Here is a 144179-nt window from a genome sequence, read left to right on the forward strand (position 1 = left end):
TTTAAAAGGCACAGTATTGCAAGTGGAATAAAAAAAAACTTAAAGACATGTCAATCTGTTGCCTTTGAGAGACCCATCTCCTATGTAATGACACACCCATAGGCTCCAAGTAAAGGGTTGGAAAAATATCACCACACAAATGGAAAATAAACAACAACAAAAAAGCAAAGTTCACTATTCTTATATCAGATAAAACAGACTTTAAACCAACAAGTGTAAAAATGAACAAAGGACATTACATAATGATAATGGGTTCAATTCAACAAAAGACTTAACTATTCTAAATGCATATGCAGCAACATTGGAGCACCCAGATTCACAAAATAACTACTTTTAAATGTACAAGAAAACAGCCAGAAAATAACAGTGGGGAGTTTAAAAAGAAAAAAAAAACACTGACAATGTTAGACAGATCTCAAGGTGGAAAACTAACAAGGAAATTCTGAATTTAAATTTGTCACTTGACTAATTGGACCTAATAGACATCTACAGAACACTCTGATCATCAATCACATAATATATATTCTTCTGAACATGGTACATACTTCAAGACTAATAACATGCTCAGCAATTAAACAAGTCTCAATAAATCTTTTTAAAAATATATAATAGCAACCATACTCTCAGACCACAGTGGCAGAAAAACAGAAATCAATACCAGGAAGATCTCCCACAACCACAAAATTACATGGATATTAAACAACCTCCTTCTGAATGACTTTTGGGTAAGCAACAAAATGAAGGAAGATATAAAAAAATTCATTCAAATAAATGAAAATAGAGATACAACATACCCAAATCTCTGGGATGCAGCAAAATCAATATTAAAAGTTTATAGTCTACACAACTAACTCTACAAACTAGAAAGATCTTAAATTAATGATCTACCATCACACCTAGATGAACTAGAAAAACAAAAACAAATCAACTCCAAAGCTAGAAGGATAAAAAACTAAAATTTTAGTGGAATTAAACAATATCGAGACCAAAAAATTCAAAAAAGAAACTGATAGAACCAAAAGTTGTTTCTTCCACAGAAAAGACAAGATCAATAAACCCATAGCTTGATTAACAAAGAAAAAAGAAAGATAAGATCCAAATAAGCAAAATCAGGAATGAAAAAAGTGGTATTACAACTAATACTACAGAAATACAAAAAAAAAAATTCAGAGCTAAATATGAATACTTCTATGCACACAAACTAGAAAATGTAGAGGAAATAGAAAAATTCTAGTAACACATAAACTGCCAATATTGAAGTAGGAAGAAATTGGAACCAATTTCAGGAATCAATATTCAGTCCTGAAATTGAATCAGTAATAAAAAACCTACTAACAAACACAAAAAAGACCCAGACTAGATGGATTCCTAGCCAAATTCTTCCAATTCAGCTGGAGAGCTGGTACCAATTAAACTGAAACTATTTGAAAAATTCAAGAAGGAGGGATGCCTCCTTAACTCATTCTGTGAAGTCAACATCAACACAAATGACAAAAATACAATGAAAAGAGAAAACTATAGGCCAAGCCAATGTCCCTGATGAACATGTACACAAAATTCCTAAACAAAATACCAGCCAACTGAATCTAGTAGCACATCAAAAAGTTAATTCGCCAGGATCAAGTAGGCTCATTCCTGGAATACAAAATTGGTTCAACATATACTAATCAATAAATGTGATTCATCCTATAAAAGGAATTAAAAATTAAAACCATAGGATCATTTCAGCAGATGCAGAAAAAGCCTTTGATAAAACCCAACATCCTTACATGATACAAATGACCAATAAAATAGACACTGAAGCAACACACCTCCAAAAAATAAGAGCTATGTACGATGAATCCACATCCAACATCATACTAAATGGACAAAAGCTGGAAACATTCCCCTTGAGAACTGGGAAAGACAAGGATGCCCACTCTCATCACTCCTATAAAACATACTACAGGAAGTCTTTGCCAGAACAATCAGTGAAGAAAATAAAAGGCATCCAAATAGAAAAAGAAGAAATCAAAATATCTCTCTTCATAGATGATATGATTCCCTAGAAAATCCTAAACACTCCATCAAATGACTCCTGCAATTTGAAAATGATTTCAGTAAAGAATCAGGGTACAAAATGAATGTACTAGATTCAGCAGCATTTCTATACACTAATAATGTTGAAACTCTGAGGCAAATTGAGAGGTGAGGCCAGCTGGACTTCCTGGGTCAAGTGGGGACCTGGGGAACTTTCCTGTCTTGGAATAGGATTGTAAAACGTACCAATCAGCGCTCTGTAAAACACACCAATCAGCAGGATTCTAAAGTAGCCAATCACGGGAGGACTGAAAAAAGGGCACTCTGATATGAAAGAAATGAGCAAAGAAATCTCCAAGGGACCAAAAATCCCACCGGGCCATCAGTTATGTCCCCCTCAAGCTGTGGGGGGAGGAGAATTTGGTCCAATCTGTGTACATGTCCTCTTCTCTCTGTCTAATTTAAAGCAGATCAAGGTAGACCTGGGGAAGTTTTCAGATGATCCTAATAGGTATATAGATGTTCTACAGGGTCTAGGGCAAACCTTCAACCTCACTTGGAGAGATGTTATGCTATTGTTAGATGAGCCTACCAAGAGGAACAGGCCAAAAAGGAAAAGCGAGAAAAGAGAAAGGCCACAGCCTTAGTCATAGCCCTCAGACAAACAAACCTTGGTGGTTTGGAGAGGATAGAAAATGGAGCAGGCCAATCACCCAGTAGGGCTTGTTATCAGTGTGGTCTGCAAGGACATCTTAAAAAAGATTGTCCAACGAGAAACAAGCCGCCCCCTTGCTCATGTCCATTATGCCAAGGCAATCACTGGAAGGCCCACTGCCCCAGAGGACAAAGGTTCTCTGGGCCAGAAGCCCCCAACCAAGTGATCCAACAACAGGACTGAGGATGCCCAGGGCAAGCATCAGCTCATGTCATCACCCTCACTGAGGCCCGGGTAAGTTTAACCATTGAGGGCCAGGAAATTGACTTCTTCCTGGACACCGGCGTGGCATTCTCAATGTTAATTTCCTGCCCTAGGTGGCTGTCTTCAAAGTCTGTTACCATCTGAGGAATCCTGGGACAGCCTGCAACTAGGTATTTCTCCCACCTCCTCAGTTGTAATTGGGAGACTTTGCTCTTTTCACATGCATTTCTTGTTATGCCTGAAAGTCCCACACACTTATTGGGGAGGGATCTATTAGCCAAAGCTGGAGCTATCATCTACATGAATATGGGGAACAAGTTACCCATTTGTTGTCCTCTACTTGAGGAGGGAATCATCCCTGAAGTCTGGGCATTGGAAGGATAATTGGAAGGGCAAAAAATGCCCACCCAGTCCAAATCAGGCTAAAAAGACCCCACCACTTTTCTTTTTCAAAGGCAATATCCCTTAAGGCCTGAAGCTCATAAAGGATTACATGATACTGTTAGACATTTAAAAGTTCAAGGCTTAGTAAGAAAATGCAGCAGTTCCTGCAATACCCCAGTTTTAGGAGTACAAAAACCAAATGGTCAGTGGAGACTAGTGCAAGATCTTAGACTCATCAATGAGGGAATAATACCTCTATATATATAGCTGTACCCAACTTGTATACCCTACTCTCTCAAATACCAGAGGAAGCAGAGTGGTTCACTGTTCTGGACCTCAAGGATGCCTTCTTCTGCACTTCCCTGCACTCTGACTCCCAGTTTCTCTTTACCTTTCAGGATCCCACAGACTACGTGTCCCAACTTACATGGACAGTCTTGCCTCAAAGATTTAGGGATAGCCCTCATCTGTTTGGTCAGGCACTGGCCCAAGATCTAGGCCACTTCTCAAGTCCAGGCACTCTGGTCCTTCAAAATGTGGATGATTTACTTTTGGCTGCCAGTTCAGAAGCCTCATACCAGCAGGCTACTGTAGATCTCTTGAACTTCCTAGCTAATCAAGGGTACAAGGCATCTAAATCGAAGGCCCAGATTGGCCTACAACAAGTCAAATATCTAGGCCTAATCTTAGCTAGAGGAACCAGAACCCTCAGCAAAGAATGAATACAACATATATTGGCCTGTCCTCACCCTAAGACATTAAAACAGTTGTGGGGCTTCCTTGGGATCACCGGCTTTTGCCAATGATGGATCACCTGATCCAGTGAGATGGCCAGGCCACTCTATACTCTAATCAAGGAGACCCAGAGGGCAAATACTCATCTAGTTGAATGGGAACCAGATTTTGAAGGGAAACAGCCTTCAAAATCTTAAAGCAGGCCCTAGTACAAGCTCCAGCTTTAAGCCTTCCCACAGGAAAAAATTTCTCTTTATACATCACAGAGAGAATAGGAATAGCTCTTGGAGTCCTTATTCAAACTTGTGGGACAACCCCACAACCAGTGGCATACCTAAGTAAGGAAATTGATGTAGCAGCAAAAGCCTGGCCTCACTGTTTACTGGTAGTTGTGGCGGTGCCCATCTTGGTATCAGAGACTATCAAAATAATACAAGGAAAGGATCTCACCTTCTGGACTAGTCATGATGTAAATGGCATACTAGGTGCCAAAGGAAATTTATGGCTGTCAGACAACTGCTTGCTTAGATACCAGATGCTACCCCTTGAGGGACCAGTGCTTCAAATATGCACGTGTGCAGCCCTCAACCCTGCTACTTTTCTCCCAGGGGGATGGGAAACCAATCAAGCATGACTGCCAACAAATTGTCGCCCAGACTTATGCCACCTGAGAGGATCTCTCAGAAGTCCCCTTAGCTAATCATGACCTTAAGCTATATACTGATGGAAGTACATTTGTTGAGAATGGGATACGAAGGGCAGGTTATGCCATAGTTAGTGATGTAACAGTACTTGAAAGTAAGCCTCTTCCCCTGGGGACCAGTGCCCAATTAGCAGAACTAGTGGCAGTTACCCAAGTCTTAGAACTGGGAAAGGAAAAAAGAATAAATGTGTATACAAACAGTAGGTATGCTTATTTAATCCTGCATGCCCATGCCGCAATATGAAAAGAAAGGGAATTCCTAACTTCTTGGGGAACCCCCATTAAATGCCACAAGGAAATCATGGAGTTATTGCACGCAGTGCAAAAACCCAAGGAGGTGACAGTCTTACACTGCCAAAGCCATCAAAAAGGTGAAGGAGAAAAGGCACTAGGAAACCGTCATGCAGACCCTGAGGCCAAAATTGCTGCCAGATGGAACCTCCCATTAGAAATACCTATAGAAGGATCCTTGGTATGGAACAACCCTCTCAGAGAGATTAAGCCCCAGTATTCCCCGACTGAAACAGAATGGGGACTTTCATGGGGGCATAGTTTTCTCCCCTCCGGGTAGTTAACAACAGAAGAGGGAAGGGTACTCATACCGGAAGCCAGTCAGTGAAAAATACTTAAGACCCCCCATCAAACTTTTCATATGGGTATTGAGAGCACTCATCAAATGGCCAAATCCCTATTTACAGGGCCAAATCTCCTCCGGACATCTGACAAGTAGTCAAAGCCTGTGAGGTGTGCCAAAGGAATAATCCCTTGGTCCATCATAAAGCCCTTCTGGAGGAACAAAGAATAGGGCACTATCCTGGAGAGGACTGGCAGTTAGACTTCATCCGTATGCCAAAGTCAAGGGAATTTCAATACCTGTTGGTCTGTGTTGATACCTTTACAAAGTGGATAGAAGCCTTCCCCTGCAAGACAGAGAAGTCTCAGGAAGTGGCTAAAGTCCTAATTCACGAAATAATTCCTAGATGTGGGCTTCCCCAAAGCTTACAAAATGACAATGGTCTGACTTCAAAAGCCAAGGTAACTCAGGGAATTTCCAAGGTGTTAGGGAAACAATGTCACCTTCACTGAGCCTGGAGGCCACAATCCCCTCAGGGAAGGTTGAGAAGGCAAATGAAACACTCAAGAGGTACTAAAGGAAACTAACACAAGGAATTCATCTCCCATGGCCTACTCTCTTGTCCATGGCCTTGTTGAGAATCCAAAATTCTCCTCACAAAATGGGGTTCAGTCCATATGAAATGCTGTATGGATGACCTTTTCTCACAAATGACCGCCTACTTGATCAGGAAACGGCCAACTTGGTCAAGGATATAACTTCCTTGGCAAAATATCAACAAAACCTTAAAAACCTACCCAAAGGATGTCACAGAGATAAGGGAACAGAGTTGTTCCAACCTGGATATCTAGTGTTGGTCAAGTCCCTCTCCTCTACCTCCCCATCTACGGATTCCTTGTGGGAAGGACCATACTTGGTAATCCTCTTTACCCCAACTGCAGTTAAGGTGGCAGGAGTGGAATCTTGGATTTACCACACCTAAGTTAAGCTTTGGACACCCCCTGAAGAACCTGCAGGACCACCAGCTCAGGAGTCCCAAGATCAGCCAGACCAGCCTCGATACAACTGTAAACCATTGGAGGACTTGTGTCTCCTATTTTGGAAGGAAACATCCCAGACTAAAAAGGCTCCTACAGCTGATCCTGAGGAAAAAAGCCCTTCCTACCTAAAAAAGATAAGCGAAAACCTACATAATATTTAACACCTCTTCTTGCCCCTTTAATGGGATCCTTTTACTGTTTCATCATGTTATTAAGCAGTATACTAACCAGACTTTTTGCAGTAGGACTATATACTGTAGCTCCTGCTGGGACAAAAATCCTAATCACATCAACCTTTTTTCTATCATCCTTCTTTCTGACAGCAATTTACTCCTACCTTTAACTCAGACTGGATAAAATGATCTCATGTTCCAGGGCATGCTCTTTACCTTCCTACTTACTCTTTGCCTATCCATCCCTCCTGCTTCCTTGGATACCCCACATAGTCGTTCCTCCCCTTCCACTAGCTCCTTATTAGCTCTACAAGACTCTCAACTTAACCCACTCTCTGTTAAACCAGTCCAATCCTTCCCTGGCAAACGACTGTTGGTTTTGTATCTCTCTATCAGACACTGATTAATGGTTTTTTTCTCCAATGGGAAAATAGAATACAGGGAGCCACTCAGTTTGCTCCCAACACCCCTTTCCAGCCACTCACTAGAGCTACCTTGGCAAGTACTCTAGGAGTATGGGAAAATGAAAACAGCAAACTCACACACTTTTTTTAACATACACGACAAGTTCTGCTTACCCAGCAAAGGCATATTCTTCTTATGTGGAACTTCAACCTATATCTGTCTCTCCACCAACTGGATAGACACCTGCACCTTAGTCTTCCTAAGTCCCAATACTGACATTTCCCCAGGAAATCAGACCCTATCAGTGCCCCCTCAAAGCTCAAGTCCGTCAGCACAGGGCCATACAACTAATACCCCTACTTATAGGGTTAGGAATGGCCACTGCTACAGGAAACAGAATAGTCAGTTTATCTACTTCATTATCCTACCACCACACACTCTCAACGGATTTCTCAGTTTACAAGAAATAACAAAATCCATCTACTCTACAATCCCAAATAGACTCTTTGACAGCAGTGACTTTCCAAAACCGCTGAAGCCTAGACCTCCTCACTGCTGAGAGAGGAGGACTTTGCACCTTCTTAGGGGAACAGTGTTGTTTTTACACTAACCAGTCAGGGGTAGCACAAGACGTCACCTGGTGTTTACAGGAAAAGGCTTCTGAACTCAGGCAATGCCTTTCAAACTCTTATACCAACCTCTGGAGTTGGGTGACATGGCTTCTCTCCTTTCTAGGTCCCACGACAGCCATCTTGCTACTACTCACCTTCAGGCCCTGTATTTTTAAACTTCTTCTTAAAATTGTTTCCTCCAGGATTGAGGCCATCAAGCTACAGATGGTCTTACAAATGGAACCCCATATGAGCTCAACTCACAACTTCTGCCTAGGAACCCTGGACTGACCTACTGGCCCTTTGGCCTAAAGAGTTCCCCCCTGGAGAACACTACAACTGCAGGGCCACTTCTTCACCCCTATCCAGCAGGAAGTTGTAGGGAGACCCCCTGAAACTATTGCTATGGAATAAAAGATGAAATGCTCCTGATTATTGTAAATACAAAATTGCATGCAGGATTGTGTAAAGACAATGCCAGGTTGGACTGCCAGAATGAGCCAACAGCACGTGATGTGCTTCCCCCTGCAGAGAGCCTATGAATGGACATGCAGTCAGGGATGTTTCACATCACCAAGATTCCTATCCCAGAAAAGCAGATGTTCATAGCTCTGGGAATGGAATGCGACCCTTGTGGAAAGCCTATAAATGGATGCATGGGGGGCGCCTGGCCACATGGATAAGATAGGGCTATAAATGCCCTCATCTTGCCACGGCTCTTCTAGGCCTCTTTAGGGTTAAAGCATACTCCCTTCTGAGAATTTCTGGTCTAACCAGTTGTCTAGCTTCATGTCCTGTTGCCATTGATTGTTTGTAACCAGCTTTTGTTGCAATTGTTACTGCTGATTAATATCTTGCTAATCATAGGTTATGGAAAGACTGTGTTTCTGTTCTAAGGCTCTGTTAGAAATTACTGACGCACACACTATATTGTAAATTTTTATCTCTGTATACTGTACTTCTACATACAAATGTACTGTACTTCTACATACAAATGTTATGTTAAAGAATTACTTCATCCCCATGTGACTATCGCACCTCATAATCAAATGACCCTAAATCCCTCACTAACCTACCCCTGCCCTCACTAAATTTAATAATAAATACTGGTATATCCAGTGCATTGTTGGCACCATGGGACCAGAAGGCAGTGACCCCCCTGGACCCAGCTTTCACTATCTTGTGTGCATCTATTATTTCTCAACCTGCCGATCTGCCTAGGAGCAAAGAGAGAGCCCCATTGCGTTGCGGGCTGCTGGCCAGATCCCACAATAGGAAGTAGCTACAGCGGTCATCGCCCAGTTCCCAACAGCAATTGGGGTGTCCTGTTTAGGCGGTGGATTGAGAGGTGAGGCCAGCTGGACTTCCTGGGTCGAGTGGGGACATGGGGAACTTTCCTGTCTTACAAGAGGACATACAAAACACACAAATCAGCACTCTGTAAAACACACCAATCAGCACTCTGTAAAATACACCAATCAGTGTTCTCTAAAATGCACCAATCAGCAGGATTCTAAAAGTAGGCAATCGCAGGGAGGATTGAAAAAAGGGCACTCTGATATGACAGAAACAGAACATAAGAGGGGACAGTAAGGGAATAAAAGCTGGCCACCCCAGCCAGCAGCGACAACCTGCTTGGGTCCCCTTCCATGCTGTGGAAGCTTTGTCCTTTTGCTCTTCACAATAAACCTTGCTACCACTCACTCATTGGGTCCGTGCCATCTTTAAGAGCTGTAACACTCACCATGAAGGTCTGCAGCTTCATTCTTGAAGTCAGCGAGACCACAAACCCACTGGCAGGAACCAACTCTGGACACAAAATCAAGAATGCAATCCCATATACAAAATCCGTAAAAAAGCAAAATACCTAGAAATACACCTAACCAAGGAGGTGAAAGATCTCTGCAAGGAGAACTCTAAAACACTGCTAAAAGACATCACAGATTACAGAAACAAATGGAAAAATTTTCCACGTTCATCAATTGGAAAAACTAATATCTTGAAAATTGCCACACTGCCCAAAGCAATCTACAAATTCAGCACTGTTTCTATCAAACTATCAATTTTATTTTTTAATAGAATTACAAAAAAAATTCTAAAATTAATATGGGACTATAAAAAGCCCAAATGACAAGAGGAATCCTAAGCAAAGAGAAGAAAGCCAGAGGCATCACATTACCCAACTTCAAACTACACTGTAAGTCTATGGTAACCGAAACAGTATAGTACTGGTATATAAACAGACACATAAACTAACAGAACAGAATAAAGAACCCAGAAAAAAAGGTGCACATCTACAGCCATCTGAGTTTTAGCCTTTGAGCTAAACTCAACAACAACAAAAAAAGCAATGGAGAAAAGACTGCCTATCCAATACGTTGCTCTGGGATGGCAGGCTAGATATATGCAAAAGTATGACACTGGATGTCTACCTTTCACCATATACAAAAATTAAATAAAGATGGATTAAAGATTTAAATGTAAGACCTCAATCTATAAGAATCCTAGAAGAAAATGTAGGAGACACCACTGTGGACATAAGTCTTGAAAAAGAATTAATAACTAAGTCTTCAAAAACTATTGCAACAAAAACAAAAATTGACAAGGGGGATCTAATTAAACTAAAGAGCTTCTGTGCAGCCAAAAAAAACTACCAACAGAGTAAACAGGCCTCTTAGAGAATGGGAGAAAACATTTGCAAACTAAGAATCCAACAAAGGTCTATATCTATAATCTATAAGAAATTCAAATCAACAAGCAAAAATTAAAACGAATATCCCCAATAAAAATAGACAAAAGGCATAACAGATACTTCTCAAAAGAAGACACACAAGTGGCTGACAAACATGAAAATATCCTCTACATCACAAATCATCAGAGAAAGGCAATGCCAAACCACAATCAGATACCACCTCACATCAGTCAGAACGGCTATTATTAAAAACTAAACAAACAAACAAACAAATAAAAAAACAAAAAAGAAAACAGATGTTGATGGAATTGCAGATAAAAGGGAATGCTTATGCACTGCTGGTTACAATACAAATAGTTCAGCCATTATAGAAACTAGTTTGGGAATTTCTCAAACAACTTAAAATCGAACTACCATTTGACCCAGCAATCCAATTACTAGATATATATCCAAAAGAAAATAATTCATTCTACCAAAGAGACACTGCACTGCACTCGCATGTTCATCACAGCACTATTCACAATAGCAAAGACATGGAATCAACCTAGCTGCCCATCAATGGTGGATTGAATAAAGAAAATGTGGCACATATACACCATGAAATACTGGGAAACCATTAAAAAGAACAAAATTATGTTGCTTACAGCAATATAGATGCAACCGGAGGCCATTATTCTAAATGAATGAATTAAGCAACAGAAAACCAAATACCACATGTTCTCACTTATAAGTGGGAGCTAAAGATTGGGCACTCATAGACATAAGATGACAACAACAGACACTGGAAACCACTAAAGTCAGGATGGAGGAAGGGGGACAAGGCTGGTATAACTGTTACTATGCTCACTATCTGGGTGGCAGAATCATTCATTTCCCACACCTCAGCATTGCATAATACACCCATGTAACAAACCTGCACATGTACCCCAGAATCTAAAATAAAAATTGAATTTAAAAAACTTTCATTTTGTTCCATTCTTTCATTTATGTCTACTCTCATATTTGTTTCCCTTCTTCTTCTAACTATGGGTATAGATTGATGTTTTATAGTTTATTGAGGTGTGAAGTAGGTTCTGGATTTGAAATTGTTCTTTTGAAATGTAACCATTTACTATAACACACTTCCCTTCTTAGTACTACTTATTTCTTAAACTCATAAGTTTTGGTTTATTGTGTTTTTGTTTTTATTTCTCTGAAGATATTTTCTAATTTACTTGTGTTGTTTTTTTTTCTTTGATTCATTGGTTATTTAAGAGGGCATTGTTTAACTTTCAAATACCTGTAAATTTCTACTTTTCCTACTGCAATTGAATTCTAGTTTGGTTCCACTGGGGTCAGATTAGATACTTACTCAAAATTCTTAAATTTGTTAATAACAGATGTGTTTGGTGGTCTGACATGGTCCATTTCTGAGAATGTTTCATGTATACTTGAGAAGAATGTATATTCTGATACTGTTGGGTGGAGGGCTTTGTATATGTCTGTTGGTTCCATTTTGTCTATATTGTTCCCATCTTCCATTTCTTTATTGGTCTTCTATCTGGTTGTTCTAGCCATTATTGAAAGTGAGATACTGAATTATCCTACTATTACTATGTTACTATCTCTTCCATTTCTATATTCTGTCAATATATGCTTCTTATATTTCAGTTGCTTGGATTGTAGGTGTAGATACATTTATAACTGTTATATTTCCTGGTGTATTTATTCTTTTCTGATTATAAAAGGTCACTCTTTGTCCCTTGTGATTGTTTTTTAACTGAAGTTTATTTTTATATTATAAGAATAACCATCCCTGCTCTCTTTTGGTTATGATTTGCAGGAAATTTTCCCCCATTCTTTCACTTTCAGTCTCCATGTGTTATTATGTTTAAGATGAGTCTCTTATAGAAAGAATGCATCTTCTTTTAAAATTCATTCAGCCACTCTGTTTCTTTTGATGGAAGAGTTTAATTGATATACATTCCAAGTAATTACTAATTTTAAGAAATAACTTACTACTGCATTTTTTTGACATTTTTTCCTTTTGCTCTTATTTGGTTCTCCAGCTGCCTTTCTTTGTGCTATATTGATTTTTTTGTGTTGTCATGTTTTGATTTATCATTTCTTTTTGTGTATCATCTATAGATATTGTCTTTGGGTCTACCATGGAGATTACATAAAACATCTTAAAGATATAACTATTTTGAGCAGAAAAAAATCTTCAATCATACACAAAAAATATTCCTTTTCATGTATCTTCATTCCCATTTTATTTTATTGATACCATAAATTATACCTATATATGTAGTACTTCTAATAACATATTTAGAGTAAGTTGTTTTTATGCCTTTGTCTTTCAAATTCTATATAAAAATTAAAGATGTTTTATGCACCACTATGGCAATAATACAGTATTCTGTATTTCTCTACATGTTTACCTGTAGTGAGCTTTATATTTTCATGAGATTTTATGTTGCTGTCTAGTTCCCCTTTGCTTCAAATTGTAAAGACTGCCATTAGCATTTTTTATAATAAAAGTGCAGTGGTGATGAAATCTCTCAGGTTTTGTTTACCTAAGAAAGTATTCATTTTCCCCTTTTTTCTGAATAACAGTTCTGCTGGATATACTATTTTCAGTAGAAAATTTATTTTTTCTTTCAGCATTTTGAATATTTCATTTCCTCTAGCCTGAAATTATTCTGCTGAGATACCTGCTGATACTTATATAGAAGCTCTCTTTTACGTTATGAGTCACTTTTCTCTTGCTACTTTCAAATCTATTTGTCTTTTGACTTTTGTGAATTTGATTGTAATGTTTCTAGGTATGAATCTCTATTTATTCTATTTATAATCCTTTAAGAATTTTGAATTTGAATGCACATTTCTTTCTGAATTTTCTGATCATTATTTCTTCAAATAACCATTCGGTTCTTTTCACTTTTCTTCTGAAATTTTCATAATGGATATATTGGTTGGCTTGACAGTCAAAAATTCTTTAGGCTTTCTTTACTTTATTGTTTTTATTCTCTGACTTAATAATTTTAGATGAATTATCTTCAAGTTCACTGATTTCTGCCAAGCTGCTTTTGAATCCTTCTAGTAAAGTTTTCAATTCACTTATTGTATTCTTCAACTTCAGAATTTGTTTCTTTTGCATATATTCTATTTCTTTGTCAATGATCTTATTTTGTTTTTAAATTATTTTCCTGATTTTAATTGCTCATCTGTATTCTCTTATAGATTATGGATTTTTTAAAATGATAAATATTTTGAATTATTTGCCAGGTAATTCAGAGATCTCCATTTTTGGGGGTTTAGTTCTCAGAGACTTAGGCTGTTGCTGTTTTTTTTGCTAAGCTGTGTTTCTCTGGTTTGATTGTTGTTGTTTTGTCTCATTTGTCTTGTACTTTTGGTCACTTAGACTTATGCATTAGAAAAATATATTCTTCTGCAAGTTCTTATGGACTGGCTTCATACTTGGTAATATCTTCAACAGACAATCTGGCTAGAGATTCTGGGGACCAGAAAACCTTTTCGTGGGGGTTGTAACTTCTCCAAGCCTGTGCATGTAACCCCAATTACAGGGAGTTGCTGGTTTTCTTTTCAGGAGCTGGTAATCTCTGGTTATTTCTGGTGTTTGCCCGCAGTACTGCAGGTTCTGTGGTGCTGCAGCAACAAGTCTTCCTGTACTCTTTTATTCTCAGTGGTCCAGGGCATCCAAAGTATCCTGGCTCCTTGTCAGTTCTCTATGTCAGGCAAGACAGAAACCAGTTCTTTAGACAGCCTTTTGGAAAATCAGAAGGCCAGACACATATTTGATTATTTTCTCTCCCTCCTGAGGGAGAGACCCCAAATTGGGCACACCCTCCCAATTGTGCTGAGTTATACTAGCCTGTTTATAAAAGCACTGCAATTTCTTTCTTTTTTTTTTTATTTTTGAGACGAAGTCTCACTCTGTTGCCCAGGCTGGAGTGCAGTAGCGCGATCTCGGCTCACTGCAAGCTCCGCCTCCCGGGTTCACGCCATTCTCCTGCCTCAGCCTCCCGAGTAGCTGGGATTACAGGCGCCCGCCACCTCGCCCGGCTAATTTTTTGTATTTTTAGTCGAGACGGGGTTTCACCGTGTTAGCCAGGATGGTCCCGAACGCACTGCCATTTCTTTGGTGCTGCACTATGCCACCCCCACTCTCCCTTGTTTTCAGTGTTCCCAGCCACCCAAACTCTCAAGACTCCATCGATTTTCTGAGTCAGGTAAGGCAGAACTGATACGAGGTCAGCCCTCCAAAAAGCCAGAATACACCTTAACAAATTTCTTTTCCCTCCCCTGTGAAGAAGCTGTATGCTGGGCTTCTCTCCTGATGAAATTCAGCCATGCCAGTTTGGGGGTGGGGTAATTGCAGGTAAACCAAAATGTCTCTTTTTACCTATTTCAATGTGGCCGTTTGTAGCTTTGCACTAAATTTTGGGTACTGCAACTTATTAATTGGGTTTCAGTGTTCTCAAAAGGTATTTTGGTTCATATGTTATTTTTATGCTGGTGTCTCTGTAGGGAAATGAGGGCTGGCATTGGCTAATATCTTATTTACATATACGATTTCAGCAACATTTATACTAATATAGAAATATTTAATATTTTAGTGCTTAATTTGTCACCTGATAGTCACAAAAAAAGAAAACATGCATATAAAAATAATATAAATGAATTCATTCTAAATTTGAACATTTCCTGCTTATAAACGTGGTTCTGCAAAGATTTCACAGGTGTACTCTGGCTTAGCAGAGGAGAGGTAATTATGAGTGGAGCTTATTTCCCCCTAAGGTCCCTGCACATCTGCTTATATGCTTAGAAAATGTCACTGTAAAAATAACCAAAAGATACAAATTTTGGATTTCATCTTTAACAGATAATGGGAGGTTTGTGAGATGTCTTGAGGATGCTTTCAAAACTCTAGGAGATTTGGGAATTCATGGTAAGCACCAAAATTGCCTTCTTATATTTGTGACCATGACTTTTCAGTCAAATATTTAGAGTTTCATATTCCTTTTAGATTAGCATATAAAATAGTTACCTATCTGGATGCAAAAAAGCTGTAAGAAGTTTTGAAACTAGAATTGAATTCACAGTTTTTCACTTTTTATATATAGATGTACATATATTTTATTGAAATATGTAGAAAAATTGTATAATTAACACACCAGACCTAACATATTAGCGATAAGCAACCTATTAAAAATAGTCCTGAAAAATTGGACACACCTATTGCTAGATTGGAGAATAAGGGGTTAGGGAGTTACATTAGACTGGGTTTGGCTCCTGATTATATCTTTTACTCACTGTGTGACTTTAGTGAATTACTTCCACTGTTCTTAGCCTCAGTTGCTACATAATCAAAACAAGAATTATAATCTTTAACTCACATTATGAGAGTTAAATAAGATAAAATGTTCTTTGTAAGACATCAATTGGAATGTTCTATAAAGTTTTAGCCGCTGAAATGACAAAACATGTTTCATGAACTCATTGTTCAAAACAAAACTAACTGTTCTTATGAAATGTTTCTCAGAGCCTATAGAAAAAAATGAGAATGATTTTCTATGGTACAAAAAATAAAACTGATTTATTTCTTAAAATCCCAAATATCTTCTGAATGTTATCTAAAAGGTAACCTGAGAATTTTCTTAAAACATTTATATTATCTTATTTTATGAAGATACTGGAACTTTCAAGTTCCAAAGTAGCAGCATATATGCAAATTGGCTTTATTCCCCACCACAGATCATCAAAAACAAATACACAGCACTAATATTATCACCAGTAATATACCAAATCTGAAATATGAGGATGAGACAGTTGCCACAGCCACAGTGAGGTGAAGTCTCCAAAGAGATGGTAAAATAATTGGATTTTCATATTTGTGGTATCAAGCCTCTAATCTGCCTGGCATCAAGTGTGCAAGTATTTTCCCCTGACTCACAATTTCTACACTGCAAAAAGTAAAACTCTTGTGACAACCAGCTTTCCAACCATCTTAGTTCCCTGGCAGGAAATCTTTTTCTGCCAGGCAGAGAATGTGATTACTATCCCCAGCCCTAGAAACTTTGCTCTATAAATAGGTAAAAGGACACACCAAATCAGATAGGCTTTTCAGCAGCACTGTGCTACAGAAGGTACATTCCTTTGTTCCCCTGGGCATGAACAATTAGCCAGCCTTCCCACACTACTGGGATATCTCCCTAGGGACTTCCACCATTTGAAACAGGCAGTACTCTGATCCATTACTAGAGCCAAGGCAAACCTGGGTGAAACATACATCTAGTGTCAAAAAGGAGACAGAGACCCAGCAGGAAGTAAAAGAAAGAAACTCAACTGGTAAATTGCAAAGACTCTCTAAGCAAACATATCCAAGTAAAAACCAAAATAAACCAGACAAAAAGACCTCCTCAAGTTAACAAAGCAAGGAGCCAGTGACTGACCCTAATAAGATTGTGATATGTGAGCGCTATGATCAAATATTCAAAGTAGCAATTTTAAGGAAACTCAGTGATCTCCAAGATACCACAGAAAAGCAATTCATGCATTTATCAGAGAAATTCAGCAAGGATATTAAAATAATTTTAAGATATCAAGCAGAATTCTTAGAACTCTTAGAAGAATACAATTGCTAAACTGACAAATATATTAAAAGCCTGCAATATCAAAATGAATTAAGAAGAAAGAATCAGTGAGCTCAAAATTAGGATATCTGAAAGCACAAAGAGGAAAACAATGACAAAAGAATAAAAAGGGGAACAGTAGAAAGATTGCCTATAGAATATAGAAAAATACCTCAAAAAGGTCAGAACTAAGGATAATTGATACTCAAGAGGGAATTTAGCAAGAGGAAGGAAAAGAAAGCTTATTCAAATAAATAATAACAAAACCTTTCCAAAACTTGAGGATGATATAAATATCCAGATACAAGAAGATCAGAGAATACTAAACAGATTCATCCTACATAAGACTACTCCAAGGCAGATCTCTTGGACTAATAATCAAACTCTTCAAAGTCAAGGACAAAGAAAGGATCTCAAAGGTAGCAAGATAAAAGAAGCAAATAACCTATAAAAGAGCTCCAATTCATGTGGCAACAGACATGTCAGTGGAAACCATACAGAGAATGGGAAAACATTTTCAAAGTACTGAGAGAGAAAACAAAACAAAACACTACCATTCAAAAATACTGTATTGAGCAAAGCCAGTCTTCAAATATAAAGGAGGGAGAAAATCTTTCACAGACAAATAGTTGAGAGAATTTATCACCAGCAGACCCACCTTCCAAGAAATACTAAAGAGTGTGCTTCAATCCGAAAGACAAAAAAAAAACAAACACTAATGTGCAAAAAGATAACATTTAGAGGTATAAAACCCACAGAAAAAATTAACTAAATAGACCACCTTATAATACTCTGATGCTGTATTTTGTGAGATGCAATCCACTACCATCTCTAGTATGAAGCCTAAAAGACAAATATATCAAAAACAAAAATAGAGAAACCTGTTCAGAGATAGACATTATTAAAATATGTAAATTGAGACAACAAAAAGTCAAAATGTTGGGGGGGGATGGAGTCAAAATGTAGATAGTTTTAAACATTTTTTTGCTTTTTTTATGATATAAGTTGTCATCTCTTTAAAATGATTTATTACATCTATAATAGGTTTTTGTAAACCTCATGGTAGCCAAAATGCAGAAACCTGTAATAGGTATGTTAAAAATAAAAAGCAATGAATTAAAACATACTACAAGAGAAAATCACTTAACGATAGAGACAATAAAAAATGAAAACAGGGAAAAAAAGGAATTTCAAATGAAGTATAAAACAACCAAAAAATGGCAGTAAGTCCTTGTTTATTACCACTAACATCATTGAATGTAAATGAACTTAACTTTCCAGTTATAGAAAAAAGAGTGGCTGATTGAATAAAGAAACAAGAACCAACTACGCTGTCTACTAGAAATCCATTTCACCTGTAAAGACACACATAGACTGCAAGTGAAGGGATGGAAAGAAAAAGATATTCCATTCTAGTGGATACTAAAAAATAGGGGTAGCTATGCTTAGATAAAACAGACCAGAAGTCAAAGACTGTAAAAGAAAAATGTCACTACATAATGATAAATATTTCAATTCAGCAAGAAGATATATCCAATATAAATACTAATGCAAACAACACTGAAACACACAAGTATATAAAACAAACATTAATTAATCTGAAGGAAGATACAGACTGCAATTTAATAATCATTGAAAACTTCAACACCCCATTTACAGTAATGGACAGATCACTAAAACAGAAAATCAACAAGGAAACATCGCAGTTAAACTACACACTAAATCAAATAGGAATAACTGAAATTTACAGGACATTTCACCCAATGGCAACAGAATACACATTCTTTTTATCAACACATGGAAAATTTTCACAACGGGCTATATCTTAGGCCACAAAACAAATGTCAATAAATTCAAAAAAATAGAAATTATATTAAGTATTTCTTCCGAACACTGTAATACAAGTAGAAATACATAATAAGAGAAAACTAAAAAACTACACAAACACATCAAAATTAAACAACATGCTCCTGAATGACCAATGGGTCAATGAATAAATGAAGAAGGCAAATTTGAAAATTTCTTAAAAGACAACAAACAAAATCTGAGATACAGCAAAAGTAGTACTAGGCATGAGGTTTATAGCAATAAATACTTGCATAAAAAATAGAAAGACTTTAAATAAACAACCTAATGATACACCTCAAGGAAATAGAAAATCAGGAACAAACCAAATCCAAAATTAGTGGAAAGAAAGAAAAAATTAAGATCCGATCATAAATGAATGAAATTGAGATGAAAAAAATACAGAAAACCATATAAATGAAAAGGCTTTTTCTTGATAAGTAAAATCAGCAAAACTTAACTAGGAAAACAGAGGAGACCCAAATAGAATCAGAAGTGATAACGATGACATAAAACTGAGACTACAGAAATAAAATAAAAAAAATTAGAGACTATTGGGAACAACTTTATGCCAACAAATTGGAAAACTTAGAAGAAATTCATAAATTCTTGGACACATACCACCTACCAAGATTGAACTATGAAGAAATAAAAAAACTTCTGTAAACCAATAAAGAGCAACAAAATTGAAGCTATAATAAAATGTCCCCCATCAAAGAGAAGCCCAGGACCTGATGGCTTCAATGCTGAATTCTACCAAACATTTAATAAGAATACCAATTCTACTCAAACTCTTCAAAAAAAAAAAAAAAAAATGACAGGGAGATACTACTTCCAAATTCATTCTACAAAGCCAGCACTATTTTGATGACTAATACCAAACTAGGACACAACAACAACAAATAAAAATAAATAAATAAACTACAGGCCAATATCACTGATTAACATAGATATAAAAATCCTCAACAAAAAAAATACAAGGAAACTCAATTTAACAACACATTAGAAAGATTATTCACCATGATTAAGTGGGATTCATCCTAGGGATGCAAGGATGGTTCAATAAATCAATAATTGCACTATTATTGATTGCAATGCAATAAACATGATAAAACATTTTAACAGAACCAAGAACAAAACAATACTATCATTTCAAATATATGCCAAAAATAATTTTATAAAATCCAATATCATTTTAGGATTAAAAAAAACACTCAACAAACTGGGTATAGAAGGAAAGTATCTCAAAATAATAAAAGCTGTATGTGACAAAGCCACAGCCAGTGTCCTGCTGAACAGGGAAAAACTGAAAGCCTTTTCTCTAAGATCTGGAACAAGAAAAATTTACTTTCACCACTTTTATTCAACATAATACTGGAATTCCTCACCAGAACAATCATACAACAGAAATAAAGAACACTGAAATTGGAATGGAAGAAGTCAAATTAAGATTTTTGTCTGATATAATCTTATAAGAACCTAAAGAGTCCACCAAAAAACTGTTGGAACTGCTCATTTCAATAAAATTACAGGATACAAAAATCAGTAGCATTTATATACTCCAAGAGCAAACAGTCTGAAAGGAAATCAAGAAAGCATTCCTGATTACAATAGCTACAAATAATATAAAATACCTAGGATTCAATTTAACCAAAGATGTGGGCTGGGCGTGGTTGCTCACACTGGTAATCCCAGCACTTTGGGAGGCCGAGGCAGGCAGATCATGAGGTCAGGAGTTCAAGAGCAGTCTGGCCAACATGGTGAAACCCCGTCTCTACTAAAAATACAAAAATTGGCTGGGCATGGTGGTGCGTGCTTGTAATCCCAGCTACTCGGGAGGCTGAGGCAGGAGAATCACTTGAACCAGGACCTGGGAGGTGGAGGTTGCAGTGAGCCAACATCGCGCCACTGCACTCCAGCCTGGGCTACAGAGCGAGATTCCATCTCAAAAAAAAATATATATATATATGCGAAAGAATTATACTATACAAAACTAATACTATAAAACAATAATGAAATAAATTGAAGAGGCAACAAGAAATGGTGGTTTATGCTAATTATTGGAAAAATTAATAATGTTAAAATGAAAATATTATTCAAAGCAATTTACATATTCAATGACATCTCTATCAAAATACCAATGACATTCTTCCGGGAAATAGGAAAAAAAAATGCCTAACACTTACGTGGATCCACAAAAGACTTCGAATAGCCAAAGCAATCCTGAACATAAGGGACAAAAGCAGAAGTGTTACAATACCTGATTTCAAAATATCTCACAAGGCTATAGTAACAAAATCAGCATGCTACTGGGGTAAAAACAGAAACATAGAGCACTGGAACGTAATAGAGAACCCAGATATAAATCCACACAGTTACAGCCAATTCAGTTTTGACAAAGGCACCAAGAACATACAATGGGGAACAACAGCCTTTTAAATAAATACTGGTAGGGAAACTTGATAACCATATGCAGAAGAATGAAACTATATCCCTCTTCTCACCATATACAAAAATAAAATCAAAACAGATTAAACATTTAAATCTAAGGCCTGAAATTATGAAATTAATACAAGAAAGCTAAAGGCAACAAAAGAAAAAAATAGACAAATGAGATTACATCAAAAGAAAAAGTTTCTGCACAGCTAAATATATAAAGTAAAGAGACAACCTACAGAATAAAATAACCTATTTGCAAACTCTCCATCAAGGGATTAATAACCAGAATATAAAAGGAGCTCAAACAACTCAATAGCAAAAAACACCAAATAATTTTATTTAAACATGAGCTAAAGTCTAAAAAGACATTTCTCAAAATAAGACATACAAATGGCCAATAGGTATATGAAAAAATGCTCAACATCATTAATCATCAGATGAATCCAAATCAAAACCACAATGAGATATTATCTCACCCTAGTGAATATGGCTTTTATTGAAAAGACAGGGAATAATAAATGCTGGTGAGGATGTGGAGGAAAGGAACTCTTGTACTCTCTTGGTGGGAGTGAAAATTAGTACAGTCACTATAGGAAACATTATTGAAGTGACTTTATTTTTTTGAGGTATGTTCCTTCTATACACAGTTTATTGAGGGTTTTTTATTGTAACTTTCATATGATCTAGCAATTCTACTACTGGGCATATATCCAAAAAAGGAAATTAATATATCAAAGAGCTGTCTACACTCCCCTGTGTTTTGCAGAACTATTAATAAGACAAACTATGGAATCAACTTAAGTGCCCATCAATGGTTAAACAGATGAAGAAAATTGATATATACTACACAATGATATATAATTCAACATAAAAATAATAAAATCCTGTCATTTACAGCAACATGAATAGAACTGAAATTAGGTAAAATAAGCCAAGCAAAGAAAAATATTGCATGTCCTCATCCATAAGTGGGAGGTAAAATGGTGGAGCCCATGAAGGTAGCAGATTTGTAGTTACCAGAGGCCAAAAGAGGTAGGCAAAGATGAAGGGCGTTTGATTAATGGGTGCAAATATACAGTTAGAAGATATAAGACCCAGTATTCAATAGTTCAGTAGGGCGACTATAGTTAGCATTAATCTACTGTATTTTTCAAAATAGCTAGAAGAGACTAATTTAAGTGTTCCTAGCATAAACAGAAATATTTAAGGTGATGAATATCCTGATTAAGCTAATTTGATCATTACACATTATGTGAATGTATCAAATTACCCTCAAAATATGTGCATCTGTTATGTATCAGTTAAAATTTTAAAAATTGCACTCCAGTCTGGGTGAAAGAACGAGACTCTATCTAAAAAATAATGCATAATAAAAATTGAAATAAAAAATTTAAAAATATGAAGATGCTGTTAAGAGCAAAATACTATTTGAAGCTATCAAATATTGCTTAAAAATCCTTTCATTCCTAAGTGTCATACTACCTTAGTTATTTTAGACCACTCTTTCTTACGCTGGATTTCTCTGCAACCTTCATGACTGTCTGAAATATTTTTAGTGTCCATGGATAATCCATATGTTTAATTGTATACTGTTATACTAAAATGGAATATTAATAAAAGCATAATGCAATTATTAGGCTATCACCTATATTGATAAGCACTTCTAGGCAATTTCCAATATTGGTATTTACACTTATATTTCAGGTTATATTGATGCATAAAGTATTACTTCATCACTGACTAATAAAAATAAATAGAGACAGATTTAATGTAGATATAATATACTTAAGTTGGTTTAATGCAAAACAACATGTAGGCGCACTGTAAAAATATTTAACTATAGGATTGTAGGGAGAAAAATAGTGGGAAAATTGAACTGTAACTTGGTGGCCAATGATTGTTCAGGAATGCCAAACACAACAAAATCTGAATATCAGCAGTCAATTTGATGTTCTTGTATGTATTTATAAAATATTTTATGGAGCTCCTTTTAGGCAGAAATTTCAGTACCATCAGTTATATTGAATTATCCTTTGTGATTTAAAATTTAAGAATTTTACTTGTATTTTTAGTTGTATAAAGGTTATAATGAGAAGTTTACATTTGTATGTTCAACTAATATAAAAATAATTCAAGGCAATATTTGTTTTATTTCCCTTAAAAGTGTTCTGAACTTATGCAAATCAAATAAACACTGATAGAGTACATGGTGCTTCAAAGGTATGGTTCAGTTTCTGAGTAACCCAGAGGCCTGCTCACTCCAGAGACATAGTCTACATCTCAACTCTTTGTAGGCCAAGGTATGCATAAAGGTTGATCAAGAGAACAAGACTGATGACTCATGAAATACATTTACTGAAGCAATATTCCATGTTGCCATGCAAATATTATTATTGCCATTTTACTGAGGTGGGAATGGAGACTGAGAGGAATTCAGAGTAATGGACATTACACAGACAGTACAAAATATGGGCTCCAGAGCTGGAATTCAAATCATTGTTTCTCTGATTCCAAGGTTCTCTAATATTAAATGCCCACAAATAAGAAACAGAAAATAAATAGTAAAATATTACCCACCATATCTGAAGTTTTTTATTAGAAAGTTCATTGAATAAACATCCAAATTTATTTTCTGAGAGACAACATAGGCTAACATGCATTAATATGGACATATTATTAAAAAGGGGAAATTAAAAGTCATCTATTTTTCCACAAGGAATGATATGGAAAATGTCTATTCATATTATCATTGCTACTAAAGCAGTTTTTACTACTGAATTTTTGTTTTTACATCAAAATTAATGACTCAGAGAGAATAACGGGCCCTAAAGATGACGACTTTATTCTATATCTTTATAATACCATTATATTATTGACGTAACCACCTAGAGAAGTTCATGGTTTCAATATTTGGAATCCATTCTGCTTTCTAACACAGTAAAATGTCTTGTTTCTTAGCCAGCTAAGTTTCTTAGCAAGGCCTAAGATTTGCTTCATTATCTAGCTCCTAATACTCTTCATAGTTTTGTCTCCTAACACTTCCCCTGAATGCCATATAGACTGGCCATGCCTTCCTTGTTACTATTCCCGGAAGACAGCATTCACTTTCACATCCCCACTTCACTGCCTGTGCTGTTTCCTTTGCCAGGAACCATTCTTCTCTCACTTCATTCTTGATGAGTGGTTACTCTTCCTCCAGGGCTCTGCTCAATTTTAAATCTTTCTGGAAGCTGATTGGACTAATCCCATACCTTACATACTCATTAGAATAGCTCACAACTTTTGCCTCAGGCTTCAAATCACACCAAATATTAGGCTCTATAAGCAGTTACTTCAATGTGACTTTTACAATTACTTCTTTTCTAAACACTTATCTACGGCAAGAAATAAGTCTTTATCACCTTTATGGCTCTAGAACCCAGTTGAATAACATTATAGGTCTTAAATAAACCAATATAAATGGATGGATGCAGCTTTTGTGAAATAACTATAATCAAGTCATCAATAAAGAAGACAAATTATAAATGTCTTGCTTTTAAGACAAGAAATAAATTTTGATTAAAAAACATCAATTTATAGATGGAGCACATTCCAAGGGAATGAAATTGTATCTTAAAAACAAGAAAGCAGAAGTGATATCCTAAACAAGGAATTGCAACTGGAATTTTGTCTATGTGGTGCTAACTGATATAAAGATTTATACTTCTTTCCTTTTAAAATACTGTCATTATAAAATTAATATATATTAGAAAATGTAAAATTAAGATTAAATCAAATAATTTATACTCACACTACATAGGATGTCTAATGTTAACTTTGTGGTGAATCTCTATGTTCACACACCTGTCAGTGTGCTTTTTAAATACATAATTTATTAACTACTTAATATATTCCATGGCAGACCTTCAGAAATTCAATGGAGAAAACAATTAGACAAGGTCTCTGTCTTTGTGAAACTAAGTTAATGAAGGCATTAATCAAACAATCTAAAAATATATTTATAATTATAAATAATGTAATGTGTCATAAGGGAAAAATAAATAGTATTATGTGAGTGTATATAATGGGCTCATGACTAAGAGTTAAGGGAAATTTTCATTGGGACAACAATACGTAACTTGAAATCTGAATATTAAAATGTTACTATTTAAATAATAAGGAGCTATATTTGACAAAATAAACATCTGGTCATATCACTAGATGATAAAATCCTCCAGTGGATTTTATCACAATACAAATGAGAGACCACTGGAGGGTATTGTAGATAGAATACGTTGAACAGATATAGCATAGGTCATTTTATTTTTGTGAAAATAAGCCACAATACCTTATTTGCAAAGTAACTTACATTTAATTTATATGAAGAAGGGCAAAAATGTCATGCCTCAGAGGCAAAATATGTAATATTGGGAAAAGGAAGGAAGGCTCATGTGTTCATTTAGCTTTCTAGCCCCAAAATCGTTATCACTCCTTCTAAAGGATGCTCACATTACAATTGGCCAAAACCAGTTTGCAATATTTTAATGAAAGTCTCTTCAAACATAAATCCAAGCTTAAAAATGATTGGTAAATCTTTATAGAATAATTTGCCCCTTATATGCCACTTCTTTCTTTATATAAAAAATTTCTATTGGGCATTTCACGTGATGCTTATAGATTTGTATTTGTACTAATTGTACTGGATAATCAGAAAATATAGTTTCTGATTATAGAAATAGTTATAATTATTTTTTCAGAAACACATTTTTTGGGGAGGAAAGCCACTTTTTTGTTTTTTTTTACCTTGGGTCTAACAAGTTTGAAATTCAACATAGCCCTCTCTGATTCTGATAGAGTAACAAGAAAGACAGACAAAAATGTAAAAATCTCTGCAATTTATATTCTACATTTCGGTGCTGCAGTAATGTATTAGGTTGTTCTATTTGTGTATGGAAACAAATGAACAAAAAATAGTGAATAAGGGGAACAGAGTGATTTTGTGAAATATAAAAATGTATATTTATTTTTGTTTCAAGCACGGTTCTGCAGTGCTTGTCATACATCTCCAACCAAATGCAGAAAGAGAAGTTTTTCATTACTTATGTGATGGGAATGATTCAGTCAAGCTTAGGACACATAGGATTCAAATTATAAACACTAATGAATACTCTGGAGTTTGGAATTCTCAATAGAGACATGTCTGAGTATTAAGCCCAACATTCTAAAAGAAGACAGAAATAGTTTTTTTTAATTCTATTTCTGCTACTTGTTCACTGTGTGGATTCAGACAATTACCTAACCTCTCTGATCTGCAAAATGAGAATAACAACATGTAATTGACAGGATTATGTTTGGACATAGATAAGATATTGCAGGTAAAATTCTTGGCATAAAGAGGCTTGGGAGAATTCCATCTTAGGCAATAGAATATAAATCAAAAGATAACACAAGTTTACCAAAGCTAGCATTTATATAAGTATTATTTCCATATTTTTATAGCTAAAATGTGTCTGTATGTATACATATAACATATATGTGTACATATATACACACATAACATATATATACACACATATAAGAATTCTAGGCTGTCTTAGTAATGGCACTCAGAAAACACTGAAATCACAGATTTAATTTAAAGAAGTTTTGGGGTAAAAGGTATTTAGGTGTCAGTATTACAGATGCTTCAACAGATGGACAATAATATCCAAAAACATCTACCAAACAGAAATTCTTATATGGCCTAGAGGAACGAATCTTGATGGTCTGACAGGGATAGATGAAATATTTTAATGTTTCTATTTTTAAGCTTAGAAAATTTATGGCTTTGATAATTGTATACTGCCTTTTATTCCTTCACTTCATTCCTTCCATTCATTTGGATTCTCACTGTCATTTAGCTTCATCTGAATTCCTCACAAGTTAGAATTACTTTTCCCACTTCCATTGATTGACTTACTGAACACCTTTTTGCCCACTGCAATGCCAAACTAATATCCGTGTAGAAAATCTACTTTTATTCTTCAATAATTGTCTGAAGCATTTGTCAATACATCTCCCCCAATAAAACGTAGAGGCGAGTACAGTTAAGCACTGTTCAAGTAAACTCAACTTTCTCTTCACATACACAGACATAGCCACCTTACCCCAGCCCGCAAAACACATACACACAGTTGGAAAAATAATAATAGCTATTTGTGAAATGTGAAACTAAATATATTCTTACTTTTCTGTAGTTTTGACAATGAACATGTGTTGCATATTTTAAATATTATCTTTTACTGGTATAAACTATGAGTCCATATTTTTGTGAGGGCACTCAAAGAGTAGAAATGTAATAAATCAAGGCAGAATGTATAGTAAATACAAATGATTTTTGAGGATTGCAAAGATATTTATGGATGAAACATGATAGATGCAGGCTTACAAGCACATATGTATTCATAATGGGAATTTGCATCTTCCCTTTCTCTCTTATTACTGTGAAATATTCTCACCTTAAAGTTTATAACTAAAAGACAAGGCCGGGCATAGTGGCTCATGCCTGTAATCCTAGCACTTTGGGAGGCCGAGGTGGGAGGATCACCTGAGGTCAGGAGTTCAAGACCAGCATGGCCAACATGGCAAAACCCTGTCTCTACTAAAAATACAAAGATTAGTCAAGCATGGTGGAACACACCTATGATCCCAGCTACTCGGGAGGCTGAGGCAAGAGAATGGGTTGAACCAGAGAGGCAGAGTTTGCAGTGAGCCAAGATAGTGCCACTGCACTCCAGCCTGGGCGACAGAGCAAGACTCTGTCTCAAAAATAAATAAGTAAATAAATAAATAAAAATGAAAGACAGCAGATGGTGAAGGGAAATATAACAAGAATAGGTCACTCAAATTACTGAGTGTCCTTCTTTCAAACTTCTAAGGAAAGATGCCTTCTTGCATTATTCCACAAGATACTTCTCAGAGTAAACTGCATAAAATAAAGAAGTTTCTACTGATTCAAAAATATTTTATTTTATTTGTGCCAATCTGAATGTTTTCTATCAATCACTGCTACTTTTGTAAAAATATTGCTTAGGATGTAATTGTTATTGATCATTAATATTCAATTACAATTTTTGCTTTTTTACATTATAGATTTTGTATTTGTCTCAATTATATTCTCATATTATCATACTTAGAAGTATTAGTATTAATATATGCTAAAATTTATTATGATTATATTAATATAACAGCTTTTATAACACAGAAAAAAATTTTGCTAGCATCTCCTGAAAGTAATTCAGAAAAGTTTATATTTTATTTAAAAATGAAACTAAAATATAGTTTCTGATTATAGCAATAGTATGACTTCAAAATAATTTTAAAATACTGAATATTTTGTCCTGTCTCAGTTTTTAGTATATTTATATTTACCAAAATTGATAATTATTTAGAAGAAAAAGCCAATTTGCATTTCAACGTGGAATATAAAAAGAGATAATGCCTTTCCTTATAATTTATTTATCAATAGAGCTAAATCAACAGTGAGAGAATACTTTATGATGGAGTGGCAGTTAATACACACACACTCTCTCTCATAAATTACATATTACTCCTTAATACCTGAAATACAAACATATCTACTGAAGTGACTGAAATTGTATGAAGAGTCTAAAATTTAACATTTTAACATAAGAGAATATTGAGTATCAGAACAACTTGTTTGTATTTGAGCAGATTGATGATTTTGTTAATGAAGTTACATAATTGATTATTTTCTTAACATTTGAGTTGACTATGAGTTTAATTTATAGCAAAACTCTTACAAATGCAAAATAAAATACTGTTTAAAACAAACTCCAGTAAAATGTTGTTGCAAAATATCTCTGTGTAATATAGAGAAACTAGATTCATGCCCTTCAGAATATTTATTTTATCCCTGTAGATTATTAATATTGGGTTCAAAGACTCCTGAATTTTGAACAAATATACAGACTGAAGCAAAATAGAAATATAATAGAAGACATTATAGAGACAATGCCTGGATGTTGGTTGAAAATTCAAAGGTAAATATTTTGTCATTGAGAAAATAGCAAATCCTAGAGGTCTGCTGATATTTCATTTTAAATTTATTTTTTACTTATAATTGACACATAATAATTGTGCATATTTCTGATATGTAATGTAATGTCTCACTGTATGTACAGTGTAATGATTAAATCAGGGTAACCATCATATACATCACTTTTAGCATTATTTATTTGTAGTGACAACATTCAAAATCTCTTCCAGTGATCTTTAACTACACGTTGTTACTTGCTACAGTCATCCTAGTGTGTAAAGAACACTAAAGCGTATTCCTACTATCTGCAACTTTGTACCCATTGACCAACTTCTCCCATTCCCCTTATTCTCCCTCATATCCCCAGTCTCTGGTAACCAATATTCTACACACTCTACTTCCATGAAATAAACTTTTTTTAGATTTCACGTATGAATGAGATCATATGGTATTTTTCTTTTTGTGTCTGGCTTATTTCACTTAACATAACGTTCTCCAGGTTCATTCATGTTGCTACAAATGATAGAATTTTATTCTGTTTTATGGCTACATAGTATTCCATTATGTATATAGCCATATTTTCTTTACCCATTCTTCATTGGATGGGCATTTAGGTTGATTCTGTACCTTGGCTTTTGTGACCAGCTCTGCAATAAACATGGGCATGCACATGTCTTTGCTACTTATTGCTTTTCTTTTGGATAGATACCCAGTTATGGGATTGCTGGATCATATGGTAGTTCTATTTTTAATTTTTTGAAGAAACTACACTGGTTTCCACAATGGTTGTACTAATTTACATTCCCACCAACAGTGTATAAAAGTCCCTTTTCTCCACATCCTCATCAGCATTTGTCACATTTTTGTCTTTTTGATAACAGCTATTCTAATGAGGGTTAGGTGATATCTCATTTTAGTTTTTATTTGCATTTCTCCAATGATTAGTGGTGATGAACATTTTTTCATATACCTGTTGGCTATTTGTATGTCTTCTTTTGAGAAAAGTCAGTTTGGGTCCTTGGCCCATTTATAAATTGGATTTTTTTTGTTATTGTTGTTTGTATGCTATTGAGTTGAGTTCCTTATATCTTCTGGACATTAGCTACTTGTCAGATGCATAATTTGCAAATACTTTCTCCCATTCTGTAGGTTGTCTCTTCACTTTATTGTTTCTTTGCTGTGCAGAAACTTTTCTGTTTGATATAATCTCATTTGTCTATTTTTGCTTTGGTTGTCTGTTCTTTGAGTCTTACTCAAAAATTCTTCACTCACTCCAATTCGTGAAGAATTTCCTCTGATTTTTTTTAATCATTTTATACTTTTTAGTCTTACATTTAAGTTGTTGGTCTATTTAAAGTTGATTTTTTATATAATGAGATATAGGGATCTAGTTTTATTTTTCTGCATGTGGATATCCAGTTTTCCCAATGCCATTTACTACATTAACAGAATCAAGGTAAAAAATTAAATGATTATTTCAATGGATGCTGGAAACACATTTGATAATATTTCATATCTCTTTATGATAAAAACCCTCAACAAAGTGGGTATAGAAGGAACATGTCAGCACAATAAAGGCTATATATGACAAGCCACAGCTCACTGAATGGGTAAAATTCAGAGAAAAATTTTTATCTGAGTTCTAGTACAGGGCAATGATGCCCATTTTCATTACCTTTATTCAACACAGTACTAGAAGCCTTAACCAGAGTAAACTGGCAAAATAAAGAAAAAGAGTGCATAGAAATTGTAAAGGAGGAAGTTGTCCCTGTTTGCCTATGACACGATTGTACATATAGAACACCCTAAAAATTTCAGCAAAAAAAAAACTATTAGAATTAACATATTTAGTTAAGTTGCAGGATACAAAACCAACATGTTAAATCAGTAACATTTCTACACACCAATAGTGAATTATATAAAAAAGAAATCAAGAAAGCAATTTCATTTATAATAGCTACAAAGAATGTATACCTAGGAATAAACTTAACTAAGAACATAACAGGTTTCTATAATGAAAACTATAAAGTAATAATGAAGGAAATTGAAGAGGACACAAATAAATGAAAAGAGATAACCTGTTCACAAATTAGAAAAATTAATATGAAAATGTCTGTATTACTCAAAACAATCTACAGATGCAATGCAATTTCCATCAAAATGCCAATTACATTTTTCAGAGATAGAAAAAAATTCTAAAATGTATATGGAAAGGAAAAAGAAAATGGATAGTTAAAAAAAAATCTTGTGCAATAATAGCAAACCTGGAGGTATCACACTACCTCACTCTAAAATATTCTACAAAACTATAGCAACCAAAACAGGATGTTACTTGCATAAAAACAGGCATATAGACTAACGTAACAGAATAGACAACTGAGAAATAAATCTATGTATTTACAGCCAAGTGATTTTCAACAAAGACCTCAAGAAGGCACACTGAGAAAAGGACAATCTTTCAAAATTCCATTTAATACAATTGAATTCAATCAGGGTCATGACTTACATAAACAAAATTGAATTGGAAATGACTGTTCAATACTGACAGGAAAAAAAAAAACACAACATATCTGGTATAAGTTTAAAAGTTGGTGAAGTGTGGTATCTCTAAAAACTTCTCCTATACCGCCTTATTTCACATTGACATTCTGTTTAATTTAGCAAAAACACATAAATTGCTCTCCATTAGGAACTGAATCATTAGCTCTACCAGCTTTGCCACAAAGTGAGTTATTTAACCTATTTGGACCTCAGTGTTTTTAGTTGAAATTAGGAATTATAGTAACTTGAAATTTCCTATAAAACACAAACTAAGAGACAAATTCAAAGCTACAAAAATTTGTCATCAAAAAGTAAAATGGCCCCTGAGTCAGAGAAAGTTTAGAATGAAGACACTGAAGTGTCTTTTAATAATACATAGATCACAGTAAGAGTTGGGCAGCTTCTGAGAAACAGACAAATGTCAGAGAGGCTTCTTTCAGAAGCATTCATCTCATCTTTTGCAGACAGGATAGAACCTACTGCTGTTAAATTTTGAGTGTTATTGTTCTGGGCATCTTCAACAAGAGATTGAGAACTCTTATTGTAATTGTGTTGACCCATTTAGTTCTTTCTTGATGAATACCAAATGTTACATGGTTAAGAGCACAGATTTAAATCCAGATTGGCTGGATTCAAAATCCAAGCTCTTGTACTCTGAGACATATGAATTTCAGAAAGTAATCTGACATCTCTGTTTCAGCTATTCCTCATCTATAAAGATATTGTTACAAGGACAAATGGGATAATATTTATAAAGTGCTTAGAAGAGTGTCTGACACATAGCAAGAACTCTACACATGGTTGAAAATAATAACAGTAATAATGATTGGGCTTTTAACTTAAAGCCACCTACAAGGGAAGAATATGTGGCTTGTGTAATATAACTTTTTCCCTGAAAGACATATCACTTTTACAAGGAAAAATAAGATTAGATTTCTAAACCTTTGAGTCTGAGGATCAGAACTCTGATCAATTTGCCAATGTCATCAATGCCAACACAAGCTTCTTGTGGTAGACTTAACTAGGCAGTAATAGCGATTCCTGACTTGCCTTCTGGAAGTGAAACTTCAATGATAGGTCTGCATTAGAGACTTGGAAAGCACAAATGAAAGAGCCACACTTTGAAAGAGCTAAGATGAAAGGGTTAGAATTCAACTATATCTGTCTGACTACCGAGCCTGAGATTTGTCTATTTTTTTTAATATTTTATTATGGTGAATTTCAAACATGTTTAATAGGAGACAGAATAGGATAATGAACTTCCATGCATATATCACCTAACTTCAACAGCTACCAACCCATAGCCAATCATGTCTCATTTTTATTCTTTTTCTCACTTCCTGACTTCAGATATTTAAAGGAAAGAAAATAATAGTTTGTGTGAATTAGAAATTAGAAAAAAATCATAAACTGTGAATTAAACAGAAAGTAAAAATCCTTCCTTTCAGACCAGTATGGTCAGAGGGCTACCATAATTCAAATTATGAAAAATTAAATAAATTTAACTTTGGACTTATAAACATAAAAATATAGAAAAAAAATTACCTATCATTTGGATCTCTTGAATGTGTTGAATATCTAACAAAATGTGCAAACAAGCATGAACTGAATTTGAAGTGTGGTGGGAATCAAGTTGAATAAAATTGCGTTATTTTTCTAACTCAGATTATATGTAATGCAATGTTAAATGAAATAATACCTCTTCAATTTCTTGAGCAGGACTGAAATTAAATTTTTTTTATGCCTTTGTGGTTTTTCTTTTAGTCTCTTCCACTTTCTATTTTTCTGAACACTTCCATGTATCCCTTTTATGTCCCTTTGCCTTTCCTAATAATATTTATTCTCCCTTCTTAATCATGTCAATTAGACCTGCTTTATTAAGCAAAACTTAGTTAAAGTGCTGTCTTTTCTTGTCAGTACGTCCTAAAATCACTATTCCTGTATCATTTATTAAGTATCCTGCTTTTGGTATTTTCCTCTAAATTCTCGTAACACTTAATGATTGATACAGTCACACTGCTGAATTGTTGTCAATCTTCTAGGTATAAAAAAAATTGTCATCTTAGTTTTATTATAGTTGTGGCATTTTTTTCTCTTTTGAATTATGTATATATTTCTGTCCTGATCATCATTATAATAGCACATATTACATAGTAATTTGGCATTTATTTTCTTGTTGCTTTCCAACACTGGACTGTCTACTCCTTGAATACCCAAGCTTATTCATTTGTATCTCTTCTAGGAGCAGGAAGATTTGGAGCAGAAAGATTATGAGTTTCTTTTTGGACATAATATTAAAGAGTTGTCTTAGATATTTAAAAGAAAATATCAAGTAAGCCTCTGAGAGTATGCTTCTGAATCTCAAAGAAGAGATTTAGGGTAGAGGTCCTATGGGGGGTAAAAAATAATCATTGGCTTCAAGGACAGTGAAGGCATTGAGTTCTGAATAGGAGATATTTGGAATGAGACATAGGGCAGAAGCCAGATAGGAGTGGAGTGAGGAGAGTCTTTCAAATGAGGAAGTGGGGATGACAGGCATTAATAACCCTTATAATAGCTTGGCTGTGAAAGAGAGAGAATTTTAGAGGAATATGAGGTCCAGGGAAGTTTAGACTTTTTAAAATTTAATATCAGAGAGCATGATGTTTTTATGGTAATTTTAATATGTTTTTTAAGAAATGTTAAATATTAAGAAAGCAAGCATAATTGATATTACCAAGTTTTTAAAAAGATGATAGGGTATAGGAGCCAAATCACATAGAGACATCTATAGATAAGAGAACGACAAGCTTATTTACTTAACTGAAGAGGAGAAATGAGAAAGAGGATTATTATGGATCGAAATGAGTTTTGGTAGCAAGAGTTTAAGAGAATGTATGATTAATGGTGTGTGTGTGTGTGTGTGTGTGTGTGTGTGTGTATAAATAACATGAGTCAAGGTGTATATTAAGAGAGAGCTGAAAAGAGAGATCAATATATAGAGAGAGAAGCTGAGAAAGAAAATACCTAGGGTTATTAGAGTGATGTTGTATAAATAAAGTATTGGTGACAGAATAAAAGTAAGCATAGATTTTGAGTTGTAGAATCTTACATTGTATATATCTGTATCCTCTAGTTTCTTGGAAAGTACCTGATAAATAAAAGAAACAAATGTTGACTACTTTTCTCTTCATTTCTCTATAGATTTTCTTACCATAAGCACTGTTCACACACTGTTGTTCAAGCTACTTTGAAGAAATAAGGTCTTCTGTAGGGAGATCTATCTATCTACCTACCTACCTACACACACATATACATACATATGTGCACATATGTATGTATATGTGTATATGTATATGTATATATACATATGTATATGTATATGTATGTATATGTATATATACATATGTATATGTATATGTATGTATATGTATGTATATGTATATATACATATGTATATGTATGTATATGTATATGTATGTATATGTATATATACATATGTATATGTATGTATATGTATATGTATGTATATGTATATATACATATGTATATGTATGTATATGTATATATACATATGTATATGTATGTATATGTATATATACATATGTATATGTATGTATATGTATATATACATATGTATATGTATGTATATGTATATGCATATATATATACATTGTTTAATAAAATGCCAGATATATATATCTTTCCCCACAGGAGAGTTTATATGTTTTATATAATATATACACATGCACACATGCTTTATATAACATATACAAATACATTATATGTAACATATACACATTATTTATAACATGTGTTTCACTAGAAATGACTCACAGAACCCCACATGACCATATTTCTCCTTTAATTTTAATCACCATCCCAAATCTTTCACTCATTTATTAACATGAGACTCATAGCCTAGACACTTTTTTTTCTATGTACTATGCAAAAGGGAAATAAGAGGAATAAAGGAAATAAATTAAGAGGGAAAGTCACATTTGATTAAGATTAGATATGAAAGCATAGAAAGGACAAAATTGTACAACATGAACACAAAAAGACAAAGAATAGTGATCATTTGTAGAGACAGAAGACAAGAATATTTAGGTAAATAAATACTGATAAAGGTAGCTCATGCTATGATGAAACAATAGAGGAAAGAGGGAACAGAACCCACCCACCCCCATCACTATTAATCCAACAGCTGCAACTCATTTCAGACTTTAAGGGTGAAATAGGCAACAATAGATGGAAATGATGTAAAATTATTGTAGAGAAGTAGCTACCTTGTGGTAGGTATTATTCTTGGTATTTTCAGTAAAAGAAAAAAGAGGAAGAATTTGATAAAAGTGACTAGAGAGGTTTCCACATTCACAATACCTAAGATCTTTATTTCCTTTTCAGTTAATTTTAACTTCACATTTTAAAATTTAAGTGACATTTAACAGCATATTTTAATATTTATACATAAATTTAATATAACTCATCCTTTATGTGGTTGCTAAATCTATATTCTTGTTCTTCATTTAAAAAATGTAGAAAAAGGCATACAAACAATTGTATAATATGCTTTAAACAGATGCAGGCTAGGTCAACATGTTCCATATTTATAGGTCTAGCTACCCTTGATTATGGTGCATTCAGTTTCCTGGAGGAAAGGAAGGTAATTGATTATGTTATCATTTAAATAAAATGCCAGTGAAAATAATTTAAAAACCAGTTTCACCACCCATATAATATTGTACATAAAAAGACAATCCAAGAAGAAATCAATATACTTGAGTAAAAAGACAAATCTCAGTTTCCAGCAACCATATAAATAGCACCTATTGCAAGCTGCTTGCTATCATTAACTATAGTCCTATATACTTAGTAGTAGCCGAATGTGGAAGAAAGTATGCATACATAGGCTTAACTAATGGGAACATTTTTTTTCTCTTTTCTAAGGCAACATGACTTGTATGTTTCTTTCTAGCAGAGCCACATTTTTAAGGCAAATGAGTTTGAACCTCAGTATTGAAAGACATGTGAACTTTAAGAGGAGAGTAAAATATATTCTAATATAGAGTGGCGGGAAAAATAGCATAAGCATAAACCCTGGGGGAGAAATTAACACTGTTGAATAGGACTATGAGAATGTAATCTATTGTCACTAAACAAAAAATAGGATTAGAAAGGTGTTTGGTTTAGGAGAAGGAAAAGAAAAAATATAGTAGGAGTGCTTTAAGGAGAGTGACTGTGATAGATTTATGGAGCTAGATATAATTTTCCCATCTGTAAACACAAAGTTGATTGGCTATCATGAGCTAACACCTGTCAAATTCATTGAGCTTGTGCTAGAAGTCTCTACAAAACTTGCTTTAAAATTTAGCAAGCTTAAAGCTTTAGAATGTTAAATAATAAATGATTGAGGTTTTGTTCCTTATTTAAGCCATCAAACTAATGTACTCTGTTGAAATGGCATAGCGTCCAGTGACATGATGCTGATTTTATCGTATCAAGACAAAAATAAACTATAACATTGTCACATGGCTGAGAATGGCTTGAGAACAATAACCACAGCGCTTGAGAAGACAAAGTAGTTTCATGACAAAAGCTAAAATCAGCACACTCTTCCAAGAGAATTGGTTTAAAAATCAACAAGACTATGTGTACATTGGGGAGAAAAAGTTGGGTTACTAAACATGAGGTTTAGTGAATATGTTATAGGGAATGAAATATAGATTATTGTTAAAGTTTAACTTGTAAAGTCTTATGTATTTTAAATAGTGATGACTAAAGTCTAAGGAATAAATATTTGCTGCAACTAAACTTATCGAAACTTTCTCATGGGACTTTATGTACACATCTAAGAAAATACATACACATAAATTATATGTTTTTATGCATTAAATATCTCAATGGAATCAGAAAAAATCAGTTAGATTTGCATATATTCCCTTCAGGATGCAAAAATATGGACAGAATATTGAACATTCTCACTTGGTTTTCAGGCTGCTGTGGTAGCAGATAAATGGCTATAAACTTTAGAGGAATAATTACAACTAAATGGTTCCTAAGGAAATGGCACACTTGTTTAAATGTTTCTTCTCTATTGTAGCTATTTTGTGTTGTATATAAAATATCAACAATTGTGGGTTCTTGGAACAAATTCATAATTTGGGGAATTGAGTGGATTATATTACTGATTTCTAATGGAATCATTTATATAATTATATATACACAAATAACCTTTGGGTATGAGATGAGTTGTTTCCTCTTTTCATATTAATTAGCATGCATATTAACAAGAGAAGGAAATGTCACATATGTCTGATTTGTGTGTATATGTGCTGTGATCTCTGAAAATGGGTACTGAGGCTGAGGCAGGAGAATTGCTTGAAGCCGGGAGGCGGAGATTGCAGTGAGCCGAGATGGTGCCACTGCACTCCAGCCTGGGTGACAGAGTGGGACTCTGTCTCAAAAATAAATAAATAAATAAATAAATAAATAAATAAATAAATAAATAAATAAAATATTATATTGGAACAGGAATTAAAAGAAATTAATGTGTAAGCAAAAACTCAGTTGTATGTAAGAAAAACCAGTTCCCCTGAGGAAGAGAAAGAGCTGAAGTCCTTTAAAAATTGACTGCCTGTTTTTCTGTGGCTAGTGAGCCTCATCTCTCTCTAGCTGTGCAGCTGCAAGGTCACTAGACAGAGAATCTCAAGATATAAAACATGCTGTTCCTGGAAAAGTAAGAAAGAACGTAATGCATGTCTTCATTGAATAACTGTCTTTGTTTCTCGCTTCTGTAATACGCTTCCCCCTGCACAAATCTCCCCCTGCCCCACAAAATGCTTAAAAGGTAGCTTGACTCTTTGTTCGGGGCTCAGTTCTTTGTATGTTAATCCAACTGGGTCGGTGCTCGGTCTCTCTGATTCCTTAATTATCCCGCTGCAATATAGCTGAGGATCAGATAAGAACGTTAATCTTCCTCATCCATTTGATCTATCTGATCAAAATTATGAGTTGATAATGGACTAAAATTGATGTAGTTTATTGACCCAAGTAGAATATATTCTAATTATGTCCTATTTTTTCCATAATTCATGCAGTTTAACAGAAATGGCAATATATGTAATGCTTTGAGGTAAATACTTGCTTTGCTGAGATGATTAATTTGATAACCAGCTTGGGGGAAGCCCTGAGGGGTAAGCTCCGTTTTTACTCACTCTGCTGCTTCCTAATAACTAGTATTTGGAGTGTGGATGTGACATGCATAGCCTGAGTAGCTGTGAATAACTGTGGTCAGCACAGGTACAAACAGAGCTGTAGAACCAATGAAGTGGAGAGGATGGAAGAGGGGAAGGGACTGACTTATGAGGAGGGATTTGAGTCCAAATAGAAAATGAATTAGACATATACATTTAAGATGGATTTGGGTGTAATCTTTGTACCTCTCCTGTGTCAACCCAATATTTTTTCACTTAACCTCTACATTACTTACTAGTGCATTAGAGTTGTTTCTCTTTATTTATAATCTACCAGATTCTGTCTCTATTGATTTTTACTTCATCTTTAAAATTCAATAAAATGAACACTAGAATTCCACATGGACATAGGTTGAGCTAGTTATTCATTGGAGGTTTGCCAAATTTGGATAACACGATTCTATTTTCATATAATTTGTAATGTTTATTGTTTCTACTTTTATCCAAACCTAATTCTGTTATCTCCCCTGTAGCAGGTTTGATAGGTGTCATACAATATTTTTTACCTAATTGTGTATGTTTAACTAATTGTAATTAGTGTGCCCTCTTCAATCTGTGGACTTGTTCTCCTCAGACTCTAACATTTTTTTGTGAGCAGAAAGAGCTTTGTTTTTTAAAAAAATGTTCTCTATTCATTATGAGCAATTGTTTTTTGTTGTTTATAGGCTAGCAGTTTATTATTTCATTTTTAAAGCATGTTTACTGCATTACATTAGACACTAAAGATACAAATGTAAACAAGTTTTAGCTCCAATTTTGACAACACAGGAGTATAACCAGAAAGTATTTGGATTAGTCAAGTCCTTTTGAATTGCATGTGACCAAAATTCTAATCTCATAGAGGCTCAAGGATCCACTAATTCATATATTCATGAACCTAATATGTTAATCCTACTTAGAGAAAAACAAAAGTCAAAAGACAGGCATTCCATGGATTCCAGGAATTCTGGGCATGTGTGACTGCTGGAAGAGCTGAGAGGATTGATGTGAAAGACATCTCCAATGAAGATCAGGGAATTCATGAGTCAGGTTTGGTCAAAGAAGCAGAATCACTAGAAATGATATGGAATTTAATATCCCTATTATAGGATTTTGGCCTTACACAGTGTGGGAATTGGTTAACAAGTTTATGTCCAACTATTGTTTCTCTGTCAGGTGCTAGCCTGAAGTCAGAAAGGCAGACAGTGAAGAAGGAAAGGTAAATGCGGAGTGGAAGAAAGCAAGGACAAATTAAAATCCATGAGGACAAACTGTAACCTATGAGAATGAGCTGAAACACATTTGAGCATCTCATGATGTCTAACCTCACCTTCTGTGATATGACCAACCTGAAATCAAAGGTGGTCACCTAAACGTGCATCTGTCTTGGGAGTCAGAAAAGCTAAAGAAGGAGATACTGAAGAAGATGGAGGAGGTATAGACTGTGCTCTGCTTCATGCCCACAAAGTAGAAAGAAGGATCCATCACAATGCAAGTTTAAACAGTGCCTAAACCAACATTGATATAGTATCCATTACTGTGGAAGCTGCTTCACTTTCACCTACAAGTCTCCCTGAATTTCTCGAGGTCAATCTCATCCCAGAAGCAAATAAGAGAGAAAATTCTGTGAAACATAGTTCCAGATTAGCTGACACAGAATCAAGTCATCAAAGGGAAACTGTATAAATGTCACTAAAGACCTCACCTTGAAGCACTGAAGCAGGTCATTCTCAAAATTTCACAGCAAAGCTGCTATAATTCTCAGGACTCTCTGAGAAACTCCTATCAAAACTCTGCAGAAGCAAAGTGAGTGGTTCTCAGAAGCTCAGTGGGAAGCCACTGAATCTTATGTCTGCCCCACACATCAAACTGTACCTGTGCTAAGAGAATAATGGCTATTCCTTCTCTTCTACCTTCTAAATTTCTTGAGTGTCGCTTACTGGAACAACTCAAAGCCAGAACCATTACAGGGAGGAGAGTCGGGGAAATAAATTCCTGGCTCGTCTCTTGCAATGGTGAAACACATTAAAAGAGGAAATCCTTCAGATGCTAAATTACCAAGTGTCAATCCAGACAATATAAGTATTCAGTGAGCGTTCCTACATAGGAAAGGATATAACATGTCCTTGGAAGATCAGGAAACTGGTAACAGAAAAGATGATATTTGAGAAGACTCTTAAGGAAAAATAAAAATATATTCAAGCAGCGAATGCAATGATATGAAGGCTGGGAAAGGAGGGTGGAGAAGGCAGAGCTTAAGCAAAGGCACATATGGATGGGAACACGTGGCATATACCAAGAACTATAGTCATTGAAGATAACTACAGTTCAGGGTACATGAGGAATGAATGGAGAGGAGTCTAGAAAGGCAGGAAAAGAAGGCTTAAAGGCAATGGGTGTAGTTTATGAGAGAATAATGTGGTTAAATGTGTCCTTTAATCAACCAGTAATAGGCAGCAATGAGGGACTCAGAGTACAAGACTGGCAACAGAAATTGCAACTAAATACCAATTTCAGAATATTTAAGTGAGAAATGATAGAAAATGACTTAAAACTTGATAATTGGAGTAAAACTATGAAATATGATTGAGAAACAACAAAATGACCAAATTAACAAATGTGATAAGGTGAAGAGGCCTCATAGGGTCACGGCATAGAAAGCTGTCTACTGCAGTAGAGAAGACAGGAGAACTAGACAAATTCAGAGGGAAAGTATGAGTTTGGTTTAAAACACATTACAGTTAGTATTCTGTAAAATGTTTACATTATGCTGTTTAACGTACAATTGTAGATATGAGTGTTCAACTCATTCATGGAAGAAGCCTGGGTGAAAACAGGTATTTGTGAGTTATTGAAACATAGTTGAGATTCAGACTTGGATGAATGTTTGTTGAATAAACACACCAAGTCATGAGAAAAACACTTCTTATTAAGTAGTTAAGCACTCAGCACTATGCCTCAATTGTGAACTTTTAAAAAAGTGAATAAAAAAGTGTTCCTGCTCAGAAAGCAACAAGTAGACATCTATGTGTGTGTGTGTATATGTGCAATTCAGATTTTAAACTTAAGGAGAACATTCAGCACTCCACATCTGTGGGCTCTGCATCTATGAGTTCAACAATCATGGATCAAAAATATTTGGAAAAAAATACAAAGTAAAAATATAACAAAAATAATACAAATTTTAAAAATGCAATATAACAACTTTACACAGCAATTGTGTTAAGTATTATAAGTAATCTAGAGATGATTTAAGCTGTACGAGAGGATGTGTGTGGGTTGGATGCAAACACCTTGTCATTTTATATAAGAGACTTAGGCATCCTTGGATTTTCATATCTGTGGGAGGTGCTGACACCAATACCCCATGGATGATGATGGTATAAGAAATCCACTCATAAGCAACTGAATAAGGTAAAACAGTGCAGATATTACATGTAGATGATTTGTTAGACTCTCCATGACAAACCTCATTAGCTTTATAATTTTCAGCTTCAGGGTCTTTACCTGTGTAGTGCTGTGGGTAAAAGAAATTTAAAAAGCATATATGGGCCAGGTGCAGTGGCTTACACCTGTAATCCAAGCACTTTGGGAGACTGAGGCTGATGGATCACCTGAGGTCAGGAGTTTGAGACCAGCCTGGCCAACGTGGTGAAACCCCGTCTTTACTAAAAATACAAAAAAATCATCCGGGCCTGGTGGCATGTGCCTGTAATCCCAGCTACTCAGGAGGCTGAGGCAGGAGAATCGCTTGAATTCAGGAGTCGGAGGTTGCAGTGAGCCAAGGTCATGCCACTGCACTCCAGCCTGGGCAACGGAGCGAGACTCCATCTCAAAAAAAAAGAAAAGAAAAGAAAAGAAAATTATGTATGAAATTATTATTTGACAAAGAAATGAAATTCTATTAAGAGTTGTTATAAGAGTAAATGTGGGTAAATGTGGCTATTTATAGTCTAAACATTTAGATGTTCAGTCATCTAAATGATTATAAGTATCCTGCAGTAGTTTAGTCCAGACATCCAAACAATTGACTTTATGTTACAGTTTTCATGCAGATTTTAAAGTGAAGACAACACTTAACGACACTAAATAAGCATATATTTTGTCCATACTTAATTTGTCCATTATTCCTGGTAATACAATACTTACTATTCAGTGGGGGAAAAGAGCAGTAGAGTTTTTATATTATGATGGTAAACAAATGAACAAAAAGGGCTGCTTTTCAGAATCTTCTGTCTTGAAGCACTGCTTAATTTGTACACACTTCAGCTTTTCCCCAAGCTCTTAACCGCTGATGATAAATACCAGGGGAAATAAATACACATGATATACACAAAGATAGAATCATTCATATCCTCTAACTCCTTAAGAGTTATTGAGTGCCATACATTCCTCCTTCATGGTCTGCCTTCAGTGTTAAAAAAAAGTTTATAACTTGTAAATTGATAATCATAGTTTTATGTTTTTATGGGGTCAAAGTGATGTTATAACTTATGAATACAATGTGGAAATAATTAATTCAAGCTAATTAACATTTCCGTCACCTCAAATACTTTTTTTGTAGTAAAAACAAGTTTTTTTCTTAGCAATTTTGAAATATATGTTATTTTCTATATTCACCATGCTGTGCAATATATCTAAAAGAAAAAAAAAAACCCTTATTCTTGTTGTCTAATTGAGACTTTGTTTTCTTTTACCATCATCTCCTCATCCCTTCTACTCCCCTGAGCCCAGCCTCTGGTAACCACCATTCTACTGTCTACTTCCTTGAGTTTGATTGATTGTTCTAAATCTCACAAACGTAAGTGAGAACATGAGGTATTCATGTTCTCAGCTTGCTACTGGGATTTTATGGCAAGTAAAGCAGACATGGACTCTGATATGGTTTGGCTCCATGTCCCTACCAAAATCTCACCTTGAATTGTAATCTCCATAATCCCCATGTGTCAAGGGCAGGACCAGGTGGAGGTAATTGAATCATAGGGGTAGTTTCCCCCATGCTGTTCTCATAATAGTGAGTTCTTACCAGATCTGATGGTTTTATAAGGGGCTCTTTCCCCTTCACTTGGCACTTCTCTCTCCCGCTGCCTTGTGAAGAAGGATATGTCAGCTTCCTGAGGCCTCCTGAGCTACATGGAACTGTGAATCAATTAAACCTCTTTCCTTTATAAATTACCCAATCTTGGGTGGTTCTTTATAGCAGTGTGAGAATGGACTAATACAGGCTCTGATCACATGCAGCATGCATTCTTATAGGTGAGAAACACATTAATCAGATAATAACAAAAATATATCTTTATAAACTGTGATACATACTATAAAGGAAAAATAGAGTGTCATAAGAGTTATAATGAGATATAGCCAAATGTGGGGATTAGAAAATATTTTCATGATGAAACAATGCTTGAATTAAAGAGTTGAAGGATATTTAGGAAAAAAAGAAGAAAGCTTAAGAGCAAGGAGAAAAATATTCCCAGAAGGGCCTTGAGGCTATATGACATGCAAGGAACTGAAGGAAAGAGTGTGAGAGAGTTTCTGAAAGCAAGGAGGCTCTGGGTGAGATGAGGCTGAGAATTAAGAAGTGACCAAACCCTTCAGGGCTATGTAACTTTTGTTATGGGCAAAGTTACCCAAGCAAACTCTGTGCCATCTCTTTCCACAGTAGAGACGTTAAACCATTATCAAAAGTGGCTGTAGTTCTCAACCCTTAAGTTGCATCAGAACCATCTGCAGGAATTAAAGTACAAATTTAGAAACACAAATTTCTGGTCCATATATGCAGAGTTTTTGATTCAGTAGGTTTGGGTTGGGGCCCAATAATTTGCATTTCTAACAAGATCCTAGAGTACGCTGATGTTGCTGGTCCGGGGCTCACACTTGGTGTCACTCTTAGGTAATCTGACTAAGCCAACATTTCTATTTTGTATACTTGTATCATGAAAGGATAAATGCATAATTGGTGACATGTTCTTGATTCTCTTCACCATGACAGTACTTTTCATACTCAAGCAACTCAAGCACTCTAGATTGGGAATCAACAGACATGCCACTAATTATATATTTGCTCTCAATCTATGTAAGATGGAGTTTCCTTATCTCTTCAGTGTTTTCCCTAAACTTGTTTACTCAGAGCAATTGATTTGATCCTATAAACACCTCTGGGAGTTAGGTAGACCTGAAATTATTATACCTTTCTGCTAACGATTTAACCATCATTAAATGGCTTCTCCACAGACACCCAATTAAAATGGGGCTGAAACCAGAGCTTCATTTAAATCTCTTCATTCCCCATGCTTTACCCTTTCAATTATGCAGCATTTAAATTAACATTATGTTTTCTTCCAACAGTAACATTTACTGTTTCTATTAAGTGCCTGATAAATTGTCTTAATAGTCATAACCCTACACTATTAACAGGAAATTAAAACTCAAGTGGTTTGTTATCCTGTCATTATTCTGAAATGTAAGTCAAGTTTGTATCACTTGATATCCTCGGCAAATGACTTTAATGGGTTCCCTTTAACACAGGGACTAGAATCTTTCGTATACCCAAATATAATTTTACAGGGAAAAAAACCTGGGGGAAAACAAACAATACGGTAATTTATTCAAAAGATAGCAGTAGGGGTAATTATTAAAGCATCTATTTCATCAAGGATAGAAATTTGAATTGGAGAAATGTACGTGTTTGGGTGTGTGGGAAGGGGATGAATTACTAAATCCTATCTTAGTAGGTTTATTTCTGTGTGTGGTTTTTTTTTTTTGGAAAGTAATTGACATCAAACATTCTCCCATCTGTATAGCAAAACATACTATTACCTCATTTCTTATTTGAATGTAATAATTGATAAAGATTATTTGCTTCATATTTGTTCATGTTCTCTCATATGGACTTATAACTGATGAGACACTAATCTCTAGCTGCTTTTCACAGTATTGCCATTCATATTTTGCAGTTTTCTTACAAAATTTGTGTATAATTTACAGTTTTTAAATAATTGTTTTCACAGTGGATAATGGGGTAAAATATTTTATTTGGAAATTTGTAGATATGCTTCATTTTTTTATTCATTCACTTACTGCATCACTGAAGCAAAGTTCTAGGTATTAGAGATACTTAACAAAGCAGATTAAATAATTCATGTTGTCTAAGAATTACATCCCAGTAGAAAAAATGAGACCTGATAGATAATTAGTTGACAGTAAAGTCTATGAAGAAAAATAAAACTCAGAGTTCAGAGAGAGTTGGAAAAGTTGTTTTCACTTTAAATAAGGTAATGAGGTAATATTCACAGAGAAAGTGAGTTTTAAATGAAGGCCTGAGTAACATGAGAGTGTGGGCCCTGCAGCTGGTTATCTGGGCGAACAACACTGCAGGAAGAAAACAGAAAGTGCAAAGCAGAGGTGTGCTATTTTGGGGAGACAGCAAAAGCCATGTGCAGGAAGCTGAAGAGCAGAGCAGATGGGGATGAGACTCGAGAGTGGGAGCGGAATTGTTTAGCGCTTCATTTGAAAGTTAACATTGTGGAGAGAATACAAAAAAAATACCACAGATGATTTCAAACTATACAAGTCAGGTATTATGGGGCTACACCCACCAGACTTGCCATATTTGTGAATCCTTGAGAAAACTTTGAGCTGTGCCTCAAAAGTATTTAAACCAAAGAGCTGTGTCTCTGAAGTATTTAAAGTATTATGACATTTAAAGCGCACAGCTACATGGCGAAGCAGTAACACGTGAAAGATGCTCCTCCTCTACCCTTCAACTTCTAGAAACAGCTGCTAGGTCAGCAGTGGCATAATGTGCCCAAGGTGGTGGCTTTCCCACACCAGTGCCACCGTGAAGGGGCTCTCTGCTGGACGGATTCAAATATCCCATTTCTTGCTGAACAATCTTGGATTCAGTAAAACTTTAGGGCCCTTTAATATAGGGAGTTAGAATAAAAAAAATAAAATTTTTCCAACAGGATTGAAATGGAACGTGAGATTTGAAACCACATGGTAAAGGAATAGAACATATTAATTACATATAATCATTTATGTTTGTATTTATGCATCTATATCTTTTCTATCTATAAACCTGAAACTCTGGGAGGCACAAAACAAGGGAACACGAACTTTTGCTTCTGTATTTCCATACAGCACAATCCCAGGCATGGAATAAATGTGCTGTGCTAAAATGATAAATAAGGATATCTAGTTATAGATGCATATTCATGCCAATGTTGCCTAATGGCACAAAAATTTTGAATGATGATCGGGTTCAGGGTTCTTGGAAGTCACATTTTTGCTCTTACAGCTGCACAGTTTCATTACTTTACAGCCATTATTTGTCCCTCCCTGCAGTTTTTCATTTAGCAATGTTAATTTCATCTTGTACCTTCATACCAGTCTTCAGGGCTAACAGGGTCAATGCGTATATACCTCTGCTGTTCAAGGTATGGTCCATGGACCGATAGCATCTGCATTGCCTGGGAATTTGTCAGGAATGAAATTCTCACCCCGAATTTTAGACCTAATGAGTCACACCCATCAGTCTGAGAACTGCTTGTGTATACTGACTTCTTAGCTAGGACTATCATACTCTTTTGCTTTTTTATTCTGACTTTCCTATATTCATGCCCTGCCTTGAATCATGTGTCTCTCATAAATCTCATTTGATTATTCTTCTCAACTTTTTATATAGGTTGCATATACTTCTTCAATGTTAGCTGCTTCAGCAAGTTATTTTATCTATTTTTAACTCATAGAAATGATAAAGAAGGGGGAAATGCACACAGGTCCTTGTAAAGGGTAATGTTAGTAAGTGTGCGCAAAATACAACATTACAAGATCCCTTCCTATGGTGAGTACAGAGAGCTGCAAATGATTTTGGTGATGCTCATTTTCAATGAAGAGGAAAGAAGGTAACCAAATTTGGGAATGTGCTATTTCTTTCATGGAGAACCCTGTGTAAATTTTCCCAATATTTTTCTGTTTTGTCCTTTCTGAAAATGAAGAGACACTGGAAAAGATAAGTCAACATAAAAAGTATATGATTTTACACGGTCCTCACAGTTTAAAATAAAGTTAAACAATGCTGCTGTGCTCTCAGTCCTCTTATTGCCATGCCCCCCACAAAATACAATTCATTAGTCTGCAAAGAAATCTTAGGCAATTAGACCTATTAATGTACAAATGGCCCACAGTGCCTCCTTTCACAAAACACACTGGACAAGTATTATGGTTTTTAAGAGAGAAAGAAAAATTGTGACTATATATCCATGGTCAGAATAATTCTGAGCTAGGTATCCACGTTTAATCTGACTCTGGTAGTTTGGAATATTCCCTTACATCACTTTCTTTTGTGCTAATGGCTTAATAAGTTTAGGATCATAAACATGAAACTGATAGACATTTGTAAATGGAGATGAATTTATCAGTCTTCTTGCTGCAAATTATTCATATGCAGTCAGAGGTAAGTACAAGGTACAAGGTAAGTAATCAAATGATATAATGACACTATGTACACTTAAATGAATAAAAAGACACTTCAGAGTTCTCAGGGAGAAATTGCATGAGAAGCCAGTATCTTGCGGTAGAAAGAAAACTCACTTAGAAATCAGGAGACCCAAGTCTTCTCCAAGGTTTGCTAATATGTGAGTATGGAATAATAATTTCACATATTACATTTTCTATTGTAATACTTTATTTATATACACATATTTATTTTTTGTAATACTTTCTATATAAGGCTACTCTTGAATATATGGTTCCAATTTTATACTCTTACCTATAATATCTAATTTTACGGTGTTTTATAGTTTTATCACAGGATACGTAGTGGTGTAATAAATTACAACTATATTTTGGCAAATATAAAACATATTTATATAGACACATTGTTAATATGACATTATCGTCATCCTTTGAGGCACTACACTTTTCTTCAGTGTACTCACATCCACGCTCCCTTTGTGTGGGCCTCCCAATTTTATTTATTATCTTTCTTCTTCTCTACAACCACTCTCCTAGAAAATAATTATCTTAAAGATGCCACTCCTTTAGCCAACAGTGATAAATATATCAGTATTTGTGTAGGACAGTGAGTAATAACTCATGACAGGCTTTATTTGTCTGAAATTTTGGGTTTTAAGAACCAAACATTAAGACATGAAGCTCTGATAGCATTGCCCCATTACTCTTAATAACATCTCATCTAGTAGACAGACTAATGTGATTTTCATGGCTTTTAATTTGAAGTCCATCAGATTACATGCATCAATAAAAAGACCCGGCATCAGAGTCTGCACAAGGCTTGGGAGAAACGGAATCTCCATAATGAAATCCCTTGAAAGGCTTATCAGTTACTAACACCAGGTAAAATGCTAAGTAACACGCAGTCAGAAAATCAATATCTATTCATGTAGACTTTTTTCTCCTGCAATAGAAAGATAACATTAACATCCCAACATATTAAAACACTTTGTTTATACTGCTTTTGGTATGGAACTACATAATTAAAACATTTCAATCTCTGAATATTTGCAGGATGATGTGGCATGAAGCCACATGAAGTCAGAATATTCATTTGGAAGTATATAGCACAGACCTTTGGAAATCGTTTCTTTCACTTGCTGTTTGTTTCAGTCCCGTTTCTCCCTCCCTGCCCTTTGATTCCATGCCGGGGTACTTTTGGAAACTTTATGATTTCGTATGGCTTCTGCCATTACCAAACTCAGGCAGAAAAAGAGATTGCCTATCAAGAATTATTTTCTTGGTTCGGACCTGAAATTAAGACACTTGGATTTGTTAGGCGTGGTACCCTAGGAAGGCCTTTATTAAAAATAGAATATGCTGTTTTAGAAGAGGAGCCCTATTAATATTATCATGCCCATGGTCACTTTATCATGAATTTTGGTTATTAGCTTAGCAAGTATCTTTTCAAGGTCTTAAGCCCATGGATTCCAGCACTGTGTGACTGCATAATGACTTGGTCAAGGGCAAAAACATCCCTTATAGATTCTAGAATGGTCATACTGACAAATTAGAATCCTGGAAATTCTATTTCCCTGTTCGTCTTTCTTATAACCTGCAGTACGAACACTAGTCCTACTGTTTTATGTTCTCTAGACAAAATGGTTTCCAACCTCCAAAAAATTAAACTCTGTAACAACTGTTGTATCCTGAAGTTACTTATCTGGCTAATTTACTATCTCAGAAGATGACTGAAATGTGTGTGTGTGTACTTGCACACACAGGCAGCGCAGAAATTCTTCAGCTAATCCATAGAAAATTAAACATTTTTGACTGCATAATGTGTATACTCCTTTTTCATTAATCTATCTCATATTGAGAAGAAAAAAAAATCTATACTGACTGTTGAACACATTGCTCCAAAATCCCTGAAAAACTATAAAAAGATATTCTTATTGACATAGAGCTTCTGGTGAATTCTTGACTGTCCTTAATTCACAGAAGATGCAGGGTGGGCTTTGCACGTCAAAAGACAGTGTTAGAGGGAGGTGGTTGCAATGAATTATCCTTGCTGGAACTGGAAGTTGAGGAGGGATAGAGAACTGACATCATTATGTCTGTAGAAATCACTTAGGGAATTGTATTTTTTGCTCTGTCGCTCTGGGCTAGCATTTCGCTTTCCATTCTTGCCATGTTAAAATCAGTGTTTTCAATAACTGATACTATTATTCCAATGCCTATAGGCTCTACCAGTCTATGGCCAACTGTTTTGTCTCTACTGATGCCATAATAATTTTCTGTTCTCCAGAACCCACCCTAGGCTTATACATTAGAAATAACCTAATCGTGCTCTTCCCATCCAGAGTACACACTTGCTTCTTTGAGATTAGGGTATAAAAAATACTATTTCCTCATTGTCTCAGTCAAATAAACTTCTCAATAACATGATTTCCAAGAATATAACTCCTCTCTCCATAAACTGAAAGTTGCACAACATTACAAATGTTTAGTAATTTTTTTATAATTTATCAATTCCTAGAGATAATCTCTTTATATTTATATAACTAAACTTATTATTTATTTCCAAACCATTAAAACATGTGACCCAAGTAGTATATTGTTTCTTCTTTTAGAGTAATAAACATCAATGGCCACAACAACAATAAAAAAACTAGCAAACCATTGAAAAATATTTTCTATATGTCAATATTGGAGTCTGTTCTCCAAACATCCCATTAAAATTAATCTGTTGACTGAAGTTGGTTGATATATGATTAAGAAAAAAATTAATTAAAGGGATTGTTTGGGTTTGCTATGCTCTGATGGAGTATGTTGTGTGGAGCCAATGTCATATATCACTACGCATTGGTCGGTGCAGATATGCAAGTGTTTTCTGACACAAATAAAGTTATTACAAATAAACCAAGGTAACCCTAACTACAGGAAGGGGAGTGCCTACTAATCCATGAGTCATGATTCCATCTTAGCGGCTGTGTTTCACTGAAGTAAATACTAGGCTGAGTTACAGAAATTGAAGCTAATAAATATTAAATTACTTACTGAAGATGGGACAGCTGCTGCTCCAAAATAGAACTCATACCTAGGTTAGTCTGAACCACACTGGTGACTTTAATTTACTGGAGATAAAGTATAGTAAATTTTATTTATTTTTTATCATACTTTAAGTTCTAGGGTACATGTGCACAATGTACAGGCTTGTTACATATGTATACATGTGCCATGTTGGTGTCCTGCACCTACCAACTCGTCACCTACACCAGGCATTTCTCTGAATGCTATCCCTCCCCACTCCCCCGACCCCACGACAGGCCCCAGTGTGTGATGCTCCCTGCCCTGTGTCCAAGTGTTCCCCCTGTTCTACTCCCACCCATGAGTGAGGACATGTGGTGCTTGGCCCACTGTCCCTGCGATAGTTTGCTCAGAATGATGGTTTCCAGCTTCACCCCATCCCTACAAAGGACATGAACTCATCCCTTCCTATGGCTGCATAGCATTCCATGGTGTCTATGTGCCACATTTTCTTAATCCAGTCTATCATTGATGGACATTTGGGTTGGTTCCAAGTCTTTGCTATTGTGAATAGTGCTGCAACAAACATACGTGTGTATGTGTCTTTATAGTAGCATGAATTATAATCCTTTGGCTATATACCCATTAATGGGATGGCTAGGTCAAATGCTATTTCTAGTTCTATATCCCTGAGGAATCGCCACACTGTCTTCAACAATGGTTGAACTAGTTTACACTCCCACCAACAGTGTAAAAGTGTTCCTATTTCTCCACATCCTCTCCAGCACCTGCTGTTTCCTGACTTTTCAATGATCGCCATTCTAACTGTTGTGAGATGGTATCTCATTGTGATTTTGATTTACATTTCTCTGATGGCTACTGATGATAAGCATTTTTTAATGTGTCTGTTGGCTGCATAAATGTCTTCTTTTGAGAAGTGTCTGTTCATATCCTTTGCCCACTTTTTGATGGGGTTGTTTGATTTTTTCTTGTAAATTTGTTTGAGTGCTTTGTAGATTCTGGATACTAGCCCTTTGTCAGATGGGTAGATTGCAAAGATTCTCTCCCATTATGTAGGTTGCCTGTTCACTCTGATGGTAGTTTCTTTTGCTGTGCAGAAGCTCTTTAATTAGATCTCATTTGGCTTTTTTTGCCATTGCTTTTGGTGTTTTAGTCATGAAGTCCTTGCCCATGCCTATGGCCTGAATGGTATTGCCTAGGTTTTCTTCTAGGGTTTTATGGTTTTAGGTCTAACATTTAAGTCTTTAATCTATCTTGAATTAATTTTTGTACAAGGTGTAAGGAAGGGATCCAGTTTCAGCTTTCTGCATATGGCTAGCCAGTTTCCCCAGCAACATTTATTAAACAGGGTATCCTTTCCCCATTTCTTGGTCAGGTTTGTCAAAGATCAGATGGTTGTAGATGTCTGGTATTTTTTCTGAGGCCTCTGTTCTGTTCCATTGGTCTATGTCTCTGTTTTGCCATGAGTACCATGCTGTTTTGGTTACTGTAGCCTTGTAGTATAGTTTGAAGTCAGGTAGCATGATGTCTCCAGCTTTGTTCTTTTTGCTTAGGATTTTCTTGGCAATGCAGGCTCTTTTTTGGTTCAATATGAACTTTAGTTTTTTCCAATACTGTGAAGAAAGTCATTGGTAGCTTGATGGGGATGGCATTGAATCTATAAATTACCTTGGGCAGTATGGCTATTTTTCACGATATTGATTCTTCCTATCCATGAGCATGGAATGTTCTTCCATTTGTTTGTGTCTTCTTATTTTGTAGAGCAGTGGTTTGTAGTTCTCCTTGAAGAGGTCCTTCACATCCCTTGTAAGTTGGATTCCTAGGTATTTTATTCTCTTTGAAGCAATTGTGAATGGGAGTTCACTCATGATTTGGCTCTCCGTTTGTCTGTTATTGGTGCATAGGAATGCTTGTGATTTTTGCACATTGATTTTGTATCCTGAGACTTTGCTGAAGTTTTTGGAGATTTTAGGTGGAGACAAGGAGATTTTGGGTGGAGACGATGGGGTTTTCTAGATATACAATCATGTCATCTGCAAACAGAGACAATTTGACTTCCTCTTGTCCTAATTGAATACCCTTTCCTTCTTTCTCCTGCCTGATTGCCCTGGCCAGAGCTTCCAACACTGTGTTGAATAGGAGTGGTGAGAGAGGGCATCCCTGTCTTGTGCCAGTTTTCAAAGGGAATGCTTCCAGTTTTTGCTCATTCAGTATGATATTGGCTGTGGGTTTGTCATAAATAGCTCTTATTGTTTTGAGATATGGCCTATCAATACCTAGCTTACTAAGAGTTTTTAGCATGAAGGCTGCTGAATTTTGTCAAAGGCCTTTTCTGCATCTATTGAGATAATTATGTGGTTTTTGTCTTTGGTTCTGTTTATAAGCTGGATTACTTTTATTGATTTGCATATGTTGAACCAGACTTGCATCACAGGGATGAAGCCAACTTGGTCGTGGTGGATAAGCTTTTTGTTGTGCTGCTGGATTCGGTTTGCCAGTATTTTACTGAGGATTTTTGCATCCATGTTCATCAGGGATATTGGCCTAAATTCTCTTTTTTTGTTGTGTCTCTGCCATGCTTTGGCATCAGGATGATGCTGGCCTCATAAAATGAGTTAGGGAGGATTCCCTCTTTTTCTATTGATTGAAATAATTTCAGAAGGAATGGTATCAGCTCCTCTTTGTACCTCTGGTAGAATTCGGCGGTGAATCCATCTGGGTCCTGGACTTTTTTTGGTTGGTAAGCTATTAATTACTGCCTCAATTTCAGAGCCTGTTATTGATCTATTCAGAGATTCAACTTCTTCCTGGTTTAGTCTTGGGAGGGTGTATGTGTCCAGGAGTTTAATTTCTCCTAGATTTTCTAGTATTTGCATAGAGGTGTTTATAGTATTCTCTGCAGGTAATTTGTATTTTTGTGGGATCAGTGTTGATATCCCCTTTATCATTTTTTATTGTGTCTATTTGATTCTTCTCTCCTTTCCTCTTTAGTAGTCTTGCTGGTGGTCTATTTTGTTCCTCTTTTCAAATATCAGCTCCTGGATTCATTGATTTTTTGAAGGGTTTTTTGTGTCTCTATCTCCTTCAATTCTGCTCTGATCTTAGTTATTTCTTGCCTTCGGCTAGCTTTTGAATATGTTTGCTCTTGCTTCTCTAGTTCCTTTAATTGTGATGCTAGGGTGTCGATTTTAGATCTTTCCTGCTTTCTCTTGTGGATATTTAGTGCTATAAATTTCCCTCTACACACTGCTTTAAACGTGTCACAGAGATTCTGGTATGTTGTGTCTTTATTCTCATTGGTTTCAAAGAACATCTTTATTTCTTCCTTCATTTTGTTGTTTACCCAGTAGTCATTCAGGAGCAGGTTGTTCAGTTTCCATGTAGTTGTGCGGTTTTGAGTGAGTTTCTTAATCCTGAGTTCTAGTTTGATTGCACTGTGGTCTGAGAGACAGTTTGTTAAGATTTCTGTGTGGTTTTTTTTTTGTTTTGTTTTGTTTTTTTTGTACATTTGCTGCGGAGTGCTTTACTTCCAACTATGTGGTCGACTTTGGAATAAGTGCGATGTGGTGCTGAGAAGAATGTATATTCTGTTGATCTGGGGTAGAGAGTTCTGTAGATGTCTATTAGGTCTGCTTGGTGCAGAGTTAAGTTCAAGTCCTGGAATCCTTGTTAACTTTCTGTGTCGTTGATCTGTCTAATGTTGACAGTGGGGTGTTAAAGTCTCCTGTTATTATTGTGTGGGAGTCTAAGTCTCTTTCTAGGTATCTAAGGACTTGCTTTATCAATCTGGGTGCTCCTGTATTGGGTTCATATATATTTAGGATAGTTAACTCTTCTTGTTGAATTGATCCCTTTACTATTATGTATTGGCCTTCTTTGTCTCTTTTGATCTTTATTGGTTTAAAGCCTGTTTCATCAGAGACTAGGATTGCAACCCCTGCTTTTTTTTGGTTTTCCGTTTGCTTGGCAGATCTTCCTCCATCCCTTTCTTTTGAGCCTATGTGTGTCTGTGCACATGAGATGGGTCTCTTGAATACAGCACTCTGATGGGTCTTGACTCTTTATCCAGTTTGCCAGTCTATGTCTTTTAATTGGAGCATTTAGCCTATTTACATTTAAGGTTAATATTGTTGTATGTGAATTTGATCCTGTCATTATGATGTTAGCTGGTTATTTTGCTTGTTAGTTGATGCAGTTTCTTCCTAGCATCGATGGTCTTTACAATTTGACATGTTTTTGCAGTGGCTGGTGCCAGTTGTCCCTTTCCATGTTTAGTGCTTCCTTCAGGAGCTCTTGTAAGGCAGGCCTGGTGGTGACAAAATCTCTCAGCATTTGTTTTTCTGTAAAGGATGTTATTTCTCCTACACTTATGAAGCTTAGTTTGGCTGGATATGAAGTTCTGGGTTGAAAATTCTTTTCTTTAAGAATGTTGAATATTGGCCCCCACTCTCTTCTGGCTTGTAGAGTTTCTGCTGAGAGATCTGCTGTTAGTGTGATGGGCTTCCCCTTTGTAGGTAACCCGACCTTTCTCTCTGGCTGCCCTTAACGTTGTTTCCTTCATTTCAACCTTGGTGAATCTGACAGTTACGTGTTTTGGGGTTGCTCTTCTCAGTGAGTATCTTTGTGGTGTTCTCTGTATTTCCGGAACTTTAATGTTGGCCTACTTTGCTAGGTTGGGGAAGTTCTCCTGGATAATATCCTGCAGAGTGTTTTCCAACTTGGTTCCATTCTCTCTGTCACTCTCAGGAACACCAATCAGACGTAGATTTGTTCTTTTCACTAAGTCCCATATTTCTTGGAGGCTTTGTTTGTTTCTTTTTACTCTTTTTTTCTCTAAACTTTTATTCTCATTTCATTTCATTAATTTGATCTTCAATCACTGATACCCTTTCTTCCAGTTGATCGAATGGGCTACTGAAGCTGGTGCATCTGTCGCATAGTTCTCGTGCCATGGTTTTCAGCTCCATCAGGTCCTTTAAGGTCTTCTCTATGCTGTTTACTCTAGTTAGCCATTCATCTAATCTTTTTTCAAAGTTTTAAAGCTTCCTTGCAATGGGTTCGCACATCCTCCTTTAGCTCGGAGAAGTCTGTTATTACTGATCTTCTGAAGCCTACTTCTGTCAACTTGTCAAAGTCATTCCCTGTCCAGCTTTGCTCCATTGCTGGCGAGGAGCTGCATTCCTTTGGAGGAAAAGAGGCACTCTGGTTTTTAGAATTTTCAGCTTTTCTGCTCTGGTTTCTCCCCATCTTTGTGGTTTTATCTACCTTTGGTCTTTGATGATGGTGACCTACAGATGGGGTTTTGATGTGGATGTCCTCTCTGTTGATGTTGATGCTATTCCTTTCTGTTTATTAGTTTTCCTTCTAACAGTCAGGACCCTGAGTTTCAAGTCTGTTGGAGTTTGCTGGAGGTCCACTCCATATCCTGTTTGTCTGGGTATTACCAGCAGAGGCTGCAGAACAGCAAATATTGCAGAACAGCAAATATTGCTGCCTGATCCTTCCTCTGAAAGCTTCGTCTCAGAGGGGCACCCACCTGTATGAGGTGTCAGTCGGCCCCTACTGGGAGGTGTCTCCCAGTTAGGCTACTTGGGAGTCAGGGACCCACTTGAGGAGGCAGTCTGTCCGTTCTCAGATCTCAAACTCTGTGCTGGGAGAGTCACTGCTCTCTTCAAAGCTCAGCTCTCCAGGCTGCCTCCTGCTGCTGCCCGATTCCGCATCTAGATTGAGCGGGAGCTGCAGTGGGCTCCACCGAAGTACAGTAAATTTTATAGAATCAGTAGGTAGATAACATTTAACTATACATGTAGAGGTAATGTCCAAAGCAACCAAATAAACAATCATAAAAATAATGAGGAGGGGAAGTTGAAGAAGTAGAAACAGCAACTCATTATTGGTTCCAGGCACTGTTGTAGTTGTTTTACACACTTTATAATAGAATCATCATAATACTGTAATTTTAAAGGTCACATATTTATATCCTCCTTTATCAGTGAAGAAATTGTAGTTCAGAGGTTAAGTTTCTAATACAAGGTCACACGATGCTTTGCTGACCCAGGATTTGAACCTAGCAAAAGGTATGAGTAACTATGAGAGACTTATACTCTATACTGAGACTCCTAAAATGTTAGGAATCTGACATTTAGATGTACATTAAAGACCTTCTACTTCATGATAGTATCTCAGGTATTTCTCAGCTAAAAAGGTCTTTTTCCATATAAAACTGAAAAGATTCTTTAAATCCATTTAGCTCCTTCAATTTGTTACTGCACTGCATCTTTCTTAGTGGATTGTTTCTACCCTTATCCTTTATAAATCATGCCATCAGCTGCAAGATTTCAGATTCACATAATATACTCTGCCTAGTAGAAAACCCCTGTAAAAAGCTTATAGACGTATCAAATACTAAATGCACAAAGCAGAGTCCACTATCGTTACCTTTATCCTAGTTCTAGTAGCACTACCTTAAACTGGTTTTAATCCTTGTATTTTCTATCTTGGTATATGTGCCAAAATCCACCTTGCCTCTCAAGTCAAAAAATGGACAGTAAATGTTGCCCACTCCCTCTATCCTGTTTTTCACATTCTACCCCTGTAGATTCTGTCTCATTTTCTCTTCTGTTTTCCCATAAGTTGGTTTACACTAGGCTTCCTTTATTTCTTGTCTGACTGAGGGAAGAACCTTGTGATTTTCTCCAAATCTGGGATTATTTTCTCCACATTTGGGTGGGCTTTACCTATGGCTGCAGAGCTGGCTGGATCATTTACCTATCACAGAAGCTTAATATTCAACAAAGCCGCTTACATCTGATGACGTTAATATTCAATAAAGCCGCTTACATCTGATGAAGCCCTATAATGGCCCTGAACTCAATCTGGTCTGAATCCAACCAGGTCTACCACAGTTTTCCCTTCTTCACCTCGTGGAATGATTTTAATGTCTTAATAAATAATATCTTCATGGAACCTGGAACTAATGCTGAAATGCCAAGAAATATGTTAGAATTTTTTACCCAGAAAGCCTAACACAATGCTGTGTACATCTAGTACAACATTCTACACATACAACTACTTATGCTTGTTTATATCATTCTAAATTTTAATTGTTAGAGTGGTTTGTGCCATTTCTACTCATGTTGAGGTAGAATAAAAGAAATGTTATGGGTTACCTTTAGTTGATGTCAATTCCCTTGCACCTTAAACACAATAATCTCATGGTTATGTTGAAAAGGTATTTTTGGTGCCATACAGCTAGGTAATGCACATCAAATCCAATATCCTATTTGTCGGACCTCCAAAGTTAAAGGAAACATAAGTGGGTGATTTTTAGGTTACTGACCAGCTTAGTAATAACAACAACAAAGAAAACCACAGACTCAGAAATTAAATTTGAAAAGATATATAAACTATTCAAAGTCATTAGAAGTATAAATGAAAAAGTTATTAACAAAATATACTGAATGCTTTCTTAAAATTTTTCATATAAATGTTTCTCCTAAAAGTTTCCATCTTCATATAATGGCTAATATAATCTTCCCTCTCTTGTTCCCCAAATTCTCTTCTTCTCCACTCTTCTGTTATTTACCAAAATCACTCATAAGCAGCCAACATCTATTCCCCTAATATATATTCTCACAAGGAACAACTCAGCTAACTTTCATCCTCTGCTTTTCTTCCTTCCTTGCGTCACAAACAAAGCTGGAGAGTTTGCTCAATGATCAAAAAATTCTTCCTTTTTAAAAGATGAAGATAAAGGGATAGTCAGCAAATGTTTATAATCTAACTATTTGAGGTTTTGTTTAGCTCATTCAGAAACAGATTATATATAATATGCTGCATGATTTTATGTGTAATGTGTAAGCTCATTTACACACACACACACACATACACACACACACACATATATATATATACACACACACATGTTGTTTCCTTTTTTGGTAGAAAAAGAAGCCCAATACTTTTCAATGCAACTGGCAATCAGAATCCTCAGTGAAAAATAGAGAATTTTAAAAATGACCCTACACAGACTATTTTTGTTTTATCACGCCACCCCAAAGGACAATGTCCAAATTTTGGGTTGAAAGGGAAATGGAAAAATCATTTTTTCTCAGTGGCATATTCAATGTAGACTTTTGACAATGTCTGGCAAATTGAATAATTTCTGATTCAATTTATAATTAAAGGAATGCCTGGAACTCTCTTTTATCCCATTTTCCACACACTTTTATTCAGATAGAAACACAGCTATGTGCATCTGGCCCATTTATTGTGCTTATTTTAGAAAACAAGATAAAACACGTATATAAATCTACCCTATTATAGATTTGCCAAGGCCTGTAGTGTATTTTCTTGGAGAAAATGATTTTAGTATGGTCTTTGCTTATTAAATTCTGACAAGCATAAGTAACAGTCCCTTTTTCTGAGTGTGAAGAAAGAGGGACCTGTTCTAAGCTGGTAATGAATTGCTTTATCAATTAAATAATCACATTTATATATGATATTTGCCTGATCTCCCTAATAGTCCCTTCTCAAAGAGATAATATAGTATAGAGGAAAAAGGAAAGTAAGTCAACTGAACTCGTTTTGTATCTTAGACTTGTAATTATGTAATTCTGAGTTATTTATTTAGAATATTTGTACCTCCACTTGTACATCTAAATAGAGACATTAATTTTCAGATTTGTTATTAATATTACATATAGTGTTCATGGAAATGTCTATTATGTAGCATAAACAGTATCTATTTACATAATCAATATACTATTTCTTTAAATGAAGACCATTTGTAGTTGAATAAAGTGAAAAACATATCAAAATAAGTGTAGAGATAAGCTATCTAATAGCTTTTTCTTTTAGTTAGAGAAGGGGAGAAATTATCAAGAAATTACTAAGTGACTTCCAAAATTCAATTATTTGCAATATTTTCTAACTTCCAAACCTGAGGTGTCCCATCCACAAAGTAGGCTAACATTTCTCCATTTCAATTCACTATTTCAGCATTATTCTCCTGTAACCCATGTATTCACTTTAAATGAACAATAAAATAGCCAACAAAATGTTACGATTCTACAGGAGACAGCCTATTTATTAACAAGACAAGCAGGTATCCAAACCCTCTTTCTAGCACCATGTGATTTTTACTCACTGTCTTCTCACTGCAGCCAGTAAAAACTGAAAAGGAAGCATAATTGCTCACAGAAACAGTACGTCAATAAGGATATCTCTTGCTACTTCTCAGGGTTTCAGGAACTGTGTGATATTGATCAGAGTAATTATAGATTTGCCATTACCCTTTCAAATGTGAAATGGATGCAAAAGGCCCAATCAGTCAAAGGGTCAATGGGCAGTCATTTCTACCTAGATAGAGGTCACTTAAATGGTTTGTTCTTGGATATCACTCTTATTCCATCAATTCAGTTTCAGAAAATGAAACCGGATGATTAAGAGGTGCCCAGCAATGTGCAACATACAGGGGATACAAGAATAAACAACATATCAGTCATGGACGGAAAGACTCTCCAGGTTAATAGAGATAAGGAGAGGTAAATTAATTTTCATCATGATAGGTGTTGTGAGACGCAGTTCAAGGAAAAGTAGTGGCATAAAAAAAGCAGAAGCAATTAACATGCAGGATATTCTGGGGGACCATATGTGAAACGTTACCTTACAATGAGATTCTTTGATTCATTAGTAACTAAAACCTTTTAGGTGGGGTTACATACAGCCTGACTTTCTTTGTGTTAGATTTTTTTCTAATATAAATCCTGTTGCATTGGAACCTAATCTATTTTGAATCAGAGACAATAAAGAAGTGACTTTAAAAATTAGTTTCAGTAGTTTAAAAAAGGGCAAATTCAAGAAATGGGTAAGACATTCTCTGCTTATTTTGCCACTAAGCTGAAAAAAAGTCACATATTTTAATGTAAACAAAATGTGTAACATTGTTCGTGGACAAAGTCCATATTTTACCCGTCTTGTTTGTGCTATTAAACTGTCAGGATGATAAAATTCTAAACACATACAAATTTAATTTTGGCAAAGGCCCATGGCTATGATATATTAGTTGCTTTTTGCTAACATGCTGAAGTTGATGGGCACATTTTAATTTGCTCTCCAGAATGGTTGATGAGAGCTTTAGTTGTCTATGTATATAATATAGAATTCTATAAAAATATCTTTATTATTATAACACTATATCCTCTTTCAGTTGAAGTAAAAGACTATTGTGTTGGCAGTTCTTCAGAGGGAATGTAAACATTTTCTATTTTTGAGTTTCATATGATATCATAATTTTCTACATTCAGAGAATCCTATCTTGTTTCTGGGAGCAGCCCTTCTTCCCTGTCTAGTTCTTATTAGACTATACCATGAACCTTCTTGTAATAAAGGCACAGTTTCTTGAGAGCAATACAACCCTAAATGTACAAAAATGTTAGAATTAGAATTACATTCATATGCAAGTTTCTGAGATGCTCTCCTGGGTCCATTTTCATTTTAATCAGGCTTTTTTTCCCCTAATTCCTCACATGAATATTTCTATTTCTTTTGATATTAAGGTATGGATGTGGTCACATTTCTGCTATCTGCTGGATCCCTGTAAATTCTGAGTGCCAATCCTATCTTTTTAACTATTATAACATATTTTTATGCTCTCCTTATCTTGCTTTGTTCTCTGAGCACCTCTTCTAAACCATTGAGATTCCAAACCCAGTCTCTTTAATTTGCCCTGGATTTTGGATCATTGCCCTCAGTTTCAAATTTAAGATTGGTAGATGCTACTTCAGCCTGTAATAGAGCCATAGATGATCAGCAATTAACACATATCATGAATGAGAAATACATCTCTATTGTGGTAAATCATTGAGATTTTTGAGGCTTTTTGTTACTATAGCACAATCTAGTAAAAGGTGAACAATTTGAACAATCAATACCCCAGTAATACCTTTAGCTGTAGATATTTTTCTATGCCAAGAAGGAGCATTCATAAGCCAAGTAATTTATCTCTTTCCTTGTTCCATGTGGATTGGATGAATAAGTGGATTCAGGGCTGTTGTTAGCACTATGTCTATAGTCATTTGAACTGGTTTCAGTTATCTTTAAATAGAAAAGGGAAATAAGAGGCTCACTTCTTCTGTCATTGATCCAAGGCAATGTTTTTTTAGGTTGGCAATAGCAAATTGCAAACTAGGCCAACTATTAATGACAACAAATTCTGAGTCCCCTCTGCTGGTGTTCCTTGATTATATTGTTCCATAAAACCCCTACAGAGCATGAGTCATTGGCGGGGAAGAATCTGAGAACTTCTGGATTCCCTAGCCTTCCTACAATTAAATATCATCAGCAGAGCATTCTTCACATCTTATATCTGTCTGGTGTGAAGTTTTAATCTTTGTCATCTCTATAATAATTATTAAAACCTAAGACATGACTTAGGAAAATGTTTTTACGTGTAGCTTATTTTTTCTATAAGTTCCTTTTTATGTTTTTGTAAAAATTTTAATTTAATAGCCTATCTCAACTAGATTAATGGAAATATAAGTACCAGATATTTTACTGTCATTTAATGTGTAAGTCAGCATTTTAAATACAGCAACATTCTGCTTGAACATGTAGGAAAAATTGGAAAGAGAATCAGTAGACTTTTGTAAAACTCAAAGGTTCCAAGTCTATTTAAATAGCTGTACTTTCCTACTGAACATTGTTCTTTTACAAATTGAATTTTTCACTTAAAATTCTTAAAAACAAAAAAATCAACAAATCCTGGCTCAAATAGCTTGACTGGTAAATCACTTTAAACACCTAAATAAGAATTGATAACAATTCTATGCAAATTCTTCCAGAAAATTAAAGAGAAATAAATACTTAATGTATTCTCTGAAGCCAACAGTACTCTGTCACCAAAGCCAGGAAAAAAAATTGCATGAAAAGATACAGACCAATATCTTATTGTGACCATGTCCTTTCATTTCTTGTGGGTAACTACCAGAAGTTATATCTTTTGTTAAGTATGTACATTTAACTTTATATTATGAAATGATTCTCTGTATCCCTGGTAATCCTCTTTAATCTCAAGTCTACCTTATCTAATATTACTATAGCTACTCTTTTGGTTAGAGTTAAGATGACATGTATTTTCTCATGTTTTTATTTTTCACCTATCTATATTTAACTGGGCTTTTTATAGGCAACATATGCTTTGATCCCTTTTTTTAATTGAATCTCTACCTATGTCATCAATTTCACAATACATTTTTCTATTTTTGCTTTAAAAGTCATTTTGCTTTAAAGCATGTTAAATGATAAAATCATGCATTTATATTTATCTTTGTAGCTACCATTTCCAGGGCTCTGCTTTCCATTTTGTTGATCCAGATTTCTGTTCTACTTAATTTTCCTGCTGCCACATGGACTTCTTTAAATGCTGTAGTTTAGGCCTACTATTGATGAGTTCTTTCAGTTTTTTAGGTCTCAAAGAATCTTTATTATTCCCTCATTTTTGGAAAAAATATTTTTTCTTTAAAAAATTTTAGGTTGACATTTGAATTCTTTAAAGATATTGCTGTACTGTTTTCTTCCTGTTTTTTGAATTGTGTCCAAAAAGAAACTATCTTCTTTACTTCTCAGTCCTTAATTTGCATTTTCTGCATGTTGTAAATATTTGTCTCTTCTCTAGATTATAATGCACTATGGAGAAGTATCTTCATATTTCATGTGCTTTGGGTTAATTGACATTCTTAGATCTATAGATTTAGAGCCTTCATCAAATTTGAAGAAAGGATGACTGTATTTCTTTAAATATTATTCTGCCCCCTTTTTCTCCTTGGACTTTAATTACATATTTACCAGCTACAAGTTTTTCACTGGCTCCAGAAGTTGTGTTTACTATTTTTCCCAGTCTTTTTCCTTTTTGTGTTTTATTTTGGATATTTTCTCTTGCTATGTATTCAAGTTCCCAAAACTTTTCTTCTGTAATATCTAATATGCTGTTAATCACAATCAGTACTTTTTAAAATTTCAGGTAATTTAGATTTTAACTCAAGAATTGTTCAGATCCCAAAAAGTGTCTGAGAACCTGCTGAGAAAAACAGTCTCATTGTTTAAACATAGTAGGCAAAGAGCAAAAAATTCAGCTTAAAAGTAGCTTAGAGATAAGAGGCAGCACAAATCTCTACAGCTGTCCTGTTGCCATCCAGGAGTGCCTCATATTTAAGTCTTAAGAAACTCATATCCTCGCCACACTGGACTTGTCCAAGTCATTTGTTGTTGTTGTTGTTGTTGTTTTTATGATTCTGGTTTTTTCTCATTTCGACTCATACTTTTTGACCGGATGCCGGGCATTTTGAACTTTATCTTATTGGCTGCTGGACATTTTTGCATTTCTATACATAATTTTGAGCTCCATTCTATGATATGGTTAATTGCTGGGTAACAGTTTGATCTTCTTTGTCTTGGTGCTAAAATTTGTTAGGTGGAACCAGAGCAGCATGTTGCCTAAAACTAATTTTTCACTCAATACGAAGCCATAATCCTTATCACTGCTTTACCCAATGCTTCTTGAATTATGAGATATTTTATTATGGCTAATAAAAACAGAATTATTCATAACTTTATGTCAGCAGTAGATTTTTTGCTTCTAATTCTTTTAGATGGTTATTTCCTCTCCCTTAGTTAGTTTCTTCACTTCTGCACTGGTAAGTCTTTGCCTTAAGACTCACTGTGCATTTTTCCAGAATTCTACGTGTAGCTCTCTCCTCTCTGTTACTCTGCCCTGCTTACTCTTTTCATCTTGGCCTTCCTGGGCTCTCGGCTTCATCTCATCTTCTTAGGGAGACCACCGGCCTCCAGCTGGGTTCCTCATCATGTGTCATGGTCTAAGAATTTCTCAGGTAGCTAAGTTAGGTAATCATAAGGCTCACTTCATTTGTTTCCCACCTTGCAGGTATCACTGTCATTCATATTTTGATGTCCACTACCTTGAAAACCATTGTTTTGTATATCTTGTATAATGTTTTATTTCATAAAGATGGGTATTTTTAATCTGTGTTGCTCCATGGTAGTCTAAAGAAGAAATCCCTTTACAATGGATTTTATTTCAAAAAAAGGCCTCCTCTATAAAGTATTTTCTTCATATATTAATCTTTTTTTCCGAACACATGTACAAATTAGTATTTTCTTGAGAGGGAGTAATTGTTTATTTTGTATTTTTACAGACTGACATGATTTTGTCATTGCCATAGTCACCGTATGGCTAATTTAGAATCTAGTCTCATTTCATCTTCCTTTCATCTTCTCTACCTGCCTCCTTTTGAAGACTACACACAGCATGAAAAAATCCTTTTATTCTCTCAAAACAAATATTCAGTCTTATTTGATATCCTTTTATTTTAGGTGATGCAGTCTTTTCTATATTGAGGAAGAGTCAATAAAGATGACTTTTGAATTATGAACTGAAATGTGTTACCCAGTGACATTCAGAAACCGGTTTTAGTTCCACCCTTTAGAGTTACAAAGCACCTATGGTACAGAAATTACCCCAAAGGGCTCTTCTTTGAAAGTCCACAGCTCTTCATCCTAAATATTCAAGCAAATAGCTGGTGACAATCTCTCAATATAGTATGGATTGTACTGTTACGTAGTGGAGCAAATTCTCAGATTCAGTAGAAGTTTCATCTAGATAAGCTTTAAAAGTTTTTCAAACACTGAGACTCCATGGTACTTATTTTCTGAGACATACATAGAGTATAGGAGCCTTAGTTCTTTTATGTGCCAATCACACAAAGAAAAAATATCAAAATAAAAAAATTTCATGTTTTGACTTTTTTATCCTAAAAACTAATAGTGGTATAGTATATGTATGTACATACATGTGTGTTTGTGTGTGTGTGTGTGTGTGTGTATATATATATATATATATACATGCACATATATGTATATTAATATATACAGATGCATATATATGTATGCATGTATATTAATCTGAATTAAACAGCATTCGAACAAAATATTCTACATCTAATCTATGACAAAGAAAGTCAACAAATTTAATATTTGCTATTTTGTATATCCTTGACAATGACATTCTCAGGTAAGCTTTGTTTTTAAGCATATTTTTCAACATATGCCTGACTAAATCCTGAAGGGTGAGTAGATGATGGTCAAAGGAGAGTGAGAAGAAAGTTGTCTATTTAGTGGTAGTATCATAGCATGAACAAAAACATGAAAAAGCAAGAGGCTTTGAGAAACCACAGCCATTTTGTATTAATCAAATGATGATGTGGGAAATGATTTTATGTTAGCATTATAATTCTACAACAATATTTTCAGCTTCTTGGTTCTGAACAATATGTTTACTCCTTGAAAGGAATAAACAAGTATGTAGAAATGTCAACTCTGATATGTTCTTAGGAGGCTGGAGACTGCTCTATCCAAATGAGAGTGACATTCTCTAGAAATCAAAGAGAGAAAAACAAAGGTAAAACGTGAAAGAAACTGGAAAAATGACCTGAAGAAAAATGGCAGAGCTGTATCATGCAGATGAACATAAGAGGGAACATATAAATTTATCTTATTAGATTTGAGCCCCCTATATTTTTATTTTTTTCACTCAAGTTCCAGTGAACCTAAGTGAATAAAGATTTACAAATAGCTTATTGCTCTGAGAAATGTCAGTATATTCTAAAATAAAAGGGGACCACAGTCTAAATCAAAAGGTGCTTTATTATAGTGACCTCCATGTGCTTTCATCTTCAAGTGTCTGCAATGCTGTATGTTTAATGTATTTGATTGTTAAAATGGAACTCATTCTGTCTTAGTTCAGCTGAGACTACAAAAAGTCGAGAGAGTGGGTACTTAGAACCCCTGCATCCTAAAGCAAGCTGCTAGACAACACATGTAGTGCAAGGTGAGGCTATAAAACCTGCTTCTACTAGCATTAAGGGTCGTTCACCCCATCTGTGAAATGGTGGGGTGTGAAGAGTTCATAGAGAGAGTCCCTTTGGATAGCAAAATTGGAATGCTATGCATTTTCCAAGCACTCTAACTTGCCATCCTCTCCATGGGGGAAGTGAGGAGGGCCTTTCCCACTCGAAACAAACAAGCCAGCAAACGACAACAACAAAACTGGACACCTGTTCACCCTTTAGAGTTCTAATAGTGTTTACCTCTCACCACAGACTGTCTAAAGATGAAAATCATCCTGGAGCTGCACCTAATAGCACTATAGAGAAGGAAGATTGAACTGAATTTCCTACTACACTTAAGTAAAGGTGAGGAAAGGAAGTAGTACTCCAAAGATCAGCATTATCAGTGGGAGAGAGTCAGCCTGGACTTTCTAATAGAGACCCTGCCAAAAAAAAAAAAGATAGCCAGGAAAGAAGAAGAGACAAACATTGAGAGAGCATGGAGGTGTGGGGTGGGAAGAGATGATAACTGCTGGAAGAGTAGGGGCTGGCTGAGGGAGGGGAATCTTAAATGCTTAGCCAGAGAAGAAGAGAACAAGCATGAGAATAATCTCTGAAAACAAATAAACAAAACCAATAGACAAAATAAAAACTCTGGAGAGAAAGAAACAACAATTACGTGTTCCACTTTCTGCAGAATAAATAATTGCCAGATTATAAAGGCAGGCACATAACACGCTCCTTCTCCTGGGGAGAGGATAACTAGGTGATAGGATAAAACAGACCACACCCATCCTACACTTCAGCATTCTAAGACTGAGGCATGTCCAAGGTAGGTGGGGGGTGGGATGGTTAAAACTGTTAAAAATTAATTGATGCTCAGAGAACTGCTTTTTTAAAAAATTTAACAATGGACATAGATATTAACCTATGAAGTAAGAATGTGCTTGGGACAGCAAGGAACAGAGATATGAGACATGCCTGCAGTTGCATTCAAAGTCAGAAAAAAGACCAAATCCAGACAGGCCTACAAAGGGACGAAGGCAAAAATAACATTGATTTACAGAGATAAAATAGCTAGGAATAAACCTAACTAGAAATACACATTATCTATGTAAAGAAAACTTTAAAATCCTTTTAAAGGGTTCAGAGGAAGAATTGAACAATGTTCTTGAGAGGAAGGCTAAATAACGAAATGATGCCAACTCTCTTTAAGTTGTGAAATTTAGCATGATACAAGTAATAATACCAATAGTTTTTCTCACATTCTTTGAGGTAGAAAAAGGGCTGGATAAAATACTTTGTTAGTTTACTTAAAAAATCATACAAAGAGATGCAAATACCCAAGAAATTTTAAACAAAGAACAGCAATACCCAGCCATAATAGATATTAGAACATATTTCCCAATAACTATGCAGGATGGACATAAATGTTATTGACATGAAATAATATTGTCTTTTTCTAGACAGACTCATGAGCAGAATAAGAAGTCCAAAAATAAGCCCAAATGTATATAAAGATTGAATATATTTTATAGGGCTGTCTCAAGTCCTGTGGATAATTAACTGAATCATTAGGTCAATGGTTTTAGGAACACTGGGAGTTATTTTGAAAAATTTGAAGGTGGAGCCATTCTTCTTTGTACATAATATCACAATGATTCCAAATGCATCACATATTTGAACATTAAAAAAATAAAAATCATAAAAATACACGAGAAAAACAGAGAAGAATTACTTTGTATCCTCCCAGGTGCTGAGGCCTTTCTATGATTCAAAATATAGAGGCTATGAAAGGTATTTTTTAAAGAATAAAGTCAACAACATTAAAAATATCCCATATATGAAGAAATACCACAACCTAAGCCCAAGAACAAATGAAAAGCTGAGAAAAACATTTGCAATGTATATTGTGAGGGATTAAGAACTGCCAGAAATAACTAAGAAAAATATTAACAAATCAATAGAAAAATGAACACAGGGTATGAACAGGTAATTCAAATAAATGGAAATGTAAATACCTCTTAAATATTACAGCATGCTCAGTCTCAATTTACTAAGAAAATAAAAGTAATATAATGATATTTATTTTTTATCAATCCACATGACCAAAATATGTAAGTCCAGTAACACCATGTTATTAAGGTTGTGTGGCAATATTTGCCATTGGGAATATAAATTTATAAAATTATCAAAAAGGAAAATTTGACTAACTCTCTTAGATGTGCAAATTCAAAGTGCCTTTTAACCCAGTAATTCTAATTCCTGTATTTGGCTCTATACAAATATTTTCATATATATGACATTATATAATTAAACCTGCCCAATAATGGAAGAGTTGTATTACACATTCATGTTTTCTAATCAATAGAAAAGAAAAAACTTTGGCTTTATTTCACTATGAAGAGCATGTCCTCAAAAACCAGCTGTCCAAGAGGGTAGCAGTTCTAGAGAAGCCTAATACTTTGAACATGTAGCTATCTCTGACCTCCAGGATATTCAGCAGTTTGTAGACAAACCATGTCTCATTGTATCTTTTTAGCATTTGGCAGGAGACCTTTTCAAATAGGTGTCCAACTATTGTTTGCTGATGAATAATAGATGGAAGAACAAAGTGCATTAGCAATAAAGCTATTTTTGTCACTCTATCATTTATAGCTGCATTTAGATCGAAAGCTAGGTATTATTGGGAATTGTCTACTCCCACTGGAATATGAGTTCCTCAAGGGGAGAGATCCTTACGGAATTATTATCATTGTGTTTCGAGCACCTAGAACATTGTCTTATACAAAGTAGACAACAAATACGGTTTAAGTGAGTGGAATAAATGAAGCAAACATCGTTTCATAGTCTATTTTGCACTGCCATATATTTTCCTTGATCTACCTGCCTCTTAATTTCTGTTTAACTCCTGGTTACCATCTGCACTTTGGATAGACACTTTCTAATATCTGACTATTCCCATTGGGGTCAGTTTTACACTGGTTCTTTTATTTAGAATAAGCAATTACTTTTAGAAATTTTAAAACTTAACAAAAGATTTTTTTCTCCATAAATAATATATAATTGAGGATTCTTCCTGAAAACATGCAAATATAAATTTATTTTGCTTTTAATTTATCTTGGACATTATTAAAGCCAAATGCATGTAGAATAGTTTCAGTGACTACACAGGATTTGTAAAAGCCATGGCTTCTTGGGTAATGGCAGTGAAGTCACAAAGATAAAAATATTAATTTTGCAGATTAGAACAGTAATTGAGGACATGAAAATTTCCCACAGTCATAAAAATACATAAACAAATGAAAATATGTTCTCCAGAACAATAATAACTCTCTCTACTCATGCCCTCCTGTTCCATATTTTAAGTGTCGTGTCTCTTTTGATCTTTCATTTATGGCTGAGTTACCTGATCTCTTAGTAAATTATTTAAAGACCCCACCAAATAGAACATGGGTTCTGTTAACAATAAAAATGTAAAGGCCGCTGGGATCAACACAAGGTCAAGTCTTTTTCTGCTGGAGTTAAGCTGTTCTCATATCTAGATAGTGTTATTGTCTCGAAGCCATTTTAGCAATGATTTGCTGGCTTTGTGGAGACCTTGTTTGTTAGGAGTACTCTATTTTAATGGCTACATTAAATTTGATTGTCCCATTATTTAAGGACCTGTCGTATTTTGTCTCTCAAAAAATGACAGCTATTGGTGACTAAAGATGAGTCCAACTCCATCCCTTCAAGTCTTTTACTGAAGGATGGCCACTAAATAAATAATAATTAATATTTAATAGAATAAACTGAATGATGAAAGTGCCTTTGAGCATGCTCTTCTTCATTCACTGTCCAACTACAATTTGTCACCTTCTAGTCAGAAAGCCTCTGCCTTGTTCTGATCCACTCCCTTTGGAGTCATAAACCACTGTTTCTTACTTCCGTAGCATCGTGAGAATAACTATCAGAACAAATTGCAATGTGTTATAATCATTGCCTAATTTGTCTGTAATATTCCAAATGAAAGGTTTTTAAAGATAGGGCCAGTAACTTTTACTTTTGTGTCTTTGAATCTACCACAGAATGTGGCAAATAAAAGCTCAAAACATAATTGCAAAAGGAAGAAACACATAAAAAGGATCTTTCAATTAAACCCAGAAGTGTGAACAAAAATGTATATAAATTGATGAATGCAAGGAATTATAATGAAAGTTGTAAACTACTGCTAATAGTTAATTTAACACTAAGCATGTTTTTATTAATACATGCATTCTAATATCAATTTATTATTTACCTAATAGTTGTAGCTAAAATTATATTTTTATTTTAAAGAAACTAACTTCCTTAGGTTTATGCTGTAAAATTTCTTTAGCAGCCTGGAGTCTCTTATGTGTGGGTGCATGCTGTCAATTACCTAGTAAAATGGGTTCATCATTACACCCCAGCACCAGGTACAGTAGATTCAGTATTATCAATAAAGAAAAGCTAACTTCTATTAAGAACCTGCTGTGTTTCTAACAACAGGTAAGCTATCATTTATTAAATATACCTTATTAGTTCATTTAACTTATAGGAATCCATATTTCTATACTTTAAAGAAGACAAAAAATAACTTCTCATTTTTACTGATGTATAGCATATAGAGTAGCGTACAAATCATAAGCATTCGTATCTACATGCCATCCACAATATACACTTGTAAATGAGTAGGAAATTATCACCATCCCAGAAACTTCCCGTGACCATCCTCAATCTTTACTTCTTTCTCCCCCTCAAAAAACTCCTATCCTGACATAGGATTCATATTTCCTTTATGGGCAAAATGTATATGTGGGAATATATTTATGTTGTATTTTATGTGTTTATTTGCAGATAACAGGTATGAAATTGCACATTATGTATTATTTTATCTTTTTTATTGTGTATGAGAGGCATCCATATTGTTCTACGTTATATGTGGGAGTAGTTTATTATCATGGCTGTAAAATATCTTAGTAATTGAATATTCCACAATATATGTACATAATTATATTGTTTATGACCATTTCATTTGTTTCCAATTTTGGCCTGTTATAAAAAGCACTGTCATACACATTTTTATCCATATTTTTGACACATATGTACATATACATATATTTCTGTTTGCTCTATTATCAAGGAGAGTGTGTGTATGTGTGTATGTATAAATGCCTGTTTATTCATGCTAGAAAATGAATTGAAATTAAGAAGTAAATGAAGTAATGAAACATGAAGTAACCTTTCATCCTGGTAAAACGTAAGGAAGAAATATATAGGAGATTCTAAGATTTACCATTCATTGATTAATAACTGAAACCCTGGCTAGATGACCTGGTGGTAATTCTGTCATTGGTATCAAGAAGAAATACAGAAATGAATAAGAAATAAATATTAATTTTAAAAGTACAGAGAAACATAAAAGTATCAAAGAAGGCTGTTTTACTGACTCAGTGCTGAATTTATAATTTACCCCAAGATGAGATATGGCTTTACTGTAGCCATTATGAAGCTTAAGCTTTCCACATATATTTTTAATTTACCCCCACAAAAAAACCCAGTCTGTTATTGTCCAAACATTACAAATAAGAAAACTAAGTCTTGGTGAATGTAGGTAGAATACTTAAATCAAAATTTATTAAGTCATAACTCACTGAAGAAAAAACTAACAGCTATATCTTCTTTGGGAAGTAGGGGGCAAATTAGTGTCAGGGTAAGAAAAAAATCCAAACGTAAATGATGTATAGCTGGAGGCTTAATGTGGGAAAGCCTGAGAGCTAAATAAAACAATATATTCAATTAAATATTCTTATGTGTGTGTGTGTATATATATGTGTTTGTGTGTATATGTGTGTGTGTGTATATATGTATATGTGTGTGTATATATATATGAAGTATATAGGTTTGCTTACATATGCTTATATGTAAGTAAAATGGAGGACAACAATGATACAAGTCATGGGAGGGAGGAACTAGGATTATTTTGTTATTTGAAAGTACACACTATCTATTGGTCAGTATAGTGTTATGTAAAAGGGGGCTTGGATTAGTAGTGAATCTATATTGCAAACTGTAGCAATCTACCAAAAAATGTATAAAAAAGGATACTTTGTATGCTAAGAAATGAGAGAAAATACAATTATACAAACTACTTAATTAAAATCACAAACGTTAAAAAAAAACGAAGACAAAATAGAAACAAAGAACAAAGGCAAAAAATAAAACAGTAACAAATAATTCAGCTATATGAGTAATCACTTTGAATGTCAATGGTCTAGATGTTCCAATGAAAAGACAAAAATTGTCAGAATAGATAAAAAATAAGACCAAACTATATATTGTCTATAAAAAATCCACTTAAAATATAAAGATGCATAGAGATTAAAAACAAATGGATGAGGAAAGATATATCATGCTAACACTAATTTTGGAAAATCAGCATATGTATATTAATTTCAGACCAAGCAGAATTCCAAGCAAATATAAAAGTTAAAATAGGTAAAAAGTCATATGACATGATGATAAAGGGGTGAATTCTCCAAGAAGAAATGGCCATCCTTAATGTGTGTTTAAATAAAGCGTCAGAATATGCGAAGCAAAAACTATTAAAACTGTGAGAATTGGATAAATCCAATATTATAGTTGGAGACATCAACAACCCTATATCAGAAATAGATCCAGCAGACAGAACATCAGTAAGCACACAGGTGAACTCAGTGAAACCATCAATTAACTGAATATAAATTGACACCTATAGACAATTTCATCCAATAGCAGCAGAATATAAACTCTTCTCAAGCTAACATGGAAGGAACATTTATCAAGATAGGCCACATTCTGGGCCATAAAACATACTTGAACACATTTAAAAGAATAGAAATCATAAAATGTCTTCTTTCAGACCACATGGAGTTCAACTAGGAATCAATAATAGTAAGATAACTGAAAAATTTCAACACACATAGAAATTAAACAATACACTTGTAAATAAAATATGAGTTGAAGAAATCTCAACAAAAATTAAAAAACGCTTTTGACTAAATAAAAATGGAAACACAATTTATCAAAATTATCCTGATTTGATTATTACACATTGTATACATGTATAAAAATATCACACATACCCCCAAAATACGTGCAACTATTGTAAATCAATAAAAATATTAGGATTCGTACACACTGTATACATTTATCAAAAGATCACACATACCCCCACACATAGCAAAATATGTGCAACTATTGTAAATCAATAAAATGTTAGGATTCAGCAAAAGCAGTGCTTAGAGGAAATTTATAGCATTGAATTCATATATTAGAAAAGAAGAAATATCTAAAATCAATCATTTAAGCTTCCACATTAGGAAACTAGGAAAAGTAAAGTGGATTGAATCCATGTGTAACAGAGAGAAGCAATAAGAATTAGAACAGTAACCAATAAAATTGAAAATAGGAAATCCATAGAAGAAAAAACCCACAAAATCACAAGCTTGTTCTTTTAGAAGACTGAAAAAAATGATAAGCTTTTGGCCAGGCTAAGTAAAATGGAGAAAAAACAAAAGTTACTATTGTCAGAAATGAAAGATAGAACATCATTACATATCTCATGGACATCGAAAGGATAAAAAAGAACAGTATGGACAACTTTAGGTTTTGTTTGTTTCTTTGTTTGTTTTTTGAGACGGAGGCTCAATCTGTTGCCTAGGCTAGAGTGCAGTGGTGTGATCTCGGCTCACTGCAGCCTCTGCCTCCCGGGTTCAAGCGATTTTCCCACCTCAGTCTCCTGAGTAGCTGGGATTACAGGCATGTGCCACCACACTCAGCTAATTATTTTGTATTTTTAGTAGAGATGGGGTTTCACCATGCTGGCCAGGCTGATCTTGAACTCCTGACTTCAAGTAGTCCACCCGCCTCGGCCTCCCAAAGTGCTGGGATTACAGGGGTGAGCCACCATGCCCATAGGCCCACGTATTTGATAACCTAGATGAAACGGGTCAGTTCCTTGTGTGTGGTGGGGGGGCGGGGGGGAGGGGAATATGCCAAAATTCACACAAGAAGAAATAGACAATTTGGATTGTCTTATATCTATTAAAAATTGAATAAAAAATTAATTACCTTGCAAACAGAAAGCACTAAGCCCAGTTTTGTTCACTAGTAAATTCTACCAAAGATTTAAGGAAGAGATTATACCAAGTTCTCTAAAATTTATATTAGAATATAGAGGCAGAGGTAATATTTTATAACTCATTCTATGAGGCCAGCATCATGCTAATACCAAAATCAGACAAAAGCCTTACAAAAAAGTAAAACCACAAACCAATAACTCTCATGAACACAGATGCAAAAATCCTCAGCAAAATCTTAGCAAGTTTAATCCAATAACGTATAAAAAGTATTACATACCACGACCAAGAGGGGCATCCCACGTAATGCAAGACTTATTCAGCATTCAAAAATCAATTAGCAGAATCCATCGTCAGAATAGACTAAAAAAGAAAAATAACATAATCACATCAATAGATGCAGAAAAAGCCTTTGATGAACTCCAACAACTGTGTTAAAACAAACAAACAAACAAACAAAAAAAACTCTCCGTGAACTATGAAGGAGGGGGACTTCCTCCACTTGATAAGGTATACCTACAGAAAACCCACAGCTCACACCACACTAAATGGAGAGAAACTAGAAGCATTTCCACTAAAATGAGACACAAGACAAGTATGAGTCCTCTCATTACTCCTTTTCAATATTGTACTAGCAGTCCTGGCTAGTACGATAAGAGAAAAAAAAATAAAGCGCATTGATTGGGAAGAAAGAAATAAAACTTTGATTGCAGATGGGTCTAAACAATGTCAAAAATCTGAAAGAATCAGCAAAAATCTCCTGGAACTAATACGCTTTATAGAAAGGTTAAAATATGAAAATCAACTTCTTTCCTATACACCATCAATGACGAAGTGGCATTTAAAACTGAAAACAATACTATTTATATTAACATTAAAAAATGAAATACTTAATCATAAATATAATAAAATATGTTTAAAATCTATATGAGGAAAACTATAAAATTCTGATCAAAGAAATCAAAGAATAACTAAATAAATGAAGAGATATTTCATGTTCATGGATAGGAAGATTCAATGTTGTCAAGGTCAGCTTTTCCAAAATTGGGCAATAAATTCAATTCAATTTTAATTAAAATCCTAGCAAGTTATTTTGTGCATATCAAACTGATTCCAAAATTTATATGTAGAGGCAAAAAACCCAGTATAGTCAATCCATATTGAAAATGTATAGAATTGAAGGAATGAAAATCTTGACTGTAAGATTTACTATGAAACTGCAGTAATTGAGAGATTGTGATACTGGTGAAAGATTAGCTAAACAGATTAATGGAACAGAATAAAGAGCCAAGAAATAGAACCATATAAATATAACCCACTGATCTTTTTATTTTTATTTAAGAATTTTAAGCTCCAGGGTACATGTGCAGGATATGCAGTCTTGTTACATAGGTAAACGTGTGCCATGGTGATTTGCTGCACCTTTCAACCCATCACCTCAGTATTAAGCCCAGCATGCATTAGCTATTTTTCCTAATGCTCTCCCTCCCACCACTGACAAGCCCCAGTGTGTGTTGTTCCCCTCCATACGTCCATGTGTTCTTACTGTTCAGCTCTTACTTATAAGTGAGAACATGCAGTGTTTGGTATTCTGTTTCTACATTAGTTTGCTGAGGATAATGTGTTCTAGCTCCATCCATGTTCTTACAAGGGACATAATCTCCTTCCTTTTTATGGGTGCGTAGTCTTCCATGTTTATATGTACCACGTTTTCTTTATCCAGTCTATCAGTGATGGGCATTTGGATTGATTCTATGTCTTTGCTGTTGTGAATAGTGCTGCAGTGAAATGGAATTGCTGGGTCAAATGGTATCTCTCGTCCTAGATCTTTGAAGAATCACCACACTGTCTTCCAGAATGGCTGAACTAATTTACATTCCCACCAACACTGTAAAAGTATTTCTACTTCTCTGCAACCTCACCAGAATCTGTTGTTTCTTGAATTTTTAATAATCACCATTATGACTGCTATGAGGTGGTGTCTTATTGTGGTTTTAATTTGCATTTCTCTAATGATCAGTGATGTTGAGCTGTTTTTCAAGTTTGTTGGCCTTATGAATGTCTTCTTTTGAGAAGTGTCTGTTCATGTCCTTTGCCCACTTTTTAATGAAGTTGCTTTCTTTTTTCTTGTAAATTTGTTTAAGTTCCTTAAAATTAACTCAAGATAGATTAAAGACTTAAATGTAAAATGCAAAACTATAAAATAAATCCCTAGAAGAAAATCTAGACAATACCATTCAGCACTTAGGAATGGGCACAGATTTTATAATGAAATCACCAAAATCAATTGCAATAAAAGCAAAATTTGATCAATGGGATCTAATTAAATTAAAGAGCTTCTGGACTGCAAAAGAACTATCATCAGAGGAAACAGGCAACCCACAGAGCGGGAGATAAATTTTGCAATCTACCCATCTGACAAAGGTCTAATAATCAACTGATCTTTTATAAATCAGCAGAGCCAAGACCATGGAACAAAGGTAGTACTTTCAACAAATAATACTGGAACAACTGTATATACACATACCAGAAAATAAATCTAGACAGAGACTATAAGCTGTGCATAAAAAGTAACTCAAAATGATCACAGGCCTAAATGTAAAATGCAAAACCATAAAACTACTAGAAGATAACACAAGAGAAAATGTAGGTAATCTTGTGTTTGATGATTACATTTTAAACATGAAATCAAAGGCACAATCCCTGAAAGAATTGATAGGGTAGGAGCTGGCAAGATGGCAGAATAGGAACAGCTCCAGTCTGCAGCTCCCAGCAAGATCAATGCAGAAGGTGGGTGATTTCTGCATTTCCAACTGAGGTACCTGGCTCATCTCACTGGGACTGGTTAGTGAGTGGAGCCCACAGAGGGCAAGTCGAAGCAGGGTGGGGCATTGCCTCAGCCGGGAAGCTCAAGGGGTTGGGGAACTCCCTCCCCTAGCCAAGAGAAGCCCTGGGGGACTGTGCAATCTTGGCTGTTCTGCAGATTCTGCTCATGATACCCAGGCAACAGAGTCTGGAGTAGACCTCCAGCAAAATCCAGCAGACCTGCAGCAGAGGGGCCTTACTGTTAGAAGGAAAACTAACAAATAGAAAGGAATAGTGTCAACATCAACAAAAAGGACATCCACACAGAAACCCCACCGAAAGGTCACCAACATTAAAGATCTATGGTAGATAAATCTATGAAGACAAGGAGAACCTGTGCAAAAAGGCTGAAAATTCCAAAAACCAGAATGCCTCTTCTCCTCCAAGGGATCACAACTCCTCACCAGCAAGGGAACAAAACTGGACAGGAAATGAGTTTGACAAATTGACCTGTAGGCTTCAGAAGGTGGGTAATAACAAACTCATCCAAGTTAAAGGAGCATGTTCTAACCCAATGCAAGGAAGCTAAGAACCTTGAAAAAACGTTAGAGGAATTGCTAATTAGAATAACCACTTTACAGAAGAATATAAATGACTTGATGGAGCTGAAAAATACAGCACAAGAACTTCATGAAGCATAAACAAGTATCAATAGCCAAGTCGATCAAGCAGAAGAAAGGATATCAGAGATTGAAGATCGACTTAATAAAATAAAGCATGAAGACAATATTAGAGAAAAAAGAATGAAAACAAATTAAAAAAAAAGCCTCTAAGAAATATGGGACTATGTGAAAAGACCAAACCTACATTTGATTGGTGTACCTGAAAGTGACAGAGAGAATGGAACCAAGTTGGAAAACACTCTTCAGGATATTATCCAGGAGAACATCCTCAATGTAGCAAGATAGGCCAACATTCAAATTCAGGAAATACAGAGAACATCACAAAGATACTCGTTGAGAAGGGCAACCCCAAGACACATAATCATTAGATTCACCAAGGTTGAAATGAAAGAAAAAATGTTAAGGGCAGCCAGAGAGAAAGGTCGGGTTACACATAAAGGGAAGCCCATCAGACTAACAGCATCTCTCTCTGCAGAAACCCTACAAGCCAGGAGAGAGTGAAGGCCAATATTCAACCTTCTTAAAGAAAAGAATTTTCAACCCAGAATTTCATATCCAGCCAAATTAAGTTTCATAAGTCAAGGAGAAATAAAATCCTTTACAGACAAGCAAATGCTGAGAGATTTTGTAACCACCAGGCCTGCCATACAAGAGCTCCCGAAAGAAACACTAAATATGGAAAGAAAAAAACGGTACCAGCCACTGCAAAAACATACCAAATTGTAAAGACCATCAACACTATGAAGAAGCTGCATCAACTAACAGGCAAAATAACCAGCTAGCATCATAATGACAGGATGAAATTCACACACAACAATATTAACCTTAAATGTAAATGTGCTAAATGCCCCAATTAAAAGACACAGACTGGCAAATTGGATAAAGAGTCAAGGCCCATCGGTGTGCTGTATTCAGGAGACCCATCTCACGTGCAAAGACAAATATAGGCTCAAAATAAAGGGATAGAAGAATATTTACCAAGCAAATGGAAAACAAAAAGAAGCAGGGGTTGTAATCCTAGTCTCTGATAAAACAGACTTTAAACCAACAAAGATCAAAAAAGACAAGGGCATTACATAATGGTAAAGGGATCAATACAACAAGAAGAGCTAACTATCCTAAATATATATGCACCCTATACAGGAGCACCCAGATTCATAAAGCAAGTTCTTAGAGACCTATAAAGAGAATAGACTCACACACAATAATAATGGGAGACTTTAACACCCCACTGTCAATATTAGACCGATAAATGAGACAGAAGGTTAACAAGGATATTCAAGACTTGAACTCAGCTCTGGACCAAACAGACCTAACAGACATCTACAGAACTCTCCACCCCAAATCAACAGAATATACATTCTTCTCAGCACCACATAACACTTATTCTAAAATTGACCACATAATTGGAAGTAAAACACTCCTCAGCAAATGCAAAAGAATGGAAATCATAACAAGCAGTCTCTCAGAACACAGTGCAATCAAATTAGAACTCAGGATTAAGAAACTCACTCTAAATCACCCAAATACATGGAAACTGAACAACATGCTCCTGAACGACTACTGGGTAAATAATGAAATGAAGGCAGAAATAGGTAAGTTATTTGAAAACAAGAACAAAGACACAACATACCACAATCTCTGAGACACAGCCAAAGCAATGTGTAGAGAGAAATTTATAGCACTAAATACCCACAGGAGAAAGCAGAAAATATCTAAAATTGATTCTCTAACATCACAATTAAAAGAACTAGAGAAGCAAGAGCAAAACAATTCAAAAGCTAGCAAAAGACAAGAAATAACTAAGATCACAGCAGAACTGAAGGGGTTAGAGACACAAAAAAGCCTTCAAAAAATTAATAATCCAGGAGCTGGTTTTTTGAAAAGATCAACAAAATAGACTGCTGGCCAGACTAATAAAGAATAAAAGAGACAAGAATCAAATAGACACGCAAAAAATGATAAAGTGGATATCACCACTAATCCCACAGAAATACAAACTACCATCAGAGAATACTGTAAACACCTCTATGCAAGTAAACTAGAAAATCTAGAAGAAATAGATAAATTTCTGGACATATACACCCTCCCAAGACTAAACCAGGAAGAAGTAGAATCCCTGAATAGACCAATAATAAGTTCTGAAATTGAGGCAGTAATTAATAGCCTACCAACCAAAAAAACCCCAGGACCAGACAGATTCACAGCCGAATTCTACCAGATGTACAAAGAGGAGCTGGTACCATTCCTTCTGAAACTATTCCAAACAATAGAAAAAGAGGGACTCCTTCCTAACACACTTTATGAGGTCAGCATCATCCTGATACCGAAACCTGGCAGAGAAGCAACAAAGAAAGAAAATTTCAGGCCAATATCCCTGGTGAACATCGATGTGAAAATCCTTAATAAAACACTGACAAACTGAACCCAGCAGCACATCAAAAAGCTTATCCACCACAATCAAGTTGACTCTGTCCCTGGCATGCAAGGTTGGCTCAACATACTCAAATCAATAAATATAATCCATCGCATAAACAGAACCAATGACAAAAAAACACATGATTATCTCAATAGGCGCAGAAAAGGCCTTCAACAAAATTCAACATGTCTTCATGCTAAAAACTCTTAATAAACTAGGCATTGATGGAACATTATCTCAAAATAATAAGAGCTATTTATGACAAACCCACAGCCAATATCACACTGAATGGGCAAAAGCTGGAAGCATTCCCTTTGAAAACCGGCACAAGACAAGGATTCCCTCTCTCACCACTCCTATTCAACACAACATTGGAAGTTCTGGCCAGGGCAATCAGGCAAGAGAAAGAAATAAAAGGTATTCAAATAGGAAAAGAGGAAGTCAAATTGTCTCTGTTTGCAGATGACATGATTGTACAGTTAGAAAACCACATCGTCTCAGCCCAAAATCTACTTAAGCTGGTAAGCAACTTCAGCAAAGTCTCAGGATACAAAAGCAATGTGTAAAAATCACAAGCATTCCTATACACCAATAATAGACAAACAGAGAGCCAAATCATGAGTGAAGTCCCATTCACAATTGCTACAAAGAGAATAAAATACCCAGGAATACAACTTAGAAGGGGTGTGAAGGACTTTTTCAAGGAGAACTACAAACCACTGCTCAAAGAAATAAGATAGAAACAAACGGAAAAACATTCCATGCCCATGGATAGGAAGAACCAATATCGTCAAAATGGCCATACTGCCCAAAGTAATTTATAGACTTAATGCTATCCCCATCAAGCTACCATTGACTTTCTTCACAGAATTAGAAAAAACTACTGTAAATTTCAAATGGAACCAAAAAAGAGACCATATAGCCAAGACAATCCTAAGCAAAAAAAAAAAAAAACAAAGCTGGAGGCATCCCGCTACCTGACTTCAAACTATACTACAAGTCTACAGTAACCAAAACAGCATGGTACTGGTACCAAAACACATATGTAGACCAATGGAACAGAACAGAGGCCTCAGAAATAATGCCACACATCTACAACCATCTGATCTTTGACAAACCTGACAAAAATAAGCAATGGGGAAAGGATCCCCTATTTAATAAATGGTGTTAGGAAAACTAGCTAGCCACATGCAGAAAACTGAAACTGGACCCCTCCCTTAAACCTTAAGCAAAAATTAACTCAAGATGGATTAAAGACTTAAGTGTAAGACCTAAAACCATAAAAACCCTAGAAGAAAACCTAGGCAGTACCATTCAGGACAGAGGCATGGCAAAGACTTCATGACTAAAACACCAAAAGCGATGGCAACAAAAGCCAAATTTGACAAATGGGATCTAATTAAACTAAAGAGCTTCTGCACAGCAAAAGAAACTACCATCAGAGTGAACAGGCAACCTACAGAATGGGAGAAAATTTTTGCAGTCTATCCATCTGACAAAGGGCTAATATCAAGAATCTACAAGAACTTAAACAAATTTACAAGAAAAACCCATTCAAAAAGTGGGCAAAGGATATAAACAGACACTTCTCAAAAGAAGACATTTATGAAAAAAGCTCATCATCACTGGTCATTAGAGAAATGCAAATCAAAACCACAATGAAATACAATCTCATACCGGTTAGAATGGCAATCATTAAAAAGTCAGGAAACAATAGATGCTAGAGAGGATGTGGAGAAATAGGAACACTTTTACACTGTTGGTGGGTGTGTAAATTAATTCAACCATCGTGGAAGACAGTGTGGCTATTCCTCAAGGATCTAGAACCAGCAATACCATTAGATTCAGCAGTCCCATTACTGGGGATATACCCAAAGGATTATAAATCACTCTACTATAAAGACACATGCACACATATGTTTATTGCAGCACTTTTCAGAATAGCAAAGACTTGGAACCAACATATAAGCCCATCAGTGATAGAATGGATAAAGAAAATGTGGCACATATACACTATGCAATACTACGCAGCCATAGAAAAGGATGAATTCATGAGTTCATGACATGGATGAAGCTGGAAACCATCATTCTCAGCAAACTAATACAGCAACAGAAAACCAAACACTGCATGTTCTCACTCATAGGTGGGAGTTGAACAAGGAGAACACATGGACACAGGGAGGGGAACATCACACACTGGGGCCTGTCAGGGGGTGGGGAGGCTAGGGGAGGGATAGCATTAGGAGAAATACCTAATGTAGATGACAAGTTGATGGATGCAGCAAACCACCATAGCACATATATACCTATGTAACAAACCTAGATGTTCTGCGCATGTATCCTAGAACTTAAAGTATAATAAAAAATTGATAAGCTTGACTTTATTAAAATTAAAAATTTCTACTCTGCAAAAAGACTGCAGAGGGAATGAAAACATGAGCCACAGAATAAGAGAAAATATTTACAAAATATATATTTGTTAAGGAACTGTTATCCAAAATATACAAAGAACTCTTAAAACAAGAAAATAACCAATTAAAAGTAGGCTAAACATATTAATGAGAATCTCACTGAAGAAGATATATAGATGAAAAATGAGCAGATGAAAAAAACTTCATATTACATGGACTTTGGATTATAATGATATGAAAATTTAGGTTTTTCAATTGTAACTAATGTACCATTTTGGTAAAGAATGCTGATAATGGAGTGAACTATGCTTGTGTGGGTTCAGGGATTATGTAGAAAAATAGTCATACCTTCCTATCAATGTAGTTGTGAACCTAAAACTCCTCTAAAAAACAGTGTTAAAGAAAAAAAAAAAAAAAAAATCTATTGGGTAGAAAATTTAAACTATAAATATCTACATAAAATTCAGAATAGGATTAAATTTTATTCAGAATATGATTAAATAAATGAAAAAGGCATGTCATAGACAATATGAATTATTTGAGATGGGAAAATATCACCATTGTCTTTTGAAATTCAGAGATATTATATATATTGGCATGTTGGCAACTGGGCTTTGTGAAGAAGGTATTTTCCTAAGATTAGAGGTTGATGGAAAAAGAAACAGGGCATCCCTTTCTTCTGCGGTTATAATAAACCCAGCCACTCTCAATAAATACAGATATGCTAGTAAATAAACCTCTAAATCAATGACTTTGAGGTTAGGAGAGCTTCTTCTGCTTTTTACTCTTAGGAGTTACCAGACTTTCAGTTAGAGTTATTAGTCACTTACAGCTCAACTGGGTAAAGAGTTGATTAGCGAGACTAGAGAAAAAAATAGTAAGGCCGGATTGTGATGAAGGGATTTACCAAGCCTTATAGAAGTGATACTTTGTTGAGATTAATGGGTGAGATCAGAGCAGAACCCAGTGAAAAAAATGAATTACATAGTGGATAAGAAGTGTCAGATAAAAAAGGAAGCCTAAATGTAAACCAACCAATGTGAGAAGATTGAGTTTCTTTTTAATTATGTGATCAAAATATCATGAGAAGAGGAGTAAAGGCTTGGAGTATCCTGCAGTTATAAATTTCTAATGAGGTAAATATTTTGTACATATAAATCCAATGTGGATAGCTTTAGAAGGGCTTTACTTTAAGTGTGACTGGTACTGCTTCTGCCAATGTTTATATTGAGGCATGCTCAGACCCTGTACATTACTACTTGATTCTCAGTTCTACCATAGCCATTTAGTTTCCAGTCCTGGAGACAAAATTAGAGCAAAGAGGGCAAACATTGACAATAGCAGCAAGTAATAACTGGTAGCCAGCTTGTCAAAGGGGCTATAAGAAGTAAGGTGCAGAGTTCATGGATGTGATTACATGAGCCTGATTTATCAAGATAAGTGGGACTGACGTAAGATTTATTTAATAGTGATATTTAAAATGTTAACTAGTTTGGTGCAGTGGTGCACACCTGTAGCCACAACTACAGAGGAGGCTGAGGCAGGAGTATAACTTGTGCCCAGAAATTTGGGCCAAGCCTGAGCAACATAGCGAGTCCCATCTTTAAAAACAATTAATTTAAAAAAAAGTTAACCACCAAATATGTGGCAAATTTTTGGGGGGGTCTACTTCCTTTTTCAACAGCGTTATGTTGAGAAATAGTTGAAATAAGTCAGAACTATTTATGTTGTTTCCTTAATATGTAAGGTTGAAAATATTTAACATCTTTGAGATTCAATTTCAGTAACTGTAAAATGATACATAGATATTAAATATATATACATACATCATTGATTTAATAGAATGATTAATAAAATACCCACATATAACAAATGTTCTCTATGTATGTAATGTATAATGCTGTCTCCTTATACACAGACACACATGCACTTAAACGTGACATAGGCATAGATTGATGTTCAATCAATAGAAGCTAAAATTGCAGTTTTGATCAGGAGGTAAAGGAAAATATAAAGTTACATTTTTAGCTAGGTCTGATTTCAAATGCCAGCTATTGAAACTTTTTGCCTTTCCCATTACTAATTGGATGATGACTCTTCAGATTGGGAATTTTTGAAATATCATGAGAAAAAGAGCTCCTCATGTGTTTAACCTTAGATAGCCACACATATCATCACACAGCGACCCGGAAGCTTATAGAGTCAAATGTGGATGGCATTATCAATGATATTGTTTCCTTTTTGCTGGAAGAAAATCGGTCTAAGAGAAACAAACCAAAACAAAACAAGAAAATGAAACAAAAAACACATTCGAATTCACCACAGTCAGAAAGCTGACATCATCCAAAGCTAATTAAATGCTTGTTTAACACAGTTTCCTTTAACCAGTATCTCATTACTCTGATCTCAATTCCATTCTCTGAAGCCATGAGGGACTCTCTTGAGTTTCTTTTTTCTCAACAGGCGGTGTAAGAATGAGAATAACATGTGCAGAGATGTCTATCTGATGTCAGTAATTTCATTTTAATAAAAAGCTTCTTGTTTTCCCATTTTTATTTGACAGGTGTGACGATGTATTCCTAGAATTGAAATGAACCTTCTTTATATTTTCTTTTATTAATAAAGATATCTATTGAAACATAGTCTAAAAGGTTTTTATAACATGAAAACAAGGTGTCAAACCTATTAAATACTTAGGCAAACCAATAATTTTTATGCAGATTAAAATTCAATACAGAATGCACATTTATTCTATTTACTACACTGTGCCAATGAGGAAGAAATCAGTCTCTGCAATAAACAGAACTTTATGTCTTGTTGGAGAGCTAAAATCTCAAAAACAAGCGCAACTTCACATTTTATGATGCAGAACAAATACCGCGACCCCATTATGTATCTTCAGTGTTCTACCCTGTTGGACAAATTCTGAGACTCCTTCATAGATCCTAAGTCTATCACCATAAGTTTTTTTTTCAACTGCATGGTATCAATATCTCATTAAATAGCTGTTGTTTCCTACTTTTGTCTGCAAGGTATATCTTTCTCTTTGTTGTTAAGAAGAGCATGGTCTCCTCTCCCCTCCTAGTGTCCAAAAACTTCTCTTTCCTTGCTCACTAGCAGACAGTTTCTTGAAGGTCTTAGGTTTTGCTCATGTATAAATCATAATTTTGCTATATTAAGAAACAAAGATGTTGTAGTCACCCAGCTACTGGCTAGTATTAATTCATCTCCTTTTTTCCTAAAATAAAGGACAAGGGCTTTTTAAACATTCTGAGTCTGTAGTCTTACTTTCCATAAGATAAAACGCATCCCAAATAATGCTTCCCAAATAATATTGCTAAATAATCCAACAAGCATAATATGATATGTGTAATACTAGCACTTTTTAAATTATACTTTAAGTTCTGGGATACATGTGTGGAATGTGCAGGTTTGTTACACAGATATACGCATGCCATGGTAGTTTGCTACACCCATCAACCCATCATCTACGTTAGGTATTTCACCTAATGCTACCCCTCCCCTATCCTCCCCACCCCCTGACAGGCCCTGGTGTGTGATGCTCTCCTCACTGGGTCCATGTGTTCTCATTGTTCAACTCCCACTTATGAGTGAGAAAATGCGGTGTTTGGTTTTCTGCTCCTATGTTAGTTTTCTGAGAATGATGCTTTCCAGCTTCATCCATGTCCCTGCAAAGGACACGAATTCATCCTTTTCTGTGGTTGCATATTATTCCATGGTGTATACGTGCCACATTTTCTTTATCCAGTCTATCATTGATGGGCATTTGGGTTGGCTCCAAGTCTTTGCTATTCTGAATAGTGATGCAATAAACATATGTGTGCATGTGTCTTTATAGCAGAATGATTTATAATCCTTTGAGTATATACCCAGTAATGGGATTGCTGCGTCAAATGGTATATCTGGTTCTAGATCCTTGAGGAATGCCCACACTGTCTTCCACAATGGTTGAACTAATTTACTCTCCCACCAACAGTGTAAAAGCATTCCTATTTCTCCACATCCTCTCTAGCATCTGTTGTTCCCTGACTTTTTAATGATCGCCATTCTAACTGGCATGAGATGGTATCTCATTGTGGTTTTGATTTGCATTTCTCTAATGACCAGTGATGATGAGCTTTTTTTCATATGTTTGTTGGCTGCATAAATGTCTTATTTTGAGAAGTGTCTGTTCATATTCTTTGCCCACTTTTTGATGGGTTTTTTTTCCCTGTAATTTGTTTAAATTCTTAGTAGAGTCTGGATATTACCTCTTTGTCAGATGGGTAGATTGCAAAAATTTTCTCCCACTCTGTAGGTTGCCTGTTCACTCTGATGATAGTTTCTTTTGCTGTGCAGAAGCTCTTTAATTAGATCCCATTTATCAATTTTGGCTTTTGTTGCCATTGCGTTTGGTGTTTTAGTCATGAGGTCTTTGCCCATGCCTATGTCCTGAATGGTATTGCCAAGGTTTTCTTCTAGGGTTTTTATGGATTTCGTCTTAACGTTTAAGTCTTTAATCCATCTTGAGTTAATTTTTGTATAAGGTGTAAGGAAGAGAACCAGTTTCAGTTTTCTGCATATGGCTAGACAGTTTTAAAAACCAGGAAACTAACTTTTGGAGAGGATAATTTATCACATATTATACAAGTGATAAAACCAGAACTTAAGGAAGCCTTGATTCTTAGAACCCCTGTTGGAACGTCATGTTTCTCCTTTGATTAAAGTACCCATTACATAGTTGCAGCACTCTCTTCCAAGCAAATGTAATCTTCCAGGAAATTGGTCTGAAAGCTTCTTTGTAGAGCAAATGACTTTGTAGAGAAAATGGCTTTGAAAAGTCTGTTGAGGGGCAGAACTCTGCAAGCATGTTAAAGCAGAAAGAGAAAGACATCTAGCTCAATAAAGAAAAGAGGGAGGAAGCTAAAAAGCTGAGCAATGTCAGCGGGTAGGGTAAGGGGAGTGGGTGGTCCCTAGTTGCTAGAAAGAATGAACAGAGACTTTAAGGAAAGTCTGATTGTCTCCTGGAATTGATGGTGGTGCCTCAATTTTTTTTTTGTGCACAATCTATAGTAAATCTCAGATTGCATTTTATTTTGAAGAGGTGTTTTTTTTTTGTTTTTTGTTTTTTGTTTTTTGTTTTTAAAGAATGTGGAGAAATGCCAAGTACTGCTGCAAGGATAGACTGCTACAACTGATGCTCACTGGGCATCTGACTTTTGGTATCATACCCTTCTCAGAAATATGCTGAAAATATATGAGAAAAGGCATAACTCCTGCTGTCAAGGAACTTAAAATGTAGTTGAAATGTTGAATAAAACTTATAATATGCATTTAATATTTTAGCTGGCTAGATTGGTGTTATGTAAGTAAAGAATGTAGATAGATCTGTTAGGGCCCTTACAGGGATTTAAAGACATTTTAATGATATGTAAATAATATTAATGCCAGTTTTTACAAAAAAAGTATAAAAAGATACAGAACTATTTATAAAATATATAAAAATAGTTTCTATCTCTTTTTTATGTTACTAAATATGGATTCCACTTTGATTTGGGGCCACAAGAATCATTTTGCTAATATCACAAGCTAGGACTGCTGCATGAGGCAAAAATACCTACAATTTAGCATATGAATAAGAAATCTTAATTTATGTCCAATTCTAGTTCTCTTTTAATTAAATAGATTAATTCTGTTCTCAGAATCAATGTTAGAAATTGTGTGAACACAAGAAACAAAGGAAGTAAATGGTAAAAGCTCTTCCTTCTATATTTTGCCATCAAAGAAACCAGGCCAGTGAAAGTGCTTTCTGGAGCTATCTAGATGCAGAGAATTTTCCAGCTGAGCCCTCCCCAGTTGCATTCACAGAATAGGCATGATGTGTGACAGGCTTAGCAGCCTATCTCAATCTAAAGAATTTAGAGAAAAATAAAGCAGAAATCTAAAGAATAAAAACACAATGTAATTTCAACAGTGGGCTTACTTTTTTTTTCTAAACTAATACACTCTAACATGTTCCACGGTAATAAGGACTATTTTTGTATTATTGTGTGTTCTATTATATTCTGTCATGAGAACTATTTTTCAGAGACTTATATCTAAAAGTATTGTTATATTTTTCTTTATCATTCTAATGGCAGAGATTATACTTCCAAGAACAGAACATTTTTCCAAAAAAATAATAATAGATAATCATTTCCTTTGAGAAGGTCTATAATGAGGGCAGAGTGTGAAGGGGGAGAGAGTGTACATTCATTTTTGTGACAAATATTTTAATGCACAGAATATTATGGACCATTAATCCATTTGTATGACAGGCTTAGGTTGGACTACCACGGGACTTTGGAGAATGTCATATTCTATATTGGTTTCTTTCTCCAGAAGGAAAATTATTCATCTGGTGGAATATGGAAGAATACAAATTGAAAGTACAAATTTATCCTGCCAAACTACATATAGAAGCATTTCTCCCAGCAATTTCTGTAAACACCCATTTTCCAGCACCGTATTATACAATTGCCATAATTAATTAGCTTTATGGGGCTGTGCTCGGCAGTCACCTGCTTTGAGAAGGAAATTAAAGTAACTGTTTGTGATAAATAATTATTATTGTGGCTAAAATTATAAACCATACTGTTCTGATTACGTCAAGTTTTCCACAGTAAGGGAAATAAATATTTCTAGAAGTCATTAAGCTTTCCATAGGGAAAAAGATAATTAAATGAAAGGTATAAATATTTATCAGTCAACGGCATAACCAAAGATCTAGGGTTACAATGCAGGAGAGGTCAGAACTCAAAAGTTTTTATGTATTTTCTATCCTTGTCATCTGATTAAGAGTAAATATCTTTTCTGAATTAGATGATAAATAATATTGCCTACATAGGTAGATGAGGCTAGAAATCTGATCTTCCAATATTGCTGATTATCAGGCAACATAGCTAGAAGAGAAATCTATAACAATGAAACCAGATTGCATCTCATTAGTATTCTTTATTTTTCTAAAGAATATTAAACAATATTTTAAAAAGCGACAATATTAATTATATATGTTTCTGTATAAGCCAGTCTTGGAGGACACCAGTATAGTTCAGGACTGAGTTGAGCTATAGATAGACTTGGACTTTCGCTGAAAAGAGCGGAAAATATTGTATAATGTCTTGGCCCAGGTAAAACAGACAGTAACTAGGCAACCAGAACTAAAAAACACTAGAAACTAGTTTGGGAAAGCACGTGTTACAGTCTGTGCCACATATCCCATTTTGATCTTACCATATATGTAGTAAGTTGAAAGGTAGAACCTAGAAAGATATGACCAAATCCCTATCATCTGTGAATATTAGCCTATTCGGGAAATGGGTTTTTGCAGATGTAATAAAATTCGAATCTTGAGATATGATTACCCTGGATTACCCAGGCAGGCCCTAAATCTAATGACAAATGTTCTTCTAATAGAAAAAAGAAGGCACAGACGTCACAGGAAGCAGCAATGTGAAGACAAAAGGAGCTACAAGCCAAGGAATCCTAAGGATTACCAGCAGCCACCAAAAGAAGAGCATAGAATGGATTCTCTCTGGAGCCTTGGGAGGGAGTGTAGCCCTGCTGACATCTTGATTTCAAACTTCTGGCTTTTAGGATTGTGAGCAAATATATTTATATTACTTTAAGCCACACAGTTTGTAGTAATTTGTTACAGCAGCTCTAGGAAACTAATGCACCGTATTATCCTCAAAGTAAAATGGTAAATAAAAATATACCAAATGGTATATTAAATGGTATATTTAATGGTAAATTAAAATATACCAAGAAAGTCACTTATAGGGAAAAATAAAAGATAGATATTCCCATTTATGTAACTACCTAAAACTACTGGAAAGACATATGGGCTAAACTTGCTGACATCTTAGAAGCCTGGCTCCCGCAAGATGGAAAGAAGTTCCAGGTGGGAATAACCCACGTGGACATAAATCCTCTCTACATCTACTAAGCAAAACATCTGATGACAATGACAATCTCTGCTTTGGTTTATGAAAATTTTGCCATCCATGAAACCCAATAGGGTGAAAGGGCATGTACAGTGAAAGCCAGACAGACTTAAGTAAAAAAAGTAGTTTCCTGGCAGAAAACAGGATGGATTTCTGGGAGAGACCAGAAAAAGGGAAAAGCAAATTCTGGGAAATCTCTGGTTGTAGGCAACATGGATAAACCATCTACTATTAAGTCCCCCTGCAATATAAACAGCCTGTTGCTCCCCATTAAGATGGCATGGGACACAGAAAACTTTTGGAATGATTCTTGAGGACCTAATGGAATACGTGGACTGCACCATTTTTTGTTTCTTAATGCCACCTGTTTCAGAACCCTTAATGAACTCTAGGGCTCTGAGTTTTTGTTTGCTTTGTTTTGTTTTGGGAAGGATGTAGAAGTCCGTGAGGCGGCACGCTGGTTTCAATTTTCCTAGATAGTTGTGTACTTATTTCAACTGCTTGGCTGACAGGGATAAATGCTAAGACCCTGTACTTTTAATTCTTTTCACAGTGTTCAGCATGATTTAACAGTTGACATCCACTATGGCGTATCAGAAAGATTGTGCTGTGCAAAATATTCTTCCATTTGATAACAACAATTTCATTGCCCTTGTATGGCACAGGTGCCATGGGGAAGTCATGGGGATGTACTGGGATCATTTAGATCTTCCTGATTTTCTAGAAATCCTGAAACCTCTGCCCTGATTCATAGAAGGTTTCAGGCACAGTCCTCTGATTGCCCCTATGGCTACAGTTTTCTACCTGTAAGTTAAAAAGACAGCAGAAAGCACCAAAAGGGGGGGGAACATTCAGTGATACATAGTGCATAAAATATTTTGGCACACTGACAGATTTAAAGTCAGCTCGACCATTTACTTGCTGTGCAATGTGGGAGACATTTCTTACCTGCACAGAGATCAGTTTCTCTGTCAGTTAGAAACTATAAACTGCTGCCAGAAACAGAAACTAAACTTTGATGGCTGAACACAAATGGGTTTATTCTTGCCTCTAAAGTAAGCATGAGGAGACAGTCCAGGGTTGGTATGAAAACTCCAAAAAGTCATAGAAAACTTGGGTCCTTATCTCTGCTTTCTTTAGTAGATGTCTTCTGTCCTCAAGGCTACCTCAGATTCATGGTGGCTCCAGTTATCACATCCACACTCCAGGCATGTGTTAAAAATGTGTGCATTGGTAGGGAAGAGGATAAGAAGGGGACATGCCAAATATTTGCACTTCTCTGCAGGAAATTCTCTAACAGTACTATCAAATAGTATTTTGCTTCTCATTTACCTTCCTAGTAGTCATAGAAATTAGAAAAGACCATCCTTTTCTGGATACACTGCATCCCAGTTAAAAAAAAGTCCTATTACAAAGAATAAGGTTTTTTTTAAGTCATCCAAAAAAATTGAGTAACCATCATTTCAAATACACTCTAATATGACTGAAAGTTGCCAAATTTATTTTCATATGGACCTTTGAGTTTTGCCCGCTGCCATGGTACATCTCATACCAAAGCATTGCCCATGCTTCTTTTAGGTACCGGCTTTGATACAATGATCCATATCCGCTTGTCTCCTAACACCCTGCTATTCATTCATTCATTCATTCAACATTTACTGTGATTCAACTATGTGTCAGGTTCCAAGCTGAATAAAATACAGTCTCTATTACTACAAGGAGCTCAAAGTCTACTAGGGGAAACAGACATACAGACATACCCAGAACACACACTTGTGCAAAGATAAACACATGAAAAAATTGTTTACAATATGTAAGAGTTGTAGAGCCACTAAGACAGGAGCAGTCAGGGAGGGTAGAACCCCAGAAATCCTCATGCCATCTTCCTGTTAAAGCCTCTTCCCTCCATCCCAGCATACCTTACCCTGAATTCTTAGAGCCTGAATTGCTTCTTTTAAAACTTTATAATGGTTGCAATCATACCATGTGTGCTTATTTGTGTCAGGCTGCTGTTAATCCACATATTTTCAAGATCTATCTATGTTGTTGCGTGCAGCTGGAGCTTGTTTCTTGTTTTACAGTGTTCTTTTGTATGACAGTGTCACAATTTATTCAATCATTCCACTCTCAGTGGGAATTTTGGTAGATTCTGGTTTTGGAATTTATGAATAATCTTGCTTTAATAAAACTCACCCATTTTTGTAAATATATGTGCTTATTCCTATTGGGTATGTATTATAAAATTACTGGGGTATATTTCATGTGCATATTTCTTTTTTGAAGATAATGCTCAACAGTTTTCCAAAGTAGTGGTATAAATTCTACCTATTTCCATGTAAAATAGCATTTATAGAAATATGTGCTCCCATGAAGAGAGTTCTAGTTCGCCCACATCCTCAGCAACACACAATGCTGAACTTAATCACATCTTATCCTTTCTCCCCCAAATCTGTTTCTTCTACATCGTAGTAAGTGACGTAGCTGCATTCCACACTTGTGTGTCTGCACTGATTTCTGTTTCATTCCCTGAATTCAATGAAGCACAAAGCATGATTATTCTATTTCTAAATATATTTCTAATGTATCGGTTTCCCCACCTCTGTTGCAAATGTCCCACTCTAAACAAACGCAGTATCTCACTTGGTCAACTGCAGTCGCTTTTCAACAAGTATTTCCTTTTTTTCCTCCCTTCAATCCAGTCTTCATACAGCAGTCAATGGGGTGTTCTGAGATGTGTTAAAAAGTAAATTGTATTATTTGCCATCTTGTTGAGAAATCCTTCATACAAATTGTTCTATAATTCTAATGTTTTAAGTTTCATTCTTTAGTATGTATCATAACATTATTCTTTTATGGTTAAATAGCATTCCATTGTATAGATATGACACATTTTGCTTGTCATTTCATTTTTTTGATACACATTTGTGTTATTCTCACCCTTTGGCTATTGTAAATAGAGCTTCGATGAACATTAGTGTACGTTATGCTAAATGAAAGAAGCCAGACACAGAAGGCCACATATTATAGGACACCATTTATACAAAATATCCAGAGTAGAAAAATCTGTAGCAAGAAAAAGCAGTTTTGTGGTTTACAGGCGCATGGAAGAAGAAGAATAAGAGTCACTGGTTAATGAGTATGAGATTTCCATTCAGGGTAACAAAAGTTCAGAAATTAGATAATGGAGATGGTTGAACAACATTGTGATTGTAGTTAATGGCATAAAATGAAACACTTTAAATTAGTTAAAATACTAGATTTTGTATATATTTTACTACAATAACAATTAGATTATAATGAGGGTTGCACAACTCTTTGCTAAAATCATTGAGCTTTGAACTTTAAAAGTGTGAATTTTATAATACGTTATTTATGTGTCAATAAAGCTTTTTTTTTAAAGGCCCGTCATCTAATTCTCATTTACTTTTACAAAATCCCAAACTTCTCATCTTGAATAATCTCACTCCTTTTGATCCATCATTCTCATTTGGAGCCATTCTTCTTAGGTTAACTAACCTCACACCCTTTTTAATCTCCTTTTAGTTTCTGTAACACACTGCATCTTCCTTACCTTGAGCCCTCTATGCTTTCCATTCTCTCTCTGCCTGGGACATTATTCATCTGGATTCATCTGGATTCTCCTCCATGGCAGAATAATTCTTTCTCTAACTTTCACTTTGAACCTCATCCCTGTAGACAGATCCCTCCGCACCCTATACAAATCACCCTCAAGTCGTGCCTCCTGCACTCACATCCATTCAGTTTGCTCCGTCATCATCTCATTACCAGTTATCCATTTAACATCTGTCTTTCCCCCACTAGGGTATAAGCTCCATGAGAGTGGAGACTATGACTACTTCATCTACTTTCAATAGTATCTGGCACATAGTGCTTAAGAAATATTTATCAGGAAGAATATTATGAATGCATGCCTCTCACTGGTCTATATTTGAAGGTGACATTTCAACAGATGTTCTGAATAAAGTCACTCCCGACACTTAATGTGAAGAATTCTGACTATACCTGACCTATCTAGAACTCCAATAAATGTTTTGTGGATAAACTTTGGAAATGTCATCTGAGTCTCAGATTACTAAATGAAAAAGATTTCTTATATAAAATAATATGCCCTTCAATTTATTTTAGTTAACTTAATGTTCAAAGATTTTATTCTTTAACATCAATGTTATTAATATAAAATCAGTTTCCATCTATTTCAAGTACCACACATAGCCATATTTCTGAATGACCTAAGTTACAGCAACAAAGTAAATTACTTTTATTTTTGATGTTTTCATAATTAAATGACTCATAAAAGTGGTTAAATTGTAAGATAAATGGACTATAACCACCCTCAGCCACTTTCTAGGTACATGGCAAATATCTTAGACTTTCTGTAATAGTCTTCATCTATTAAATCCAGAGGTTAGGTTAAATGGATGTTACATCCTCTATGAGTTCCCCTGGCCTCAGGACCTTTCAATACAGAAATACTGTCTAGACATCTGCTGAATTGTTGCCAATTTATTCAGTTCTTCCACTTCCAAAAAAGTAAATTTAAAAATGGGCCACCAGAGTACATTTAAATTTTAATGAGAGTTATACTCCTTTGTTTACATATTTTCTTATTACTTACCTAGATTTTTTTAAAGTCACATATCAAATCAGAATTATGTCTTAATATTTTAGCATTCTTTGACATTCCATTTTGCAAGGAGATACAATTCAAGTTGAACTTGGGAATTTATACACATTGGTAATTAGTTGAGCCTTGTAAATTGCAGACTTTATTTCCCCATACTGGATCTCTGAGATATTGTGTCAAGACATGAAACTATATGTCAAGATGTGGGGAAATATGTGCCAAAGTGTTACGGCTTAATTGAAAACACAGCTCCTGAAAAAAAAAGTGGAAAATTGTAGAATGCAAAAAGAACATTTAACATGTTTGGAGTGGATCAAAGATATCCACATACTCTGTGGATTCTTTACTGTGGAAATGAGCCATAAGTTTTCAATAAAGCAGTCAGGAATATTTCATAGTATTTCCCCCCTTTGTGAAATAATTAATAACAGAATAAAGAAAAGATATGAAGACTTGTTAGAAGTGACAAAAAGAACATGAGTAAGTTATCCTGAATAAATGGAAAAGTGCTGGGAAAGCATTGGAAAAGTTTATACAGGTGCTGTTCCTCATATATACAAATTTTTGTTTTCCTCTCTAACCATCATTGTTCTAGCCATTCTGTGTCTTTAAGAAGACCTTTTGTGTATCACAGCCAGCAGAGATTGTACCCTCTCTCCAAATAGCAACAGTACTTGTAAAAAGTATGTGAAGTCAAGTAGGATCTCTTCTAACTATCTTATGTTTGTGAAACACTTCTCTCATGTGGCTATAAGCTTCCTGAGGGCAGAGATGATTTCATAGTTCTTTTTTCACACCCGTAGCACAGTGGCAATCACCTACTGTGAAGATAAATGCTTACTGCTTAAAGCCAGAATGATTCAATCATAGTAATAGTTATTGGCTGCCTATTCTATGTCCCAACACAGGCTGATGCAGAAATTGCTTTCTATCCCAAGGGGGCACCTCAGTGCTTTTTCACGTAGGGAATATTTTTCAAATATTGTCATACAAAGCTGAAGCACTGGGGTTTGAAGGTATGTAAAGTAGTCCTGAAATTCATCTGCGGATGTATGTTGGCCCTGACACATCTTCCTGGAAAGGAGGTGGAATTAATTAACTGCCTAATTCCCAGGGATAGGAGAGTTGAGGTTTTGGGGTAACAAAATGTAAACCTGTCTCTGAACATTAGGAAACTGGAATAATCAGTGGAATGCTTTAGTATCTTCATTAATAAAGGCACAGATTTTATTACAATGCTTTTAAGTCCTAGCAACACCAAATTTTTTCCTAATCTATTGATAAACACTAAACCAAGAGATTTTCATTCTATGTGGAAAGTAAAAATATTGATTCCTATCATATTCTGCGTTCCGTGTGAAACACATCACATAAAGATGGGCATTTTGCTCTTGAGACAAATTTAGAGGTAGGCTCTTTCCACCCATTTCGCATAAGATAAAACTCAGGCTCAAAAAAATAAGTATCTTTTCCAATTTCACAGAACTAAAAACAAGATGAGCCCTACATAAAGGATGTTCTATGGGATTTACTTTTCCACTTCTGCTTTCTATTGTATATGATTGTATGAAACAGGGTGGTATGCCTTAATATTCTTGCAACTAATTCTTAAAAATACAAGAATAATTAGAAAAATAAATATTAAAGTAGAACAATTTCACATTTTCAGCTATTGTGTTTATTGAAAATTTAACAGTAGTTGCATAAAAGTACTTGATGTCATTATCTTTTCTTCCAACAGAAAAACAATAAAATCTATATAATTTAATTTTACATTTGAAGTAAATGCTAGTCACAATAACCTATAAAGTTATTCTCTGGAAAGTTTTTCTGTAAAACAAATGTTACTGTTTTTAATTAGACTACATTGTATGCACAATTTCACATTTGATGCTGAAATGGGAAATTAAAGAATTCAATCTCATTGGCCTTAAGTCAGTTCAAAATAAAAAATAACATCTCATTTTGGAGTTTAAGCCATAAACACAGCTTTAAAAGTTCTGTTTTTGAAGTTTAAGTTGGTCTTTTTTCATCATTTGGAAGTTTCAATTTTTAGCACACGCTACCTCGTATATATACACTCCTGTTTCTCCTGCCCAGAAAATAATGCCATTATAAAAACAGTTTTGAGAGGGTAAAACAAAAGCAATAGAGAAAAGAAAAAAAAAAAAAAAACTCTTCAGAGATTTTCTTTGTAAAGATGTTTGGAGTAATTTCAATAGCTCTATCTCATTTGTAATGCATAGCACATTTACTATAATTATTTTTCTCTCAGATAGCCACTGCCGAAATCACTCCTGCTTAGCTTCCATCAGCAATGGATTGGGTTACCTAGGAGACGTGCTTGTATTCAATCTAAAACAGAATAAAAATATAATTAAAATTTAGCTAAATATTCCAGTGGTCACGTCTTTGATATACGTTGGATGATCTGTTCCATTAAGAAACAGAAGAAAGACATAGGACCTCATTGCACAGAAGCATTTAATTTTTCTACGTTGCCTGCAGGAAAAATTGTACACTTCCCCTAAACTGCTATTAAGGTTTCTCTATTACTCAAATCTAACTTGCTTCTCTTGGGGTTTGCACCCTCCTAGGTGAAAGGCTAGGACTAGATACTGGACAAGAGGAAGTTAGAAGTGTTAAGAGTGAAGCACAGCTTCAATAAGTACTTATTTTTCTTTCTCCAGAGCAGAGGCTAAGCACAGGACAGAGGTTTTACAGCAATCTTCAGGAGGCTGTGATATAAACATCCCCAGATTGTATGGATAAATAAATCAAGGTATCCATAAGCTTGGAAATGAAACTGAGGTTGAAAGCCACTTATTAAGCAGTTAACTGGTCTTTTAAAATGAAGGATCTAGAACAGAAATTAAAGCATGGCATTCCGTAAGTCTTTATCTTGCCCTCTCTTATTCACAGAAGGCATTGTTAATTGATCATGTAACTATCACTGAGGTCAAATGCTGTAACACACTCCTCTGCTGTGATCACCAATACTGTAGACTAGCCAAGAGAGTTAAAACTGAGCTAGTAGAACTAGAAAGTGTGAGGTAAATAAAGCAAAGCGATTAAAATTGGAGGCTGCAAGCCTATATACTGAAAATTCATTAAACTTCTTATCTGAGAGGCAAAGTTGCTTATGGTTAAGAAATCAGACTACAGAGTAAGACTGGGTTTGCATCCCACCTCTATAATTATGTCTCTGTGCCTAAAATGGGACAAAAATAATCTACTTTATGATGGTGTGAAAATTAAATAAACTTACAACACTACCTGACACATAGCAAAGGCAGTAACAGATAGGTGTTTTAATTACGTGAGACATGATGACAACTTTCCTCTAGCCCTAGGTTAGAAGTGACTCTTAAAGTGAAAAATAGGGTAAAATACTTGTCAGTTTTGTTATCCATCCTCTCTATTATACACCTCCTATTTGTCAATTGGTTTTTCCATAGAATCCTTCACATACCTTTAAGTATTTTTTTAGGTGGTGTAATGATTGCTTTTATGAATCAAATTGGCTAGACTATAGCACTCAATTATTTAATTAAATCTAGGTGTTTCTGTGAAGGTATATTGTAGACGTGGTTAACACCTACAATCAGTTGAGGGAGGAAAAGATCAGCCCTGCTTTACTGATGTTTCTGCACAATGTATAGGCCCAGTGGACAGCTGGAGTAAGACACATGGATGTTCACCTTGCTTGGAAAAAGGCCATACGTATGCATGCACACAGATTCAGGGGCTGTGGACAATGATTTGGTCAAATGATCAGGTTCTTGAAGGCAAATATTTGGAAAATTGGTGACAAGTGGGTCTTGCAAGGATGTGTATGGATAGGCCTCTCCAGATAGGCAAAATTGGCAAAGATATCTATCTGTTCCAATGACTTATCTGGCTATCCATTCACTGTTTCAACAGTCTTTATTATTTTGGCTGTAAAATAAAGTCTTGATCCTCCTGTTTTACTCTTTTTAAAAAAATGCTTTAGCTATTTCTAGTTTGCCTTTCCATATACATTTCAGAATAATCTTTTATGGAAATACAAAAATCTTACTGAGCTTTTGATAGGAATTTTGCTAAAGGCTGTGTATCAATTTGGGGAGAATTGACATTTTTACAGTATAACTCTCTCTCGATCATCTTTGATTTCTTTCATCAGACATTTGTATCTCTCCACGTATTACATTTTGTTAATTTATACCTGAGCATTGCATTTTATTTTGATTCTTTGGTTTGAGGTATTTTTTAATTGAATTGTTAATTGTTGCTATATAGGCAAGCAATTTATTTTTCTATATTAACTTTATATTGTATGATATTGCTATCACTTTATGTGACCTAATTATATTATCCATTAGTTCCAAAAGGGGTTTCTGTTATTCTTTAGGATTTCTATAATCATGTTAATTATGAAGATAATTTTATACCATTTTTAATGTTTGTAGATACATAGTAGGTATATATATACTTATGGGATACAGGAGATATTTTTTTCAGGAGATGTTTTGATACAGTTGTGCAATGTGTAATAATCACGTCATGAAAAATGGGGTATGCATCCCCTCAAGCATTTATCTTCTGTGTTATGAACAATTCTTATACTTTTATTTTAAAATGTATAATTAGTTATTGAATATAGTCATCCTGTTGTATTATCAAATACTAGGTTTTATTCCTTCTATTTTTTTTGTACCTATTAACCATCCCCACCTCACCCCACTACCATTCCAAGCACCTGGTAACCATCCTTCTACTCTCTCTATTTCCATGAGCTCAGTTGTTTTGATTTTTAAATCCTACAAGTAAGTGAGAACATGTGATATTTTTCTGTTTCTGGCTCATTTCACTAAGCATGATGACCTCCAGTTCCATCCACGTTGTTGCAAATGACAGGATCTCAATGTGCATAACTTTGTTTCATTTTCATGTCTTAATGCATTATCTAGGATTTCTAGGACAATAGTGAATAGAAGTTGTAAAAGGGAACATCCTTACTTGTTCCAGATCTTAGGAGAAAGTGTCTAGTTTCTAATCACTAAGTGTAACATTAACTGTAGGTTTTCTGAAGGTGTTCTTTATCAAGTTAAGAAAGTTGCCCTGGATTTGTAGTTCTGAGATTTTGTTGTTTTAAATATAAATGAGGTTTGGAGTTTCCCAATATATTTTCTGCATCAATTGATAGATCATTTTTCTTTTTAGCCTGTTAATGTGATGAATTTCATCTTTGAATATTGAACCAGCCTTGCAGACCTGAAATAAATCCCATATGATTTTGGTGTATAATATATTTTATACATTGTTGAATTCAATTTAATATTTTGTTGAAGATTTTTGCATCTATATTTATGACAAATATTGTGCTAAAGGCTTTTTTATATAATGTCTTTATCGAGTTTTGATAATTAGGTAATCCTGGCCACATAGAATGAATTAGTAAGTAAGTATTCTCTCGTTTCTATATTCTGCAAGAGACTATAGAGAAATAACATTATTTCTTCCTTAAATGTTTGGTAGAATTTACCAGTGGAACAATATGGGAGTGGTAACTTTTCCTTTGGAAGGTTTTAAATTATTGATTCAAATTATTTGGTATAGGCCTTTTCAGATTATCTATTTCTCTTTGAGTTTTGAGGTTAATTATTGATATAATTGGGTTAATATCTACCATCCTAGTACCTATTTATTTGCTACATGTTTGTTTCTTCTTCCCCTCTCCCTCCATCACTTTATGTCTTCTTGTGTTATAATTGGTCATTTTATATGGTTTCATCTCTTTAGCATATCCATTATGTTTCTTGTTAGTAAGTTTTCTATTGGTTGCCCTAGATTTCCCAGCATACATTTTCCAGTAACCTAAATCAACCTTCAAATGACACAATGTTGCTTCATATGTAATGTAGGTACTTTATGACAAGAAGTTCCAATCTCTCCCTTCTTATGACCTGCTGCCATTCATTTTACTTAAGTAGATGCTGTAATTACCACAATACATATATCAATACTATTACTACTTTAAATAGTTATCTTTTGGGTCAAATATGGAAATGAAAAAATATTTTTTTAATCTTTATTCTCCCTCTGACACTTTTCCTTTCTTTTTGTAGATCTCAATTTCTGCCCTCTATCATTTTTCTTCTGCCTAAAGAACTTTTTATATTTCGTTGCAGGGAAGTTCTGGTGGTGAATCCTCCAGATGTGCACAAGTGTCAGATAATGACTTTATCTTTCCTTCACTTATAACTTCGCTGAATATAGAGGTCTAGTTTTTTCTGTGGTTTTTTAAGTATTTATACGGCTTGTTTTCTGTGCGTCCTGGATCTGTGGTTTGGTGTCTGTAATTAACTTTGAAAAGTTATTGGCCATTATTACTTCAAATATTTCTTCTACTTATTTTCTTCTCCCCTGGTGTTTTAATTATGTGTATGTTACACCTTTTGAGATTCCACAGCTCTTGAGATGTTCCTGTTGAACTATCTACGCAGTTTCTAATTTGTGTCTCTGGTGTATCCAGTCTACCTTTGAGCTCAAAAGAACTTCATTTACATCTTAGGTTTTTAAAAAAATGTCTATCAGTTTGATTTGTGTAATTTCTATCTCTCTGCTCATATTACCCACATAATTTTACCTGTTTACTTTTTTATTAGAACTCTTAACATATTGATTATAGTTCAATTCCCTGCCTCATAATTTGAAAACTTGTATAATATTGGAGTTTAATTCTCATGAGAACTTTATCTCTTCATAGCATCATTTAGTTTTGCTTTTACATTTTTTTTCCACTGTTTAACATGCTTTGTAATTTTTTGTTGTTGCAAGTCAAACACAATGTACATAGTAATAAGAACTGAGGTAAGTAAGCATTTTGTATGATTATTTGTGCTAATCTGGCTAGGAGTTGGCATAAATTTAATTTTTAATAAAAAATTTAAATGTTTAATATTTTATGTAGCCCTAGTTGCCAGAACCTCAAACTCTTCTGACTTTTTTTTTTTTTTAATCTTTGCCACTCACTTTGGCTTCCCTAAGAACTTCACCTTTGTGGAGGCTGAAGCAACTTCATCTTGGATGCACATCCATCATGTTGACTTCTGATTAACACCAGCTCTGGGAATGCATCTAAGATTTCTACTTTCACATACCATAAATTCTGCCCTTAGGTCGAAACAACTTTGATATTATTGTAAACATTTACTTACCATAAATCCTGCCCTTAGGCAAATTCCACATGGTATATAAAGCCTGAGTCTGGGCGCAGGGATTCACCATCTTGTCCCTTGGCTGCCCAAGACATGGCTTCTGTTTGTAAGTCCCTACTATTAATGAATGTTTCTTTCTGTGAAACTGGATTTGTCAGCCTCTTTATTCTGCCCCTTAGCTTCCTAGGTCTTTGGGGGTAGGTTTGCATAGACCCGCTCACTGCGGAAAAATTTCCAAGTCTATGTCTTGCGGCACATTTAACTGTAATCCACTATTTTTACACTAGACCTCTAATGATGTGAAGGTAGTATGTGTATGGGTGAGGGGGAGAAGCATTCTATAATCTCATTATTAAATCTTAGTCTTTCAGTGGGCCTGTATTTTAGGACTGTGATCTTCACCAGTGCTATAGTCCTCCTTAACATCCCCTGTAAAAAAACAAAACAAAACAAAAACAAACAAACAAAACACCCCACCTTCCCCCTTGGCCCTCATTTGGTGAGACAGAAAAGCAGTAGGGGGCTGGCATGGGAGGAAATGACTTTCCCTGTTTGGGAAAATCTCTGATACAGTCTTTTTCTCAGGAGGGTGGGTGTTTGTTATGGAAAATGCTCTGGGCATTAAAAAAATAAAACCGCTCTTCCCTTTCCCCTGCCAGAGGCAAGAGGGTAGGTTTCTCAGATCCTCACCATGAGAACTCAGTGGGGCTCATAGTGGGGCTCACAAAAGTATGGAGAGCAGTAAGTCTGCAGCTCCTATAGTTTCTCATTAGTCCACGCTCAGCTCCAACAACTGATCAACATTACCATGTAAGTTGTCCTACCAGTTTTCTACTCTAGTGATTCCCGTTTCAGGTAAGCAGGTGTTGGCTATCACTCTGGATTCACCTGTCTCTCCACATTTTGAATTGCTCTAAAACCTCAGTTCTCTTGTCCAAGAAAAGTCATACATTTTCAATTTTTTGAATGCTGTTTTCTTCTTGCAAAAATAAGAGTAAAAACTCCTAACCTCTCTACATGTGAAAACTAAAACTGTGAGTCATTTAATTTTCTTTTAATGTAAGTAATTGAATGGTACCATAAGGAAAAATATAAAAACTTAACAGTAGTAAGAACAGAGCTATTACCACCCATCTACTTAAAGGGATGAAAGGAAGCAAAGATTCCAAGAAGAGAAAGTTATATAGTGAATTTACTCTTGACAAGAGCTGTTTTTTTCTAGGAGAGCAAAGTTACTGTGTGATACCACACAGTAAGGAAGTTAAGTAAATAAAAACTCCAGTGCTGGGCTTGCTGGCTCACATCTTTAATCCCAGCACATCGGGAGGCCAAGGTGGGAGGATAAGTTGAGTTCAGGAGTTAAAGACCAGACTGGCCAACAAAGCGAAACCCTGTCTCTACTAAAAATACAAGAATTAGCTGGGCATGGTGGCGGGTGCCTGTAATCCCAGCTACTCAGGAGGCAGAGGTTGTCGAGATCACACCACTGCACACCAGGCTGGGCTACAAAACAAGAGTCCATCTCAGGGAAAAAAAAATACCCTCCAATATCAATCATTTCTTCTGACTGATCTACTAGTATTCCCCCTTGACCATCTTATTGGCAAATAGCAGGCTGGAGAAGGGCAAAGGTTGAATCTGGTAAATAAAACGTGTCCAGCACAGCTGCAATTGTTACTACCAACACTTGCTGGTAATAATAGCAACAATCAGCCAGGGTCATAGGAGGATAATGAGAATAATATCAGGGAAGAGAAACCTGGCTACTATGGGGAAATTCCCAGAACAGAAGAATTCCTGTGAGCTGAAGACTACCTCATTTATGTCTAGCAAATGTTCATAGTTTTGAATTGAATAGATTACAAGCTAGATTAGAAAAGGCATAGTTAGCAAGAAAAAATTTAATAAAACAGACTCCTGAAAGCAGGCATATGCCTGAGTTATTCCATACGTAGGGTATTCCTCTAGTTATAAAGCCCTCATATAGTCTCTGCTGCTGTAGCTTTTACCCATCTCTGTGGTTTAGTTCAGATACCATTTTTAAAATAAAACTGATTTCTCATAGAAATTAATCTCCACTTTTTCTGAATTCCTATAGCACATTTTGATTCCCACACATTTCTAATACATTCCATTAGTCATTATTAGATTTTATGTAGATATTCTTCATTCATTAATATATTTAAAATCACTTATTAAAGTCAAAGCATGGAAAAATGAAACCACATAACATTATAATAGAAATTAGTAATAATCTGGTATGGTTTGTGGTAGAAGTCAGAATTGCAAAAACAAGTCATGGCTAATTCACAAAATGCTAGGCCAGGCCAAGTGCGCCAAATTAAGGAGTTTGAAATTTTTCTGGAATCCTCAAGCGTTTCTAAAATAAGTAACTATGTATATGTCAAAGTAACAGTATGTCTAATTTGACCTAATAGATTATGTAGTAATTGCAACTAGGTATTATTTTATCCTCATGCTTAAATTTCTCAAGAAACTGGTCAATTACTGTTAGATTGATTCATTTCTTTGTGAAAACAAAACTGAGGCTCAGAACAGTAAGTGATTGCCCATGGTAATGTAGCTAGATGGGGGCACAGATTATGTTCTGTTTCCTAGTTTTGAGCACTACATTACAACCTGATGCAATTTCCCCTTTTTATATTTCTGTTCATGTTCCTGTGCATGGTACCAACTAGTATAATTTCACAGTACAATGCTTAACACCTGCTTTCTGCTAGACTATGCATATTAGTGTATTTTCTTTGCCAAATGAGTCACAAGTGATTAGCAAACGTTAGGGAAATAAACTGAGTGGAAGAAGGGAGAGAGGCATTAGTTCTCATGAGTTCTCTCTATTTACACTCAATGATAAGTCCCAAAATATTTCATCTAGATACAAGTTACATGAAAAAGGAGTCCATGTAAATGAATTGCCCGCCTGAAAAAAATTAAAAAAAAAAAAACCGTATAAGAGTGAAGTGCCATTTGATAATCTACAGTAGAGATAGAAGTTTACAGTTAACATGCTTATATCTTTAGAAATATGTACGTAGAACTTTTGTAATTTGCCTGAATATAATTTTTAATACTTCAGATCTGAGGTTTTCAAACTTTCTCTGTTCACCGTGCCCTTAGTAGCTCAGTAATTTTTTCATAGTACTCCTAAGCCGAAAGAAAGAAATCCTGTTTACTAAGCACTTAGGTACAAATAACTTACGTATTTCCTAAAAAATTAGCAGTCACTTAAAAAAAAAGGAGAAATTAAACACAATTAAACACCATTATTTACTGAAAGTATGTATGGACCTGTTTTCCACTGTAAAACTTTTCAAACCTCAGAATCAGACTGGTGGCAGCCACCCTCATTTCCTGTTTCTTGTTATTGAATTCATAACTCATAATTCATAATTTAATTCATGATTTAATTCATAGTTGAATTCAATTTATAATTCAATTCATAATTAAATCCAATTCATAATTCAATTCATAATTCAATAATTATTCAATAAGCAGGCTTCCACTGTGATTTCCTCATTCTGATTCTCTGTATTGTATATATTAGAAGATAAATTGTTTATCATAATATAAATTTTGCTCCTGCCCCTTGCCCAACTGCTCTATAGAATTTTAGTAATAATTTTATTGATGTAAAAAATTAAAATTTCAGTGAAATAAATTTGTTACATAAATGCATGCTCATTGTAAACTTTAAAATCCAGTTGAATAAAATCCCTCTTAACTTTCTACCCATATCAACTAACTACTATCTACAGGAATGATGACTATTGTTAACAATTTAAGGTATCTATTTTCACTGAAATAATTACATATGTAGATTTAGAAGTATATGGTCACATTGTATATTTTATATTAAAAATATTAGATTGCAAAATTAAAATTTCTTTTCATTTTCCCATTTTGGAGAAATCATTCTATATAAACAGGTATGAACTTACCTGGACCTCTTTTCTGCTGTTTAATACTATCTTGTGTGTTATGCTGGATAACTTCCATTTGTCTCTCCAGATCCAGTCTCCACTCTTCTCCACCCTGCTCTGTGTCCTGGGAAACCGAACTAAAACGACTGCCTAAAAGAACTCTTGATCTCCAATACCTTCCTTGCTCTATGGCTTCTGATTGCATCTGTCAGTGCAGTGAAAGCCACGGGCAGGAGATACAGAAAGAAGAAAAACAAGCCAAGTTGAGGCACTTATTTCCCATCTTCTTGCATACTTGTTTTCTATTTGCCATCTTCCCCTACCAAGGGCCATACCTTTTATCAGGTGGTCTTCTACACACAGCTGTCACGAGTTTCCCATTAGGCCAAGAGATACTGGGAGTTTTCCATTGTTATAAACCCCAGGATACCGTGTTTCCCTTTCTGACTTTCCTAAACTTGTACCCATATCATTGTAAACAATGCCTTTATTAAAATATGTTCAGTTACTTAATTTGAGTGTGCCACTTGTTTTCATCCAAGTCTTTGACTGATGCATGAAGAATTGCTATATGTAATCTTTACTTACACATTTATAACTGTCTACAATGTTTGATATTTTATACAATGCTACATTGAACATCCTTAAACATCTTTCTCTATAAGTACTGTGAGTATTCTTTTATAATGAATATTCTTTTATGGTTGATACCTGGAAGAATAGTTTTGGGGTTAAAAAGTAGCTTCAATTTAAAAATTGATACACATGGCTGAAAGTCCTTCTAAAGATGGAGGAACAATTTATTCTCTCTCTGAAACTAAATGAAAGCATATATTTTTCCATCCGCCCTCACCAACAGTGAATTTTATAAACCTTTCTTAACATGTATAAAATGTTACCTTTTAATTGTTTTAATGTGTGTTCACTGATTAGTAATGAGAAATGACCTTCTTGTAATATGTTTATTAGCCATTGATGCTTTCTTTCTCAATTGTTAATTCAAATCTTCTGCCATTACCATGGGTAGAGGGAATGGCAGATGGAGTGATATGAGAAACAAATGGAGCAGAGCTCAGGCTTTCCAGGCAAAACACAGTAACCAGCCAGCCCTGGCCAATTCACTAACTGAAGGCAAACACCTGAGCAAGCCGAATTCTGATCAGTAATTCTGGCCCAAATCAATGGAACCTCTTGGCTGGTGTGTAGATTTATGAGGAAAAAAAAAAAAAGGCTGCTACTTTAAATCCTCAGATTTAAGTGGTTTGTTAAACAGAAACAAATAATTGATAAAAATCACCTGAATCACTTTTTAAAACATTGTATTTATTTTATTATTTTGCTTTTATTAAACTCTGTACCCTCAAGAATACTGCTTCTCCTGTAAGAGTCTCAACTGGTAGCTGTTTCACTTTCCTTACTCCTGATATCATGGAGATGTGAAAGATACCCTCCATGTCACATCCAATCTCTTTTCTTCCCTTTTCTTTCAAAACTCCTAGCTTCAGTGATGTTCCTTCTTCATCCCTAGGAACAACAGATTTAAATTTGATGTCATCCTGCTTCTAACAAATATCGTAGACACTTAGGCTTCGTCTCACATCCCATAGAATTTTACCTCCCAGTTTACTGGCTGTCTGTCCAACATGACTACCCTCATAACTCTTGAAGCTTTAAATATTGACATGGATAACTCACTCAACAATCATATTTGTACCCTAGAACTTACCATTACTAATAAGCACAAACTTTCCATAATGTCAATTTCAAGAACATTGCTCTCTAATTCCACCCTATCCCTAACTTACATGCTCTAAGATCCCAACACCAATAACCAGAACCTAAGATTTACTGCCCCTCTTGTATTACATCATTCCTCTCTTATTTCTTATCTTCTTTTATATCTTTACCCAGCTTAAATTTCATGGTAAAACATTATAATCAATCCCTTGCCTGTGTCTTCAACTCCCTTGGTAACACCATAACCCTGGTTCACATTCTCTGCATACCCTGAACCTATATATACCTACTTGAGCTTAGTGGTGTAAAACACACTATCATGCTGATTGTTCACATAGAAAAGCATGTTTACCAGCTTCTTACATACTCCTACTGCTGCTCAACAACTGTATTAGGTGTTTCCATTCTCCATTCAATCTGCCATTTTCCAAGACGACCATTTCAGACACTGTCCTTTCTTCACAAACCTCCAAAATCTACACTCTTATCTGATGAGGTCAGCTCTTGCTTTATGAAAAGAATTGTAGCAGCCAAAATATCTTCTAGATGCTTCCACCACTATTACAGCCTCGTAATAGTTTCTATGACAATGTATACATTTTTCTTGTTTCATTAGAAATAAATTATTCATGCTTCTATCCAAAGGCAACACCTTCAGTTGTACAATAGATTCTACTATCACCATTTTCCTGAAGTACATCATTTCTTCAATTTTTGCCTCTGTTTTATTTATTTTTAGGTATGTGCATGATCTTTCACATCTGTGTGAAAGATGTAGCTTTTTCTCTTATCTTAAAACAAATTAAAAACTGCCGATCCTGCCTCTCCCTCTGCTTTATATAAAAACCTGTTTTTTTTTCTTTACAACAACACTCCTTACAACACTTCACTTCCCTCATTTATTTTAATGTTTCTTTTCATATTACCCCTTGAGCCCATTCCAAACAAGCCTATTGCTCTTGTCACTGTAACAGAACTTCTAATACAAGGTCAGCAATGACTTCTTAATCACTGAATACTATAGTCAATTCTTAGTCTTCATCTTGCTTCATCTATCTGCAGTATTTGCCATTCTCATCTTTACAACACCATTTTTAACTTTTTCCGGACTGTCACCGCTCTCCTGGATTTCCGTCTGTACTCTTACTTTGCATTTGCTGCACTGTGTTCTCTCATTTCCTGCTCTAAAAATATTGGAATTCCCAAAAGCTTAGTCCTTGGATTGCTTAAGTTTTAAAAAAATTGATGTGTGTACACTTACCCAATATCATTCAGTCATATATTTTTAAATGAAGTTTTTATACTAGAGATTTTAAAATTTATATCTTGTAACTAGATTTAACACTGATTCAAAGACTTTTATAGTCAACTTTCTACTTGATATGTATACTTGGTTTTCTAATATGCAACTCAAAACAATCATACCCCAAACTTAGCTCTCAGACTCTAACATGTCATCAATACCACCACTTCTTCTTACAATCTTTGCCATCTCAGTTTAAGGCAACTGCGATTTTTATTTTATAATCCTGTGAAATTGTATCTGTTACCTGCGTCTTTGTAGAGGCCAAAATAGGCTTGGCACAAAATATATTCTTAGTGTGATAGATTCTAAAGATATCTTCTTTAAAAGGATATTTAAGATGTCCTCTTAAATGTATTCAATTAACATTTTCTTTGTCCTAACATCAATATTAACACACTTGTATTTTGGACATATGTCTGATATTATTTTATTTCTTTGCTACATCTATTTATGAGTCATTTTATTTTTTAAGATTAAATGTTTTACGCTCTTTTAAACAAAAGAAAAGAACTATTTTAAACCCAGTTTGAAACTAAGTATTTAAATTGTTTTTAGATATTGATTTGATTTGTGATTACTGCGATGTTTAAATCATTTTTAACAACTTCTTTTATGTTTTCTTTCTCTACTTTAAAAAATATTATTCTTGTCTTTTGATGAATTCATGCAGTTATCTTACATTTACTTTTCTCTAATGGTTTGAAAGTTTGACATCTCATTGTTTTTCAAATGGTTGCCCTTGAAATTTTAACATGTGTATTTAAGCTTTGCTACTTCCATGCAATGCATTTGTTAATCATTTTCTTTATATTTTCCTCATATAAATCAAGAATCTTAGCAATTATTTTTCTCTTCCTCCCACCTCTGCCATCTTCTATATCAGCACATTGAAAAGCCTACTCTACATTAAGATAATCAATAAATTAATTCTAAAATAAAAATTCCCATTGTTTTCTTCAAAAGCTATCCTTATTTATGCCTAAGCATAAATTATACTGGTTTTATTGTTCTTCACTGTTTCTTATACAATCTCTCTCTCAGACTTATTGCTCCTTTTTTCAAAATGTATCCTCTAGTAATTCTTCCAGACAGGAGTGGACGGTTGGGAAACATTGTGTGTTGAGGCATGCTTTCAGTGTTTTTATTTTGCACTCATAGTTGAATGTTAGTTTGGTTGAATAAAGAGTTCTAGTAAAATAGTCATCACATTTAGACAGATAATCCTTCAGTCTTGCACTTACTATTACTAATGAGAATTCAGAAGTCTTTCTGCTGTTATTCATTTCATAGCAGCCTCTACTTCCATCCCATCCCATAGAACTTCCAATGGAGTTATCCTTGGTGTTCTGAAATTTCTTTCTGATATGACAATGTATTGGTCATTTTAAATTTGCTTTCTTATTTTAGGTAGACAATAAAATCTAAGGACTTGTGTTTCCTTTTCAGAACTTTTAAAATAACTTTTAAAAAATATGTTTTAACTATCTTCCTACCTACTCTCCCCACTCTGTTGTCACTTTTATATATAACAAGTACTGATGGATGATGGAATTTGATGTATTCTTTTGTGTATTAAATTTTATTTTCTCTCCTTGCCTTCCTCTCCCCTTCCCTGTCCCTCCTCTGTCTTATACACATACACACACATACTGACACACACTTGTGTGATGTATTGTAGAATTCATTGACCAATATCCCAGCTCACTGACTGAATTTAGCTGGGTTCTTTTAACCTCATCTACTGATGCACCACCCAATATACTTTTGATTTTTATTTATCAACTTTCATATTTCTCACTTCAGTGATGTGAATTTAGATTTTTATACCCATAATTGCATTAATATTTTCATAATATTTTAAAGTCTGCCCACATATGTTCTGGAAAACACAAAGTGATTGCACACTGTTTTGTCTTATTCTCCATTTCATTTATAATATCCAACTTATCCCATCACGTTATAAGTATTTTTTAACTTCATATGATTTTTATATCTCTTATATTTTTCCTTTTTTAAATTCACTCTGCATATCTGGAGCTCTGTCTTGTTTGGTTTAGTATCGGTTTTCCAATGTCATTCAAGTAATTTGGGTACTGGAAGAATCGGGTTAATTGATTACAAATATACTGCAGTGCAAGAAATAGGGTTTAATAAATTCAATGTCTCATTTGTTCAAATAGGATTTAATGTTCACTGCCAGTCACACATTGGCTGAAATAATATTTCCCAGAAATAACAAAGGGTCACAACACAAGTCAGAATCGTCATCCTGGGAGAAATCATAGAGATTAAGGTCGCCAAGGAAACTTTTTTGTTATATAATTACTTTTATTTATGTGAAACAAAACCTTGCCTTATCTAGATAGCATATGACTTAGTAATAGAAATTCCTATACAAATTATAATGTGTGTAGCAATTTATATCACTGAAGCAGCCATTGTGAACTAAACAATTAGTACCAGATAATGAGTAATAATTTCAAATGAAGACAACCTAGAATCATCGCTTCATTTTGATGGTGACAGTTCCAGAATGTCAAAGAGATACTAGACCCACAAATGATAATTAAATTACCTACATTCACTCATTTGTATTGCAATAATTAAGGATTTACATGCAAGAAGAACTTAGAGCCCCCACAGTCAGAGATATTGAATATGCAATAATTATTTCATGCCTACCAAATGGCTAGACACAATCTCAATAGCTAATTTAAATCTAATGGTTGAACTAATCAATCCCAAGTTAAGAAAAGAAAAATTGTGAAAAATTTTAAATGGGCTATAACAGAAAGACAAAAAAAAAATTACCCAAGGTAGCCTTATAGAAGTATTGCAATTTCCATTCTAGGAAGTATTATGATTTTTTTTTTTTTTAGTATTTCTTATAAAATAAAAAGAGAGTTAAGAAAATCTGTTTTTAACTTTAGATAGCAATGACCTTATCTTTGAACTCAAAGTCATTGGAAATATTATTGAGTATTGAGATTCACTATTATTTATAAAATACAAATTCAATTGTATTCTATTTGAGGTAAAAATTTGTGGAAAGAAGCTTATGGGCTTGAGAGTACAAGACATGGTTGAAGACGTCACACAGCAAGAGAATTAGTTCCTGTATCAAAGGGGCAAAAGTGAAATTACAAAGTATTCCTGTGGTATTGACTGTCATCAAAGATGAAAATATATAAAAATAAATAGCAAATAAAGTGACATTAGAAACTCTTCAGGATCAGAGTCTTCCCTTGAAGCTACATGTGGGTGAAATGTGAACCTTCACAACGAGGCTTCACTGTAAAGTGAAAGAAAGCTTATAGAAACGAACACATGTTCACAATTATTTGTCTATAATTTTGAATTCCAATATCTGAGATTTTTTTTTTTTTGCATAACCCACTTGGCAGATTAGCACGACCCAATCTAAGGCAACCTAGAATCTTTATGTATATCAATCAGTGTGGGTTTTCACATGTTCTGCTGAAGAAATATCAATGGCCCCGACCCTCCTGTGAACTGTTAATCATATATTGTGTATCTTCCTTTGAGAAAATTTGAAATCTGAACTATAACTTGTTCCAAGTGTTTTAAGAAGAGATGGCATGGCTCACGTCTGTAATCCCAACACTTTGGGAGGCCGAGGCGGGCAGATCACCAGGTCAGGAGATCGAGACCATCCTGGCCAACATGGTGAAACCCTGTCTCTACTAAAAATACAAAAAAATTAGCTGGGCGTGGTGGCACGTGCCTGTAGTCCCAGCTACTGGGGAGGCTGAAGCAGGAGAATTGCTTGAACCCAGGAGGCAGAGGTTGCAGTGAGCTAAGGTCATGCCACTGCACTCCAGCCAGGGGACAGAGTGAGACTCCATCTCAAAAAAAAAAAGAAGAGATGGTAGATCTATACTTGAGTAGTCAACAGAAAGGCAAAAACTGTATTTCTGTAAACAAAAAATATGCTATGTGCTATTAAATATACAATTCTATTTATTTATTCTCCATTTATATATCCAATAGAGTATGACCTTTTCAAGCAGCTAATTATTCCAACAGTGTTTCCATGTATGGATTTAGAAACTATGTGCATATGGTTGTGCACATAGGTGGGTGTATAGATAGGTATCTGGATAATATTGATTTAATAGTTTTTAGTCATGACTGATTTCTGTCCTGAGAGGATAAACATAAAACACATCTGATGGCATTTCAATGAAAAATGCAAGTAATCAAAAATGCAAGTAATGGATAATATTGTTGGAGTTTGAGAAATGTTTTTTAATAAAATAAAAACATAAGACTGATTTTTGCACTACATTTCAAGCATTTTGTACGTGTATTATAATAAGGCAAAATGATTTTCCAAAAAGTTTAGTCACTAAGTATTGAACTTTATCAAGTAGTCATGTCAACGGCAGCAATTTTGTTGCAACACTACTATATGGATGTTTAAAAAGTCATTCTTCTAACTTGAAAATAAAAACCTACATTTTCTAATGCAGAGTAACAGGACATATTCATTGGCATTTCATTACTTTTTATTTGGAAAATGACTATTTGCTACCAATTCTTCTCTGTGGCAATCCCAGTGCTTTTCCATATGTAAAAACATGAGATCACAGTATTAATACCCTACCTTTTATATATGCATGATTATATATATATTTACGTGTGTGTGTGTGTGTGTGTGTGTGTGTGTGTGTGTAAACTGACCTGAACCAATTTGTTCATTAGGCAATTATTGGATTATTTTAGTAAATATCTGTAGGCTCTGATCATTATAGAGAGAACCTTTGTAATTCCTCACACACAGCCCTACTACCAAGTAAATATTATAATTTTAAAAGTTTTGTACTAGGTTTTTCCAAATTTACAAATATTTATTGACAAGCAGGCACAAAAATAACTACAGAATCTGTTCTAAAAGTTCAGGGAAGCCTCACTCTATGCTCTGTCCTCGGGCATTCCAATAGGCCTGTTGACAGAAACATTCATCTATGGTATGTACAACAATATTTTTACAGCATAATAAGCCAATCTTCTAGGATTCTTAGGCAACAGAGTGCCACATGAAATGGGGTGATACAAAACTAAAGAATTATAGCACTGAATTGAATCTTCTGAAGTTGATGGAATTTCATACCCTATTTATGCTGAAGCAGTATGCACTATTTCTAACAACTATATTTCTTAAATATCATGAATGCCAATAATTTAAATTAAATTTCTTAATTCAAATATTAAGTTTCAGTTATGTTAAGTGCTCACATAACTACTTCTGAAATATGGATTCCTGATCATGATATGTCAAATTCTCGTGTTCTCCTCTTGTGTATAGAACACATTTGGAAATGTATCCGAAAGTTTTTGGATGTTATAGTGACTTAAGAGAACTCCTGACATTTTGTATGTGGAGACCAGGGATACTTTAGCATTGTAGATACATTTAATTAGAGCCTCTGCAAAAAAAGTAAGAGCAAAATATATGAATGTATGCTTTTCTCTAATGTTTGAGAATGAAAAAAAATCACACTTTTCAGTTCACTCCTTCTTGTACTCCAATGATACACATTAGACTTTCTAATTCTATCTTTCTTATCTCTTAATATCCCCTTCCTCTTTTCAGTCTCTTTTACTTTCTACTTCATTCTATATATTTTATTCTTATTTATTTTCCTGCGTGTTATCTTTCTCTGGAGCCGTGTTTAATCTACTGTTTAAATTTTTGGATAAGTTTATTTAAATGTATAAGTTTATTAGTTTTAGTAATTTTAGTTACTTTTAGTTTCATTTTCTCTTATCTTTCTGATGTATTCATTTATAAAAATATCTTAAAAATGACAATTTTTGTGATTTGATCCCTTATGTTCTTAAACACTTTCACAAGCAGTTTTTAAAAATATTATTTATGCAATAATTCTAACACTTTTAGCATTGGGTAGTCTAAATCAGTTTTTTATCATTTATGTAAATTCATCAAAGTGGCTTGCATTTTTGTATATTCCTCATCTTCGATTGTGCCTTCATTTTTTAACATTGTTTGCTTTTAACTGTGGAACTTCTAAGACTTAAATGGGGAATTTCAATAGTGTTCCTGCTTACAGGACTTGCTTTTACTTTTTTTTCTTTTTTTTTTTTTTTCCCGAGACGGAGTCTCCCTCTGTTTCCCAGGCTGGAGTGTAGTGGCGTGATCTCACTCACTGCAACCTCCGCCTCCCGGGTTCAAGTGATTCTCCTGCCTCAGCCTCCTGAGTAGCTGGGACTACAGGTGTGTGCCATCACGCCCGGCTAGTTTTTTGTATTTTTAGTAGAGACGGGGTTTCACCATGTTAGCAGGATGATCTCAATCTCCTGATCTCGTGATCTGCCTGCCTTGGCCTCCCAAAGTGCTGAGATTACAGGCGTGAGCCACCACATCTGGCCGCTTTTACCATTTTTAAGAGGTAACAAAGGGAGTGACACTGATCTGCGACTGCATCAGCCCTCTTAAACAATTTCAGTTCTGCTGTAGGAGTTTCTTACCTCATTGTTGCTCAAGAATCAGTAATGCCAATAGCAATATTTTCAGTCTAACCTCCTTTTTACAGATGACCTAGTGTGTGTGCTGAACATATTCCTTGGAGGACAGCCCTGGCAATATTTATCAATATCATTTAAAATAACTGGCCTCACAGAAAGACTATCATATGCATGGCATAATTGTTCCACATGATCAGTGTCTTTCAGAACATACAGCCATACGTGATGCTGGTAGCAGAAGTTAGATGTTTAAGTTCCTTCTTTCTACAATACCTAAATTCTACAATTTTTCATTTCTCAGTACCTGAAGGACTCCAGTTATTTTTGTCACAATCATAACAATTCTGCTAGATTAATAAGCTCTATTATCCTACTTCTTAAATGCTCTGGGGGAAAAAAAAGCCTGTCAGCTTATTTTAAATAGAGAAAAGCAGTGAATACAGGAGCTCCTTGAGTTTAATATTAACAAATTTTTAATGAAAAATATTAATTATAAAGCAACTCTAGGCTGAATTATAGGTACACATAGTATAAAGAAATACTAAATGAATCCACCCAGATGGTCTTTCTGAAACTCCCAGAGTATAAATTGTGTTTATTAACTTAATGTTCAAAAAGATCTTAGATTCCTCATATCTTCACTTACGTAATAATATATGTAACATTTGCAGGATGTTTCTATGTCCTGTTGATATTTTTCACCTAAAAGCACTTTGGGAAAATAATAATTATTAACACTCACAGATTTCATGTTGAGCTTGTACTATCTACTTCTCCCTTCTCATACTCCACCATGCATTCTGTCGTCTATATCAAAACTTTCATTAAGATGTACTGCATAAAAAATTTTTTTTGATTTCTACTACTCTACCAATATATGTCTCTTTCAATATTATTTTAGATAAATAAAGCTTCTAACTGAAATCGGACTACTGATGTGCACAAATGGCAACAATTCAGTGTAAGTTCTTCATGCATTCACTTTATCTTCATCAGCAGGAATAGCAATGAAAAATGAAAGGAGATGAAATGTTCACTTCAAAACTGATGATAATTATAAGTGAATGAAGTTGATCAGAATATTTTCATGAGAAAAGTATAGACCTTAAAGATTTGTTACACACTTTTGTCTACTGTGAATAGAATATATCCTGGTGGAAAAACAGAACTAATAGGAACATAGCATTTTAAATTAGGGATCTGCCTGCATACTGAAACCATTCCATGATATATTAGCACACCCAATATGCCCTTTATAGATGGCGTTTTCACTGGCACGTCACAACCGGAAGTAAATGTGGGAAAAATCTCTTAATTTCAAAGGCTATGCACTTATAGCAAAATGACATGAGATTACTGTGCCATTCTTAGAGTTTGCTCAAAAATGTTTTTGTATTTTAGTTCATTTAACACACATAGCAACCCATAATTAGTGTTGAATTTATATCATCATGCTTACTATTTCACCACTAACATGTTTTCCTGAAAAAAAAGAGAAGTTAAAAAATCCATGAATATCACTAAACTAAATGGACCGTAACCTTTGAAAAGTACAAATTATTCCTCCTTCTCTGTTTTGTTTGCTAGTAGATTTTGGGAAGTGATGAGTTAGTGAATGAATTATAGTGTTCATAATTCATACCTCACTCTACTACCCCCTGTCACCTCAAATAGTAATCATTTATCTTAATATACTTCCTGGCTTAACTTATCACTCCCTTAAAATGGGTAAAAAGTAACATACATTTTCTTAATCTAAAGAAGACATTAACTTTATCTATTCTTTCTTTTAGAAGAGAATTTGTTATCATAAGTGAGGTTGCATATATAAAAATAGTGGGAGCATTTTTCTACATGTGTGGAGACTGGAGAACAAGTGAAAGAGTTAGAGTATGTTCTTTTTTTTTAGATGTTCAGACTGCTAAGTCTTCTGAAATGCAACGCAAAAGTCCAAAGGTTTTAAGCGTAGCCACTAGAATTGGATTATTCATTTTTAATAATTTTTAACCAGTCCCAATTATTACATGAGCACTGAGATAGGCATTGGAAGTATATATGTATCTGTGTGTGTGTACTTACGTGTCTTTGACATTTAGTTTTGGTAGTTTTTATCTTTCAAGCAGTCATTCTATTTCATCTAAGATATCAAATACAAATTTGTGGGCCTAGAATTGTTTATAGTATTCCTTTATTAGCATTTTAATATTGCCAGTAGTGACGGGCTCTCTTTCGTCCTTTTGTATGTGTTATTTATTTATTTATTTTTGAAATTGATCATTATATCTTCCCTCTTTTATTTGGGGTTAACAGGGCTAGGGATTTATTTTACTAATCCTTTCAATAAACCATCTTTTGACCAGACAGAAAGGCTAGGTTACCTAAAAAGGCAAGCCCATCAGACTAACAGTGGGCCTCTCAGCAGAAACCCTACAAGCCAGAAGCAATTGGGGGCCAATATTCAACATTCTTAAAGAATTTCCAACCCAGAATTTTGTATCTGGCCAAACTAAGCTTCATAAGCAAAGAAGAAATAAGATCCTTTTCAGACAAGCAACTGCTGAGGGAATAAGTCACCACCAGGCCTGCCTTGCAAGAACTCCTGAAGGAAGCACTAAATATGGAAAGGAAAAACCATTACCAGCCACTACAAAAACACACTGAAGTACATGACCAGTGACATCATGAAGCAACCACATAAACAACTCTGCAAAATAGCTAGCTACATCATGATGACAGGATCAAATTCATGCATAACAATACTAACCTTTAATGTAAATGGGCTAAATGCCCCAATTAAAAGACACAGACAACATGGCAAGCTGGATAGAAACTCCATTGGTATGCTGTCTTCAAGAGCCCCATCTCATGTGCAAAGAGAAACACAGGCTCAAAATAAAGGGATGGAGGAAGATTTACCAAGTAAATCGAAAAGACAAAAAAAGCTGGGGTTGCAAACCTAGTTTCTGACGAAATAGACTTTAAACCAACAAAGATCAAAAATACAAAGAAGGGCATTACATAATGATAAAGGGTTCAATTCAACAAGAAGCGCTAACTATCCTAAGTATATATGCACCCAATACAGGAGCACCCAGATTCATAGAGAACTCCAAAGAGACTTAGACTCTTACACAATAATAGTGGGAGACGGAGACTTGAACACCCCACTAACAATGTTAGACAGAACATTAAGACAGAAAATTAACAAAGATATTCAGGACCTGAACTCAGCTAGGGATCAAGTGGACTTGATAGATATATAGAGAACTCTCCACCCAAAAACAACAGAATATACATTCTCATCGACACACAGTACTTACTCAAAAATTGATCACATAATCTGAAGTAAAACACTCTCAGCAAATGCAAAACAGCTGAAATCATAACAGTCTCTCAGACCAGAGCATAATTAAATTAGAATTCAATGTTAAGAAACTCACTCAAAACCACACAACTACAAGGAAATTAAACAACCTGCCCCTGAATGACTTGTGGGTAAATAATGAAATTAAGGCACAAATCAAGAAGTTATTTGAAATTAAAGAGAACAAAGAGACAACATACCTGAATCTCTGGGATGCAGCTAAGGCAATGTTAAGAGGGAAATTTATGCCCTCATCAAAAAACTGGAAAGATCTCAAATCAACAACCTAACATCAAAACCATAAGAACTAGAGAACCAAGAGTAAACAAATCCCAAAGCTTGCACAAGACAAGAAATAACCAAGATCAAAGCAGAACTAAAGGAAAGGGAGACACAAAAAGCCCTTTAGAAAACCAACAAATCCAGGAACTGTGTTTTTGAGAGAAAAATAAAAACAAATAAAATAGATTACTACCAGCTAGACAAAGATCAAAAGAGAGAAGAATCAAACAGACACAATCAACAATGATAAGGGAGCTATCACCACTGACCCCACAGAGATACAAACAACCAGGAGAGAATACTATAAACACCTCTATGCACATAAACTACAATAGAAAATCTAGAAGAAATAGATAAATTCCCGAACACATACACCCTCCCACGACTGAATCAGGAAGAAACAGAATCCCTGAATAGACCAATAACAAGTTCTGAAATTGAGGCAGTAATAAATAGCCTACCAATCAAAAAAAGCCCAGGACCAGATGAATTTACTGCTGAATTCTACCAGAGGTACAAAGAAGAGCTGGTACCATTTTTACTGAAACTATTCCAAACAATTGAAAAGAAGAAACTCCTCCCTAACTCATTTTATGAGGCCAGCATCATCCTGATTCCAAAACTTGGCATAGATATTAAAAAAAAAAAAAAGAAAAGAAAACTTCAGGCTGATTGTCTCTATTGTTTTCCTGTTTTTCAATTTCATTGCTTTCTGCTGTAATTATAATTATATACTTTATTCTGCTTGCTTTAGGCTTAAATTGTTCTCTCTCCCTAGTTTCCTAAGGTAGAAACTTGGATTATTGATTTTAGATCTTTCCTTTTTTCTAATACATGAATTCAATATTTTAATGGAGAATAGGCCTTTGTTACGGACAATGCTCTGGGCATATTTTATATGGTTACCTTTCTATTTCCTATGCCAGTCCATAAGGAGACCTTTCTTGACTCTATCATTGGTATCTGATGAAGTTCCCAATGGCAAAAATTCATGAATTTGGGACCTGCCCCCACCTCCATGACTGAGGCTCCCAGGAGTTTCTCACTCTTATGCTTGTCTACACTCAAAACAGCCTCCAGTAATTCATTCCAGTTACCATTTATATGTTCTTACTAGTTTATGGCTTCAGGTAAGCAGATCTCAACTATTAGTCTGAAATAGCCTATATCTCTAGATTTCCCAGTAGTGATTTATTGTGTGATTTCTGTTCAGTAAGAATGGGAATGACAGCTTCAAAGCTCTTTACATGTCAAAGCTCCCCCTATTCAATTTTAATGTTTGTTAATTATCTATACCATGTTTGTAAAAACTGAATGCAATATATATATATATATGTGTGTGTGTGTGTATATACATATATATTCTCAATATAAACAAGGGAAAGAAATGTCTGTCCCTACAAACAGATAATTCAACTTAATTATAATGAATAATCAGTGATCTTAATGGGTAAGTGGTCTAGTAATTAATTACAATCAGATACAAGTGGCCATGTTTTAAGGCTTATTCCCAGAAACTCATTTGTCTGTTCATTAGGGCAAACCTAAAGCTGCATCCTGGAAATAACCATATTTTGATAAATATTTTAATTTTAAAATTAAATTTATAAATAAATTTAGTAATAAATAACAACAAAAATATTTATTCTGTGTTGGCTCCTTACCTTCTATTCCACTCCTTATTTATAACCTCATAACATTGTTACTGTTTTTTGCTATTGTAGTGGTTGTCATGAGAACTATGTACCTTGTCTAGGCATGATTATTTTATAGATCCTACCATATACTCACTTTCTAATGATATAAAAGAATATCACACTTATTCTCAGCAGGATCAATTGATAAATACAGCTCTGAATTGAAAGGTTGTAGCTTTACTTTGTCTTGAACATTCCACCAGTCTACTGTATAAAAGTTCAGCTATGAGAAAGGAAATTTATGAAGGATTTTCTAAAATCTATCATACATATTTTCTCCCAACAATCTAAAATTGATCCCTTAACACAAGCTAAGATGAGGATAATAGCTAAACAATAGCTAAACAATAGCAGATAGATATCCAGTAGAACTTCTTTCACTGAATTACATTTTGCTGAGATGTCCTTAACTGCACTGAGGGCTATTTCAAGAAATGATGCCACGTATATCATTGCTATGGGCCCTAAAATGATGCTGTTGAGAAAGATCATGACATTGCATAATATCCTCTCCTTGAGGACCGTCTGACAAATTATTTGGATCAGGAAATTTTATGCTTTTCAAAAATTTGGTTTGTTTTCATCATATTTATTCAGAACCTAATGTAACTGACTACCTTTCCCACCTGGCTTTCATTACTATGAAGGTCGAAGTCAAATTTATACATTTCAAATCTAGCAAATATGTGCAACTCCATAGTTTCCATTTTATTACAAGCTTCAGTCATGCCTTCACCTACCCTCTTTATACTTGTTAGTTGTCTAATTTATCCTATTTTTAAAAGATATTTAATCCAGCATTATATATATATATATGTGAAGAACATATATACCTATATGAAAAACATATGTTCAAAAATGTTTGTAATACTGTATGGGGTATAATAACTATTAAAATCTAAGATAGAGGCATAAAGTAAACACGACAGTGGAAAAAGGAAGCAATGGCCCAATTATTTTAGAGAAAGTCTAGGGAGGATTTCAGGAGGAGCATCTTGACAAGTGAGTAGGATTCATCTGGCTGAAGAGGGAGGCAGGCATTTCTGCCAAGGGCACAATAAATGATAATGGGAAGCACAAGTAAGAGAGTATTTATTTTTTTAACAGGGCAGAAACAACTGCATAAATGGGAGTATAAATCCTTATGCACCATAAACTGAAAAAAAATTCACCTCCTTTTAAAGAATGATGTCTATCAAAGCCACTCTGTTTTAGCTCACTGTGCTTGATTAAGCAAAAGCTGAATAGTAGAAGATTGAATCAGCTTACCTTGACATACTGAAACAGCTGTGTGGGATCTTAAATTCCACTCTCTGAAAGGTAAGAAATACATACTCATATCTAACTAGAATTGTTGAGGTTTCTTATCTCTGGTATACAAATATGAAATTATTCCAATAATTCATTGGAATTCATTAAAGTTAGATTGGGTAATACTTTTTGATAGATTGCTAAAGTCCTGGTTTATTTTTATTCCTTTAACTTCTACTAGTTTTGAAGCCAATGCTAAAGAAACAAAAAAACATGAAAGGATGACCATTCCTCTAATTGGCTTCTCTTGTTTTGTTGTTTCCACATGTGTTACAAAAGCTTGTCCATTGTTAGACAAGATGCAACCTCAAACATTCAGTTTCAGAAAGCTTTCTCATACAAAAGTGATGGATTCATAATTGATGGATAATTCTGCCTTCAAAAGATAGAAATATCTTCAAAAGTAGGACAAGCCTATTGTGCAGATGCAGAGAAATAATATGCTTTGAAGAAGTGGTCATCTGTCATATGACAGCCATTATATATATTGACACAAACATTGCCATATAATCCTGAAAATGACCTTGACAGTGAGAAATTAGTAATTCTGACTTAGAAGTAAGGAAATTAATAAAGAGAAGCTAAGTGATTTGCTTAGTATCACACAATTGATGGGTAGTAGGACAGTAATTTGCACCTGCACTTTCCTCTTTAGCTTCCTCATTTTTGAGAGAAGTCACCTTGGGCCCAGAATGTTAAATCCCTTTCTCAGAGTAAGTGGCAAAGCCAAGTTCAATGCTTTGATCAGATGATGGTAACTGCCATAGGAGAGTTGAAAGTAGGTTCGAATCTGGGAGTTATAGGTATGTGATGTTTTTCTTACTGTAACTATCTAGAAAACAGAATCTGACTTTACCTTGATCAGGAAAATTTTGTTAGAAATGAAAATCAATGTTAGAATGAGAAATAATTTGCAAATACCTGCTCAGCCATTTTGCAGTTGATCTTAAGAAGTTAACTGATGTTAAAGGACATGTATTATGAGCAATTAAAAGAAATGCCCAACCAAAGCTGATTAATGTTTTTTTCCTGATTTAGCTTACTTTGATTTCTTTCTAGACACTGATTGATCAGTTGTCTTTACGTGATTGGTTTTGTGTTTTCTTTCCCTTCAGTTTTCCTAAATAGACATTTTCCCATACAGACATTTTTCTGAAATGTCTGTATGTTTAGAGGTGGAGAGATTGTGACATAGAGAATAGAATCTAAAACATATTTTATCAAGTTATTAATTTAGTATCATACAAATATAATTTTATGTATCCTGAATTAACTAAGGACACCATCACTTCCCCTTCAGGATCTGCTGAGCTGTCTGAAAATGTTCATATTTCCTTACCATGGAAAAAGATTTTCAAAAACCACATTTTATTTACCACTTCTGTTGTTTTCTCTGAAAATAATCAGTATGTAAAATTTATAATATACAAAAGATATTTAAAAATGCCTAAAAAGATAAACCAAACACTTAAATTACCAACTTGGTTAAAAATATAACATTCCCAGTATAGTTTAAAGTAGTCCTGTGTATTTCTCTCCTATCATATATATGTATATATACATATTTTTTTCTTTCTATCCAGATAAAAACTCTGTCCTGAATTTGATCATTATTTTCATGTATCAATGGCACACCCAGTCCCCAGAATGAGGGAGATTGTTGTAGATGAAGTTTACTTAAGTTTTGTGTAGTTTGCTCTGTGCATATTTTACACCTCCCTCCATGTGAAAAACAAAAATATGAAGCACATATTGAATTTCAGTTAATTGGTGTGCTTTTCATAGTACTATGGGTTAGTAATTCTGAAACCATTTCTTTGCATATTCTAAGTTTGGGTAAATAAGTACTTAAGTATAAAGGAATTAGATAATTTAGGTTCTTAGCTTTGAGTACTGACAGGGTATAAAAAAATGACACACCAGCAGGAATGGATTATACCTAGCACCCATTTTGCAGAAATAGTTAATTCCAGGGCTAAAAAAGGGAAAACGTAACATGGCCCTGGAAGAGCTTGATATGCAAGACAGCAAAGAAGTTCTCAGAGAATAAAAGAGACTTATCAAAGGAAGACAATAATCAAAATGAATAGATTTCCACTGAAAAATAAAAATTAATAATAATTAACAGTGATAGTGAAGTATTATCATCCACTAAATTTAAGAAAAAATGCATGTCTATGCTGATAAAAGGAAAAATGATAAAGAAAAGTTCATCTTTACAGTATGTCATTAAATACAGAAGGAATTATAGAATTATAAAGTCATTAATGAACACTAAACCTAATGAGGGTTTGATGAATAATAGAAACTTTACATAGATGAAGAACAGGAATGTTTTCACAACATTATGTGTTCATTTTAAAAAGTAGTATAGTAACTTTATGTTGGAAATTCTGGTAGACACTATGTTAACTAAGTTATCAATATCAATAACATCAATATTGGACAAAGACTGTGATATGGTTTGGCTGTGTCCCTACCCAAATCTCATCTTGAATTCCCACGTGTTGTAGGAGGGACCCAGCAGGAGGTAATTGAATCATGGAGGCAGGTCTTTCCCATCCTGTTCTCATGATAGTGAATAAGTCTCATGAGATCTGATGGTTTTATAATGGGGAATTTCCCTGCACAAGCTCTCTCTCTTTTCCTGCTGACATCCATGTAAGATGTGACTTGCTCCTCCTTGCCTTTCACCATGAATGTGAGGCCTCCCCAGCCATGTGGAACTGTAAGTCCATTAAACCTTTTCCTTTTATAAATTGCCCAGTATCGGGTATGTATTTATTAGCAGTGTAAAAACAAGCTAACACAGTAAATTGGTACCATTAGAGTGGGGTGTTGCTGAAAAGATACCAGAAAATGTGGAACTGACTTTGGAACTGGGTAACAGGCAGAGGTTGGAACAGTTTGGAGGGCTCAGAAGAAGACAGGAAAATGTGGGAAAGTTTAGCAGTCTCTAGAGACTTGTGGGATGGCTTTGACAAAAATGCTGATAATGATCTAGAGAATGAAATCCAGGCTGAGGTGGTCTCAGATGGACATGAGGAACTTGTTGGGAATGGGAGCAAATATGACCCTTGTTATGTTTTAGCAAAGAGACTGGCAGCATTTTGCCCCTGCCCTAGAGATTTGTGGAACTTTGAACTTGAGAGAGATGATTTAGTGTAACTGGCAGAAAAAACTTCTAAGGAGTAAAACATTGAGGAAGTGACTTGAGTGCTGTTAAAGGTTATATAAAGGTTATAGGGTTATATATTCAGTTATATAAGGGAAGCAGAGCATAGAAGATCAGAAAATTTGCAGCTTGACAATGTGATACAAAAGAAAATCCCATTCTCTGAGGAGAAAATCAAGCTGGCTGCATAAATTTGCATATGAAATGAGGAACCCAATGTTAATCCCCAAGACAGTGAAGAAAATGTCTCCAGGGCATATCAAAGGACTTCATGGCAGCCCCTCCCATCACAGGCCCAAAGGCCTAGTAGGAAAAAGTGGTTTCATGAGCTCGGCTCAGGGTCCCTCTGCTGCCTGCAGCCTAGGGACTTGGTGCCCTGCATCCCAGTCACTCCAGCCATGGTTGAATGGGGACAATGTAGAGCTCAGCCCATGGCTTCAGAGGGTGTAAACCCCAAGCCTTGGCAGCTTCCACATGTTGTCAAGTGTATGAGTACACAGAAGTCAAGAATTGGGGTTTGGGAACCTCTTTCTAGATTTCAAAATATGAATGGAAACACCTGGATGTCCAGGCAGAAGTTTGCTGCAGAAACAGGGCTCTCATGGAGAACCTCTGCTAGGGCAGTGTGGAAGGGAAATGTGGGGTTGAAACCCCAACACAGAGTACCCACTTGGGTGCTGCCTAGTGGAGCTGTGAGAAGAGGGCCACTGTCCCCAAGACCCTAGAATGATAGGTCCACTGACAACATGCGCCGTGCACCTGGAAAAGCTGCAGAAACTCAATGCCAGCGCATGAAAGCAGCAGGAGGGAGGCTGTAACCTGCAAAGCCACAGGGGTGGTGCTGCTCAAGACTATGGCAACCTACTTCTTGCATCACTGTGACCAGGATGTGAGACATGGAATCAAAGGAGATCATTTTGGAGCTTTAAGATTTGACTGCCCTGCTGGATCTTGGACTTGCATGGGTCCTATAGCCCCTTTGTTTTGGTCAATTTCTCCCATTTGGAAGGGCTGTATTTACCCAATGCCTGTACCTCCATTGTATCTAGGAAGTAACTAACTTGCTTTTGATTTTATGGGCTCATATGCAGGAGGGACTTGCCTTGTCTCAGATGAGACCAGACTGTGGACCTTTGAGTTAACGCTGAAATGAGTTTAGACTTTGGGGGCCTGTTGGGAACAAATGATTGGTTTTAAAATGTGAGGACATGAGACTTGTGAGGGTCCAGGAGTGGAATGATATGTTTTGGCTGTGTCCCCATCCAAATCTCATTTTGAATTCCCATGTATTGTGGAAGGGACCCAGTGGGAGGTAATTGAATCATGGGGGCAGGTCTTTCCCATGCTGTTCTCATGATAGTGAATACGTCTCTCCAAATCTGACGGTTTTATAAGGGGGAGTTTTCCTGCATAAGCTCTTTCTCTTTGCCTGCTGTCATCCACGTAAGATGTAACTTGCTCCTCCTTGCCTTTCACCATGAATGTGAGGTCTCCCCAGCCATGTGGAACTGTAAGTTCATTAAACCTCTCTCTGTTAATTGCCCAGTCTTAGGTATGCCTTTATTAGCAGCATGAAAATGGACAAATACAGACTGACATTCTATTTCTACTGATGATCCACTAAGGAACATGTAATGTCTCTATGGTATTTCTTCCAAAACTCTCTAACCTAAATATAATCATTAGGAAACATCAGACACACCTAGATTAATGGATATTCTATAAAATATTTGGCTTATGTTTTTCAAAATTGCCAAAGCTACACAAGCCAGAGAAGGGCTGAGGGTATGCTCCACTCAACTAAAGTGGCTTTTGATGCTAATTTCAGAAAATCCTCAGATTGAGCTATGGCCAAGATGACAGTGGTAGGTGGTGGGAGATAGTACTGAAAATATTGAGACATTTTAAAAATATTGAGTATGGACCAGAATTATATAACAGTATTGTATCAATGATAAATTCCTGGTTTTGATTATGCTCTTGTAGTTTTGTTAGAGAAGCCCCTTGTTCTTAAGAGATGGTACCTCTACCCTCAAAATGTTCAAAGGTTTTTGTACTATCTTTTCAACTTCTCAGTAAGTTTCAAATTATGTAATATAAAAGGTTACGATGTATGGTATAGAGAAAATAAAGACTAATTTTCTTTAGCATTAATAAATGTCCATTTTACCATAGCTGGGTTGAACTATATATTAACTTTAATTATTGAGTTATAACTTACCCCATCAACAATTAATCAGCCAGTGTGGAATTGGCAATATTTGTGCTTATGGTATTATGCACAGAAATTTGAAGAAATAAAAGATACCTTGGACATGGCTTAGTATTCATAAAGCTTTTAATCTGGTTTGAGAATCAAAACTATCAAATATAAATATGACTGAGTTGGGTGATATGTGGAATACTGAGGTATGGGAAAGAAAACATACCGTGAAAGGACCACACTATGAAACAGTGGATTTATTGAATGAGCAGCCTCATGGTTCATCCAGCATATCTGGATAAGATAACTAGAAATCTGGGGGTAAATGTGAAATGAGAAATGTATTTATTGAGCATCTAATATATGCTTGGCATCATGCTCAGTTTTTGCTACCTTATTTATTCATCATCGCAATGCTGTGAGTTTGATGTTTTTTTGTTTCTCACAATTTAGAAATTGGAAAATGGTTACTGAGAAAGTTTAAATAACTTATCCAAGTTTGGGGAATTCAGGATTTGCATTCATGTGGCTCTCATTTAAAAGCCAATTCCTAAAATAAAATACGGCAACCAAGTAATAAAGTCCTTAATAAACCATCTTAATCTATCTCTTTGATTTTCCCATTTAAAAAAGAGAGTGTTAATAGCAACCTGCAGTTCATTTCATCCCTAATCTAACTAGGAAAGTAAGATAACTTTGCCAAATTCCCTCGTTAACATGCTAGTAACAGACCTCTATACAAAGGAAGCCTCCATATCCTGTGTCAGCCTTCACTAGCATGAATAAGCTTATCTACGAAATGCTTTTACATGATGTACCAGGACCATTCTGATTGCTTAAGTCAAATAAATTAAACTGAAATGTACAGTTTTATAAGTCAAAAAGTATCATTTAAGCTATGCAATTATTAGATTATAAACTAGGGATTTTTGTAACCTAAATTGCATGGTGATTTTCCACTTGCATGTTGAATTTAGTTGAGGGCACATTCTAATATGGTGAAGAAATACTTGGGAAGAAACGTGGCTGCTCCATAATATCGTGTGCTTAGCTTTGTCCTTGAAGTTATTACTAAAACTTGATACCGAATGTGATCTCTGATTTATATGCGTCTGAACTGACAACGTAAACTTTTGTGTTATTGTATCATCCTTCCATGGTATTCTCCTCTTTAAAAACTTCTTATCATTGCATTTATTGATTTAATCTAAACTTACTGAGTACTCATTATTTTTCAATAATGGGGCTGGGCACCATATATAGAAACGGCCAGATTCAGTCAAATGTCGATTCACTCATCATGGCCTCCTTGCCAGATTAGATTTTATGTTTTTCTCCTATGTTCTTATGGCATTCTGAACATATGTCTATTTTGATGTGATATTTACTCTATATTCATATCATTTGTTAATATATCTGTGTCCTAGTCCCCAGAAAAAGTCTATAAAAAAAGAAACTAATTCTCATTTCTTCATTATAACTTTCTTAATAACAAGTATAGTGCACTGCAAAAGAAAATGATAAATATTTGTGGGAATATAAAAGATTTTTATCTTTGCTTCTTATATTGTTCTTACTTGCCCTGTGGTCACTACTTAGTTAAAATTAATAAAAGATCTCTATCAGGCACAAAAGCCTCAAGTAAAAGAAAAAAAAAAGAATTTTAAAATTATCATTTCACTGGATGACCTCTGTGGGAAAATACGGTTATCTTTACGTTTATAAAGCCTTTTCTTCCTTCCCTTTACTTCTTTTTTCCCTAAGGACCTTGCTTTAGAAAAGGAGAAACACAAAGACCACCAGAGAGAAAAGTTAACTTTAACACCATTCTCTTATTTAATTCTAAGAAATCTGTGTTGATAATAATTAAATTAATCATGTATCTTCCAAGTTTTATTAAACGACTTCCCAACAACTTTACTGTCTTTATTGAGCACCCAGCTTCTCTGTGTGAATGAGACAAAGTGCTGCCTTTGTTACTGTGTTCTGACTCAGCAGCAATTTCTTAGGATTTATGAATTCAAGATAAGTAAGCCAGAAAAGATGAATCTCTCCCTTTATCCATGTTGAAGATACTTATTCATTCACTTGTGCTAAACTCTACAGTACTTGTGAACTCTGTAACTTAATTAACATTTTTTAAAACAAAATAAAAATAGCAAGAATATGGCATTTTCCCATCCTTCTCTGTTTCATAATTGCAGTTCATTTTTCGTATAATGCTCTAGTTCTGCAAATACAGCCAATTTTTTTAAGTAATTAGGTTGTCTATTTTGGGTAAATATGCTACAGTGTGAGAATGTGTATCTCTGTGTGACTTGATATAAATTGTGTTAATTAAACATGCCATTGTTTAGAAGCAACATCTAAAAACAACCACCAGAGAATTCATTTTTAATGCAGTAATCAAATTCTGGTGCTTGGAAGGCTTAAGCTTAATGAGCTCCAGGAACTATAATCAAGTGAAGATTTTTTTTTTTTTTTTTCATTAACTGGGGCCAATGTGGCTGAGGTAAGCTAGGGCAGAGAACGGGGTAAATTTCAGCCATCAATGCCACTCTGCAAGGCAGACATCAATAGAGGCAATATTGAAGCCAGAGCTGAGAAAATAGAAGTAAATGTTTACTGGGTATATACTGTAAACTACAAACAAGACCATGTGTTAAGTAATATACATGGTATTTCTTTTATAATCTGCTCCACAACCATATGGGGACATGTTGTTGTCTCTAACGATGGTGAACTGGAACTCATAGTAAGTAAGCAACAAAGAGATCACAAGGTTAAAGTATATAACTTTATTGGCATGCATATTTTAAAACTGCACAGTGCTGGCATTTTCTAAATTAGCAAGTTCTACTCAAAAGGTGGGTAGAGGGTTGGGTAAAGAGAGAATGGGAAAAGCAAACTAGAAAGTAGGAGAGAAAAGAGATTAGAGGAAGTAGAGCGTGGGCAAATCCTGGGTACCTGAAGCTTATACAACTGGAGGGGACTTCCTCATGGAAACAATATAAAATTATGAATATAAAATTAAATATTGGAGCCCTGAGAAGACACCCATGAAAGTAAGTAGCTCTAAAGATGCCCATCCTAGTTATGTTTTGCTGCAGATTAAATCATTCCCCAAATTTACAAATTAACTCTTCCTATTATGTTTTACATCTTTGGAGTTGGATAGGATCAACTAATAAGTATTTGCTTAGGGCCCCTCATGTAGTTGGAATTACATGCCAGAGAAGGCTGGAGTCATCTGAGTCCTTGACGAGCTGGACAACCAAAATGACTCATTCACATGACTGTCAATTTGTGCTGGCAATCACTGAGCACGTAGCTATGACTAGACCATGATCTTAGCTTGGCTGTCTTCATGGCCTCTGCCTGTGCCTTGTGCTTCTCATGGAATAGCACCTGGGTTCTGAGAGCAAGTATCACAAGAAGCAGCTTTCCAACAGAGACGAAGCCAATTTTGCCAATCCTTTTCAAGAGTTGCCTAGAAGTTGCACAACATTACTTCCACTGCATTTTATTGGTTAAGCAGTCACAGGTCAGTCCAGATTTAAAGGAGGAGGGGAGGGAGCCAAGATGGCCGTTAGAGAAACACTGGGAAGTTTGGCACACTCTGAGCAGATTTTTTAAGGGAAGGCATTGAGAGTGGATGGAGTGGGGACACGGATGCTGAGCTGAAAAGGGAGAAAGCTGGAAACCCCGGATGGGGCTAGCGAGCACCAGGACTGCTTCCAGGCCTCCAGCAACTCCTAGTGAAGGAGTAAGCTGAAAAGGCAAGGAATGGCACATTCTTACCATGGACCTCCAGGATCTTAGCTGCAGGAGACCTGATGACCCTCACAGACACACGAGCTGGCAGGGAGAGCTGCTTAAAGAGGTTATAGGGGTGGGAGTCCAGCCTGTATGTAGTCCAGAGAGCTTGATGAGGGAATGTCAGGAGTGCAGTCCAGCCAAGGATGCCCACCCCCTAAGGCTTGCCATGATCCTTTAGGAGACTTTAGCCATAAGGTGACCGTTGGACCTAGGCAGAGCAAGTCTTGCCTGTGAGATAGGGCCAGTCTGATCTGAGTGTTCTCCTGTCCACTTGCCTCTCCTGGGGCCCCAGCCTGGCTGTGCCCACTTGCAGCACAGTTTTCGATGCCCAACAAGGGTGCCTGTCAGTGCCCTCATTATAGTTGTTTTATCAGAAGACCACACCTGACTATCAGAGAGCTCCAGTAGACCAGCAACCGCCAACATGTGCCAACCTCCCTGCAACCTCCCTGCATGCTACCCTTCTCCCTCTGCAGCCTTCCCCCACCACTTTGCCAGTACACACTTGCCCACAGCCATTTCCACACTGCTTTGCTGGCACACACGGGGGCTTACTCCCCACACCCTGCCAGCCTGCACATATGCACAGACCCCACCAAACACTGCTGCAGGTGGAAGGACAACTACTGCCCCATCCATCCCCTGATGATGTGCAGGCACCCCGCTGTGCCATCATTACCGATGTGAACACTCACTCAGATTCCAGCAACCTCACCCCTATTCCCTGCCCCTCGTGCACCTGCCACTGCCAGTGTAAATGTGCACAGGGACAGTGGCAGCCCTGCCCCCACCAGGATTCTATCATTGCTGCTGCTAGCACGAGCACACACAGGAATGCCAAAGCCCACTCCTTTCAGTACCCTACCCCAGCTGATGCACATGCACTCTGCCATGCTACCATGACTCCTGGCATGCATGAGCAAGCATGGATCCCACTGCCACCACCCCTGTAAAGCATTTTGGCCAGCACCACCCACTGGAGTGTTGTGGCCAGGAGACTGGGAACACCTCAGCCCCTCTGGCACAGCATGTTTCTAACCTCAAGTTGCCACAGAACAAAGCTGAAAGGCAGAGTACCAGCCCCCGCAGAGTTAAACCACATAGACCAGGAGTGCTGAGCTGAGCGTCAGACTCCTGAAATCTTTCAGAAACAAGGCCAGTAAACTGAACCCACCTTATACCACAATCAAACCCACAAGGGCATCAAAGGAGATCAAAGCAAAAATCCTATCCAAAGGACAGCAACTTCAAAGGCTGAAGGAACATCAGCACATAGATGAGGAAAAAAAATAACACAAGAACTCTGGCAGCTCAAAAAGAAAGACTGTCTTCTTACCTCTAAAGGACTATGTGGTTATCAACCAGCCTAAAATGGCTGAAATGACAAAAATAGAATTCAGAATATGGATAGAAACAAAGATCGTCAAGATTCAGAAGAAAGTTGAAACGCAATCCAAGGAATCTAAAGAATACATTAAAATGATACAAGAGCTGAAAGATGAAGTTGTCATTTTGAGAAAGAACCAAACTGATCTGATGGAGGAAAAAAATCACTTCAAGAATTTCAGAATAAAAAGGCAAGTATTAACAGAGTAATCAACCAAACTCTGGAAAGAAACTCAGAGCTCAAAGCCTGGTTCTTCAAAATAACTCCATCAAACAAAATTAAAAAAAAAAAAAAAGAACGAACAAAACCTCCAAAAGATATGGAATTATGTAAAGAAATCAAATCTATGACTCACTGGCATTCCAAAAGAGAGGGAGAGAAACCAAGCAATGTTAAGAACATATTTAAGGAAATTATTCATGAAAATTTCCCCTACCTTGCTACAGAGGCCAACATTCAAATTCAGGGAATGAAGGGAACCTCTTTGAGATGCTGTACAAGATGACCATTCCTAAGATAAATAGTCATCAGATTCTCCAATATCAAAATGACAGAAAAAGACAGAGAAGGGGCAGGTCACCTATAAAGAGCACCCCATCCATCAGGCTAACAAACAGCAGATCATTCAGCAGAAACCGTACAAGCCAGAAGAGACTGGGAGCCTATATTCAGTACTCTTCAACCAAGAATCTCATATTCAACCAAATTAAGTCCCATAAGCCAAAGAGATATAAGATCCTTTTCAGACAAGTAAATGCTAAGGGAATAAAAGGATCTACTACACCTACAAGACTTGCCTTACAAGAGGTCCTAAAGGGCATGATAAATATGGAAAAGAAAGACCATTAGCAGCTGCCACAAAAAAACACACATAAGTACATGGACCATTGATATCATAAAGCAAGCACATAATCACGTATGTGTAATAAACAGCTAACAACACTATGACAGAATAAAATCCACATATATCAACATCAGCCTTGTATGTAAATGGGTGAAACACACACTTAAAAGGCACAGAGTGCAAGTTGGATAAAGAAACAGGACCCAAGTCTATGCTGTCTTCAAGATATCCATCTCACAGTCAATGACACACATAGACTCAAATAAAGTGATGGAGAAAAATCTACCAAGAAAGTGAAAAACAAAAAAGAGCACATATTGCTATTGGAATTTCAGGAGAAAAAAAAAACAGACTTTAAAACAATAAAGATGAAAAAAAAAGACAAAGAAGGGCATTACACAATAGTAAAGAGGTCAATTCAACAAGAAAACCTAAATATCCTAAGTATGTATTCACACAGAAAAAGAGCACCTATATTCATAAAACCAAGTTCTTAGAGATCATTGAAGAAATGCGGCTAGCCACACAATAACGATGGGAAACTTCAACATCCCACTCATGGTATTAGATCATTAAGGCACAAAACTAACAAAAATATTTGGGACTGGAACTTTGACACTTGACCAAATGGATCTAACAGACATCTACAGAACTCTTCACCCCAAAACAAGAGAATAGTCATTCTTCTTATCTGCACATGGCACATACTCTAAAATCAACCACACAATTGGCCATAAAATAATCCTCAGCAAATTCACAAAAACTGAAATTATATCAACCACACTCATAGACCACAGTGTAATACAAGTAGAAATTAATACCAAAAAAATCACTTAAAACCACACAATTACATGGAAATTAAACAACCTTCTTACTGAATAAATTGGGTAAAAAATGAAATAGAGAAAGAAATCAAAAAATCCTTTGAAGCTAAGGAGAACAAGGATATAACATACGAGAATCTCTGGGACACAGCGAAAACATTGATAAGAAGAAAGTTTACAGTGTAAAACACTCACATCAAAAAGTTAAACATCTCAAACTAAGAACCCATTTTCACAACTAGAGGAACTAGAGAAATAAGAGTAAACCAACCCCAAAGCAAGCGGAAAACAAAAAATAATGCAAAACAGAGTTGGACAGAATAAAATTGGGAGGTGAAAAACCATACAAAAGATTAACACACTTATTAATTGGTTGTTTGAAAGAGTAAATACGATGGGTAGACTTCTAGTTAGACTAATAAAAAAAAAGAGAAGACATACATGCAATAATAAATGACAAAAAGGACTTTAGAACTGATCCCACAGAAATATGAAAAACCCTCAGACACTATTAGAAAAAACTATGCACACGAACTAGAAAACCTTGAAGAAATGAATAAATTCCTGGAAATATACAGTATCCCAGAATTGAGCCAGGAAGAAATTAAATCCCTGAAGAGAAAAATAATGAGCTCCGAAAGTGAATGAGTAATAAAAAACCTGCCAACCAGAAAAAAGACCAGGACCAGATGGATTCACAGACAAATTCTTCCAAATGTATAAGGAAGAGCTGATATCATTCCTACTGAAACTATTCCAAATAATTCAGGAGGAGGTACTTCTCCCTCACTCATTCTATGAGCCCAGCATCATTCTGATACCGAAACCTGGCAGAGACACAGCAAAAAAAAAGCAAAACTTAAAACTTCTGGCAATATTCCTGATGAACATAGTTACAAAAATCCTAAACAAAATACTTGCAAGCCAAATCCAGTACCACATCAAAAAGCTAATCCACCACTGTCATGTAGGCTTTATCCCTGGGATGCAAGGGTGGTTCAACATACAAAAATGAATAAATGTGATTCATCATATAAAAAGAATTTTAAAAAACTACATGATCCTCTCAATAAATGCAGAAAAGGCTTTTGATATAATCCAACATCCCTTCATATTAAAAACCTTCAACAAACCAGGCTTTTAAAGAACATACCTCAAAGTAATAACAGCCATCTATGAACAACACACAGGCAACATCATACTGAATATGCAGAAGCTAGAAGCATTCCCCTTGAGTACCAGAAGAAGACAAGGATGCCCAATCCCACCACTCCTATACAGCATAGTAATGGAAGTCCCAGCCAGAGCAATCAGGGAATAGAAAGAAATACAAGGCATCCAAATAGAAAGATATGAAGTCAGACTATCTCTGTATATAGATTATATAATTCTGTACCTAGAAAACACCATAGTCACTGCCTAAAACCTCCTAAATCTGATAAACAACTTCAGCAAAGTATAAGGATACAAAATGACCGTATAAAAATTGGTAGCATTTCTATACACCAACAACATCCAAGATGAGAGCCAAATCCAGAATGCAATCCCATTCACAATAGCCACAGAAAGAATAAAGTACCTAGGAATCCAGCTAACCAGGGAGGTGAAAGATCTCTATAATGAAAATTACCAAACACTGAAATAAATCAGAGATGACACAAACAAATGGAAAAACATTACATACTCATGGATAAGAAGAATCAGTTTTGTGGAAATGGCCATACTGCCCAAAGCAATTTAGAGATTGAATGCTATTCCTATCAAACTACCAATGGCATTTTTCACAGAACGAAAAAACAAAACAAAACAAAAACCTATTCTAATATTTGTATGAAGCCTAAAAAAGCCCAAATAGCCAAGGCAACCCTAAGCAAAAAGAACAAAGCTAGAGGCACCGCACTACCTGAATTCAAACTATAGTACAGGGCTACAGTAACCAAAACAGCATGGTAGTGGTACAGAAGTAGACACATACATTAACAGAACAGTTTAGAGAACCCAGAAATAAAGTCATACACCTAAAACTATCTGTCCTTTGACAAAGTTGACAAATAAAGCAATAGGGAAATAACTCCCTAATCAATAAATGATGCAGGGATTACTAGCTAGCCATATGCAGAAGTTGAAACTGGACCCCTTCTGAAGCAGCCTCGTTGTCTGGGATGATATCCAAGGTTCATTTTCTCATGACAAGGAAATCAAGGACATGGACACACAAGAAGTGAGGTTGGCCGGGCACGGTGGCTCACGCCTGTAATCCCAGCACTTTGGGAGGCCGAGGCGGGCGGATCACGAGTTCAGGAGATTGAGACCATCCTGGCTAACACAGTGAAACCCCGTCTCTGCTAAAAATACAAAAAATTAGCTGGGCACGGTGGTGGGAGCCTGTAGTCCCAGCTACTCGGGAGGCTGAGGCAGGAGAATGGTGTGAACCCAGGAGGCTGAGCTTGCAGTGAGCCGAGATAGCGGCACTGCAGTCCAGCCTGGGCGAAAGAGCGAGACTCTGTCTCAAAAAAAAAAAAAAAAAAAAGTGAGGTTAAGAGCAGAAGTTTGATAGGCGAAAGAAAGAGAAGAGCTCCCGTCTCTCCTTCTTTAAGAATTAAAATGTAAAAGATTAATATGTGAATGGTGCCCATGAGAAATGAGAAAATACTTTGAGCTAGGAGAATCAAAATTATCATTCATATTTATTTTGTATTATATATGAGAATACTGGCTACAGAATACTGGACAAAGTAAATTTTTCAAAGTTACACAGCAAATGAGTGAGGATTAAGATTAATTTTAGGCTGGGCGCAGTGGCTCACGCCTGTAATCCTAGCACTTCGGGAGGCTGAGGCGGGCGGATCACATGAGGTGAGGAGTTCGAGACCAGCCTGGCCAATGTGGTGAAACCCCATCTCTACTAAAAATATAAAAAAATAGCTGGGTGTGGTGGTGGGCACCTGTAATCCCAGCTACTTGGGAGGCTGAGGCAGGAAAACTGCTTGAACCCAAGAGGCGGAGGTTTCAGTGAGCCAAGATCCCACAACTGCACTCCAGCCTGGGCAACAAGAGCAAAACTCTGCCTCAAAAAAAATATTAATTTCAGACTTAATAATATTGTAAAATTAAATTAAAATTAAAAATTAAAACACTTTTATAAAAAGAACTAACAATTTTTCTTAAAAAGAAGTAAAAATTTTTCTTATGTATATTTACCCGAGTTGAAATATAGCTACATGAAAAAAAGGTTTGCCAAATGAGAATCTGGGATTTTAGCTTGAATATACATTCTTGGATACATCCTAATGTGAGCTTCCTGGAGGAAGAGAATATGTCTGCTCTGCTCAACTTTGCATCTCTAGGATTTACCACAATCCTTGGCACATGACATGTAAAGGCTAACTCAATATTTTTAAATAAATAAATTGATGAATATAGTTTGTATCATTTCAACTTTCCCAAATATTTTAAAGGCAATATAATTTGCATGTCTGGTTTATATCTCAAATCATCAATCAGGTTGTATTCTATGTATCTTGTTTCCTACCTGATTTCCAGGAAGTCCACTAGTCCCAGAAAAGCATGAAGCAGAGCCATTCTCATTGGTTCACAGACCTGCAGCCTTATATGGATCTGCTCCAGCTGACCAGAGGCTTATTAGCATGATATTTCTATACTCTTGTATGTTACCGACTTTTTCAGTGCTTTATTATAGGACAATAGCTGAACAATAGAAGATTTTTTTCCCTTATTATTGTTGGTTTGTTTTAATTTTTGTTTGCTTTTTTTGGTTATTTTTGTTGGTTTGTTAAGTTTTGGGTTTGAAAAAAATGAATAAAAGAAACTACCTAAAATATTCACTTTTTATATAAAGCATAAATTAATAGCATCATTCCACATATCAAAATGTAGAACCTGAGGGTGCAAATTCACCCAAGGAGTAGCAAGACAGAAAACAGCTCATGATAAATGTTCCCCATATTACAGTTTAACTTTCATTTAAACATTTTAAATGGTTTAAAGTACATTATAGAGTTACACAAATAAACCGGTCTAGTCTCCTGTTGCTTCTACTCCCCTCATTTTAAGCCTATTTCATTAAGTGACAATAGGAATCAATAAGCTAAATGCGTACTCTGCATATTAAAATTTTTGTCTGCAAAGATTTCCAGAAGGTTTTAATTGGAGTGAAACTTAGTAGTGATCTAAGGGAATGCACAGTCACCCAGTCATGTTACTATCAGGCTACTGAGGATAACTGACGACTGAGGGCATTTTAGATAAGAACAAAAATATTAGTTTCAGATTTTTTATCTAGAGAGATATGGAATCAATGGAGCAGCAGAACTGAGAGCAGCATAGATACCCAAACTTCCAAATTCTCACACTTAAAAGCTCATCTCATGACCTCAAGTTTTCTCTAGGCCTGGGTTGTGTCAGTGAAAGACAAATGCACTGGGGTATTTATGTCTAATGAAGAAAATAATAAAGCAGTGCAACTGGATAGCTGTTGATGGGAGCAACCGATACTGAATAATTTGTTAATTTCATTATGTTAGCACACATATTTATTTAATTATATTTAATAATTAATAGGATTCATTATTTATTTTATTAAGAAGATGCTGAGAGTGATAATCAGCAATTAAACATTACTTGCAAAAATCACAAGTGTTTCTTGGCAGTACAGAAGGGGACTCACTTCCTGGACTGGGAGGGCAGAAAAAGCTCAGTTCAAAGCTGTAATCAGAATTGCAGCAAATCTCTAGAGAAGGTTGAACACTTAGTCTCATCACGTCTGCTACCTCAATGTCAAGACTCTGACTGGGAAGGAAAGGGCCCCCGAAACATGAAGTTAGGAATATCTGGGTGACACACTTGAAAATCTTCAATCTCTATGGCCTGCAGAAATGACCCACTTCTCCCTGTTGAAAGCTAGGCTTACTCGCCATGCTTAAAGGCAGAGAGTGTTTTAATCTTCCTCTAACTACCTTCTGGCTACAGCACCATTAAGTAAGGCCATATCACAAGATAATGGAGTTGGAGAAGTTCTAGGCCTTAAATGAAAGAAAAAAGCTGCACACTGAATGGCTTGCAGAAGTAGCCAACTTGTATGAAAAAGAATTGGGAGTGTTATGTATGGAAATAAATTTCAAGAGTGTTAAATCAAGGGGGGCAGCAGGGAAATGTGAAGTTGGATAAAGGTAAGTTTATTCATGTGGGATTCCTCTTCCAGTTCATAGAATTTAATACTCTGGAACACACCCTTGGGGACTGCACCAACCAGTGCTCATATGGTTAATGGAAGCTTGGAAAAGCCAGTGGAATATAGTATAAAATAGAAGTATTTGAACTACTATGATGCAGAATGAAGTAAGGGATCAAAAGGTTCTGAGCATTGGATACACTACAGTGGATATGGTATGTAATATTGGGATATTCAGAAGATGACTGTGTTCCTGGTGGACGCTTCCTTCACCAAAACAATAAGGAACATATTAATGAGAGAGGCACCAGCATCACTGAGAAGCCCTGGGTATATGTTCTCTGAAGTCCACAGCTGATGGTAGGAGATACAGTTACAGAACTGGCTACATGACTGCAGTGGGGAAGGTAGGTTCCTGAAAGGATACAAGCTAACTTGTTTATTGCTGTAAAAACCAGGTCAGAGAGAAAGCTGGGGGACTCACATAGAATTGTGGAGACAGTTAATAGTATATGGTGTTCCCTTCAAAGCTAAAAATAAACGATTCTGTCTTGTACCTCTCACTACTAAGAAGAAAGCATGGCACATTGTTAGCCTCCTTTGGGCTCCTGAGGCAGCATATTCTGCACTTCGGAATCCTGTTGAACTCATACATTTGATGACATGTCATACTCAGCTTTGAGTGAGGCCAAGAGTAAGCACAGGCTTTGCAAGCCCAGGTTAAGATCTAAGAGGTCCTGTCATTTGGGGTATATGACCTAGTGGAGAATCACAATGTAGACCTCTACTGTTCTGGAGCAAGTTACATTGGAAAAAGAGAACTAAACACCTTTCAAAAAACTGTTCCTAGTATACAAATTCGTACTTGTACAGACAGATTGCCTGATGATGGGACATAATCTATCTATGTAGAAAGAACTGCTATAAGCTGGCTTCTATCAGACCCATTAAGTCATAGGCTGAATTGGCCCAGCAGGAATCAGTCGCAGGATGTAAGTAATGCATTCATTACCAAACAAAAGCATAGGACACAAAATGTCTGTACAGAAAGTGGCCTAGATCCCCTACATTATCTACCACTTTTCTCCTGGCTTATTGCCTCAGATCACACAAATAGCTGCATGGGAGTCCCTTCACAGAGGAGGAAGAATTCAAATATTGGTACATGGATGAATAAACTCAGCAGCTTATGCACATTGAAAATGGATGACATTGTACTATAGCCCTATTTAGAAATGACATAGAGAGACAGTGATGAGGGAAAATCCTCCAAGAGTGCTGAATTCCAGGTGTTACATCTGGTCTTCTACTTTGGAGGTTCTATTATTTAGGATATATGATCCAGTGAGACACAGGGTTTTAGAGAAGTACACGGGAGAAGATACCATGTAAATTTTATGACAGGGCCTAAAGAAGAATCGCAATATAGACACCTATTTTTCCATAGCAAGTTAGTTACATTGGAAGCAGAGAACTAAATACCTTTCAAAAAACTGTTCCTACTATGCCAATTGGCCCAGGTCCTGAGGTTAGAATGTATATGGATTCACAGGCTGGTTGCTGAATGGAACGAGAAAGAGATATTGGAAGACTGGGTAAAAAAACATCTGTAGAAGAAACATATGAATGGACCTATAAGAATGATCAGGTGTGAAGATCTGTATCACATGTTAATATCTACCAGAGAGCATATATCAAAGTTGAAGCTACAATCAACCAAGTAAACAAAATGACTCAGTTGGTATGCTGCAGCCAGCCTCTGCATTGGCCACACTTATGCTGATACAGTAGGGTCATTTACAAAGTAGCTACGTTGCTAAAAGGACCATTATGCATACATGCCAAAGCAAGGGTTCCCTGTTCCCAAAGCCGATTTATCTATTACTGCTGCCCTAACTACAAGAAATAGATACATACTAAGTCCTCTATATGTCACCATCTTTTAAAGAGAACATAGACACTTGGCAAGTTGACTACATTAATCCCTTTCATCCTGGAAGAGATAGCAATTGTCTAAAGTGGAATACAATTATATTCTTTTTTTTGAGAGAGAGAGAGTCTCACTCTGTCACCCAGGCTGGAGTGGAGTGGCGTGATCTCGACTCACTGTAACCTGGGTCTCCAGGGCCCAAGTGATTCTCATGCCTCAGCCTCCCGAGTATCTGAGATTACAGGAGTGTGACACCACACCTGGCTAATTTTTGCATTTTTAGTAGGGATAGGGTTTCACTATGTTGCCCAGGCTGGTCTCGAACTCCTGGTCTCAAGTGATCTGCTCGCCTCAGCTTCCCAAAGTGCTGGGATTACAGACATGGGCCACTGCGCCTGGCTGGAATAGAATACAAATATATTCTTGATATGAATTTCCCTTACCTGTCCACAAGACCTAAATCAGCACTACTGTCCTAGAACTCACAGAACATGTAATCCCTTACACAGGATCCCACATAACCAATGGACTCACTCTAGAGCAAGAAGGTTGTATCATGTTCTGGCACTATCTGGAAGCTAATGACTTCATATGATGTTGGAATAACCTAATGAAGGTACAGCTGAGACATCAGCTACAAAATGATGCCCTATAAGGATGAGACACTTTCAGCCAGGATTCAATGTGCACTCTCAATCAATCATGATTGTACATTATTGTATCTACAGTAAAGTGTATGAGGCCAGGAACTAAGTAGAATTCACTGTGCCTTAATTGATGAATTTGTGATATTCTTTTTCACAACTCTAGGTTCTACAAGTTTAAGTCCTGTCTTCAAGATTGCAAAAGTCAATCTCACATACAGATGAATAAAAAAGGTTATTTGCTATTGTGAAGATTTTCAAAGACTGCCCAGCCAAATGTAGAACAAAATATGAGTGTCTAAGAAGCTACACTGACTATGCTTTAGAATAATAGGTCATTATACCTGTGGAGGAAGCTTCAGAATAATCTTATCTGATCTTCTGTA

At 35.5% G+C, this 144179-nt stretch overlaps 1 long non-coding RNA gene across 2 annotated transcripts; it reads left to right on the forward strand.

The window, feature by feature from the left end:
• The first annotated feature begins 14343 nt into the window (after positions 1 to 14343).
• LOC105373576 (uncharacterized) lies at positions 14344 to 107980 on the forward strand. Of its 2 annotated transcripts, none has more exons than XR_923239.2 (3): positions 14344 to 14487; positions 15141 to 15206; positions 107658 to 107980. It is a non-coding gene; the product is annotated as an uncharacterized LOC105373576 (long non-coding RNA). The 2 variants fall into 2 exon arrangements; XR_923240.1 differs by lacking the exon at positions 107658 to 107980 and adding an exon at positions 29075 to 29152.
• Positions 107981 to 144179: the final 36199 nt, after the last annotated feature.

This window comes from Homo sapiens, chromosome 2 (genome assembly GCF_000001405.40).
Source record: "Homo sapiens chromosome 2, GRCh38.p14 Primary Assembly".
NCBI lineage: Eukaryota > Metazoa > Chordata > Mammalia > Primates > Hominidae > Homo > Homo sapiens.